Genomic DNA, 144179 nt, shown 5'->3' on the forward strand with positions numbered 1-144179 from the left:
CCCTTTTAGTTGTACCCCTTTTACTGTTGATGTTGTTCGTGAAGCTTTAACCAAGTTATATCCTAAGAAACTGGCTGGCCTGGACAACGTAGAACCTTTCTTTTTAAAGATAGCTGCATATTTGATTGCTCCACCTCTCACTACTCTTTTTAACTTCTCCCTCAGCACTAACACAATTCCAAAATTGTGGAAGTCAGCGTATATCCTGCCTTTGCTAAAAGGAGGGGAGGCCACCTTATTAAATAACTATAGGCCAATCTCTAAGTTGTCAGTTCTGGCTAAGGTTCTTGAACGCCTAGTGAGTGAACAGGTAAAGGTGTTTTTATGTACAAATGACATCCTGTCTAAACATCAGTCAGGATTCAGAAAGCAACATAGCACCATCACTGCCACGATGAAAGTGGTGAATGATGTGGCGAGTATTTTAGATAATAAGCAGAGTTGTGCAGCTCTATTTATTGACCTTTCAAAAGCGTTTGACACCGTCGATCATCACATTTTAAAGCAGAGGCTAGCCAGTATAGGCATATCCAGCCTTGCAGTGGGGTGGTTTGTAAACTACCTCTCTGAAAGGTCCCAATGTGTTCACTTTGATGGGCTGTCTTCTGAGTGGTTGAACATTGCAAATGGTGTTCCCCAAGGTTCTGTTTTAGGTCCACTTTTATTCTCCATCTACATCAACAGTTTAGGTGAAAATGTGGATGAAGCTACTTTACATTTTTATGCGTATGATACCGTGATGTATTGTGCAGGTCCCTCCATTAAGGAGGCTGGTGTTAAATTACAGGCTGTTTTTAACATTATTCAGACTCAGCTCTCTGAACTAAAGCTTCTTTTAAATGTTGAGAAAACCAAGGTAATGCTCTTTTCTAAAGCTAAAAAGACACCAGAGCCTGTTTTAGATATTGTAACTACGCAAGGAATACAACTTGAAGTGGTTACCTGTTACAAATACCTTGGTATCTGGCTTGATGATTGTCTCTCTTTTAAACTTCATGTCAATAACCTGCTTAAAAAGCTGAGGGTTAGACTAGGTTTCTTCTACAGGAACAAGTCCTGTTTCTCGCTTGAGGCCAGGAAAAGGCTAGTCACTGTGACCTTTTTACCTGTGCTGGACTATGGTGATTTGATGTATATGAATGCACCTGCCAATTGCCTGGTCAAGTTAGATGCTGCGTATCACAGTGCACTAAGATTTGTGACACACTGTAAATCATTAACCCATCACTGTACCCTGTATGCAAGGGCTGGTTTGCTTTCACTAACTGTACAGAGGCTCAGTCACTGGTACATTTTTATATACAAAGCCATGTTAGGGAAACTTCCATGTTATATCTGCTCCCTGATCTCACGGAAAATTGTAAGTGGCTACTGCCTGAGATCGAATGCTGTGGTTTTATTAAATGTGCCAACTGCTAGGACTGTCTTAGGGAAGACAGCTTTTAGATGCGCAGCTCCTGTCTTGGAATAGTCTGCAAATGAAATGGAAACTGAGCAATCTGGTGCCACTAAATGTTTTTAAAGCTCGGTTGGATGCTAGTCAATCGGAAGCTATTGGTACCTGTTTATGTGGATAATTATGTAAATGATGCTGTATGATGTCCTTTTGTTGTTCTATTTATGTTTTTATGTTTAATGTGGAACTACTTGAACAGGTCTCCCTTGAAAAAGAGATCAATGATCTCAATGGGATTTATCTATATAAATAAAGATTTGAAATTAAATGAAATCTTCGTTACGTAAACATTGTCCGCGGAGTGTTCCTTTAAAGGCCTGTATCTTCCATTCAACCTTCTCTTTTAAATTTCTAGGATCCTTTGCAGAGCCATTCACAGCAGTCTGAATCTCCTTTCTCCTTTGAATCAGCTGCAAGAGTGTCGTCTTTACTTTAAAAAGCCAGGCTACAGCAGTCTTCAGTTTTCTCCATGATGAGAAGTGGTTTATCAGTGAGTTTGTGGGGCTCAATGAATATTTGATAATGACGTTCATTGTGATGTCCTGTTTGATTTCTGGATCATTACCAGAGATATCTGAATCCACATGAGAGTTTGGCAATTCTCTGTCTGACTTGCAAAGAAACTCTGGTCCCTTGATCCATCTCCTACAGTTTAAGAATTGGTCTGCCGTTAGTCCTCTAGAGCAGTGGTTCCCAAACGTGTTGTGCCCAAGGCACACCAAAGGACAAGTCAAAATCTCAAGGCACACCTATTGTGCAAAATAGCCCTGATAACACGTGTTATCACTCATATGTAAAATATCTGTAAATGTGCATAATTATTTACAAATGCCAAATAAAATGTAACAAAGACAACTATATTACTCATGAAATATTTAGTAACGAAATATTTCAGAAATGAATTTAAAACGTTATCAAATTAGGCTTCATCAAAGCAGCAACACACTCATTTAAACCAGACAGGTCACAACATTAAAAATGAGACAAAGGAAATTCAGCACAGATAACTGTCAATGCAAGGAAGCTGCATTGTCCATGGTCCTGAACTACAAATTATAAATGTAACATTTCAGCAGAGTCGTCACTAAAAAAAAGTAATATATTACATATTACATATTACTTAAGTATTACACTACTTCGTTACTCTCTACATAAAGTAACTCGTTACTTTACTCGCAGGGCCGGCCCGCCCCTCCCTGCAGGCAGATCACGCAGACTGCTAAAGTTTCAAATGTTCTCTTTAGTTCAGTTTCCATCCTGAATGTTTTCCTATCTGACCATGGCTGTTCTCTGTCTCCTGCTATCTGTATATTTTGCGCAGTCTATCTCTGCTCACTCTGTTGCGTCGGCGTGTTCTCCTGCGTGTTGGCCATGTGTTGCACTGGAACCAGACACCGCAAAGACTTCAGCCGAGCACGTACGAACTGCGCATGCGTGAGTGGCAATAACTCTCCTTACCAGCAGGCGGCGGTAGTGTGTATTCGTCATTCAAAACAGGCAACAACCGGAAGACAGAGAAGAAGAACAGACTGTGATATAAACAAACACATAGCGTGTGCGGTAGCTCCACCTTAGCATGTGTTCTTTGCAGGTGCTTGTTGAGGTTTGACGTGGTGTTTACAGCAGTGGATAACAGCTTCTGGCCTGGACACAGTTTGCACCGCACCGTCACATTCCTATTCTTCGGATGAACTCAAAATAATGGGCATACGTCCTCCACCCCTCGAGAGTTATCGCTGACTCAGCCATGTTTATGCAGCACTGCAGGTGGAGATGTAGTCGCGCAGATTACGTACATATAAACCTACAAAGTACTGATATAGTAAATAAAAAAATAATTATTTTTATGTAGTTGTATATTGCAATAATAACGTATGGTTGTCACAAAATCCCACGGCACACCCGGACTTGCCTCACGGCACACCAGTGTGCCGCGGCACACCGTTTGGGAACCACTGCTCTAGAGGCTTCATCTGCAGGATTTTCTTTTGTTCCAACATATCTCCATTGTGATACATCCGTGGCATTCCTTACAAGAGAGATCCTGTTTGCTACAAATGTTTGAAAGCATTTGTTTTCATTGTTTATGTATTTTAGCACGGTAGTGCTATCAGTCCAGAAGACGGATTGGTCCAGTTGCAGCTGTAATTCCTTCTTCAGCATTGCGTCAATTTTGACAGCCAGGACCGCTGCTGTAAACTCCATTCTGGGAATTGTAACTTATTTCAATGGTGCCACTTGAGATTTTCCTGTTATGAATGAAACATGCACCTCTTTGTTATCATTCTCCAGTCTTAGATATGAAACGGTGCCGTAGCCGCTTTCACTGACATCAGAAAAGTGGTGCAGATGTGCATGTCTGATTTGACTAAAGCTTGTTGGCTTCATGCACCGGTCCACTTGAAACTCTGCCATCTTATTGATGTCTGCTAGCCATCCTGACCACTGCCGAACCAAAGATTGTGGTATGTTTTCATCCCATCCAAGTGTCTTCCTACAAAGCTCCTGCATGATCAGTTTGGCTGGCAGGGTGAATGGTGCCAGAAATCCCATAGGATCGTATATAGAGCCGACAACAGACAAGATGCCACGTCTTGTCTATGGTCGTTCTTGTGCAGCAATTTTGAATTTGAACACATCTGTTTCAACACACCAGTGCAATCCCAGTGCTCTTTCCATTGATAGCTTGTCCTTACCCAAGTCCAACTCCTTGGTCTCTTTGGTTCTGCTTTGTTGTGGAATGGATGCTAATACAGCACGGCTGTTTCTGATCCACTTTGATAGCATGAATCCTCCATTTCGACAGAGAGCAATCAGATCTCCTACCATTTTCACTGCTTCCTGCGTAGAGGGCATGGATTTTAGGCAATCGTCCACGTAGAAGTTATTTTTAACTGTGTCTACCACATCTACTGGAAAGTTATCTTTGTTGTCCTCAGCAGTCTTTCTCAATGCAAATTTGCACAACTGGGTGATGATACTGCTCCAAAAAGATGTACCTTCATCCGGTATCCAACAAGATCCTGTTGCACATCACTGTTGGGCCACCACAGGAATCGTAGGTAGTCAATATGCCCTTTTGACACCTTAACCTGATGAAACATTGCTTTGATGTCAGCCATTAAGGCCATTGGTTCTTGTCTAAATCTGATAAGGACTCCAATGAGTGAGTTTGTTAGATGTGGATCCTGAAGCAGTTGGCAGTTAAGTGATGTTCCTTTGAAGACAGCACCACAGTCAAAGACCACCCTTAATGGTCCCTTCTTTGAGTGATATACCGCATGGTGAGGGATATACCAGAGCTTACTATCACTCCGATTCCACTTAAAGGTCAAATGCAAAGCTTCCAAATATGCTACATTTTTATAGAAATGTTGTTTTTAAGACTGCCTGTATTTTTTATTTAATTTAAATCGAGATAATACACCCGAAAAAAAGCTTTTTATTGATACAAAACTCGACCCAAAGCCGTCTGAATTTCTGACATGTCATTCCCAGCAGCCTCCGCTCGCGTGACGTCATTGTGGCCAAACAGTCTCTGGGCCAAATATCCCGACTCGGCAGTCTTGTGCGCTGTTCACATGTCAGCGGTGTTTTTCGCTCATGACTGGTGCCGAAAACTCTGAATTATATCCGCGAAATCACGCAAAACATGGGTTATTGTTGTGCTTTCGGATGTACGAACGGTGCGGGATCTGGGAGAATTTTTCATTCATTTCCCCAAGACAAAATCATCCGCCGAAACTGGATTATTTTAGTGAATCGTGTTGGCTGGCAGCCGACAAAATGGAGCAAGTTGTGCTCTGACCACTTCGCGTCTGATGCATACGATGTTGATCCTGCCATCGTCAAGTCTGTTGGTGGAGAAGCATTTAAAGTACATCGGAGGCTGAAACCCGGAGCCGTCCCCTCCATTTTTGAGCACAAAAAACAACCGAAAGAACGAAAGAGCCGGGCAATGCAGAAACGCCAAAGAATTCTAACTAACTTTGATTTGATTTCAAAGCGCACAGAGCACAGAGCGGACAGCAGATAACGGAATTGCAGTTTTATTGCTTATAGATTATCAGAACATTTCAAAGGGGACACAGCCCCATTGGATATTAACCTATGGATTAACTACATCATCGTTTTTATCGTTTTAATGCCATTTTAGACCAGACAAAGAGGAAGGTAAGCCTAGCTCATGTTAGTACCTAGCGCCACATGTTTTGATGTACGTTTTTGTTGATAACCTCGCGAGTTTGTATCGTTCAGTGTTGAGGTGGGCACCGTTAGATTCTGTGTCTTTACGATCATAAACAATGTGTTGGATGTGGAGCTAGGATAAGTAATAAGGGAGCTAGGTGTGATTTTCGTTGCAGTAATAGGTTAGCAATTTTCGCTCGGGGCTAATTCAGAGGCTCACTGTTAGCATTGTGTTTTTTTTTTTAAATATATATGAAACAGATCAGTTAAATGAGTTTTTTCCCATTATATGGATATAAAATATTCATAGTTTATTAAATATTAAGGTTCCTTAGACGTCGTTTCCTGCAAATGACGCGATTTCGGGTCCGTGGGGCTAAGAGAATAACAGAGTATGTTTTATTTATTTTTCACAACAGTTGTATTTGGATGGAATGAATACCTATAGTGATAATTCAAAGTAATAAAATGATTTTTACAGTGAAAAAGTTCAAATGGAACTGATGGTTCCCAAATTACCCAGAGGTCGCCTGGACTTTATTTTTCTAAACCTCTCTAAAAAGGTCAAATTTCACTTGTTTTGCATCAATCTTGATACAGGGTACTTATTATATGTTATAGTTTGGATTCCTAAAGCTTTTAGTCTATAGTCTACTCAGAATCAGACATGATAACGAAACTAAGTTGTACTATCGGCGGAAGCAGCTGTGAGCGATAAGCCAGGTGGAAATATGTTTGGCCACTCTGACGTCACGCGACGCCATCTTGCGGAGACGAGCGGCTGAGAAATAAATCGTCTGACTTGGTATTGGGGGTTGAACAAAATAAATATTGCGCATTGCCAGACGCATATTATCTCCGATTTTAATACTGCAATATCTTAGATAGTGTTGTAGCTATATGATTTCGATTTTACTGACAATTATAAAAAAATCTTTGCATTTGATATTTAATGTAATGGCAATTTTATTCTTCCAATGTCCTATATCCTTTTGCCATTACTTCACAGGAGGGCTGGAGAGTGATCCAGACGCAGACACAAACAGATGACTTTCCGGTCCTTTGGTGCAGTTTATAATGATGTTTATTTAGCGTTTTAAATACCACGGTTTAATTATTTTTCATTTCATTTCAAACCTTTATTTATCCAGATTAGTCCCATTGAGATCATAGATCTCTTTTTCAAGGGAGACCTGCAGCATATAGGTTCCACATGAAACATAAAACAATAAAGGACATTATACATTATATTTACAGGATACATAGTTATAGACATTTACAAGTGCCCATTGTATACGTAAATTATACAGTTTAATTGTTGTGATCAATCAATCAATCAATGTTTATTTATATAGCCCAATATCACAAATGTTACATTTGTCTCAGTGGACTTCACAGTTTGTACAGAATATCAGTATGACAATATGACACCCTCTGTCCTTAGACCCTCACATCGTACAAGGCAAAACTTCCGAAGAAAACCCACAGTTTAAAGGGAAAAATGGGAGAAACCTCAGGGAGAGCAACAGAGGAGGGATCCCTCTCCCAGGACGGACAGACGTGCAATAGATGACGTGTGTAAATTGAAAAGATAATACATTTGCAAATTGTAACATAGGTAGTCCAAATGTTTGGAAATGTATGTGTGTATATAATAGGAAGATGAATCCACGAGGATATCCATCCAGGACCTATGATCCAGGACCACAGCCACGACTCAAGATCCAGGGCTCGCGATCCAGGACACAGGACCATCCATGACTCCGGATCCCGGCGTATATAGACACCAAAAAGAAAGACATTTGGGGAAGCTGGGTTAATCGGAACATGAGAGTACACAGGTATAGACAGAGAGAAGGAAGAAGTAAGATGTCCCCCGACAAACTAAGCCTATATCAGCAAAACTAGGGGCTGAATAATCAGCCCTAACTATAAGCTTTATCAAAAAGGAAGGTCTTAAGCGCACTCTTAAAAACGGATAGGGGGTCTGCCGCCCGAACACACACTGGAAGCTGATTCCACAAATGTGGAGCTTGATAAGAAAAGGCTCTGGCTCCCATTGTACTTTTAGAGACTCTAGGAACAACCAACAACCCTGCATTCTTGGAACGCAATGCCCTAGTAGGACAGTAGGGTATAATGAGTTCTTTAAGGTAAGATAGCACCTGCCCATTAAGGGCTTTGTAGGCAAGAAGAAGAATTTTAAATGCTATCCTGTGTTCTATAGGGAGCAGTGTAAGGCAGCCAGAACAGGAGTAATGTGGTCCCTTTTCCTAACTCTGGTTAGTACACGAGCTGCAGCATTTTGAATCAGCTGAAGCGACTTGACTGACTTCTTGGTACACCCTGATAATAGGGAGTTACAATAATCCAGCCTTGAAGTAACAAATGCATGGACTAGTTTCTCTGCATCGTTTTGAGGCAAGATATGCCTGATTTTTGCAATGTTATGTAGATGGAAGTAGGCGGTTCTTGAAATTGATTTTATGTGGGCGTTAAAGGATAAATCCTGATCAAATATAACACCAAGATTCCTTACAGTCTCACTGGAGGCCAAATTAATGCCATCCATAGTTAGTATATCTTTAGATAATTTGTTTCGTAGATTCTTCGGGCCAAGTACAATAACTTCAGTTTTGGTCGTGTTTAACATACAGTATCTATGTTTATTATAAAAAAAATGCTGCGTGTCAAAATGAAAGACAACCCACACACCTATCAATCATCAAACCGTGGGGTCTTAATTCATTACATGTTGATTTCTATCAACGGGGGAGTACTTCAGGAAAGTCGACGGGGGGGGGGGGGGGCGGCGGCGGCGGCTAGTGGAGTACTGTGTGACCACAGAGTGTGAACGTTGTGATCAGCTGTTTTAGCGCAGTTCTCCAGTGAAGGGGGGGGGGGGGGGGGGGGAAGAAAGTCTCCCTCCGCAGCCGGTTGGCGTAGTTTTGGCACAATTCCGTTGTACAGACCGACGTTAACAGCAGCCCTGTCTGTGCACACGGAGACCGACGAAGTCGAATAGTCCATTTAGCTTAGGAACCTTCCTAAAGGAGTGAAATGACCCGGAAGTCCCTCAGTGGCAGCCATGATAAGTGCCGTTCGAATTCTCTAGAATGATGAGAATGATAGGAAAGGAGGTTTCAAACTTCCTTTATCACCTCCTTTAGCTTAGGAACCACTGGACCTCCCTAACCGACAGGAGAAGCGAAAATGCTGCCCCACAATGCCTTGCAGCCGCAGCATTTGCCGTCACTCAACAGTCGGAAAGTCAGTTCACGGAAACAACCGATTATGACCGAGAAATGATATCATGAAAGTTACGGTGCTTATTAAGCATTTTAAAACATAGGTGGTAAGTTGCCAAAGTGCTTTGTTTTGAACGTTCATCAGTATTATAATCAAAAAGAGAAATATGAACGTTAGTTTTCACTGAAATTATCAAATAAAGTCAACATTTCAGTCTTTACTGAGCTGTGTGGGGTTTGTTCAACTTTTAAAAGATGTTTGAATGGTGATATACACAGTGATAGATGGTAAGGACTAACGTTTATAATAAATACATTTGTATTGATTTTAAGATCTTTAGTTCATACAATCATACGTAGGCCTATTGGGATCATTTGTATTAATGTGGACCGGAGGGAGAGGGGGACGAGCAGAAGTTTCACTTTCCTTTTGTATTTCAATTCCAACTTTGGTCCTGAAGAATATGTTTCTCTGTTGTCCACGTTCATAAAGCAAAGCAGCAGCATCAGAGCACGGTGCAGAGTCTCTAGATGAGTTCACAGTAGTCCCTCGTTCTTATTAAACATCCATGTTGTAGTCCGCTGTATAGAAAACTGTGGTTTCCATAGTTTCCCCACAGCAGCAGACGCACACAATGACGTCCGCTGGCGCATCATAAACACGTCGGATAGTGAAAGTGCATTCGGATTCTCTAAAGTACCGCAGTCTCTTCTCCTAAGTCCTTTTGAATTCTCCTATCCACTATCCCTTAACCCCGTGACGTTTCACTCAGAGGTCAAGGAATAGACGATAGGGTTAGAATTTAGGAGCTGATTTTTAAACTATCCGACCGCAACCCTAGATTCTGATTGGCCAGGAGACATTATCAAAGATATTCTATTGAGAAGACGATCACTACGTGACAAAAGTTTTCAAAACCGTGGCTACCTAAATCAATCTTACTAACGTCTGTCTGTGCAATTTACTCCGCGCGAGTTGGCAGACTTTATTTTGCTTACTTTAACATCATTTTTCATGGTGGGGCTAAGCCCTTTCTTGGTATGGGTGTAGCCTACACCAGCCATACCCTGGCGCTGCCACTGGTGGCACGTATGGGGCGGGCCATTCTGCACATGCGTTAAATGCGTTAAATATTTTAACGCAATTAATTCAAAAAATGAATTACCGCCGTTAACGCGATAATTTTGACAGCATTAAATATATATTAAATATTAAATCAGAAAGATGTCACACACCTACAACAATAAAGAGCAATAATTCACTCTTGACACAGGCACACTTCATCTAAATAAAAATCATTTATTTGTCATTAATATTATTATAATCATTCTATCTAGAGTCCACCATGCCACTTTCAGAACTGGAGTAGTGCTTAGACGTCTGTCTGTCTGTCTGTCTGTCTGTCTGTCTGTCTGTTGGGATGAGGATGAAGGGGGCAGACAGACGGATGAACAGGTCGGGAGGGGTATTTTTACAGGCTCACGCTCCTGTTCATTCTCCATGCTGATGCAAACAAAGAGGGGACGATAGGAAGAAGGGACAACAGAGAGGAGGGACTGAATTGTCTTTAAAAGATGTTTGTCCGTGTTGACCTACATGACACTGAGTTGGGAGGAAAAGACTGTTTGGGGTGACGATTGGGGGGGGGGGGGGGAGCAGCTTCAAGCTCATTGGTCAGGCTTCTGGACAGGGAACCAGGACAAGCCAATGGCAGACTGATACAGAGGAGAAGGATGTGTGTATACATGTCTGCATGTGTGTTTATGTAGAGGTGTGCTTGCATTGATGTGTGTATAGATGTGTGTTTCTGTAACTGGTCAGAGTTACTTTGATCCATTTTCACTGTACACTTGTCAAAGTTACTGTCACAACCGGGTACAAAGCTGAGGTAACAAACTTCTTCTTCTTCTTCTTCTTCTTCTTCTTCTTCTTCTTCTTCTTCTTCTTCTTCTTCTTCTTCTTCTTCTTCTTCTTCTTCTTCTTCTTCTTCTTCTTCTTCTTCTTCTTCTTCTTCTTCTTCTTCTGCAGAGAGGAAAACCAGAGAGGACAGCAATCATGAAATAAACACTTTTAGTCTTAGAGATACTGAGACGACCAATACAGTGGTGCAGGAATGAGTCATAAACCTCAAGATGAGTTAGCATTTTCAGGTTCCCTATTATCGAAGTCAACTGTTTTTTCTCGGAAAAAAAAGGAGAATTGTCAATATTAAAGTCATTACTTAATGAGAAAAACTAATAAGTCATACATTGGTGCAAACACCACTTAAATCTCAGAGGATATTCAAGAGTTTTTTCAGTGAGTTCAAGAATCGAGTATTCTTGAACCTTTTTATGGCCCCTTAATACTCTGACGTTAAATAAAGATGATAGACAAATTAAAGAAAAAAACTGAAAACATTTGGAGAAAAGAGTGTAATGTCTCACTTTTTTTCTTCCATTTTGTCACCCGTCTGTACATCACACTGTATTTATTGGAACTGTATGGCTGTTCTTGCTACAGCACAGCAATGTGGTGTTAATGGTCGAGTTCACTTTTTAAAACTCAATTTAGTGAAAAATCTCAAAATCGGGTTTGTTTAAAAGATGGGTTATAATAATGTCATTGTGTGTTCAGCAGGCATCTATGAAGATGTGCTACATAGATATATATACAGTGGGGCAAAAAAGTATTTAGTCAGCCACCAATTGTGCAAGTTCTCCCACTTAAAAAGATGAGAGAGGCCTGTAATTTTCATCCTACGTATACCTCAACTATGAGAGACAAAAAGAGAAAAAATCACTGTCTGATTTTTAAAGAATGTATTTGCAAATTATGGTGTAAAATAAGTATTTGGTCAATAACAAAAGTTCATCTCAATACTTTGTTATATACCCTTTGTTGGCAATGACAGAGGTCAAACGTTTTCTGTAAGTCTTCACAAGGTTTTCACACACTGTTGCTGGTATTCTGGCCCATTCCTCCATGCAGATCTCCTCTAGAGCAGTGATGTTTTGGGGCTGTAGCTGGGCAACACAGACTTTCAACTCCCTCCAAAGATTTTCTATGGGGTTGAGATCTGGAGACTGGCTAGGCCACTCCAGGACCTTGAAATGCTTCTTATGAAGCCATTCCTTCGTTGCCCGGGCGGTGTGTTTGGGATCATTGTCATGCTGAAAGATCCAGCCACGTTTCATCTTCAATGCCCTTGCTGATGGAAGGAGGTTGTCACTCAAAATCTCACGATACATGGCCCCATTCATTCTTTCCTTTACACGGATCAGTCGTCCTGGTCCCTTGCAGAAAAACAGCCCCAAAGCATGATGTTTCCACCCCCATGTTTCACAGTAGGTATGGTGTTCTTTGGATGCAACTCAGCATTCTTTCTCCTCCAAACATGTCTAGTTGAGTTTTTACCAAAAAGTTCTATTTTGGTTTCATCTGACCATATGACATTCTCCCAATCCTCTTCTGGATCATCTAAATGCTCTCTATCAAACTTCAGACGGGCCTGGACATGTACTGGCTTAAGCAGGGGGACACATCTGGCACTGCAGGATTTGAGTCCCTGGCGGCGTAGTGTGTTACTGATGGTAGCTTTTGTTACTTTGGTCCCAGCTCTCTGCAGGTCATTGACTAGGTCCCCCCGTGTGGTTCTGGGATTTTTGCTCACCGTTCGTGATAATTTTTAACCCCACGGGCAGGGCTCTCGACTAACTTTTTTCCCCATCCTCCCGGAACTGTCCCGAAATACAATCCAAGCCGTCCCGAAATTAATGTGGACCGTCCCGATTTTTTCCCCCTTTTTTTTCTACATTATCATTAGTTAAAATCATTCAAAGTGACCTTTAACATAAATAAAACATCATACAAATCATTAGATGATAATTCATCAACCTTTTTATTTTAGTAAATCATTCAATCACATAAACAAAGGCCAAATATATTTAAACAAACACACAAACGAGAAAATTACTCTAATATTGAATCCAATCAAGTCCCATCCAATTATCAAAAAAAATCCAACACTGTGTCCTGAAGACAGAACCCAGAGTAACCACTAACCAGGATGACAGTCTGTAACACAGTCAGGAGACCTTTACAAACGGCCCCGCCCCCTCGCACATAGACGGGACAGAGAGATCTCGTCTGGATTGGAAAGCTCGAAAATACATCATAGACGCATGTTTTAGTCTTATTGCATATTAGAAACGGAGTTGGTGAAACTAAAACTGCGATATAATGTGTATGTAGCAATAATACATATGACATATATTTTTTAAATGTCTCCTGTACCGATAAAAAGTCTGATAACGTCGGAGCTTAACGTTACCACTGTCTTTAATCATTCCGGTCCGGGGCCCGTTTAATACCGGGGCTCGGTACCCCTCCCTACATGGGGGGAGGCGCAGCATATTGCTAAGGACTAAACACGATGGAGGGTTCTCATCTCAGCCTTATTACTCATAGGGGATGAAGAGGAGTAAGTAAATAAAGAGGCCGGCGCTCCAGGGTCTGGTTCTGCTGTGCGTTTTTGTGATGTAACGGTAAAATATTTCAGAATTCCTCCACGGGATGCCATTGTCATTGTACATCACTCAACCCGCGAAATACACACACTCAGTACATAGCTAGACCCAGAGCCATATTATATTAATCTGGCTAGACCATAGAGAGCGCGAATTTGCGGACCAGGAATTCGCGGGCACAGCCAGCTGGGCGGCTGGCTGACAGCCAGCGGCACAGCAGTGGCTACATGTGTGTGTATTTCGCGGGTTGCTAAATGTTTCGTGCGTGTGTGTTTATGTTGACAAGGAGGTTTAATAACTGTGTGCTACACAAAACGTGCAGTCGGTTTCATTTTCATCGCCGTTTGTAGTTAGCAGGATATTTTAATTTTAACTCTCGTCCCAAATTCGTCCCAAAATTATTTTTTATCCTCCCCGACACTATTTTTTTCGGCCCCGGGACGACGGGACGTCCTTAAGCTCGAGCCCTGCCCACGGGGTGAGATCTTGCGTGGAGCCCCAGATCGAGGGAGATTATCAGTGGTCTTGTATGTCTTCCATTTTCTAATAATTGCTCCCACAGTTGATTTCTTCACACCAAGCTGGTCCAGGTCTACAATTTTGTTTCTGGTGTCCTTTGACAGCTCTTTGGTCTTGGCCATAGTGGAGTTCGGAGTGTGACTGTTTGAGGTTGTGGACAGGTGTCTTTTATACTGATAACGAGTTCAAACAGGTGCCATTAATACAGTTAACGAGTGGAGGACAGAGGAGGCTCTTAAAGAAGAAGTTACAGGTCTGTGAGAGCCAGAAATCTTGTTTGTTTGTAGGTGACCAAATACTTATTTTACTGAGGAATTTACCAATTAATTCATTAAAAATCCTACAATGTGATTTCCTGGATTCTTTCCCCCCATTCTGTCTCTCATAGTTGAAGTGTACCTAGGATGGAAATTACAGGCCTCTCTCATCTTTTTAAGTGGGAGAACTTAGAAATAAGCTTCAGCTTGGTGTGAAGAAATCAACTGTGGGAGCAACTATTAGAAAATGGAAGACATACAAGACCACCAGTGATGTACCTGAACGCGTTCAATGAACGATCGTTCATGAACGCGTTCATATTTTGGGCGAACGTGAACTGAACGTACTGTATTTCCGCTAGATGAACGTAATTGAGAACGCGTTCATTCTCAGCGCTGTATAACGGCGTTCAAAAGTGCGTTCATTCTCAGCACTGTATTATAACGGCGTTCAAAAGTGTGCCAGATTTCATATGCCTTTCAGCCGAAAACCCAGTTAAAACACACCGTAAACAGGCTTCAAAATGCCTGTGACGCGTACGCGCCTGTCACCCCTGGCTGTCGCACTAAAATATAAATATACTAAATATATCAGACTCCTCACAACAAACAATGTGGAACCGCGGAACCGGCGAGCATTGAATGAATGAATGAATGAATTAGTATGGACGAAGCCGAGAGCAGCTGCAGCAGCACTCGCTCAGAGTGAGACTCTACGGCAGGGGTGGGGAACCTCCGGCCTCTGTCCGTATACGGCCCGCGAGACAATTTGGTACGGCCCTCGAGGTAATTTATAAACACACGCAAAGAATAAAAAAATGAAAGAAATCTAGACCGCAAAAAAATTAAACAAGCTAGTGCCTGTTTTTCCTGGCCAAGGTCAGGGTCCTTGAACACAACACGAGCCTAACGTGTCATCACGTGGTATATGTCTCGACTGACAGGGGTGCAGTTCTGACGGAGAGCACCAGAACGCCACTCCAGAACTTCAGAAATTGCAGTACCGATAAGTCCATACACATGCCGCAGTTTCTGCGTGTCTGTGTCTTTAGTTGAAAGCCCAGTGGCGATCTGTTCATCTGTCATACAGTCAATAACTGTGTTGTTATCATTAGCATCTGGTTAGCTAGCTATGCTAACGAATATAAGAAGCGTTGTCTACAACCAGGGAGGTAAAGGCACATCTTTATATGATCATTATAGTTATAAAAAAAACAAGAGAATAAAGTAAACAGGTATAAAATACTATATGACAGTTATTAATAAAGAAGAATACAGTTTCAAAGGGGAGTGATTTGTCAAATATCCATAAATTAAAAGAAAATCTGCTGACAGTTGTGTTTGGGTGTTGAGAGATGTGTCCATAGATCTCCTAATGTTACTCTCATAGTGCAAACAATCTTGCCAGGGGAGCATGCCCCCCGGACCCCCCTAGAGGAGGTTAGGTCCCCCCCACTTAAATCATGTTCACATGGATAGGAAACTAAATACATTTGCACACATCTTGTGTCCATATCTTTCTGTTTTGGTGGTCACGCCACAACCTGCACGTGCATGCATACGCGAGTCATGGTGAGATATCTGGATTAAGAGGTTGCTTTTTCTTTGCACAGAATGAAATGAATGGGCTGTGATTTTAGTTTTTTTAAGCAGAGGTCAATAACTTGTACGGCCCTCTGAGGATATTGTAAACATTTAAATGGCCCATTAACATCGTACAGGAGACAAATAATAGCTTGCAGCAACGTATTGAAAAAAGAACTATGAACTATAAATTACTTCATTTTTGAAACCATGAACTTTAGTTCAACATTTTGAATTATGAACTATGAACTGAACTAGTTCATTTTAAAATGTGTGAACTGTGAACTGAACTAGTTCATGTAGAAAGTGAACTTTCCCAACACTGAAGACCACTGATAATCTCCCTCGATCTGGGGCTCCACGCAAGATCTCACCCCGTGTGGTCAAAACGATCACAAGAACGGTGAGCAAAAATCCCAGAACCACATGGGGGGACCGAGTCCATGACCTGCAGAGAGCTGGGACCAAAGTGACAAAGGTTACCATCAGTAACACACTACGCCGCCAGGGACTCAAATCCTGCGGTGCCAGACGTGTCCCCCTGCTTAAGCCAGTACATGTCCAGGCCCGTCTGAAGTTTGATAGAGAGCATTTAGATGATCCAGAAGAGGATTGGGAGAATGTCATATGGTCAGATGAAACCAAAATAGAACTTTTAGGTAAAAACTCAACTAGACGTGTTTGGAGGAGAAAGAATGCTGAGTTGCATCCAAAGAACACCATACCTACTGTGAAACATGGGGGTGGAAACATCAGGCTGTGGGGCTGTTTTTCTGCAAAGGGACCAGGACCACTGATCCGTGTAAAGGAAAGAATGAATGGGGATCATGTATCGTGATATTTTGAGTGACAACCTCCTTCCATCAGCAAGGGCATTGAAGATGAAGCGTGGCTGGGTCTTTCAGCATGACAATGATCCCAAACACACCGCACGGAAAACGAAGGAGTGGCTTCGTAAGAAGAATTTCAAGGTCCTGGAGTGGCCTAGCCAGTCTCCAGATCTCAACCCCATAGAAAATCTTTGGAGGGAGTTGAAAGTCTGTGTTGCCCAGCGACAGCCCCAAAACATCACTGCTCTAGAGGAGATCTGCATGGAGGAATGGGCCAAAATACCAGCAACAGTGTGTGAAAACCTTGTGAAGACTTACAGAACACGTTTGACCTCTGTCGTTGCCAACAAAGGGTATATAACAAAGTATTGAGATGAACTTTTGTTATTGACCAAATACTTATTTTCCACCATAATTTGCAAATAAATTCTTTAAAAATCAGACAATGTGATTTTCTGGATTTTTTTTCCTCATTTTGTCTCTCATAATTGAGGTATACCTAGGATGAAAAGTATAGGCCTCTCTCATCTTTTTAAGTGGGAGAACTTGCACAATTGGTGGCTGACTAAATACTTTTTTGCCCCACTGTATATATATATATATATTATCTAAATATTCATGTAAATTATGTATAACATTTGAATCTTTAAACAAAAGACTACATCTAAAACATTATCCTCCACTTTTTTCAAACTGCTACCTGTGTTTCACCGCGTTGTAGTGTTGCCACTGGATACCATGTTGTTTTCAGAGTTTGACAGAGACTGCTCCTTTATTACTGGGTCTGCAGCGGAGAGAGGAACATCCTCACATCATGCTATGGTTCTCACAATTATAGCAACACCTATGTGTGTGTGTCATCACATCATGCATATTGGGTTATGGTCCTCACAAGTATAGTAAAAGATGTATGTGTGTCCTCGCCAGTGTTGGGTGTAACGCGTTACAAAGTACTATAATCACATTACATTTGTCGGTAACGGAGTAATGTAACACGTTACAGTTATAAATTCAGTAATCACACTATAGTTACTAACATTGCGTGACAAAATTACTAGATTCTCCCTTTGACAGACTAGACTATCAGTTACTACATTATTCAGAAGTTTACAGTAACTTTGGATAATAACACGGCGGGTTTAATAAACGGAGTCTCTCTTTTCCTCTCTCCCTCTCCCGACAGCCCGTCTGTGTCTCATGCAGCTCGCTGATCCAGTGAATGAGTGACCCGACACGACAGTAAATAATAAACTTATTTATAACTAGTTTAGCTAGTTCCAGGGGTAGATAAGATAGGTTTAACTTTGAACAATTTTAAATATTTCAAGTCACTCGAGTGATATTGTCGTATCATTTGTGCGACTTGTCCACATGCAACTGTCACAGGGGTTGTGCTGCAGTGCAGACAGAGACATCAACAGCTATAACTTTCGAGGGGTGGAAGTATGCCCATTATTTTAAATATGTCAGAAGAAAGGATAGGAATGTGACGGTAAGGTGCACTGTTGCAAACACAACAATATCAAACCTCTACAAGCACCTGCAAAGGCAACATGCTAACACGAAGCTAGTAGCTAAAGACCCCCGAACCCAGAGTGATGATGTTGAGTGTGTGCCGACTCCGAACAAGCAGCAAAAACTAGAATTTTCACCGTTATTAACTTGTGTTATGTCTTCCTTATTGCAATAGTAATTGTTATATGTGCACATGTAGGCCTACGTTTTAAGTTTTGGCTATAGGCGTAACGGTATCCGTATTCGTCCCGTACCGTCACGGTTCGGCACATGCAGTCACACGGCGAATACGCCTTTTTTTTACGAGTGGGAAAAAAGTCTGTCCTTCAGGGCAGCATCCACTACACTATTTATAATCCAGGGGGCGGTATTGCGCCTAAAAGCTGTTTGCCAGCCGCCTTTAAACAACAAATGAAGAACAAGAAGAAACACAACAACAAAACGAACTAAATACAAGAAGAAGAAAAGTTAGTATGGTGAGTTCAGATAACACACAGGAGCTAGAACCCACCTGCTTCTTTTAAATCAGCTGTGTGGGAACATTTCGGGTTCCCTGTGGACTGCAATAAGTATATAACTATATAAGTGTGCGAGTGGTGGATCCGACGAGGACGGTGTGTCGGCATTGTTCGATAGCGGTGCGGTATGCTAATGGTAACACACGCCAAACATGCTAAATCATATCAGGAGGCATCACCCAGATTTGCCAATCACCAGAGCCCGGCAAAAGACAACAGCTGTTCAACAGCTGATCCCCGCTGTTTTTAAGAAGCCAATAGACATGAAAGCCGTGAAACCAAAATAAATAACGGAAGCTTTTGGCATATGTTTTTCAACGACTTTGCGCTCTTGAAACACTTTCTTATTATTTATGATGTAAGACATTCTTTTTAGTTTTACAGCTTGATGAAACCTTTTTGTTTGACATCAGCCATTATAGATAATATGGCCATCTGAGTGTGTGGTACTGTGTGTGGTTTGTTTTTAACTGTTTAATACAGTTAATTATTCAAAATGTCAGAGTTCCTTATTTTTAAACTGAAACTTGCACGACTGTTCAAAAATAAATAACAACAAACCTGGAATTATGCATTTGGGACTTTTTTTTGCTTTTTCTTGTTGTACCGAACCGTACCAAACCGTGACCCCCAAACCGAGGTACGAACCGAACCGTGACTTCTGTGAACCGTTACACCCCTACTATAGGCTGTTGTTGAGTAACGCAAAAGTAATGTAAAGAGTAACGGGTTAAAGTAATATATTGCTTTTATTTAAAGTAATGAGTAATATCTAATATATTACTTTTTGTTGAGTAACGACCCCATCAATGGTCCTCACATCATGCATATTGGGTTATGGTCCTCACATTTATAGCAAAACATGTATGTAGCATGCGTGTGTTTCTTACAGAAGTAGGGGTGCTCCATGGCCTCTGTGGCAGTCAGTCTTTGTTGGTGGTCGTAGCGTAGCAGCTTGTCCAGCAGGTCCAGAGCTTCAGGACTCACCAGGTGTTGGTTCTCTGTCTGCACAAACTGTTCCCAGCGCTTCCTGCTTTGCCTGCAGGAACAAAGAACACAGAACAAAGACTCAGCATAGTTCTCAACGTACGCATGGTAAAATGCACCCCTAACTGAGCAGTTAAGCAAAGAGGGTCTCGCTGCTTCTGCCCTATTTGCAAATTTGGCACAAAGTTTGCCCCTTTCTATGCAAACAACACTCAAATCAAAAACAATCCATTTTAAAAATATAGGCGCTAATATATACACAATTCAAATAGTTGTTAAATAAAGCACATTTATAAGGGAGAGTATTGTGCAAACTTTCCAATGATCATGGTAGCTATTGAAGGCAGGCGAAGGCTCAAACTTATATTTTTTGGGATTGCATTGACGGGATGTAATGAGTTCTGTTATGCAAATATAAATGAATCAATCTCTCATTCATGTCACTTTAAAAATGCAATGGAAATTATGAATATACACCAATAAACACAGTTTGTATTCCCTCTCAAGACAGCAGAAGGGCTTGAGTGTGAGGACATATGCAGAACTGAAAGGTAAACATATGAACATTTCCCTTTGAGTATGTTCCTTATGACTTCAGCAGGGCAGATTTTCAAACTGTTTCTATGCAGCCCCTTTTGGTATTTGAAGCCTTGTATTCAAATTAGACTTCTACGTTACATAAAAGAACTGTATGTCACAATAAGTAGAGTGTGAGTGGACTTACTGTCCAAGCAGGTCTTTGAAGCGCGGGTCCAGCTCAATGTGGTATTTACGCAGGTAGCTGAACAGCTCGTCTGTCCCAAGCACCTTGGCAATCCGCACCAACTAAAAAAAAAAAAAAACACACGTATTCTGTTTAACACTTTGAAATATAAAAACATAGTTTGTTACATTATGTGTGTGTGTGCTGAACGACAGCAGCCTCTTACTGTTACTGACACTTGAGAGTGAGGAACCACAGAGAACATCAGATAACAGACCCAGGTACACAGTTTGTCTCCATTACATGTCTAACAGAGACACAGGACACCCCGAGTGTGCTGAGAAGTAAGCCAGATTTCTTCTTGATTTAATTCAGTGTGTGTTCAGAAAATCAGTAATAAACTGCTTCCTGTCTAGCTGCTGGTGTCACGGGTGTGTCAGACTCACCTGGTCGTAGTTGTCCTGTCCGTGGAAGAAGGGTTCTTTCTGAAAAATCATACTGGCCAGCATACAGCCCAAGCTCCACATGTCTAGACTGTAGTCGTACATCTGAAACACAAAATCATCAAACAGCACTGCCGATGATGAGAACACAGACATCAGAATTATCCTTGTGTGCTGACAACATTTTATCCAATTTATATAGGACTGTACCAAAGATTTGTAAGCTAAATCTACATTTCTAAATCAACATTCAAGTCATAGTAGCTTCTTTTTTTCCAGTCTTTTTATTCTGTTTAAACCTGGCATGTATGCACTGTTAGATACACTTACTAATATTATTAACAGTCAAATTATTCTTAGAATTCAAATACCTTTAAGTCCAAAGAAACGGTTAGCTCCCATGCTTGTTGCACACAAAGGGAGGAACAGAATGACGAGTTACATTCATTCAAGAAGTTGATTAAGAACTTACAATTTAATCTTATATTTAATAGTATTTCGCGCTTTTTTTTATTATATAAAAATAAGACGTTAGAAGCTTTATTTGAAGACTTCAATAGAAACTTCAAATGTTTAAAAAAGATGAAATATCCTTTTTTTCCCTCTTCTTGTCTCTTTTATTTCTTTATTATGTGTAAGTATTACTTATGGTTGTTGTATATACATATTGTTTTGTAAATACCTTTGGTATCTACAGTGAACTTTTTAATGACATTTAAAAAAAAAAGAAGAAGAAAGAAAATTATTATATTTGGTACAACCCTACATACTTGTGATTGTCAGCGTTTTAAATGAACATGTTGTGTGTTTTTATCTTGAATAACTGTAAATGTGAGTTGTAAGTGGGCTTGTTGGAGGTGTGATGTGTTACCTGGTAGTCCACCAGCAGTTCGGGGCCTTTAAAGTACCGCGAGGCCACTCGGACGTTATACTCCTGAGACGGGTGGTAGAACTCTGCCAGTCCCCAGTCTATAAGGCGTAGCTATGGAAACACACAATACGTCCTCATTAAACTTCACTCACAAAAGAACATTTAAAAGTGTAACTAAACAAGTGTAACCTCTCATAACCTTTGGTCAGCAAGCCTTAGCAAGTGGCACACACACAATATACAGATCAGTAGGGAGGACCTGCCATCAAAGCAGGAACTCTACTACCCAAAGCACTTCTTAAGACCCCCAAAATCCCTCATATAAACTCTAAGTCAATAATAAACTGTATATTTAAACATCTGTTTACAAGCCACATACCCATATATATATATATATATATATATATATAAAAAAAGAATATATATATACACAAGGGTGCACATAACTGGTACGCAAGTACGCATGCGTGGCAAACATCTGAAATGCGTAATGTCACTTGTGTCACTAAGCGCCTTTGCGTACCGACGGCCTTGTGAAGCTTTTCCAGAAGACGCTTAGATCACTGGGCGACAGAGTCACTCGCCGTGTGCACAGACAGGGCTGCTGTTAACGTCGGTGTGTACAACGGTGCCCGGCGCACACACTGGTGAACTGCGCTAAATCAGCTCGCATGCTCCACTATTTCTGTTTTATTGTTAGCATGTTATATTATTTCGTTTTTATTAATCATGCAATGTTATTTTGAACACTTGTTGGCAAGGATTAGCTCAGTGGTTCCCATAGTGGGGGGGGGGCAGAGGCATGACAGGGGGGTGCGAGAGACCGGGAGGAAAAATGGTTATTGAAAAAAAAAAAAACGATTAAAAAAAAAAAAAATCATAATTTCAACAATTATTGATTCGAAAATAATATGATCCAGTACTATTAAGTCTGGGTCTCTGTGTTTCATTAAAGCTCGGCTCTGTGTGGAACGAGCCATTTTGTGTGTGTGCGCGAGCGAGAGAGAGTGAGCGCACCGGTACCGGAGATCGTTGTTGTTAGCTTCTGGTGCTAGCGAGCTACGCTAACGGATATAAAGAGTTTTTTCAACAACAAAGTGGAGGAGAGTCCTCTCATGTCAGACTGAGAGGCTCAGTGAACGGAAGGACTCTCTCAGTGTTATCTCAGTGGGTCTCAAACGTTGTAGTCACCATTAATGTAAACAATTATTTCCAAGGCACACGTTTATATGATCATTATAGTTATAAAAAATAAGACAATAAATGAAAAACAGGTATGAAATACTATATGACAGTAAAAAAAGAATAAAGTTTAAAAGGGGAGTGATTTGTAAAATATCCATAAAGAAAAAGTAAATCTGTTTACAGTTCTGTTTCATATGGGTGTTGAGAAAGGTATCCATAGAGATCTCTTCATTTTGCTCACAAAGTGCACCAGATTGATGCTTTTAACTTCAATATTTAAAAATAAATCTTCCCCCCTATGTGAGGTCCACACACCACCTATAAAAATAGCACTTTACCCCTGCTTACACCGATATGCCTTGAGCCTTCATTGTAACTGTCACATTGTGTATATGGGTGGGGAGTGTTGCATTAGAACATTCCACTGTAGCGACCGGTACATTAATGGGAAACCCTACATGTTTGAGCACCCTCTATGAAACGTCAAGCTACCCCACAGCACCCCAAAATAAATATCTGGCGCCGCCACTGAGCCTGACTATTTGTGTTGGGGGGGGGGCCCGACTTATTTTTTTCTCTAAAGGGGGGGCCTGACAGAAAAAGTTTGAGAACCACTCTGAACAGGGTGTTTGAATAGGGTTAGGTGACCGGATCAGGGAGGGCACAGGAAGAGTGAGAGCACAGTGTTCTTAGCAGATGCGACAGATGCTAACAGCTTCAACAACTCACTGGCAGTTTCCAACTTTGGAATTGTACACATATTTTATAAAAATTATGGCTGTCAGTCGAATAAAATATTTAATCGCGATTAATCGCACATTTTTTATCTGTTCTAAACAGGGCCGAATTTACCTTTTTTTTTTTTTTTACCATATGACCATTTATTTTGGCTATTTGTACACTTGAAAAGTTTTATTTTCTGTTATTGTGAACTTCACCAAAATGATATATTCTTTTCATATGTAAATTGTTTCCGCCTTTGTATGTTTATGCATACTTTTATTTTGTACCCGGGGGGGTGTATTTAGCTGTCGCACGTCGGAGTCCAGCTTCAGTTAGCGTTGATGCAGGGGGGTGTATGATACCCCCTTCTACCCACCCAACTAGGGGTGTATCTAAATTAATAGTTTTTTGTCAATCCAGAACCAAAATCTATATATATTATAGTTTATAATAAAAACTGAAAAAGCTGAATAATTCGGAGGCTGAAAACAAATCACAGAAATGTATTTCATGATTATAAAAATATTTCCTAAATATGAATATCTGTCGATTTCAGCTCTGACTGTCTTGTAGCAATCCAACAGATATATTTAGATGAAAATTACATCTGCTTTAATTTGAGCATCACTCACTGTACACCATATGTATAAAAGCCCCTTACCAACTAACAATAATGACTCCTTTTCAAATGGGGGAGAGTATAAATCAAGAGTGAGTGTGAGAGAGGGGCTGAAATACAAAGGTGAGATAACATCCATTGTGTGTGGGTGTGTGAGGAAAGAAACAGGACTATATTAAGCACCACCTACCTTTCTCAACTGGTGGTCGATCATCACATTGTGGGGTTTGACGTCACGGTGCATGATTCCCATACTGTGACAGTAGTCCAGAGCCTGACACGCACACAGATGTGATATCAGAGCAGACAATCATATACATTAGTGTATACAACGTTTCTCATTCTCAGGCACATTGCCAAAATAAGAGACTAAGCGGGAATATTTCTTGTCTTGTAATTTCAACATCATTTAAAATAATTTTTGTAATGTCTTACCTTCAGTAGTTCGTACATATAGAAACGGATATCATAATTTGTTAACTTCTGGTACAACTCCTGCAGGGAAACACAAATTTACATCAGGGAGTGAACGTCTTCTGTCACAGACTGACTGCACCTTGACCAAAAAAAGAAAACCTTCTTCTATGTAGCGCTTAGAAAGGTATAGCTCATTTGAAGCCATTGCCGTATCACCTACAATAGTTTGGCCTACAGAGTGGTGCAGGAATGAGTCTTAACCCAGAGATGAGTTAGCATTTTACCACTTCCGGTTCTCTCGTCTAGAACACGTTTTATTTGTTTTGTTAGATATCTGAAATAACAATTAAGCTCCGCCCCCGATCTCGGCTCAGTAGAATTAATGGAGAGAGAAAATAAATCTGGATTCGGCTTTTACTGCATTTTACAACTTTTAAAACCTGATGATTCAATTAAGGGCTATAAGAGTGTTCATACTGGGCGGTTTATTTCGTTTTAAAAAGAATTATCCGCTGATTTACAGACGCGTGTAGACTATTAATGATAGTCAATGGGAAAAAGTATTCTGGGCCCAGTGACGTCACTGACTGATACGGAAATTGTAGTATCGCAGTTTGGCCACTACGAATATTTTCCTCAGAGTCCGGAGCACTTCCTGAGGGCTTGGTAAATGTTCAACGCTTCTATGTGTCCTAAAATGGTGGTTGCTAGCAAGTGACTAAATGACTACCCATTTCTCTGAATGTTAGCCGCCTTCAACTTAGCGTTGTTGTTGTAAAGTTAGCAACCGTGATGTAGTTTGTCAATAGCCTAACCATAGCTTTTTACTTCTGAAGATTGTATTTCCACTTAAAAAATCACAACTTTGGACGATATGTGGAGGTTATCCTCCTGAACAAAACGTTGAAGCGTCATAAGCATGTGTTTGCCACAGAGCTTATTTTCTGCAACATTCCAATGGAAAAATCCCATTGGCTTTTGTCGAGGGAGCCGTAGCGATGCTAACTTCCGGGTTAGCCAACAAACATACGCCATCACTGCACCACTCTATAGAAAGCTAATGTACACTCAGGATTCTTGCTGTTCTGAATTAGTTTCTTCGTGGTTGACTGCACTTACTGTAAATGGCTTTGAAATTAAATGTAATCTTTAATTTGAAATAAGTAAAAAGCTGAAGCCACCTGCACTCTGATGAAGACAGTACAACATGGGACATGATGGACCCCAGAAGAAGAAGCATGCAGAAGAGAGGGGATCATTGTACCTTGAAGTCTGTGTTATTGATGCATTCAAAGACCAGCGCTGGAGTTCTGGACTGTACAGCCACCACAGAGAGGACAGAGGAAAGGGAAGTGTCAGAGAGAAGGAATCAGAAAAAGATAAAGGCAAGAGCAGTATGTGACTCATTACGGATCAAAACACAGATTCAACAACCACCTTAACCTGCTGCAAGAGAACTGGACCTAAACCCAATTTAAAGTAAAATCATCCGCATCATGCTTAATAATCAGTCACTGTTTGATTGAACTTGATTTAAAAATGGTGCATGATTGTATGACAAGTATTGTTTTTGTAAATGTGTATGCATGAAACTATGGGCATTATTAAATAGATGAATGGATTTTAAAATCAGAAGCCGATTACTTTTTTTATCCCTCATGACAGTTGCTATATTTGAGAATGAAAAAAAGATATAAATAGCTGTCAAGCCGTTTATGACAAAATTATGAAATGGCTATGTGACTGTGGTGTAATCTGCATCATGTCCTCCCTCCTTCACGCTTTACCAAGGCATCACAACATTAACAGTACCACGATTTCAGTGATTTGAATCTATGATCTCAATGGGACCAATCTGGTTAAATAAAGGTTTGAAATGAAATGAAATGAAGTGTCGGGCTGCACGATTTGTAAAAAATAACAAATTGCGATTATTTTTGACAGATTTTGCCATGTTGATATCAGCACCACAATACTTCGTTCAGAATAAATACCTACCGTACTTTTCGGACTATAAAGCGCACCTGCATATAAGCTGCAGCAGCTAAATTGTCCGTCTGTCTTGCTCTCGTTCTGTCTCTCGGTTCCACTTGTACTTTGGCGCGCTACCTGTCTCACTCTTTTCCGGCCTCCAGCTTTTCCTGCTGGAGCCCGCCGCTTAAAGGTGGCGGGCGCGGACCGGTCCTAGAGCCCATAGAGTTAAAGGTGGTTAATTTTACCTGTAAAATCCATAGATTTAGGAGGTTCCCTAGTGGCCGTTCGCTGTACAAAAAAATGGGGGAAAAAGTCGCGGCTTATAGTCCGAAAAGTACGGTACATATATTTTGCCTGTAACAAATATTGCGCCTGATGCAATTTTGATTGTCATTAACATTTGATTAATTGTGCAACCCTTATCGTCATGTCCCTATAGGAATCATAAACATTTAGTATGTTTTATTTGCACACTTTTCCATTCATTCTCCCATTTAAACAGAAGAGACATTAGGGATCTTACCACGGGGTCTTTGACGGTGTCCACCAGCCGGATGATGTTGGTCCCTCCTCGCAGGTTCTCCAGGATCTTGATCTCTCGCTTGATCTTTTTCTTCTTGACTGGCTAATTCCATAGGAAACCAAACAAAAAGAGTGATTTAGAAAAGGGTACAAGACCGGGGAAAAAGCATAGTCTGTTTATGTGCTATTCCTGACTCTTTATGTTGAAGCTGCTGAGCCTGCATGCTGCTGCTGCATTCAGTCTGTCAATGTTTGTACAGACACTTTTGATGATCACATTGAAATGGCCGACGCTGGCTTTGACTCTGACCAACAATTAATAGCAATGGTACTAACAGGCATCATCAAGTGTCCCCTGCATCACCATGACGATAACCATTTTACATTTATTAAAAGTTTAACATCTCTGAGTGTGTGGGAGAGAAACTCTCTCTGGAGGGAACTTTAGGATTTTAGCCTTGCAGACCATTTACATTGAACAAAAACACACTACAGGAAAGGGGAAACACCAAAAGCCAAATAGGGCCGCTTTAATCCAGCATCTTTAGAAAATATATTTTTAAAATGCCCATCACAGGGAGAGCAAAGTGCTCACCTTCAGGATCTTGACCACCACCTTCTCATTATCGGTGATGTTGATGGCCTCGAACACTTCGCTGTACTTCCCTCTGCCCAGTTTACGAACCAGCTGGTAGTCCTCCTGGTTGCTGTAAGGACAGATGGAGAAACAGTGCAGGGCTCGTGTGAAAGAGAGAAAATATTTTCAGCATGTAATTAAGTCAGACTGTGTCAAGTGCCCTCGATTAGGCCTAAGGGGAAAAAGTCATTTGTGGTTGTGATCTTGAGAGGTTATTTAAGTCAACAGGGAGGGTGAGCAGGGGGGCAGATATGGAGGTGTCTGTCAGACAGAGCAGCAGGGTGGTGGGCTGGGAGACTGTGCTATCACAGTGTCATCACACCCTCACAGCTACATGTATAACTAGAAAACGAATTTCCTGCAGAAAATGCGTGTGAATGCTGTAAACTGTGAACATTTGTTGCTGAATTTAGCTGAAAATGCAGAAAAAGCTGAATATGTTATTAATTGAATGGTCTCTGTAGCTGCATTTAGCTACACAAAGTAAGTGTGTTGCTGAACTTAGCGGAGAAATGCAGAAAGGTTAAATGATTTGAATCAAATTGTTACAGCTCAAATGCATTAGAATGACTTAGTTGAAAACTTGAAAGTGAAATGTTAAACTGGAAGAGTAGGAAAAATAGTGAAGAAGCTTAATATTTAAAAGAAAAGGTTTTAAAAAAGGTATAAACAACAACACGTATAGCCTTGATGTCCTGAAATAGCTGAATAATGTAATAGTTGAATGGGTTCTGCAGCTGAAAATAGGCTGAAGGAGTTAAATATCAGATGTAAGTAGTAGTGAATGAATGTGTATTAAGAAGAGAAAAGAAAGTAAAAAGGCTTGGGAAAGCTGCAGAATATTTTGACTGCAAACTTTTCGACTAAAACCATACGTCACTAATAATGTATAAAATATGTGGAACCTGTTGAAGTCAGTATGAAGTCTCCATCAGACAGAAAAGAATAGGCTGAGACAGTCTGTTAAAGTTCAGTATATTTGTCAGTGTTTGTTTCTGTGCTGAGCACCTAATCATAACACCTGTGTGAGCCCAGAGATCAAAGGTTTCCATGGTGATGTGCAGTAATCAGTGAGAGGAGAGCCTTTCCATTGGTCTGAATGAGAGATAAACCCCTTACATTTGAACGTTTTGTTGAAGAACCATAGCAGATATCGGTGACATTTCAACGTGTGTGCTTTTTGTGTACTTTGGGGTCAATAATGTGGCCTTTTTGGCAGATTAACTAAAGGTGTGCGGCTGATGCTGTGAGGAAAGTGCAGGCTGTATTTACAATAGGCTTTAATGGAGACATGTTGAACGTTGTTGTCACTTCATGCCCTCAAGAGGCATTTTGTTTAATTTTGTTTATTATTATTTTTTATTTTTCAACCTAGGAGAGGTTTTCCTACGTTTTTCATTAAAAATGATGTCCAAGGAGTGTAGGGTTAGGGAATTATGGCAGGTTTAAAAAAAAAATTGGGCAAATTTCAAGCTGTCCTCCACTCTGTTTTGAGATCATAGCACTCTGTTAAAATCTGAAGAAGGCCTCTGTAAACAGCATTCACACTAATAATAGACCTCCATCTGCCACACATTCCTTATTCTTCTTCCCCTCATGCAAACACATTTTCTGCTGTGGTCAGACATGCATGCAGTAAATAGAAATGTCCTCACTTCCAGTTGGGTACGTGGGCCTCATAGTCCCAGTACTCCCGGCTCTTAAGCGTATTGACGTCTGCGTAAACACGGGACTTGCTACCGGCCACCGGACCCGGCATGGCGAGACCCGGGGCTCGGGCGCTGCGGGGGTCTGCTGGGGTGGGGGACACACTAGATGGGGTGGTAGGGGATAGACACAATTTGCTGAGTGGGTGGGTATGAAGTACAACAGGCCAGCCAGCTAGCTAGCTTCCCTCTGCAGCCAGACTGGGAAAAAGGGGATGGAGAGAACCAGATATGTCCAACGGGGTTCGCCTCAATCAGTGCCCGCCGAGCAGCGCTCCTTGGTGGGATTGTCAGAAGCAGCAGAGCAGATGACGGTGGGGCTCGAAAGGAGGCTGGTCAGAGTCTGGGTGATAGTACGGCTCATGTTACACAGGGGCGGGAAGGCATCGGGATGTTGAGGTAGATAAAACGGACCCCTAAATGGCCACAGAGGAGGAGGAACGGGGGTCGGTGATTTAAATATCACGGGTTAAAACTCTGAGGCAACTGTCGTTGCAGGCCCTAAATCGGAAATGGGGGTGGTAACCGGTGGGCTTCCTGCTCTAGCCGGCGGAGGGTCGGGGGGTTCCCTTGGTGGTCCAGTGTTAGCTTTCAATCAACTATTGATGTGACGGCTCGGTGGCGGGGTCGGCCGGAGGGAGAGGGGTGGAGCAGCAGAGAGATCGATGTTGTTAGCTGACGTTAGCCAGCGATGCTACTTCAGCGCGTAGATGTCGCACCGATGGGGAGCGCTCGGCGCCGTGCACCACCATCGGCGGAGCCCGCGTCATGTGCGACCGGCTGTGCGGGGAAGCAGCGCCTCAGGACCCGGTACCAGACGCGGACGGGGGCCCGGGATTCGGGGGTTTCTTCTGCAGCCACGGACCTCCCCGGTCGTGAGCGCAGGGAAGGGAAGCAGATTGCGATTGAAGAGGAGCAGAGAGCCGCCCGGATGTGAAGCTGCGGGCTGCCGGGGCGAACAGGAGGAATGTGATGCTGGGCGGAGCAGCCGGGACACATCGCCCTCTAGTGGGGAGGATGTGACAGAGGGGCACAATGATGGCTTTTTTTCTGTCAAAAACATTGTATCTGTAAATAAACTACTAAAATAATTTCCACCTTGGCTGTTCAAATGTTATAAGTAATATTGTAACAAGGACGAAACAAACAATGACTGGGGCTGCTGATGAGTACATGTACTTCTTACTTCTGATAATTAGTCCATGTGGCTTTTTATTTTAATGACATTTTTTTCTGCACTTCAAGCAGTGGCGGTTCTAGACCAATTTTACTGGGGGGGGGGGGGCAGGCTGGGGCCAGTTATTTCATGAGAGGGGCACAATAAAAAGACAACGACAGTATAAAGTACTTGTGTAAAATAAACATAGAATACGGTAATTGGTTTTTGTACATTTAAGTTGCAGTCCTGTGTTTGTTTGTTGTTATTTGTTTTAGTAACTTTAAGTGACAATTAAATTTAAAAACATAAACAGTATTTGCTTTTATAAGGTAATGTAACAGTTTATCTCCACTGTACATCGGGCCTCTGATTTGATTTAGTTCCAATAAATCGTGATATTGTAACCTTTTTTTGTGAGGGGGCCACAGGGGGGTCCCTGGTCAGTGTTACGGAGCGTCCACACTACAGCTTCAAAAAAAGCTTGGAGCTGGGCGTGTCTGTAGCTTGGGGATTTTATTCAAGCAATGCGACCAACAACCAATCACATGAATCTCCCGCCCCCGACATACAAAGCAAAAAACCCCTGGCCCCTGTTGCCCCTCCCCCATAGAACTGCCCCTGACTTCTATTATTATTAAATATTCAAGTAATAATGATACAAATAATAATAATACATGTAATTTATAAGGCACATTCACTGTACATATAGAGGGTCAAATTCAATACAACAATTATAAAAAAACACAACACTTAAAATATACAAAAGACTAACTGTATTTACACTATAATTATGTAACTAGTAACTATTAACTGTTATCACACATTAGAAGCAGTTTGGAAAAAGGGAGTTTTGATTTCAAATTAGATTGGTGCAGTTTTGGATGTGTGAGAAAAACGAAACATCTCGAGAATTATTTTGAAGCACAATAACACATTTCCTGTTTAAATAATCTCTAAACTCATGTAATTGTATAAATGGAAAAAGGTTTTATTTGTTAGTGCTGTGTGTAGTTGAATGCTACATACATACAGATAGTTTTAGCATGAATGTATACACACAGTACATCACCACAATGTTTTTTTCCTTTTCTTTTTTTCAACATCATTCACATAAAGTACAGTTTACAATTGAAAAAGCTATAGGAGGGAACAGTGCTCAGGAGGAGGGGGGGACCAGTTCCTAGGAACAGAACACAGGAACTAACACAGCAAGCATGCAGAGAGCAACAGACACCGGGTTCTGATGGGTTATTTAGTGGAACTGTAAAAGAAAGGGATGATTGTAGGATGGGTAAACTGATTATTTATCTATTGAAACCACCAGTTATAATGAAGAGGGGTGGATTTATTGAATTTGTGCTTAAAGAGGAGATACTACTCTCCTTTCCCTGACTGTGGGTTGGATATGGGATGGGTTTTTTTAAACCCGGATTTAACAAGCGCATTTTTTTTCTCCTTTTACTTTTTATTATTCCTCACTTTGAGTCCGCCTACTGAAAAGCACACATTTTGTCTTGGCATTAACAACCCTTATTGATCATTCGAGTTGATTTAAGACAATTGTATATTCTGTACTCTGGCGACCGTATAAATAAATGGAAGCCTTTTTTTATCCTTAACTGATCCCAAGGAATAAAGATTTTCTTTAAAGATTGACAGTATTTCTTGATCTCGTTTTCAGTCTTATATTGCCAGATTCTGGAAATAAAAATGGCGGATGATGATGAAGGGCAGAGGGCTTTGATGCTAAAACGAAATAATTGCAAGCCAGAATAAACAATCTCCTTGGCTTCCTCCTTTTGCATTAAATACTGCATTCAAACCATGGTTCAAAAAGTTGAAGAGGTTAAGGGAAACATGGCGATCACAGTTGACGATTTAACCAACTCCGGCTTCTAAAGCACAAATACAATCTCATAGCACTCGAAGAACAGGAAGGTGTCATTCAATCTGGTAGAACACAGCATCCACCTCAACATGTAACAGGTAACAACGGTATTAATATTTCTTTCAAAAATATTTAACAAAAAACAGCAGACCAGGAAGGTTAGCAAATATATATAGATATATATAAAAACAAAACAAAAAGGCGCAGGTCTGCTGAAACATTTCTAATACAATTCTCTACAGTCTTGACTCTTGATTTCCCTGTTTGACAGAATACGGTTTACATTCACACACACACATGCAGAGTGCTCGTTAAGGTTCCCTGCAACACACCGGTACAATCACAACATGGACTACAAAAACAACATTTTCCCAAAAATATTTCACATGGTAAATAGTAGCAAGAATACAAAAAAACAGCTCATACATAATGTTGCTTTTGTAAGAAAATGGACACTCACACATCCATAGTATGTACAGGCTGAGACAGGAAGTGTACGATCAAAGTTGGATATTTTCAGTACAAAGAGGTCGAACACGACGGACGTCTGCAGGAATGAGCATTATATTAGTGTGAAATATAAAGGAATGAAGGGTAACAGTGGTATTATTATTTTTGTAATGGTTTTCTTCAGCTGCTTTGCTAGTCTACATACCTTTGAGATTGGGCGCCGTTTCACTGTTGTTTTGTTACATCCAAATTTAGGGCAGCACAATTATCTTAAAACTCTGGCCACATCATAAACTTTATTAAAAGTTTACTTAAACTAGGGCTGTACTGAATAGTTTCCAAAAACTTAATTTGTAAAGTTACATTAACATTCAAATGCTGCACAGCTTTTTTGCATTTGTAGTGCACCTGTATTATCCAACAGCGCCATGAATTACAATTATAGAACCACCATATAAAAAAGAGATAACGGGATTATATTTTGGGGGATTTATTGAAGTGCTCCATCAAGAATACTTTTGTTTGTTCAGAGTGGTGCCTCATAAAATATGATATTGACTTTTGAAGCTTCATTGGAAAACCTCAACAGAAGCTGCCATTGTAAAAAACCTACATTCGGTACAGCCCTAACTAAAAACCCGAAGAGAATCACTAGCCTGAAGGAGTAGAAACACTGCTTCTGTATTACTGTAGGGAGATAATAACCTAAAGCATTTTGAGTCTGAGACATTAGTCAAATCTCCAGTCTTCTGATACTGAACTGGCTGAGACAGGAAGGGGAGGACACAAAAAGCAAAGATGAGAGGAAGATGAATGGAAAAACTGAAGAGCAGAGAAGAGATATGAGAGAAAGAAATAACAAGAGAATGAACCCCTTCTAGTGGACACTATCAGTTCGTGTGTGGGAGAGAAACTCCCTCTAGAGGATATTCCGGGCATAATAGGGCCTCTCAAAGTACCAAATTCAAAGAAAGCTATAGCTGTCACATAAGACAGTTTAATGAAATAACTTTTTTTCCTTCAATTAGGTGGGACATAAGTATTAATGCATCAACCTGCATTATGGCACCCGTTTCTTTCTGATTTAAGTTTGGCTGATGGCAGCTTAAGTGGCTGTTGCCTCTTTACTGTTAGAACTGTCTGATTGTGGTGGCTGGTCTACCTGCATGTGCCATCCGACCTCTGCAGCTCATCCAGAATGCAGCGGCTCGCCTGGTCTTCAACCTTCCAAAATGTTCCCACACCACGCCGCTCCTCCGCTCCCTTCACTGGCTTCCGGTAACTGCTAGAATTCACTTCAAGACACTGGTACTTACCATGCTGCGAATGGATCTGGCCCTTCCTACATCCAGGACATGGTTAAACCGTACACCCCAGCTCGTGCACTCCGCTCTGCATCAGCCAAACGACTCGCTGCCCCCTCGCTGCGAGGGGGGCCCAAGTTCCCATCAGCAGAAACACGTGGGTTTGCTATCCTGGCTCCAAAATGGTGGAATGAGCTCCCCATTGACATCAGGACAGCAGATAGCTTACACACCTTCCGGCGCAGACTGAAAACTCATCTCTTTCGACTCCACCTTGAGGATAGAACTATTAACAAAGCACTTATATACTAATAAAGGACTGGCTTATCTAAAGCCAGTTGAGTAGCACTTGAAATGTTTGGCTCTATGAAACCTGATGTACTTATATGATTCTGTTTTCTACAAGTTTGTGTCTTCCTGGTCGAACGCACTTATTGTAAGTCGCTTTGGATAAAAGCGTCGGCTAAATGCAATGTAATGTAATGATGCAATGAGGAGAGGAGGGATAAAAGAAAGATGTGGAACAAAGAAAAAAAAAAGTGCAGAAAGAAAAAAGAAAATATCTGACAGGGTCAGAACAAAAGTAAAGCATCAAACATTTGATGTTGTAATGAATGCAATAATCATATCCTGAAAATGTGGATGGACAAGACAACAACAGTTTGGGGACTGTCTGTTTAAGAGAAAAAGTCTTTATAAGCACTCTGGCACTGGGTAACCACCGCCTTCGGCTGTGTGCTGCACTGTGTGATCCTGCAAAGAGCCTAAGTCACTGAAACGCTCCCCACACCAAACACATTTAAACTGCCCTTCTCTGGAGTGTGTGCTCGTGTGTTTGGTCAAGTGCTCGCGTTGTTTGAAGCCCTTGGTGCAGTGGCCACATTTGTACGGTTTCTCCCCAGTATGCACGCGCCGGTGTCTGTTCAGGTCCGAGGAGTATTTAAAACGTTTCTCGCATTCAGGGCACTTCAGCGGCTTTTCTCGGGACGGGTCGCATCGATGCTGGACAAATTCTGAAGATGACAGGAATCGGCGATCACAGAGGGAGCACTTTAGAGGCTTCTCCTGGCAGTGAGAGTTTTGATGCCGCTGTAACGTAGAACCCTTCTTGTACCCTTTACCGCAAACTTCGCACTTGTACGGCTTGTCTGGCGAGGTGTTGGACGACTCGCCACACTTGTGTCTGAGCAGCTCTCCAGACTGGCTGAACTCTTTCTGGCATGAGGCGCACTTAAACAGGTTGTCCATGCCGTGGACGTGCTGGTGGTAGAGGAGGTGCGAGGGCTGCATGAAGCCCTTGTCACAGAGGTTGCATTTGAACGGGCGGTCCGCAGGGTCTTTGTGCGTTCGTCTGTGGCGCACCAGTGCGTACTGCTGCTTGAAGCTCATCTGGCACTCGTCACAGTGGAAGGGACGCTCCTCCGAGTGTGTGCGCTCGTGCTGCCGGAGGTCAGACGGACGCTTGAAACCTTTACCGCACGTGGCGCAGCGGAACGGCCGGGAACCCTGCGGATGGCAGGGGTGGTGGAGAAGCTCCGACGACTCTTTGAAGTGTAGCTCGCATAAATTGCATTTGAATAAGTGCTCGCCCGAATGCACGTACATGTGACGCACGAGGTGGGAGCGGTGCTTGAAACTCTTCTCGCAAACGGCGCACTTGAATGGCCGTTCGCTGCTGTGTGTCCGCTGGTGGTGCTGGAGATGGGATGACTGGCTGAAGGCCTTGTCGCATGTGTCGCATTTGAAGGGTTTTTCGCCCGTGTGCACCCTCTCGTGCCGCGTGAGTTCTGACATGTGTTTGAAGCCCTTCTGGCAGACGGAGCATTTGTATGGCCGGTCTCGCGCCGAGGGAAACGGTAGAATGGATGAGCTGCTGCTTGCCGATGCCCCGTCGCTGCTGGGCTGCTGGGGAGTATTTGAGGTGGGCGTGGTGTTGCCAGAAGAACCGGGTCGGTAGGTTTTCTCGCATATTGAACACTTCATTGGGTTGGTGCTGTTGTGGGACGTATGGTGCTGCGCTAAAGAGGTGAGTAGAGAGAAGCCCATCTTACAAACTCCACACACAAACGGCTTCTGCTCCACCTGAACACACTGGTGCTCTAGCAAGTCTGTCGCCTGGTGGAAAATCTTCAAGCACTGAGTGCACTGGAATGACCTGTCCTGATTCACCATGCACTGGTGCTCGTGTGGGTTGGCCAGGTGAGAGATATCATGTCCACAGGCCCCGCACTTGTGTCCTGCTTCCGTTGCTACCTGCAGGGTGCTCTGCTGGGCCTGGGCGGGGTGCTGCTGCTGCTGACTGAGCTGCCCCCCTCCATGCTGCTGACTGTTGTGTTGTTGGCTGTGCTGTCCATGCTGGGTCTGCTGCGGCTGCTGTAAAGATGTAGCATCCTGCTGTAGTACGATGCCATACACTGCACAGCCCAATGCGTTCTCAGCAGATGGAGGTATGGTGTGGACGACTGGAGGTGGAGTGACTGCATGCTGCTGCCAGGCCTCGGGCATGCGGGCTCGGGAGTAGGGATTCAGTTTGGCAGCCGGTGCGGCCCAACTGCGGTAAGAAATGGAGATTGAAACATATTTAAATAATTAGCTGAGACTTTAGAGTATTTTGAAAAAATTGAAAAAAAAACTCACTCCATTTCAGCAAGTGGAACTGTCCAGAGGAGTGGAGATCTGACTTGTGTGGAGGGATGGAAGTAATCCCCCTACTTTGACTTCATTTGTGGCATTTAACTGGTAACTGTATGAACACAATAATTAAGGTGAGACAGAACATCAATGTGCAATCAAAGGAGCTACTACTCAAAAGCAAAGATGTAAAATGATGTTATATTTACAACATCCACTGCTCAAACTGCCAGTATACCATGGTCAAAATATATATATATTGTTGTAGCAGAATGCTTTCAAAATTGTTGTTCAAGATTGCAAATGTAATTTTCTCCATCAGTTTTGATGATTTTTCTTGATAAACTCTGCAGGATTAAACGTTCACAATTATTAATAATGACTTACTATAAGTACTGTGATCTGTGTTGCAATATTAGGTAACTGTTGGGTCAAGACTATGCAGGCAGCCCCTCAAGACAAATAACACAGCAGATTCTTCCTATCTAGTTTACTAGTACCAACGATAGAAGAGGTTTTTGTTGAAAGCCTGTTTGCATCAGTCATAATGAATCACCCACAAGACATGTATTGTGAAAAACATCCTTACAATTACATGTACTGCATTTGACATTGCTGTAATAATCCCATTTCAGACAAATGTATTTCAAACAACTTGAGATGTGCACCGTGAACGCAGAATTGCACAGCATTGAACCATTCATTAACATACACACTGTAACGCTTAGTCGTAAATGTACATGATTATTAAACCTGTTATTTTTTACAAATGATTAAGTAGAAATCCAAATGCTCAACGATTCGCGTGTAAAAAAAAGAAGTGGAACATTTGCCTGTTCGTCTTCAGGCAAAGATCAGTAGTCTAACCAGCTAGCCTAGCCACATGCTAACTCGGCCACAGAGGCGCAGGGAAGAGCTAACGTTAACGGACTAGCCTTAGGAAAATAACAGTCCAGTAGCTACTGCTGCAGAGACACCTTAGCTAGTGTGTGGTGCATGTAAACAGCGATGATAAATACTGCATTTACATACCTGTGGAGTCCAGTCAAGCCTGCAAAAATATCCCCGATAAAATGACAGTGCAGTATGCTAGCTAGCGTTGCTCCCCCAAATAAGATTAGGTTCCTTCTTCACATCCGCAAACGGTGCTTGGATGGTCTCTTGTTAGAGCACTGTGCTCCGGGGGCCGGATTTTTTTTATTTGCGGGTCATAACAATTGGTGAAAATTCTCTCACGGTTTACCAATTTGCCAGATAAACGGTCTCGTTTCACGTATACATTTATTACACTCCTAAGGCATCCTCTCAGCAATCCAAAATACATGCATTTTGTTAAAGATGGCTAGCTAGCTAGCTATCAGCTAGCTTCTGAGCTCCTGCCCGCACACGGGAACATGAATAAACAAATAGTTCATTGGCATGCTCACAGTCAGAACACACGCGCACTCACACACACACACACACACACGCACGCACGCACGCACACACACACACACACACACACACACACACACACACACACACACACACACGGAACCTGGTTTTCTTGGCTTTTACTTCTGTAGACGTTTCCCCATTCAACAAATGTATTCGCAAATCAAGTCATAAAGAATAACATATGAAAGTGAATGTTTATTAGACAACACTTTAAAATAGGGTATTTCTTATTTTTCTTCTTCTTCGGTTCACCTCTTTTAAATGTTGTGAGGGCTAACATGCATTTTGACATATTTCTCAATTTCATTATGCATATCGTTTCACACCTTTGAAAGGGGAACTACTTTGAGCCAGAGCTGCGTTTCACTGGGAACAACATTTGTGTTACAAAAGGTTATTTACACCGGAAGCGCAGGACTGCGTTGACAACTCGCCGACTGGTTGTCATTTGCCGCTAAAAATACGTTTTGTAGCCCAGTCAACGTGCTTATCTGGCCTACATTTTAACTTTAAATATGTATGTGAATTAATATCTGTCTCTTAGCAAATGTACATGTGTATTTAAGTTTCGCTATGCACTGACACATTACACATGACAGGATGTTGGTTTGCTACAGCAGCAGCTCGGAGGAGGAAAGTGAGGACGCAGTACCGACTGATGAAAACAACAGTTGTTCTCGAAAGTGTCAAGAGGAAGAGGATGGTAACAACGGTGGCCCAGCGAGGAAGAAACACAAAATTGAGCAACAGGCTCCTAAATCAAGGTGTGTGTTTGTCAATGTGTCGGTCTGCAGAACTGAAATAAGTTATCAGATATTTTACTTGAGTAAAACTAGCAGTGCTATAGTGTAAAAAAGTTAGTACAAATGGAAGTCTTGCATTCAAAATGCTACTCGGGTAAAAGCACAAAAGTATTAGCATATGCTTAACGTAGCAACAGTTATAGCACTCATTATGTAGTGTGTCGCCCATTTCAGAACCATAGCTATTTTATATAAATTGTATTATAAATATTGATGCAGTTATTTAAGGAAGGGTTTAATTGAGTATATTTACATGTATATAGTTCTAGGTAGCTCAACAATATAACATAGTTTATAAATTGATTTATATTTTGTATTACTCATCCTACTCTGGAAAGTAACAGCTGTAATATAAAAGTAGTAAATAAAAAAATGTGCCTACAAAATGTATAATTCAATTTGAAAGTGGCATAATTTACAAATATTGAGACATTTTACCTAGTTACATTCCAACACCACAAGACAGAGAAACATACACCACATATACAGGATGAGGCAGCAAACACATTTTGTAACATATGATCAAAAGTAGGTAATTTATTTAAAAATAAAATATGTATTCAACTTCTTCTCCTGGCCAACCCCTTGAGAATGAACCTATGGTCTCACCGGTGTGTGTTTCATTAGGCTTCCGCTCCCTGGCTGCCTGTTGGCCATGTTTCCAGATGAAGAGGACGCAGAGACTGAAGACAGCTCTCTTCATGGTGGACGCATCCGCTCCTTCAAACATGAGAGAGGCAACTGGGCCAGTTACGTTTATTTACCATGTAAGACCAACACACCATACTGCTGCTGGTAATAATTACTTCATTCTAATTGATTTAACCCACCTTCTCTCTCTCTCTCCTCTGCACATCAGACCATCCTGAGGAGGAGTTCATGGAGTTGTTGGAGGCTCTGCTCTCGTTTGCCAGTGCCCATGGAGCGGTTTGGACCCTGCAGGAGGAGTTCCACCTCAGCCTGTCTCAGACGGTAGTGCTCAGACACCACTGGATCCAACCCTTCACCCAGAGCCTGAAGGCAGGTCTGATGCACTGCAAGAGGTAAGCTCAAATACCCATACAACGAAAGAAACTCCTATTTGATTTGTTCATTTATTTTCTGCATAACACCAGTGTGTTTGCAGAACATATGTACAGGAACACTATGTACAGGAAGCCATTTGTAGGACAAGTATTTCAATTGTGACAAAAAATCCATACATTTTCAGTAATATTACCCATAAAGCCTCCACTGTTAACGTAGAATATAAAAATTGAGAAAATTCTCGATGAAATCAAGAAAATGTTGGCCGCATTTAACAAAAGCAGAAATATATATCAATCTATCCATTTGGGTATAATTCAAGTCTCATTTACTCAGTTCTATGCTCGCTACTTCCCAAAACACATGCATTTGTACTAAAACCTTGTTTTAAATTGTTACGCTTTCACAGTTGCACTACCAGTCTGAAGTTGAATACAACTTTTTTTTGTGAAAATGCATGTGTGAGAGAAGTACTTAGCATACAGTACGACAAGAATAATGAAGAGAGTGCAGGCATAGGTAATCAATGAAACACTATACATATTGGATCTCTGCAGGTAAGGTGAGGAAAACGGTATACAGTATGCAGCAGCAGTATAACTTGCACTGGAGTAAGTGGAATAGAGAACATCGTTGATAAAAGATAGTCAAGTTGCATCAGAATCTGACTCTGGTGGAAATGTGTCCATGCTGTGTTTCTTGTTTCCAGGTTTCTGTGCACAGCAGGGAGACTGAGGGTCTACTGTAACGCTGAGAGGACCAGGTACTAGGGCTGCTAAATTAATCGTATTTTAATCGCAATTATGATTATGGCTTGCAACGATTATGAAAACAACGTAATCGAAATAAAACGATTATTTTTTTATTAATATTGTTACCTTTTTTTTTTTTTAATTAAATTAAAAAAAAATTGTATTGGTTTTTCAGTTGAGTTATACTTGAAGTTCAGGGTAATCAACTGTTAAAAACATACTGTTCAAAAAAAAAATCTCCAATATATTGATGTTTTCAAAGTAAATGGATAATCGTTTTTAATAATCGTGTTATCAATTATTGACCCAAATAATCGAGATTGTGATTTTTGCCATAATCGAGCAGCCCTACCAGGTACAGGCACTGCTTTGAATTATCTCCCTTTCTCACTAATAACATATACTGTATACACGTATAACTACTGTAAGTCACTGGCAAATGAGAAAATGAGCTATAAACAAAAATATATGCGTGTGTGGGTATTATTCAGTCATAGGTCTTTAGGTATATACTATAGTCTTAGGGCTAGCTGATATGCAGACAATCAAATATCACAATTTGTTTTGACCAAATGCTTCCATATGGGTTCAGCAACATTATGGCAGAGTTGATCATTGGTATTTTCACATATTTTTAACACAATGGTATTTTGATAAATATTCATCACTTATTAGGATATAAGGAACAAGTGGTGAAGGCAGATAATAGACAGTCTGGTACATTTAGAAATTCTTATGACTTTACTGTAATGCAGCCCTTAAAACCATGAAAATACAACAATTAAGCCATATTACGATAATTATAATAAAATATCACAATTGTATGAAAGCATTAACTGAAAATTGATGATAATGCAAATAAAAAATGGAAAACCAAACAAATAAAACATATCAAAACCAACAAAATAATAAAAATCTCCAAGAATACTTAGTCTCAGATCTCAGTTTCGATAATATATCAACATTTTACATTACACATTCAGTTTTAACTGTTGCAAAAAAGTTATTGACTTATCTGTCAAGTATACATTTGAATTCTTAATGTGTCTTTGAAAAATATCTTATCACTCTGTGTGTTGTCCCCCGCAGGACGTTTCTAGGGATGGAGGTGTGCGCTGGGCATGTTCAGATAATGGACCTGGTCCATGAAGTGGACAAAACCATGACGGAGTTTCACCTGGACACCTTCTATAAGGTCACTGTCTGAGAGACACATTTTATCCTTTGAAATATATAGCAAGACCAGTTTGTGTGTCACTCTTTAAGTTTGAATTAGTATTTTTTCGTTTAGGGTACTATTAAATAATTACATTTAGATATTGAGCTAATAGGACAGGTGTATTTTTTGCATTAAAACACCCAGTTTGTCCCATATGACTTATTGTAAAAAATAATTACTATTCAATAAATGATTGTAAACCTAACATCCACCCTGGTCTGTTTTGAAGGATCCTTCTTTCCATGTGAGTCTGGCCTGGTGTGCTGGAGACCTGACGGGACAGATGCAGGAGGGGTGCATTCAGGGGATGCAGGTACACTGACCCCACTCTGTTTCTTACATCTTAAATCATTCCAATGTTCCGCCAATATATAAATGCCAACATATAAGGGGGTCATTTAACAGGTGTCTCTATTACATAGATTTTCACAAAGAAAGCACTAATAAGTATATGTGTTATAATTATAAAGCTGTTAAAAAGCATCATTCTTGAGTAATGCATCCATTTCAAAAACGTGTGTTCATGCAAAAGATTTCAAATCTAAAGACAGGGTTCGTACGGTCATTGAAAACCTGGAAAAGTCATGGAAATTCAAAATGCAAATTCCAGGCCCTGGAAAAGTTATGGAAAACAATATTTTTCCCAAAGTTTTGGAAAAGTCATGGAAATGTAACTAAAGTTGCGTCAAATATAATTTACATGTTATCTAATCGTCGAAATAATCTGCAGTCGCGAGCTGTTATGTGCCATCATGACGCGCATGGTGTTATTTTTTAATATATGAAGCGCGAGCTGTGTGCTCGAGTCTTCCTGCCTGTCGGCTGAACTCTGCTGCTCCGGGATGAGGGTCAGCTACATTATCTACGGTGTGTTCGTTAACTGTGCGGAGTCACTGTGGCACAGACTGCACCGCTGGCGAACAGCTGTTAGAACGGGCCGTTCAGGTGTTCAGAGCAGAGCGGCAGAGCGTGATGTGAACTGAAACGTTTTTCTGTCGCAATATCATTTAAGGCAGGGGTACTCAAATACAAATCTTAAAGGTCCAAAATAAACATTTCAAAAAGACAAAGGTCCGTTTATTACGTTCATTCAAACATTTAAACAATTGCAACAAGATTCTTAACACGAGGTTGCAAAAACAAAAATAATCTGTATGCAGCAGTTTTCATTGTTATTGTGTCTGTGCTTGATCCCTCAGAGTCGCAGTGTAAGAGCTCAATCAATCAATCAATCAATGTTTATTTATATAGCCCAATATCACAAATGTTAACCGATAACACTTTGGCTCTGATGCGGCCGTTTCTCTGTCTGCAGTCACCACTCTCTGTACACGAGCAATGTCCCGCCCACAGCGCTATCTGATAGGCTATTATTGAAGTGTCAATCAACACTGAAGATTTTCCGGGCGGGAGCCAGCCATAGAGGCGGGACCTTCTCAGATTACAGGCAGGTGCGAAGAACGCAGACACAGACAGAGGCAAGCAGCAGCGCTGAGCGGCAGAGCCATACATGTGTTTCGAAGGTAAATCAGTTGAAAGCCGAAGTTCAATAAACATCCCAATCCCCTATGCTGAAGTTGCAAAAACAGCACGATCTATTGATCTAATTCTATCAGCTTCCCAGTTACACAGGGACGGGGGAAGTCAGTCAGCGTGCAGCGTCTTGCAGCGGAACTGTGGTGCGGAGGGGGGGCTGCGAGTGAAGCCTCGCAGTTTTTCAGGTTGATATGTGAAGCTCATTAGCTAGCCAACATGTATTTAGCAAATGTTTAGCAAAATATTAGAAGTGAGGCTACTAGTCTAACGTTAGGTCTACTGCAATAGCCTCACTTTTAATAGTTTGCAAAACATTAGCTAGCATAGTGTTTTGCAGTTGCTAGCAGTTTATTGGGATTTTATGCTAGACAGACAGGCATTGGTTTGATATAATAAATTAAGCATTATTGTTAGTTAAGCATGTCAGCCTGCTGCCCCACTTCTTGTCTCTCTAACTCATTGCAGATGGCTGCACTAAAGAAAAGGGCACAGAGAGGAAACCAGTTGTAAGATGTTTTAAAAGTTCATTAAACATAATATAGGCTATGCTTAAATGCATTTCAAAGAAGTTGTGTTGGAGTTTGTGTTATTCTACATTTTGACACCAAGATTTTCTGATTTTACTGCAAATGTATATCGGTTCCAAATATCGGTTATCGGTCTCCTTGATTACTAATAATCCGTATCGGTATCGGCCTTGAAAAAGCCATATCGGTCGATCCCTAATATAGACACCAAAAAGAAAGACATTTGGGGAAGCTGGGTTAATCGGAACATGAGAGTACACAGGTATAGACAGAGAGAAGGAAGAAGTAAGATGTCCCCCGACAAACTAAGCCTATATCAGCAAAACTAGGGGCTGAATCTAATCAGCCCGAACTATAAGCTTTATCAAAAAGGAAGGTCTTAAGCGCACTCTTAAAAACGGATAGGGTGTCTGCCGCCCGAACACAAACTGGAAGCTGATTCCACAAATGTGGAGCTTGATAAGAAAAGGCTCTGGCTCCCATTGTACTTTTAGAGATTCTAGGAACAACCAACAACCCTGCATTCTTGGAACGCAATGCCCTAGTAGGACAGTAGGGTATAATGAGTTCTTTAAGGTAAGATGGTGCCTGCCCATTAAGGGCTTTGTAGGCGAGAAGAAGAATTTTAAATTCCTCCTCCTATAGGGAGCCAGTGTAAGGCAGCCAGAACAGGAGTAATTTGGTCCCTTTTCCTAACTCTGGTTAGTACACGAGCCGCAGCATTTTGAATCAGCTGAAGCGACTTGACTGACTTCTTGGTACTCCCTGATAATAAAGAGTTACAATAATCCAGCCTAGAAGTAACAAATGCATGGACTAGTTTCTCTGCATCGTTTTGAGGCAAGATATGCCTGATTTTTGCAATGTTACGTAGATGGAAGTAGGCGGTCCTTGAAATTGATTTTATGTGGGCGTTAAAGGATAAATCCTGATCAAATATAACACCAAGATTCCTTATAGTCTCACTGGAGGCCAAATTAATGCCATCCATAGTTAGTATATCTTTAGATAATTTGTTTCGTAGATTCTTCGGGCCAAGTACAATAACTTCAGTTTTGGTCGTGTTTAACATCAAAAAGTTTAAGGTCATCCACGTTTTTAAGTCCTTAAGGCAGTCTTGAATTTTATTTAGATGATTAATTTCATCAGGCTTGATTGATAAATATAGTTGAGTATCATCCGCATAACAATGAAAGTTTACAAAATAATTCCTTATAATATTGCCTAACGGAAGCATATATAATGTGAACAAAATAGGTCCGAGCACTGAGCCCTGTGGCACTCCATGGCTAACTTTGGTTTGCGTGGAAGATTCATCGTTAACACGTACAAACTGAGAGCGTTCAGATAGATAGGACCTAAACCAGCCTAAAGCAGTTCCCTGTATGCCAACTAAGTGCTCTAGTCTTTGCAATAGGATATCATGGTCGATAGTATCAAATGCAGCACTGAGATCGAGCAAAACAAGAATAGAGACAAGTCCCTTGTCTGAGGCTATTAGAATATCATTTGTGACTTTAACCAGAGCTGTCTCTGTGCTATGATGTGTTCTAAAGCCAGACTGAAAATCTTCAAATAAATCATTGTTTTTTAAGTAATCACACAACTGTTTTGCGACTGCTTTCTCAAGAATTTTTGAGAGGAACAGAAGATTAGAAATAGGTCTATAGTTGGCTAAAACCTCTGGATCGAGGTTGTGCTTTTTAAGAAGCGGTTTTATCACTGCTACTTTGAATGATTGTGGAACATAGCCTGATAATAAAGACATATTCATAATATTTAATAAAGAAGTGCTAATTAATGGAAAAACTTCCTTCAACAGCTTAGTTGGAATTGGGTCTAACATGCACGTTGATGGTTTAGAAGAGAGAATCATTGAATGTAATTGTTCAAGGTTAATGGCTGAAAAGCATTCTAGTTTACTCTCTAGTGTAATATTAGAACTTACGTTTCCGGGAGCTGTTGATAACACTATACTGGTCAAAGGCAAGAGGTCATTAATTTTGTTTCTAAGAGTAACAATTTTATCGTTAAAAAAGCACATAAAATCATTACTACTGAGTGCTATGGGAATAGAAGGCTCAGTGGAGCTGTGGCTCTCTGTCAGCCTGGCTACAGTGCTGAAAAGAAATCTTGCATTATTCTTATTCTCATCTATTAATGAAGAGTAGTAGGCTGCTCTCGCTTTGCGCAGTGCTTTCTTATATTCATTGAGAGTAATATGCCAAATTAAACGAGATTCTTCAAGTTTAGTGGAACGCCATATCCTTTCAAGTTGTCTAGACTTTTGCTTTATTTTGCGGGTTTCTGCATTATGCCATGGAGCTAATCTATGTTTTATTTTCTTCTTTTTCAAAGGAGCAACAGAGTCTAATTGTATTCGCAGCGCATCTGTAGCACTATCAACAACATGATCAATTTGGGGTGGTGTACATTTTGTATAAGTTTCCTCCCCTACATGCAGACATGCTATCGAGTTAAGTATTGGTGGAATCTCTTCCTTAAATGTGGCTATAGCACTAACAGATAGGTTTCTGCTGCAAGAGCTTTTGACTAATGCTTTGTAGTCTCGTAATAGTACTAAAAAAGTTACTAAGAAATGGTCGGATAAAGCAGGATTATGCGGTTCGACTAATAGTTGCTCAATTTCAATACCATAAGTCAGAACAAGGTCGAGAGTGTGATTATAGCAGTGGGTTGGTTTATTTACACTCTGACAGAAACCAACAGAATCTAATATAGAGTTAAATGCAACAGTAAGGCTATTTTTATCATCGTCAACATGAATATTAAAGTCACCTACGATAATTACTTTGTCTGTTTTAAGAACCAAAGTTGATAAAAACTCAGAGAATTCTGATAAGAATTCTGAATAAGGACCTGGTGCACGATACACTGTAACAAGTAAGATTGGCTGCAAAGTCTTCCAGGTCGGATGCGTAAGACTAAAAACGAGGCTTTCAAAGGAGGTATAATTTAATTTTGGTTTAGTATTGATAAGTAAACTTGAGTCAAAGATTGCTGCAACTCCACCTCCTCGGCCCGTGCCTCGAGCAATATGAGTGTTGATATGGCTGGGTGGAGTGGCCTCATTTATGCTGACATATTCTTCATGTCTCAACCAAGTTTCAGTGAGACAGCATATATCAATATTATAATCTGATATTAAATCATTTACCAATATTGCTTTAGATTCTAGAGATCTTATGTTTAAGAGACCACATTTAATCTTCCTGTTTTGTTGCACTGTAGTAGTTGTTACATTTACTTTTATTAGGTTATTATGTATGACACCTCTATTAGGTTTTACCTTAAATTGTCCTTGGGCAGACACACACACCGCTAATATTGGGTATATTATTGGGTTCGGGATTCCTATGGATGACTGCCTAGGAGAGAGCGCAGAGAAGCGTGTAAGACTGCGACTCCGCCTCCTGGTCTCAACTCCAGTTTGTCATGGATTAAGTCCACAAAGCCCTGAAATGTTTGCCGAAATGAGATCTGCACCTTCCAAAGTAGGATGAATGCCGTCTCTCTTAATCAGACCAGGTTTTCCCCAGAAGGCTGTCCAATTATTTACGAAGCCCACATTGTTTGCTGGGCACCACCAAGACAACCAGCGCTGAAATGATGACATGCGGCTATACATGTCATCATTGATCAGATTGGGGAGGGGACCAGAGAAGATTACGGTGTCCGACATTGTTTTAGCATAACTACACACCGACTCCACATTAAGTTTGGTGCATTCTGATTGAGCTGCACAGTTATGAATAAAGGCAGCTGCACTCTTTTTCATTCAGCATTCCCATTATTGCTTTATAAATGTCTTGCCCCCTTGTGTGTCCACTGAGGTTCGTCAGGCCCAACACATCTTCAACAAACTCCCCCTTTGCCTCATCATAAAAACTCACAAACACCAGCAACTGAGCATTGTCAGTGGTGTCAGTGGACTCACCCACAGCTAAGGAAATGCACTGTGCATTTTGTATTCCATCACAAAGCTGATTAATCAAAACACCAGCCAGTATTTATGTTCTTCTGGTTGCTGTGGAATCTGAGAGGGGGATTTGCTTGATTTGACCTGTTATTTCCTCTTTTTGTTTGCCTTCAACATGGTCTCCATCACTTCAGTCATGCATTCTTTTATACTTCAGTTATGATCCAGTGGAAAGTCCTTACCTGCTGGCCTAGTTAAATCAAAGTGGTTACTTTTTTTTGGCTGGGCAGTGTAGTTTTACACACAGTCTTATTTGACTTTCTCAGGACTTAAAACTGTTTTTTGGGGGTAGACCCCCTCAAAGAAAAAAATATATTTACACACGTAAGGTCATCATCTTAACAGTGTTGTATGCTCATCCGTGAGCAGAGCATCAAGTTGACGTGTATTACAGCTGAATGCGGCGATTACCATTTTGTTCAGCAAAACGCCTCACAAACGTATTAAGATCAACAGCTTTAGTGCGTTTTGATTCAATGCTGAGTGCAGCCACACTGACAGTCTCTTCTTTGTCAGTGTAGACCGCAAATACCTCATTCCTTCAGTGCTTGGGTCCGAATGCTTCTCGTTTTGCGCCGTCCCGTTCAAATGAAATCGCCGCCAATCATATGTCCACGCTCGCGCCAGGACCGGGGGAGGGGTTACATGACGTGCATCTTGTGCTGCATTCACTTGCACTCGGACATTAGAGACTAGGCTTGTTTGAGACAAGCAAGACCTGCGCAGACCTGCGCAGTTGCGATCAACGTCTTGCTAGTGCGTTGCATGATGGTTAGTCATTTTGTCCGACTTGCTCTGGAGGCTCGCCCACATGAGACTTTGAAATCTCGCGGGGCAAAGACGCCCGCAGCCTTGAGAGCGAGGCGAGGCGAGTTGGCGCAGTTCCTCTCCACGGGCTGCGGAAGCGAAATGCTTGATGGGAAACGGCGCGCTGGTATCTCGAGCTGAGCGCTCATTGGTGGTTTTTACCACGTGCTGCTGATGAAACTCTCCAATTGGCTGGCAAAAGTTTGTTGTGGTTTTGTGTCAGTTTTACGTCGCCACATCCATTCCCATTTTTCATCATTGTTCCACAATGTTTATCATCATGAAATTAATATCTATATATTTTATACTATACTGCTTACCGTTTTCATACTTTATATATCTTAGCATATTCATACACACTGTTCATACTGCTCACAGGCTGATATCTAGTGTATTCATACCCCTCACTGTTTATTCATCATTCAATTCATGCTATATGTTATTCTGTAGATTGTGTACATTACTTTTCACTTCACTGCTTGTTGCACCTGGTTAGAAGCTAAACTGCATTTCGTTCTCTCAGTACCTGTAATATGTGCAATAACAATAAAGTTTAATCTAATCTTGAGCAGGAACAAATGTATTTACTTAGTACATATCTGATATTAACGATTAAACACATTTGTGCATTCTTTATAAATGCAAACCGAGTCAAGCCGACTCCGGATGTGGCGGTATGCACCTTAAAGTTGTTTGCAATCCGCCAAAAAACCGAGAGAAGAAGAAGAACAATGCGAAGAAGAAGAATATGAAGAAGAAGAAGCCGACTCGGAGCTGTCCGACTTCAGGCGAGCTTTTTGACACCTCCCCCGGCTGCGATCGGCTACTCGTCTACTTTCGAGGCGAGCCGCAATGTGTCTCAAACAAGCCTACTTTCTCTCATAAATGTCTGATGAGCGCTGTTTGCAGTCTATGGACATAGCAGATCATTTTGACTTGTTGCGTTGTGGCGATGTCTCGCAGATAACACAGATAATACATATGCAAAGTATAATTTGCTCAGAGTCCAGAGACAGTTGTGGTTTGTTCCGGATCCGGACCGGAGTCCGTACTTTGAGGATGCCTGATCACTGTGGCACAGACTGAGCCGCTGGTTAACAGCTGTTAAGGCCCTGACACACCAAGCAGTCACCAGAGGACTAGCCGACGCTGAAGTCGGCTGTTGCCTGGCCGTGTTCTCCTGCGTTTTGGCCATGTGTCGCACGGGAACACACCGCACCGACTTCAGTGCGTGAGTGGCAATAACTCTCCTTACCAGCAGGCGGCGGTAGTGTGTATTCGTCATTCAAAAGAGGCAACAACCGGAAGACAGAGAAGAAGAAGAGTATATTTTCTCCGTAATATCATACAGAGCTGGCCTCTCCTGGATCAAGGTGATGAGCAGGTCTTCGTTTGCATCATTCCAGATCGCCATGATGAGATGAAAATGAATAGCAGTCTGTGTGTGCCTTCTTAAATCGTTTGTTTACGTCCCTCACTTCCGCTTCGCTTCTCATGCACTGATTTGCTAGCTGAACAGCCAATCAGAGTGATTATTTGGTTATTTGGTTTTGTTTCCTGTTCTGAAGAGCAGCTCCTCGCAGTCCAACTGCAGCACGAAAGGTCCTTCTTCATGGTTATCAACCAGACTCTAACAGGAAGAAAGGCAGACATTGATTAGCATTGACATTTAGTTAAAATTCCTGTTAGTGAGTCAAAGTCAAGTACTCTTACTACCCAAAGTTAGTCAGTAGTGTTCAGCACAATTCACATGTAGACTATTGTATGATTTGTTGGTGTTATCTAAGGCTTACATTACACCTAGACTCTACCTAGACAAGAGGTCAACTGTTAGTAGTTCAGACCTTTTTTATATCGCTTAACAGAATATTGGCTGATATTGACCACACTGGTAGAACAAAATAAATCGGTAAATAATGCCTTTTGGCTCAGTCAGTTTGATTACCTGTGTTCAAGTTACTTTAGGCCTACATTTTTATTTTTTATTGTTTATTTGGCAGGGACAATGCACAGCAATGAACACTTAAAACATTCAAATGTGTCAAGCGTAACTACGGAAGAGGATTAGGGCCACATGAATATTTTTTCCAAAAAAAATATTCATGTGGCCCTAATCCTCTTCCGTAGTAACAGTGCCAGATTTAGCTTTGAGCTAATTTCCATCCGCAGTCCCTCACATAAAACATTTAAGAAAATTACATTTTACAAACATAGCAAAAACAAAATACATGATATAAAAAGTGCAAAAGAGCAAGAGCAGCATACACAAGTATTTATGACATGGTGATACAATGTAGCAGCAACGACATATAAAGTGCAAGAGAAGATACAAGAGATGCATAAAGTGCAAGAGGAGATACCCCTGTGTTAAAGTGCATTTAGCGGTGATTACACGTCTGTTTGTTTCTCAACCATTCTTTGAGTTGACCTTTGAAGCTATTGAGAGTGGGACAATCCGTATCTCAGTTGGGAGGCTATTTCACAATGAGCTGCCTTTAACGGAGAGGACATTTTGTCCAAAAGTGGTCCGTCTACGGTGGACTTCGCAGTCTCCTCTGATTTCTGTCCTAGTGCAGCGTCCAGTGTGTTTTCTGTGGATGAATTCCCCTAAGGGAGGGGGGGGCAGTCCATGTAAACATTTATTAAAAAAACACATACTTTTAAAAGACTTAAAATTGGCAAAACATAAGTTTACTATCATAAAATGTCAACCGCAAATGGAGTACTTCTTGTACAATTTAGAAGATTACTTCTTTAAAGGTGGGGTAGGTAAGTTTGAGAAACCAGCTCGAGATAGGCCCTGACACACCAAGCAGTCACCAGAGGACTAGCCGACGCTGAAGTCGGCTGTTGCCTGGCCGTGTTCTCCTGCGTTTTGGCCATGTGTCGCACGGGAACACACCGCACCGACTTCAGTGCATGAGTGGCAATAACTCTCCTTACCAGCAGGCGGCGGTAGTGTGTATTCGTCATTCTGCAGGTCTCCCTTGAAAAAGAGATCTATGATCTCAATGGGACCAATCTGAATAAATAAAGGTTTGAAATGAAATGAAATGAAATTCAAAAGAGGCAACAACCGGAAGACAGAGAAGAAGAAGAGTATCTTTTCTCCGTAATATCACACAGAGCTGGCCTCTCCTGGATCAAGGTGATGAGCAGGTCTTCGTTTGCATCATTCCAGATCGCCATGATGAGATGAAAATGAATAGCAGTCTGTGTGTGCCTTCTTAAATCGTTTGTTTACGTCCCTCACTTCCGCTTCGCTTCTCATGCACTGATTTGCTAGCTGAACAGCCAATCAGAGTGATTATTTGGTCCGACTGCCAGACCCGATGCATGGCCGATTCAACATGTTGAATCGGCCATGCATCGGGTCTGGCAGTCCAAATAAGGCGTGTCACGGTCGACGGTGCGGGACACACCAACCTGACTACGGCGCCGCGAATGCCCGACAGCCTCTGACGTACCTCTGAACTGTAGTGGAGTAGAAGTACACCATGTACCTCTGAACTGTAGTGGAGTAGAAGTACACCATGTACCTCTGAACTGTAGTGGAGTAGAAGTACACCATGTACCTCTGAACTGTAGTGAGTAGAAGTACACAATGTACCTCTGAACTGTGGTGGAGTAGAAGTACACCATGTACCTCTGAACTGTAGTGAGTAGAAGTACACCATGTACCTCTGAACTGTAGTGAGTAGAAGTACACAATGTACCTCTGAACTGTATTGGAGTAGAAGTACACAATGTACCTCTGAACTGTATTGGAGTAGAAGTACACAATGCACCTCTGAACTGTAGAGGAGTAGAAGTACACCATGTACCTCTGAACTGTAGAGGAGTAGAAGTACACCATGTACCTCTGAACTGTAGTGGAGTAGAAGTACACCATGTACCTCTGAACTTTAGTGGAGTAGAAGTACACAATGTACCTCTGAACTGTATTGGAGTAGAAGTACACAATGCACCTCTGAACTGTAGAGGAGTAGAAGTACACCATGTACCTCTGAACTGTATTGGAGTAGAAGTACACAATGTACCTCTGAACTGTATTGGAGTAGAAGTAGACAATGCACCTCTGAACTGTAGAGGAGTAGAAGTACACAATGTACCTCTGAGCTGTATTGGAGTAGAAGTACACCATGTACCTCTGAACTGTAGTGAGTAGAAGTACACCATGTACCTCTGAACTATAGAGGAGTTGAAGTACACCATGTACCTCTGAACTGTAGAGGAGTAGAAGTACAAAGTATCAAAACATTGAAATACTTAAATAAAGTACAAGTATCTCAAAACTGTACCCCCGTATAGTACTTGTTGAGTTTATGAACATAGTTACTTTACACCAGTGGCTATACAGATAGAAAGACTAAGCCTTGCACAGAGGCATGACAATACATTTTCAAAATGCTCAACAGTGCTGCCAGAATTCTAAACTGACTGCTACACAATTAAAATAAATGCTTTTATATATTTCTATGAGATGTGACTCTTTGGCGTTTCTGTTATTACCTGCTGCTTTAGTTGTTCTGACTGCTAACATTCTGTTATTCCTCATTTTAAAGCCGATATTCCGTGGGGTCGGGGGGCTCGGATCCTTGTCACCTTTTTCATACCTGATGACTTTGCCTCCCTGACTGCAGTTGCTGCAGCGTGTAGAAGCTAGTAAGCCTACTATTTGACTTGTTTTAGATAGGCACTACATGTTTCATATGCAGACCTTATTTTCCTGTTCCATGTTCAAATAAACCATTTTCAGTGGTCGTTTTGTTTTGGTCATGGAAAATGAGGTAAAGGTCATGGAGAAGTCATGGAACAGTCATTGGTGAAAAAGTGTATGAACCCTGTGTAGAGACCCTCTTGGGTTGGGTCACGATGGAAAGAAACGTGATCAACAGGACCCTACGGAGCTCTTTAATCTGCTGTTGTATCACTATAATATTTCTAATGGGAACTTATTACGAGTACAGAATACATTTACAGTGACCTTTTGTACCTTTGGGCAGTTTTATGATATGAATTGAATGTGGTACTGTAATGTTATATTCCTACAGAGTTATTTCCAATAGTAGTAGTACTACTAAAGTAGATTTGGTTTTTCTACTATGTATATATTGATTGAGGCATCTCTTTAGTTTTGGCACTCAGTAGCCATGCTATCCTCTTTTATACAATATTTTACGTACATATTTATCTAAATGTTAATTGTTTTGTTTTATAATAAGGGTTGATGTGGACTTAAAGTTCTCAAACGTTGGAAGAAGAACCCAGATCCTTTTATGTTCCCTGAAAGGTAGGGTAGGTAATTTTGGAGACAGGCAGGTAGACATCCAGTTACTTTAGCCGGGCCGGCTCAGATGATTGGTTGTGCTTTTTACAGCGCTACGGCTTCCACAGATGACGTGTTTTTATGGATTTGTTGTCAAAGCACTTAAGATATTCATTGTTATCGGGATGTTAAAGGAATGGTCCACTCATTAGATAATTAATCAAAACTTCAGTATTTAGTGAAACGTTATGTTTAAACCATACCCTGAAGAAATCAGCGATATTCCCCGGTAAATAATGATTTTATAGCTCTTTTTTATCAAGACCTGTATATTCCGTCTGGCCGCCGCCATGTTTGCCATTTTCAGTAGTCACGTGATGGTCGTGACGTCATCCATGCGTTCACTTTGTCAACACACGGAAACATGGTGGAGTATTTCAGTTCGGACTCGTCAGCAGAGGAACCAGTTTTGACCAATGTGAAGAGATTGGATGGGGGAATTCAGCCATACATATCAGTATGACAATACGACACCCTCTGTCCGTAGACCCTCACATCGTACAAGGAAGAACTTCCGAAGAAAACCCACAGTTTAAAGGGAACATGGGAGAAACCTCAGGGAGAGCAACAGAGGAGGGATCCCTCTCCCAGGACGGACAGACGTGCAATAGATGCCGTGTGTAAATTGAAAAGATAATACATCTGCAACATAGGTAGTCCAAATGTTTGGAAATGCATGTGTGTATAATGGGAAGATGATATAAGATACTATATGTATGCATGTAGTACCACCCTTGCTAGCGATTCCCTCTCTAGTTTAGCATACTCAGCTTCGTTGTCCCTGGCCATAGAATCACGATTTTATGGGGCCGGAAAAAACTGGGGTAAAATACACACTAGCCGGTACTACGCTATATGGAAAGGCCACCAAAAACTGTCCTGGCCTGGACGTTAAAACGGGACTAGCTGCTGCAATGGAAATGCGCTATAACATACCTTATTCTTACTCCGAGCACTACTTCTGCTCCTCCGTCGCTTCACACTTGCAGAGGGTGATTTCTCAACTGGCCGAACTGGTGTCCTGGTCGGTGATGACAACAGAAAGACCGATGGTACTGCATCTCCATTGAGTAATGGTTGTTCTTTAAATCCCATGTTATGTTTGATCATACTCTCAGAGTAGTCGTCCGGAAATGTGAAATGTTCGCTGCATACATGAGCCTGTGAATCTCTCGGTTCGGGCCGGCCACATTCCGCTAGCCACTGCCTCTGAATGTACTTCTTATGCTTACCTTTTGGCAACAGATGGAACCGAGCATTCCGTGGATTGTTCCTATCCGAATTATGGCAATATTTCGCAATACAGTGAGGCATATTTGAATAGAGAAACTACAGTAAATAACATGGAGATCAACGTGTCTTCGAAAACCAAACGCATGGTTTACGTCACGTCCGGAAAATGGCGGCGCCCACAGTGTTGATGTTATTTCGGTATATAATCAGTTTAAAATCACTGATAATGTCATCGGATTAAAAAAAAAAAAAAAGAGAGACTGGCAGAGACTGGTCTGTTTTATCGGATGATAATTTTTAAAAAATGAGTGTCATGAGCATACCATTCCTTTAAGAGCATTCCATGGAATATAACAAAAAGTGCCCTGACACACCAACCCGATTTTGGGAGTCAGAGGCCGTCAGAGGCTGTCGGGCATTCGCGGCGCCGTAGTCAGGTTGGTGTGTCCCGCACCGTCGACCGTGACACGCCTTATTTGGACTGCCAGACCCGATGCATGGCCGATTCAACATGTTGAATCGGCCATGCATCGGGTCTGGCAGTCGGACCAAATAATCACTCTGATTGGCTGTTCAGCTAGCAAATCAGTGCATGAGAAGCGAAGCGGAAGTGAGGGACGTAAACAAACGATTTAAGAAGGCACACACAGACTGCTATTCATTTTCATCTCATCATGGCGATCTGGAATGATGCAAACGAAGACCTGCTCATCACCTTGATCCAGGAGAGGCCAGCTCTGTGTGATATTACGGAGAAAAGATACTCTTCTTCTTCTCTGTCTTCCGGTTGTTGCCTCTTTTGAATTTCATTTCATTTCATTTCAAACCTTTATTTATTCAGATTGGTCCCATTGAGATCATAGATCTCTTTTTCAAGGGAGACCTGCAGAATGACGAATACACACTACCGCCGCCTGCTGGTAAGGAGAGTTATTGCCACTCATGCACTGAAGTCGGTGCGGTGTGTTCCCGTGCGACACATGGCCAAAACGCAGGAGAACACGGCCAGGCAACAGCCGACTTCAGCGTCGGCTAGTCCTCTGGTGACTGCTTGGTGTGTCAGGGCCTATCTCGAGCTGGTTTCTCAAACTTACCTACCCCACCTTTAAAGAAGTAATCTTCTAAATTGTACAAGAAGTACTCCATTTGCGGTTGACATTTTATGATAGTAAACTTATGTTTTGCCAATTTTAAGTCTTTTAAAAGTATGTGTTTTTTTAATAAATGTTTACATGGACTGCCCCCCCCTCCCTTAGGGGAATTCATCCACAGAAAACACACTGGACGCTGCACTAGGACAGAAATCAGAGGAGACTGCGAAGTCCACCGTAGACGGACCACTTTTGGACAAAATGTCCTCTCCGTTAAAGGCAGCTCATTGTGAAATAGCCTCCCAACTGAGATACGGATTGTCCCACTCTCAATAGCTTCAAAGGTCAACTCAAAGAATGGTTGAGAAACAAACAGACGTGTAATCACCGCTAAATGCACTTTAACACAGGGGTATCTCCTCTTGCACTTTATGCATCTCTTGTATCTTCTCTTGCACTTTATATGTCGTTGCTGCTACATTGTATCACCATGTCATAAATACTTGTGTATGCTGCTCTTGCTCTTTTGCACTTTTTATATCATGTATTTTGTTTTTGCTATGTTTGTAAAATGTAATTTTCTTAAATGTTTTATGTGAGGGACTGCGGATGGAAATTAGCTCAAAGCTAAATCTGGCACTGTTACTACGGAAGAGGATTAGGGCCACATGAATATTTTTTTTGGAAAAAATATTCATGTGGCCCTAATCCTCTTCCGTAGTTACGCTTGACACATTTGAATGTTTTAAGTGTTCATTGCTGTGCATTGTCCCTGCCAAATAAACAATAAAAAATAAAAATGTAGGCCTAAAGTAACTTGAACACAGGTAATCAAACTGACTGAGCCAAAAGGCATTATTTACCGATTTATTTTGTTCTACCAGTGTGGTCAATATCAGCCAATATTCTGTTAAGCGATATAAAAAAGGTCTGAACTACTAACAGTTGACCTCTTGTCTAGGTAGAGTCTAGGTGTAATGTAAGCCTTAGATAACACCAACAAATCATACAATAGTCTACATGTGAATTGTGCTGAACACTACTGACTAACTTTGGGTAGTAAGAGTACTTGACTTTGACTCACTAACAGGAATTTTAACTAAATGTCAATGCTAATCAATGTCTGCCTTTCTTCCTGTTAGAGTCTGGTTGATAACCATGAAGAAGGACCTTTCGTGCTGCAGTTGGACTGCGAGGAGCTGCTCTTCAGAACAGGAAACAAAACCTTCCGCATCCCTCTGAAGCCCTGAAAGCGGATACATGAAAACCTTGAAGTCCTAAGATTGACAGCGGTTTTCTTCTGACACACTACAGAGCTGGAACACTTAAACCCTCTTAGTATTGACACTGCTGGCAGATATGTGGCAGGTCCAAACAACGACAATCAAGGCTCCCTAGAGTGGTGCAGTGGTGATGTTTTTTTGTAGGCTCTTTATTGACACCACTCCAAGCATAAATGAAATCTGCAGAAGTAAAAAGCAGTAGTTAGGCTATAAAGGAGCTACATCACCGTCGCCACCGCTAAGCTCAAGGCGGCCTATGTTCAGCATAATGACAGTCAGTTGTCTTTTTTTTTAGTCTCTTTTTAGCAACCGCTGTTTTTATGAAGTTTTGGATATTCAGGAATAGTGTAATTATTATTATTAAAATGTGACAATCTCAGCTTGATAACCACAGACCTTTTTCAGGCATCTCACCAAAAACATGTTCAAAGAAACATTACGTTTGAGACAAGGGAACTTTAAGTGCTAAAATGCGTACTGATTTACGGGTTTTGAGACTCATCGCTGCACCATTCTATGGCATAAGAATATACATTGTTTTAAAAAGATGTATATAAATAAAGTTGCTACTGGTTTCTACTTCTTTGCACATGGGATGCTAATGCTACGAGATGTGATAAGTATGGACGCCCGTTTGCGCCACAGAAAAGAAAAAAAAGTATCCAGTAATTCATAATAATGAGTAAGTCATAATTATGTGAAAGTAAGTCATGAGATAGTAAGCCGAAATAATTAGATGGTGAGTGATAATGAGATAGTGAGTCATAACAGTTTTTAAACAGGCTTCCATAGATCAGGGTCCAGAAAGGTGAATGTCACGGACATGTTTTTCCGAGAATCATGACGCATGTGTGAGAAGCCTCACATTCAAAGGGTGGAAAGCCACAATGAAGGGAAGTTGTGGACTTTATCAGTATTGAAACCTCAATAGTGGTTCCCAAACAGACGTGAACACATGAAGGGAAAAAGTCGTCACTAAATAAAGTTAAAATGACAATTCTCTCTGACTACTGTCCTAGAGCACTAAAAGAAAAGTCAAGCTGATATTTGAAATGTTTTACTATATAGAAGGCAACAAAAGTTTGACACATTTATGAGAGTTCATAGCAGAGTATCAGTGGTGTGGCCCTCAGGGGCCCGCATGGCACAGAACAATCACTGGGGCCAGAGAGACTGACTGCTGGTCCACAAGGACAAAACTCTGCACTGGAACTTTTAAAAGAGAAAAATTACAAATGACAAACAGCAAATAAAATATCCAATTGAACAGAATATGTCCCTTATTTGTGCCTGTGTAAATTCAGTCCGTGGAGGCACACCATATGTGCAGAACCACTTATACTGTACAGAACATGCAAAGTTAAGAGAAAGAGCTTAATAAAGCAGGTTAAAGTATGCACAAATTGCAACACACTGACTCCAGCAAATAGCCTCTCCCTACCTCTCTGTTTTTGGTCATTTAGAAATCAGGAGCAGAATTTGAAATGAATGTATTCGTTTAAACTCTTAAAAAAATTATCAATAGCCCAGGATTTGATCCGATCTCGCTTCTTTTTGATTATCTTCGCATGTACGGTCTATTTAAAGGCAAAAAATATATATTCATTTTTAAATACTCGATAAAAGTAGCTGACTTTTAATTAAGACTGTGAGATGCGATTGAAAGCTCATAGAAAAGCCAGTAAGTGGACTTTAAAGTGTAAAACTGTTCAACCATGCTATTTGACCTTTCAGTGGCTTCAACCAGACTGAAACCAACTTCCATATCCCAGATGTGGATCCAGTCCTTCAGTTAAAGTATGCACAAATTGCAACACACTGACGCCACCAAATAGTCTCTCACTGAAATGTGACTTAGAACTATAGAAAAGCTGTATATGCTTTACTGCTGAGCCTTACAATACATTCGAGTCAGAAATCTCTTTCACAACTTGAATAAATCATCTGACTTTGATTAATAACCTAAGAAAGTGGCACATACAGTATATCCCTGGTTGACTTGTACATACACGTCCTATTGTAGATTTAGTAGGTAAAATCTTGGGTTTAAAAGCTTATAACAATATAAAAGCCATTGTATTTAGGATTACCTAACAGTAAACAACCTGACATTAACATACATTGTATAATTAAAGCTGACATAACTGAGACGTTGACCCTAATTAAATGTATTATCAACAAATGACACATAATTGTATTAGGTTATTTAAAAGCAATAATATTAAAGGTGGGGTAGGTAAGTTTGAGAAACTGGCTCGAGATACACTTTTTGTTATATTCCATGGAATGCTCTTAACATCCCGATAGCAATGAATATCTGAAGTGCTTTCACAAAAAATCCATAAAAAAAATGTCATCTGTGGAAGCCGTGGCGCTGTAAAAAGTACGACCAATCATCTGAGCCGGCCCGGCTAAAATAACTGGATGGCCTACCTGCCTGTCAGCCTTCCATCTGTGCACAAACTGATCTCGTGCCCTCATTGGTCATGTGCGCGTTCGTGTGTGTTGGAGGAGGGGCTCTGTGAGGAAGTGGCAGATTTTTTCAAATTCTAGCGCACTCGAGCTGGTTTCTATAAAATTACCTACCCCACCTTTATGTTGAACCTAATATCAACTAACCTAATACAATTATGTGTAATTTGTTGACAATACATTTCATTAGTCAACTTTTCAGATTTTTCAATATATAAAATTAAGTTAAAATCATTTTTTTTTTTTTTAAATGTAACAATGTTTTCTAAAGCATAGTGGTGTACACAAGAATACATTAGCAGTCACTGTCCGGAGAGACGTGTCACTTCCTGTCAGCATTATGGGGAGAACAGCACGTCCTTGATGTAAGCCACGGTGGTGAAGTTCAGCAGCATGTCCACATGCTCGTTCCCGTCGAGCTCCTTCAACGTCACGGGCTGTTTCTGCCTCCCCACCCACCGGCCACACTGCTTGGCGCTCTGCAGGTTCACCGTCCCGTCCCCGTCGCTCATCACCACCGTGGGCTCCACGTCGGGGAACTTGTCAGTGTACTGGAAGCTGGCCTGCGTGGGGATGCCGCTGCCGTACAGGCAGTGGACGGCCACACCGGGGGGTCTGAGGTCGGCCACCAGCGGCTCTGTGTCCTGTCGCATCATCCAGCCGTCCTCGAAGTTGATGTCCTTGTAGAGGCGCTGGTAGTCCAGCACGGTGTAGTTAGTGGTGGGGGTCTGCACCAACACCTGGTGATGGATGGAGAAACATAACTGTTGCTCAGATTGTATATGCATGTATATTTATATAATTACCTCTATTATTTTGCCCTTGTGTTTCACTATGAATTGATAAAGGGGAAGCACTTGGATGACATTAAGAGGACATATCTAAGACCCCTTTATATATCACTGTCTTGCAATCAGCTTAATCTTTCTTTAAATATTATATATTTTTGGGTTTTTTATACCCCATTAATATGATTTATTACGATTTATTTTTCACATAGCTATAAAGCCAGATAATTTATTTTCTAAGTGCTTCACCATATTCACCAGTAAGTTTCTAACTTCTGTGAGCATTAAATTATAAATAAAGGTTTGAAGTTTCCAATGCTATACTGAAAACTCGGAAAGCCAAGACAGGTGGCCAAAAACCCAACCTGATCTTTGGCCCAGGAGTGGGCGTAGGGCAGCAGCCAGGAGGTGGAGACAGCAGAACGTTGTTGGGATCGAATCTTCAGCGGGCTGATCACCGGGATGTGGTTATTATCACCTGCAGGAACAGAGAAAAGAAACCAGTGACAGAGAAGTGAAACTGAGCATAAAGGAGAGTTTTACTGTGTGGCTTCCTAAAAAACATGTACCAACACACAGGAGCTGATGTACAGTGGGGCAAAAAATGATTTAGTCAGCCACCAATTGTGCAAGTTCTCCCACTTAAAAAGATCAGAGAGGCCTGTAATGTTCATCCTAGGTACACTTCAACTATGAGAGACAGAATGGGGGGAAATAATCCAGGAAATCACATTGTAGGATTTGTAATGAATTAATTGGTAAATTCCTCGGTAAAATAAGTATTTGGTCACCTACAAACAAACAAGATTTCTGGCTCTCACAGACCTGTAACTTCTTCTTTAAGAGCCTCCTCTGTCCTCCACTCGTTAACTGTATTAATGGCACCTGTTTGAACTCGTTATCAGTATAAAAGACACCTGTCCACAACCTCAAACAGTCACACTCCAAACTCCACTATGGCCAAGACCAAAGAGCTGTCAAAGGACACCAGAAACTAAATTGTAGACCTGCACCAGGCTGGGAAGACTGCATCTGCAATAGGTAAGCAGCTTGGTGTGAAGAAATCAACTGTGGGAGCAATTATTAGAAAATGGAAGACATACAAGACCACTGATAATCTCCCTTGATCTGGGGCTCCACGCAAGATCTCACCCCGTGGGGTCAAAATGATCACAAGAACCGTGAGCAAAAATCCCAGAACCGCACGGGGGGACCGAGTCCATGACCTGCAGAGAGCTGGGACCAAAGTAACAAAGGCTACCATCAGTAACACACTACGCCGCCAGGGACTCAAATCCTGCAGTGCCAGACGTGCTTAAAGAGCCTGTGACACGGTTTTCCCCCATCATCCAAACCCATCAATTTGAGTACATATTGTCCCCTTGAAAACCGTTACTGAACTGATTTTGGATATTTGTACTTTGATAACCATTAATCCTTCAATGTTGACCATTTTCTGGATCTTCTCGCGGATTCTTCAAGTCCCGCCAAATGATGGGTGACGTCATTGCGGGCACAGCGCTCCAGCTGCACCGTCCAGGATCCCAGCTTCTGCATGTAAACGCACGATGGCGCACACAGCAGCAAGCTCAGAGAGCTCATATGAGGCTGAAGAATCGGTTTATGTTGTATCTGTTAGAAGTTTAGGAATGAGGTGCGTCAATATGGGCGATCATATGGTCATGTAGCCAGTGGTGGAATGGGACCAAAAATCATCCCGGGACTCTCGACCGGCCCACTTCGGTACCGCTAGTAAATTGTCAACGGGGGGAGTGGGGGATGTCAGGGTGCTGTAGATAGTAAATGTAAATATGTAAATATTTGTGTCACTGCATCCTGGTAAAATACAAATATAATGTATAATGTGTGTGTCTTTAACATTAGCGCTGCTAGCCACCTGTGCCCTGTACTACGAAGCCAGTTCAACAGACCCTGGATATGTTTGAGTAACAAACTAACAACAACAAACTAACAAACGAGATCTCGCTAAGCGGTCCTACGACGCTGGTTATCAACTCGGTAAATCAAGCCAGGGTTTCTCTCTCCAGCTGAGAGCGCGTTCACGTCTAAGACACGAGTGGATCTGACTTTAATTACATTTGTCTCGAGTGTTTCGTCAACATAATGTGTTAAATAATACTTCTGCATCCAGTCTGTGACACTGTGAGTGTTGCACGGCCAGATGACGCTGGAGAAGCTGACTCAGATAAGGAAATATATGATATATTATGATCGATGATCTGATTGATGATGTAATATGAATGATAAGTGCGACACGTCGGCGTCTTCTCTGCATACGGCAGTTTAAACTGTATTTTCTTTATCCTGTAATATGACTTGAGAGATTTAAACTCCGCACACTGAGTTAATCTCTTTTCTATAGACACCGGAGGCGGGCAGCGTCAAGTAAAAGAAGTTATTTAGCCTTCTCAAACCTGAGCCTCACGCGCCGCCTATGGGGGATGTGCTAGTGACTTATCCGACCGGCCCACTTCGGTACCGGCCCATCGGGATTCGTCCCGATGGCCAGTCCGCCACTGCACCCAGCCCACGTAAACTGTCAACGGGGGGAGCCTCGCTGCGGGGAAACGGTGGACCTAGTGTCCCGATCGGAGTGGGAATAATAATAATAATCCGTGCATTTTATCCATTAATTTCCCCAACATTGTGGTAAAAAAAACACACGTTTAATCCATGTTGGTGTACTACAACTACAAAAAGCATCGGTTTGTTTTCTCATCAGGAAATGCAGACCGGCTCAAACAAACGATTTTTAATCATCATCCTCACTCATCATTTAATGTGTTCATATGTTCGCCGAATTGACATGAAAGCACTAATAAATGTAGTTTCATCCACTTGAGTTTACAACTACAAAAATAATCGATTTGTTTTTATATCACATCCTACGGGAGGAAATTCAGCAGCTCTCACTCCCGATTTTTAATCCTAATGTAATCATCATCTTCACCACGATCATTTATGTTTATGTCGCCGAATTGACATGAAAGCACTGACAAATATGAATATACTGTAGTCAACTTCATTAAAACGTTATTAACGTGCCTAATCTCAGTAATTCACCATTTCTACGCATGACAACACACTTTGTCCGTGTTTGGCTCTCGAAGCGTTCCCGCATTGACGTCACTTCCGGCTTCCCCCAAAACTTCAAAATGAGTCCAAGGAATTTCCCAGCGATGTTCGAAATTATTGATATTTAACGGAACGGTATCGCTTTTTCTTTTTTAAACTGACGGTTCGAGATTACTAGTAGCCCAATATTTCATTGCACAACAGTTGTTGGGATGCTGTCACAGGCTCTTTAAGCCAGTACATGTCCAGGCCCGTCTGAAGTTTGATAGAGCATTTAGATGATCCAGAAGAGGATTGGGAGAATGTCATATGGTCAGATGAAACCAAAATAGAACTTTTTGGTAAAAACTCAACTAGACGTGTTTGGAGGAGAAAGAATGGTGAGTTGCATCCAAAGAACACCATACCTACTGTGAAACATGGGGGTGGAAACATCATGCTTTGGGGCTGTTTTTCTGCAAAGGGACCAGGACGACTGATCCGTGTAAAGGAAAGAATGAATGGGGCCATGTATCGTGAGATTTTGAGTGACAACCTCCTTCCATCAGCAAGGGCATTGAAGATGAAACGTGGCTGGATCTTTCAGCATGACAATGATCCCAAACACACCGCCCGGGCAACGAAGGAGTGGCTTCGTAAGAAGCATTTCAAAGTCCTGGAGTGGCCTAGCCAGTGATTTTCTGGATTTTTTTCTTCCCATTCTGTCTCTCATAGTTTAGGTATACCTAGGATGACAATTACAGGCCTCTTTCATCTTTTTAAGTGGGAGAACTTGCACAATTGGTGGCTGACTAAATACGTTTTTGCCCCACTGTAACTGTCCTTTAAGCAACAGGGTCCGACTATAAAGTAAATTTATAGAGTAACAACGGCTGTTTCCTAATCATTTTAAACGGCACTCATTAACTTCCAATGAGAAATATGTAAACGTTTGAGGGTCTTTACTGTCCAGCAATGATCGCATAACATAAGTTGTTCGATTAGATAAGACCCCCTACATAAGCAAAACAGTTTCCACAAAGCAGTTCTATCTCTTACCAGAGATGAGCACCCGGAGGGTCTTGGCCACCCCGGCCCACGGTGATCCCAGAGAGATGAATGCTTTGATGTATCGATCCTTCCAGGCCTGTGGCTGCTGGTTGAGGAAGTAAAGGGTGTACATGTTGCCCATGCTGTGAGCAATGAGCACCACGGGCCCTCCTGCCTTCTCCGCCATCTCTTCAATCATCTTCTGCAGCGCCAGGAAATACTCCTTATTTTCATCTGAGAAAGGACACACCACAAAGAAGATTAGTAAACATGACTGGTCCGGGGCCCCAAGCAGTTGCCTGCCTTGCCTGTTCGCAAGCGGCGGCCCTGACTGTGCAGCCCTTATTCGTTCCTTGGGTATGTGGCTGTCTGAAATGTGTTTTCTGTGTTTGCTCATCCATGGTGTTCACATCTTATTTCCCTCATGATATGTTTTATAATATATATTTTGTTAAACTCTCTAGAGACATGTTAAAAACCGCCATGATTTCCACCTGGACACAAACCACATACAGGTTCTCCAATTATAGATTAGTTCATGATTGTTTTAATAAATCATTTTTTTAAAAGACAAGAATGAGGAAGTGTCATTTGGGTTTTACTAGTGAAGGCTCATAATTTAGGGTAACGGTCCAGGGTTTTAAAGGTTCCATGTCGTGGCCATTTCCACTGATCATAATTCCATTGTTGAGGTCTACTAGAATAGATTTATATTGTTCAATTGTCCAAACTCACATTTGTTTCTCATACAGCATCTCTGTAAAGTATGTGTATTCACTCTCTCCACTAAACGGCTCGTTGCAGCTCTTGCCCCCCCCCCCTCCCTGTGAGCCCAGTGTGTTCCGATTGGTCGGGACCAGTCGGGACATTGTGAATCGCGCTGAGCTCCGTGGAGGTGTGATTTCCTTGTTTAGCGATACACATCCAAACTCACCCTGAGCACACACAAAGTCACAGCCGAAGTAAAAACGATAAGTGTGGCTTGATATTGAGAAAGAAAAAGGTTGATAGACGCTGTGAGAATGGGTCTGCAGAGAGAATTTCGCCGCGATCACAACTGTCTGTTATCAGCAGCAGCCAGGAAGGAGAGATCAGCAGAGCTGCCTGCACTGAGTGTGTGAGGAAGTCCGTGGATTGGTCCATTTGGACCAATCAGCGGGGGCTTAACGTAACGGCTCCGCGGACGTAACGTAACGGCTCCACGGATTGGTCCATTTCGTTCCGGGGACGCCACGTGACATCATGCGTACCCGGAAGAATCAAATGGACAATGACGTATCTCCAACGAGGCGTTTTGGGGAGGTATTTTCTGTGTTAGAGTTTTACTCGCTACAGGGTGTACTTTGAGGGTTTTGACTCTGCAGACCGTTTACATGCATAAAAACCTTCATAACACACAAGCAAAACATGACATGGGACCTTTAATGTAAGTTTGTGCATGGTGGCTTACTGGGGGCTTTCCTCCAATCATAGGGCGCTCCTCTGACATCATCATCTCTGGTGTAGCCCCACTCTACCATCGCCTGCACTATAGTGAAGAAATAAATGCCTAGGAGAAACACACAAAGACAAATATTAGGAACAAAAAAAATCCCTGACACATTTCATTCTTGTTTTTCTACCCTAGTAAGGACCCATTAAAAGGCAAGGACATTTTGCTTGGTCCCCACTTCTCCAAAGAACGGGTTTGGACCTTTTACTCACCCACACTACGTTTACTGGGGTCCAGATACTCCAAAGAATACGTCTGTCCGAATCCAGGGACATGGATTTCCACACCCGGGGGGGACGAGCTGCTGTGTGTGGTACTGTTGTAGATAAGCCTACCACACACACACACACACACACACACACACGTCAATTTTGCTTCTTTGGTAAACCAAATGCATTTACACTCACAGATACATCTTACTACAAGGCCCGGATACACTTCCCATTTATAATCACCCACATCCTTGAATCACTCGCAAACCGATGATTCATCATGTGAAAGAGGATGTGTAAAACGAAGTGTCGCACAATGAAATCTAGATTTGTTTGAAGCTATAAAACTCTGATTAATTAATAGGCCCATAAACTGCATTTTGGTTAATTTATTTAATAGCAAATTCAAAGAGGATATAGAGACATTTTTCCTTCACTAAGTATCATAAAGTAATATTGATCGCACAATGTGATGGCTATAGAATAATGAGACCATCTGCATTCTGATTGGTTCCATAAAGGTCATATTATCACTTTGCAATTCTGTCTGCCACCAGGTACGGTTTCCTGGCAAATATTGGCATATAAAACAAAGTCTTGAAAAACAATATGTATTGTGTCCTTGTTAGTGTTGCCAACATTTTTTCTAATAGCTAAAAGTGGTTTTACTTTGTATTATGGATGTAATCGCACAATAATTCTAATAAAGCTTAGTGGTTGTGTTGGTTACGGCAAGGACACACTGGCAAGAGGGGAGGAGGAGCCCGGCTGATGGCAGAAAAGCCTGAGACTGACATTTTGATAGGTTTAAAAATATGGTAGGTTGAAGCTCTTAGTTCAGTTAAATTGGCCAGAGTGGATTTATGTTATTGAACTAAACATCGTCCACTGACTCAGAGTTCCATTTAGCCTCACGGCACGCAACTCGACATGAATAAACCCGTAGAATGACTCATGTCTCATGGGAATGAAGTGAGCTGCAATTTGCCTCGCCATTAACTTCAGCCATAAATCAGTCAAATCATAGTCACATGTTTTAGAAACCTTACACGTTCCAGGGATCCAATGCCTGCAGAATTTGCCGAAGAATATTGTCACATTCATATTTTTTCTTCGGTATGAAAATAATCCAATGTCAACATTGTCTGACTCAACATTAAACTTCTTATTTACATCCATAAAGGCTCTTCGGCCAACAATGTATATTATGGGAACTGCAATTTTCAAAACTTAAATAAATAAAATGATAAATAATATAAAAATCCCAGGAAAAAAGACCCAGAATAGTTATAGGAGTTACACAACCCGTTAGCACATTATGGTTTCATTTATATTTGGATTTCAGTTCTGGTGTGACCGGTAATGTCAGAACTCTTTGGATGGATAATGAGTGACTTCACCACCGAGGCAGGTTGCTGCATGAATAGCTCGTCTCTACTTACTACTAATAAGAATACTCTTTATACTAATACTTTTAGCATGATCCTGCAAGCGTCATTACCCAAGATAGCTTTATGCCCAAAGTATTATTTGTTAACAGGATTATGAGCAAGACTTTTCAAGATTGAACCTAAAAACACTAACATGTATTGAATGTACTCCCATCATAAGTGCACTTATATTGAAATATTTCACAATGAAATGTTTTAATTATAGCTCAATTATTTAAAAAACAGTTTACAATTCAACTGTATTTGCAACAACAACAAAATCATACAATCTAATTCCTGGTGTGTGTTTCCCTAACTCTAAGGAGAAGCCTGAGCTTTACATGAACTATTGTGCATCTGCTAAACTGCCATGGCAGCCAGTCAAAGGATCAGCCAGTTGCACAAGATGTCTTCTCAGGTTGCCCTCATTTCACAACGTTGGTCAAGATAACCAATCCGTTAGCTGCGGTTGAATGTTTATCATTTATTTAGCTCATTTCAGCCTGGATAAATAAAAGCACATTGTATTATTAGGGAGCAGAGCAACAATTCAATATTATTGAAAATAAGCACAACAATGTTTTTAAGAAGGAGATTTTGTAGTTTCTTAGGTCTAAATAACAATAGTAAAACATATATCTTCTCAGAATTACAGGATGTTATCCCAGTTGAACACCATTTAAGCTATCTAATAATCTGCTCTAATAGGTTTTGTAAGATCTGATCAGTTGAATGGCTGAATGTGTGACCTGTAACTCTTTCAGTTGAGTGGGGATGGACACATGTAAGGAATGCTAACTCTTCCTCTGTACCTTGTTGATTAATGGGGGTTCAAAGGTCTGTGTTTCCAATGCAGGTTGATAACTGTTCATGCAGAGGTCATTGAACCCAGGTACCCCATCTCTGTCCTGTTGACAACCCCTCCAGGGATTTGCACTTTTGGAATGTGCCCCACAGAATGTTTTTTTGTTTGTATTCCCACATAAACAGCATCGGTGAAACATTTTAGGGTCACCTTAGTGCAGAAAAATAACATTCAATAATTCTAAAATGTAATATTAGTGATCTCTTCACACAAAATAAAATAGAGGCAGGAAAACAAACATCATATTTCTCTGTTGTTCTGATGGCAAACATGACAAACAAACGTTACGAGAGAACATCTTGGTGAGTTCCTGACGGACAAACAGTACTTTATGTGCACATAGAAACCCATGGCGTACCTTATGTTGTCAATCCAACAGTCAATGGCTACAGGGATCAGCAGCTCCAGGTTGAGCCACAAAGTGAAGAAGTCCGTCTTCTTATAGCAGATGTAATGGACCACACTGGGTTTATCCAGCTTTGCCTCCAACTGGTTTCCCAAATCCCCCGGAACTGCAATGAGCAACATTAGCGATGAGTTGCCGTAGTAAAGACTCACAGTAGCAATTAGGCTCAAAAGTGTCAAATTAGCCACATTAGCAAAGAGTCACATAAGCAAAGCCATATGTGCAATTAGCTACATTAGCAAAGAGTAACATTAGCAAAGAGCTACATTAGCAATTAGCCACATTCAGAAAGGGCCAAACTAGCAATTAGCCACATTAGCAAGGAAAAAGTCACATTTCCAGTGTTGCACTAGCAATTGGCCTTATTAGCAAAAGTGACATTAGCAATGAGCCAGATTAGTACATTTTCAAAAAAGCAGTTAAGAGATAAACCAGCATTTAGCCTAATTAATCAAATGATCAAAGACTCACATTATCAAAGAGTAACATTAGAAAAGAGCCACATTAGCAATTAGCAAAGAGTCATGTTCGCAAAAAAAAAACATTAGCGATTAGCCACCTTTCTGTAACTGTGCTTCCACTGCAAGATTGTCCAAGATGACATGTGGACTGTGGATAGATTTAAATTATAATACATTCTGATGGCAATTCGACTTGTTTTTAGCAAGACTTGAATTAAGACAAGAGAGGTAGCTTTTAAAAACATGCAGATTTAAAAGGTAATAACTACTTTCCACCCATGCACCTTTTGCTTATATTTGGCACTGTATCACATTATCCTGTTCAATCCTATCTTAAAACATTCACATTTCTTTTAATATACTTTATTGTTGTACTTGTATATGTGTCCTGCCATTGTTCATCTTAGCTCTGCTGCAAGCCACATTTCTCCCACTGGAACATTAAGGAAGTGATGTTAACAATCCCAAGCTGTAAAGTCATGTATTGGGCCAGTTCTCAATGATGAATGCCCAGTAGCATCCATCATTGAAAGAATGAAACTAAGAAGATGTATTCTCTCTATTTGGTCACATTTGGAAAAAAGGTTGTGCAGCATGTTAAGCAATAAATGTGTCATTTGTTTCAGTGCTTTAAGAAAAACAGTATGATGTTCCTGATTACTGGGCTTACATTTGACATTAAGAAAGTGGTATATGGGGTGAGTTCGAGTCAGTGTTCATTTATCAGAAAGGTTCAAATTTGGTCTAGCATGATAAATATTGACCACTTCTACAAAGTGGACTGGAAATCGGAAAGAAAAAAAACCTTCAGGTTGTTAATGTGACAAACTTACAAAAACCGCACAAAGGCTTTTGTCTATGAATGTTATAAATTGCACTAATTTGAGAAGTGTTTTTCCATTCTCTATTGATGTGTGTTATACCACTTAAACAATGTTATACAATCTGCAGAAACTTGGTTTGTAATAGCATCAACATGAGGTTAAGTAAGAATTATTTCAAGACACCTTTTCTCACAAGTATATAACCACATTCTTAGCAAACAAACTGCAACAGATCACTGTAGGTCGAGCAGCTATAAAGGCTCTTATGACACACTCATGAGGACAGACAGAGGCTGTGGTTGGAAACAATGATAAGATTGCTCTAAACCCAAGAACCTTTCAAAAAGGAGTTGTGTAAGAGGAGAAATTGCAGATATGTAAACTGTTTAGGGGTAATGTTATATCTCTAAGCATGGATTATAGATTGAAATTTAAATAAAAAGGCATACAAGTGTATTTTAGGACAAAGTTAGATAGAGCCTTCCTCTGTAATCTGGACACATGATTGGCTGCATGAATAACTCAAGTCATATGATCACTGCTCTGCCTGTAAACAAACACACTATCACATTGAAGAGGAGAACAACCTGCATTATGTATGCAAATAAAAACGGGTTAAATGTTAACTAATCTTGTAAATATGTGCACATTAGTGTGGTAATAAGGGCTCTCCGAAATACATTCCCTGACAGTACCGAGCCAGACTACTTTCACAAATATACAAATTTAAATACATTCCTTGACAGTCCTATTAAATCCTCAACAAGCGATGACCAAATACATTTTCGGAACTTGTTTTTCTATTCGGCACCAACTTCAATGATTGAAATTGAATTTCTTCAGGTTAATGTTGACATGTAAGTAACCAGTGGTACACACTGTTCTCTACGACCAATGTTTGGGCGTTTTGTTGGAAGATGAAAATGAAGCAACAGGCCAAACATTTACTTCAGTTAAAAAGTTTGTAATCGACGTATGCACACATTTGATATTTATATACCAGCCGAATATTAATTTGAACATTGCTGAGATTTATATGAAGCGTTATAAGGTTTACAAAAAGCCCAACAATATGTAATTGGCTGTAGAGCCGATGAACGGGAGTCAGAGGCGGTGTAAACTTTAAACGATAAACATTGAGGGGAGTTTGGCCCATCTTGAATATTACCCACGGTAGCTAGCTGTTGATGTGCTGGTTGCCGGGCTGCAATTATAAAGCAACAGACAGTAACAAGAGTAAAAACAATGAAGAAAACACTTACTGAGGACCACGGGGGGTCTCGGAGGCTGACACGATTTGCCACCGAGACATTTCTCTAGCGTTCTCCCGCTGCTCCGAGTCGAAAATAACAACAATAACAACCCGACTTGGAGCAGCGAAGATAGGGCGGTTATCCGGTGCCAAGCCGCCATGGCTCCAGATGTCTCATAGCCGGGCGGTCATGGCTCTTCGGTGTGTGTCGGTCTTTGGCGGATTCTCTCTGGTTTGCTGTTAAAGCTCTCTGAACAGATGTACCTCACCGTTGATTGATGAACAGTAAACAAGGTAGTGATCACGAGGTAAAGATTACAGAGCAATGCACCCAGCAACACGACTTTCAGCTATCAAGGCAAAAGTAATCGACCGCAGATGTAGTCGAACAGACGCAAAGCGAGATAAAGTGTGACAATTGTCTTAAAGATCCCATGTCATGGCCATTTCTACTGATCATAATTCCATTGTTGAGGTCTACTAGAATATATTTAAATTGTGCAATTTTCCAAAATCACATTGGCTTCTCATACAGCATCTCCGTATAGTATGCAGGGCCGTCCCTGGCCAACTTGGGGCCCCAAGCGACATTGTGAGATGAGACACCCCCCCCCCCCCCAACCGACAGGAGTAAAAACTATTTTTTTGGAAACAAAGTACTTTGCAAATATAATTCCTGTTTATTATTATTATCGACACAGTTACTTTGTTATACAGTGAGGTAAATGTGCATGTATGTCGTTCAGTATGCGTTTACAGGTGAATACGTCTGCATTTCCTGCCAAATACTAGCCTCAATTTTTTTTAAATATAATTAATGCAAATAAACTACTTCTACTAATAATCATAATCAATTCAATTATATAAATACTATGTTACTTTATTATAATATAGTCAAGACAAAACATGCTTATTACATGCTCAAAAACTGATATTTCTTAAATCTGTATTCAAATATAGTTCCCTCTGTCTGCAATGTATCAACAACTACACACACATTTCTATCAGTATTTCTCTGTGTTGTGGTTGACATGATGATGATGACTGTTAGGAGTTAAGGGGAGAGGCTGAGCATCACCATGAAATGTGCAAATTGCACGGAGAACTGCGCTGAGAACTGCGCACAAGCCGAGCTCATAAGCCGAGGCCCCCTGTGCGAGGCCCCCTGCGCTAGGCCCCCTGCACAATGTGAGGCCCCATACAGCCTGCATGATCGGCCTGGAGGGACGGCTCTGATATTATGTGTATCCCCAGGCCCACCAAGTTTACTCATTGGCCCACCCTGAGAAAGCTTTGGTGTAATTTTTTTAATTAATTTTTTTATTATTATTATAAAAAAATGTATTCACCAATTGAGAATATCCATGCATTCAAAGTGAAATTCAAGTGAACAAATATCGAGTTGAATTAATGTTGTATGTGTTTTATCCTCTGAACCGAACTCATTTACGGTAAAAACTGGTTGTTGCACTCCAAATTATCTGAAAGCAAGGTGCTTCTCATCGAGGTGGTATGGAGATTTTCCCTGGGTGGAGTACAGCGCAAGTAGGGAGTAGGGACGTGCTTTTCTGCAAAATGTGCAGACATTTCCCCAGCCCAGGAGCTGAAGGTGCATTTACGATGGATATGTAGACTGGAAGCACCTGCGTAACTCGTTGGAGATTTTTTTTAAATAAAATAATACTTTATTCCGAGTGTTCTTGCTTTTTTCTTTGGAAGTCATCACATAACGGCATTGTAATACACAGTTTGTCTGCATTAAATATTACATATCTGCCGTAGATATTTATTTATAGAGCCCTGCCAAAACTGATTACGTGACATGGATCATAAATAAATTAGCAATTAAACAACATCTTCTATTTATTTTCACACAATACGTCTCCTTGCAGTATCAACACTAATTCGGCTGACTTTTATATTTGATCCAATTGGTAGGTAGGCTGTATTTACACCATAACGGTACACAGCTGATAGAAAGGGATTTTTTTTGTAGTTTTTAAAGATATTATTTACTACCTTTCCAACTCCTCATGCAGTTGACTGTTACAGGTTCATGGTACAATGCATAAGCTTCAAATCGAGAGACTGAAACTGTATTTTCCTTTACCGTTCTGTTTTTTACATTACATTACATTGCATTTAGCTGACGCTTTTATCCAAAGCAACTTACAATAAGTACATTCGACCAGGAAGATACAACCTTGAAGAAAACAGAATCATATAAGTACATCAGGTTTCATAGAGCCAAACATTTCAAGTGCTACTCAACTGGCTATAGATAAGCCAGTCCTTTATTAGTATATAAGTGCTCTGTTAGCAGTTATTTGTTAGTAATTGATTTCACAATAAAGTTAATAGTCTTATTATGTTTGATATTATTATGTTTTATTAACTACACCACTGGTTTTTTGACCCGCACCGCCTAGTGGTTAAAGCACGTTATTGAATGTTTTTGTGTTTGTTGAAGTTTTATTTGATGAAAACATTTAAATATTAAGAGTAGCCTACATACAAAATTAGAGGAAAGTAGAAGGCATGATAGAAATATAGAATATAAAATATCAAGAAGATACTGTAGTGATCTCTACAATAAAACAGTTTAGTGCAGGACGTCCAAAGATATTAACAGGAGGATGTGCAAAACAGACAAACTAATAAGGCTTTATTTAAACATTAAAGAATACTTTAAGTTAAGGTCTTCTTTTGAATAAGAAAAACACGTTGGGGTTATCCACAGATAAATATGAAGTCTGACAACATACTTAACGTCCAATATATTGCATAGTTTATTTTGGCACTTGACAATCACCTTCCCTGAATTTGACTCAGGTGTAACTAAAGTCTGATTTAAAGGTTGTTTATATTTCACATCATTAATCAGAATCTGCAAAGTAACTTAAATAAATGTAGTGGAGTAAAAATACCAGGTTAACCTCTGAATTGTAGTGGAGTAGAACAAAGTAGTATGCTGCTGTAACAAAAACATTTCCCAACTTGGGATCAATAAAGTATATCTTATCTTATCTTAAGATGATCGATGGCTACTGCCATATTTGCAAAATGTGCCTCTGAACCTTGACAAGTGCATGTTTCAGGCTTATCAATGAACAACAGGAGGGGTCACAGACATAAGACCAGCTATTAAATAAAGCTCTTCTGACCTTAGGTGTCATGAGGGTATATTAATTCACCCATTAATTAATTATATGTTTTAAATTTGATAACACCACTGTGTTTCGTATCCCCTAAACCTCCAGGGTGTACACAGTTTAATACTGGCAACTTCTAATTGTGGGAAATACGAAAACGTCTTATAAAGAGACGTGCCATAGAAAATGTTGCGAAACACACAATAGCCATCATGTGTAGTTCTGGGGGGGGGGGGGGGGGGGGGATGGAGCCGGGGGCTGGACCCGTCTAATTCCAGTTTTGGAAAGTCTGCCGTGGTTCCATTCCATTTTATAGAGCTGTGACGCTCAGCGTAACCTTGTCGCACTGCCACTCCAACATCCAATCACAGGGCTTGATGACTAATCACGGCAAGGCCGATGTTGTAGTCCCAAATGATACCTGGGGATTCTGGGTAGTCCAGTGTCTTCGGAAACTGTAGTGTCTTAACTCCGAAAAAACTATTTGTTTCTCTGAATCGAAGGTTAAAAACACAGAAGCATTGTCCACAATTTAAACCAATCAATATTGTGTAATTAACAAGGATAAACTGATGTTTTTTAGTGGATGAGTAATGCAGATATCACTGTGTATTTGACAGTAAGGGGAATATATCCGGTTTTATTATGAAAACTTCGAGACCAGAAAAACTGTTTTCACCCACGCTAACTTTACATGGAAGCTGCATACATGTTATCCTGGCGAGACCTCAAATCATCTTCGTAATATCTATCAAACTATAGATCCTACACATCGACTGGACGTGGATTCTAAGAGTACAATATACACTTCTCGCCAGAAATCGAATGAAAAAGCATTTTAATGGCCAAACTATTCCACAATTTAGTATTGTCCAGAGAGGGTTATTTGTGAATAAACGTGCCTCCGGAGCGTTTGCAATGAATGGGCCGGGAGCATGTTGTTTCTTACAACAAAGTAAAGTGTAGTGATGTTACGTATTGCGCCGAGGCTTCGGAGCGTGTGTCGAGTAATCCCCGAAGCTTTTTGTGAAGCATGTATCGAGGCTTGTATCGTTTTGGGCCAGTGACGTCATCGATGACAAACGAAGCCTCGCTGCCTGTCGATACCACGTGACTGCTTCAGAAAGTGCTTGAGATCGGTTGAACCGTTGAACCACAACGCTCATAATACCCATGGATGTATAATAAGAACCATATTACCCCTCCTGTACCCAGGCCCGCTGGTGACACGATGTAATTAAAAGAGCTCAGACCCTCACTCATATAGAGGTCGGAACATGTCATAATAAATAGATACAAGCATAAATAAATGTAGGAATAAAAACATCAATAAATACAGGAATACATATGTTGCAATTTTTTCCGGGAGCTTTAGTGTGTGTGCTGTGGCTCAACTGGAAAGCAGCTGACTCATGACCGTAGGGTCCCTGGTTCAACGACTCGTCAATACGTCTTTTTTGTTGTTTATAAAAGCTACAGCTAAATGAGATAAAGTAGTTAATGAATGTATTCTTTGATATGGTTTAGCCTTTCTCAGGCTACAACATGGTTAAGTTTATGAATATTATTAAGGAATACAAATCCCTCTTTGCAATGTTTACCAGCCTCCTTAGGCTTTTCAATCACAATCATTAAACTGGAATAAATACAATATTGTTAACATGAAAATATGATTTTCTGTTCGTTGTTTAGAGTTATTCTAAGGCTTTACTCAATGAGAACTCGGTATGAGATAGAGCACACTGTTGAGAAGTCCAATCTGCCTGTTTTACACACTTTGACCAACAGGGGGGTTTGTGTTCAAATGAAGCCCATGATGAAGCCTCATGAGATGAACCCTTTTGCGAACCAATTGGCTGGAAAGCTTCAAAGCTTCATAAGGCTTCATCTCGCCATCACTAGTAAAGTGTATGTTGTTTCTTACACCTCTAGTGGTCGTGTAAGAAACAACATACACTTTACATACTGTGAGACAGTGACCCTTTTAGCGGCTGGATTTCCAGTGAAAGAACCACACACGAGAGGAGGTAGAGTTGCACACCATAGTGTCTTTATTTCACACACTACCATAAAGAACAGCCAGCCAGCATGGAGGTGTTCAACCATCTCCTCCGACTGAAGACTGGCTCTTTTATAGAGGATCTTATTGGGAGAAACCATTCACAGGTGAGCAATTATTGATACACATGTCATCATAATTGGTATAACGATAATGTATAACATTCGGTGCATGTATGATCAGTGGTTTATAGCCAGCTGTTAAATTAACCCCAAACCCCACATTATAACCGACCATAATATATAGAAATGCATTCCCAACTACAACAGAAACCCCTACGCCCATCCCGCCACTTGGTTCGTCCCGGAACCTTCCTTAGTCAGTGTTGGTTTCCCCCGAGGACCTTTTGGCCAAACACACTGGAGCGGACACCGGACGAAACAACATGGGTAAACAATGGACGTAAAAGTTACACAGTGTTCACTTCTACAATTAATGCAACTTAACGTCATGATGTATACACGCTAAAACAGGACATCTGCACACAATGATTAATCTCATCCGCTGTCAATCTTACACAATCATAAATACTCTCGGCGTTCTCGCTATAACTCCCCTCTCTTTTCAGGTGGAGCTGAGGACCGACCAGCATCTGCCAGACGACATTCCAAATAATACGGTTTAATCATTTAACAACGACTACATCAATAAATAGTATATATTATATAAAAATGTGCAAATAGGCCATGTCAAAACTGTACTGTGCAAATCATGCTAATAAAGTGCAAACTGTTCACTAAAGTGCTGAGTGACATTCTTACTGTGCAAAAGGAAGTCGTTATATAAAGTGCAAACCCACATGTGCAATATTACAAGGTCCCCAAAGCCGTCAGTCTATAGTAACGAAGTTACCTTCGTTACACATACACACAGGTAGAAAACAATGGAAAATGAGAAATCTCCAACGAGGCGTTCTGGGGCAGCATAGACAGGTCTTTTCTGTGTTAGAGTTGTACTCGCTACAGGGTGTACTTCGAGGGTTTTTGACTGCAGACCGTATTACATAAACCTTCATAACACACAAGGGGACGGGTAATAACCGGAAAAGCATGACATGGGCCCTTTAAGTAAACATTTGATAAGCGTGATTTTTGTGTAATGATAGTCTTTATTGTAAGTGGAAACATTCAAAAACATTTGGCACATTTACAAAACAGTATAAATTCACATCACTAGCTTAATGTATCTAAGAATATAAATATTTCTATTATAAATCTTAATAGAAATATTACAATGACAGCATAAACAATAAAAACAAAAATAAGCTACAAGTTAGGTCACTTTATCAAACCAAACCAAACAGTCATACTCTCAACCTACCAAAGAGTTTGTAGAGATTGTAAAGATGTATCAGGATCTGAAGTTGTCTTAGTGGACTGTAAGAAAACTACACATACTACAACATTAAATAATCCACCATTAGAACAAATATACTATTACTATGTTTGTAATTATTGGGATAATTATGCGTACCATGATCATTGCCATAAGCCTCATCATGGTGACCAACAAATATACGGAACAAACTAACTACACAGTTTATATAGGAGAATAAACAGATCAGGGTCAAACAAGTCATCAGCCTTTAGTTTAGATAAGGGGGTCATGGTTAGCTTTGTTCCTGGCCCAGATACGTTTAAAAGAGTTACCTTGGCCAAGAGGGGGTGCTAATAATGTTGGACATGTGCTAATGCTTGACATTTCAACAGATTTAGAAGTCTACTATAGAAAATAAAGAACCTCATGTCACATGTTTTATTGTTTAATCTCCTAACTGCTCTTCTATTCCGCTCCATATCGGACATCAATCTCCTTGGGAACGTCTGATTGGCCCTCCATGATTTGTTGGACTTGGGTGATCACCTTTTCGTGGAACACAATGTCCAGGTGGGGCAGCCCTCGGTACTCGGTCACATGCACGGGCTGCTCCTGCTGCTCCGCCCACTGTTTGCAAAGGCTCATGCTAAAGCTGTCCACCGTGTCGTCCCCATCGGCGTAGACAAAGTCCACCGGGTCCTTGTTTGGAAACTCCTCGTCGTATATGTATGTCACAGGAGTTGGAAGGCCCACGCCGTACATACACCACACCTCGACACCGGGAGGGTAGAGGTCTCCAGTGAGGTTCTTGGTGTCCTCCCACATGTGCCTGCAACCAACAAGAAGATTATGGGGTTGTAAAATCGAATAGATACAATGGATCATATGACTACTTGTGAAAAGGGTTTTTAGTATTGTTTAATCGGCTTTCAATGATTTAATCATTGGGGGAAATGGCCAAAATGTAGTGTGTAAAGTGTAGCAAGGGGGATATCCACACCAAAACGTTCTCTTCCTTTTGCCAGTCATTGTTTACAATTCGATCTGCAACTCAAGAATGGAATTTGAATTGAGGGACACAAATTCATCTAATTTAAAGAAACAGATATCTTCATATGAATGCAGATAAATAAATAAGAAACGCTTAGTTGGATTGGACAGCAATCAGGTTCCGACCCTCACAAAACAGTGATTGGTCGATGTGTTGCCTTTCTTTCAAACAATCAATCAATGTTTATTTATATAGCCCAATATCACAAATGTTACATTTGTCTCAGTGGACTTCACAGTTTGTACAGAATATCAGTATGACAATATGACACCCTCTGTCCTTAGACCCTCACATCGTACAAGGAAAAACTTCCGGAGAAAACCCAGTTTAAAGGGAAAAATGGGAGAAACCTCAGGGAGAGCAACAGAGGAGGGATCCCTCTCCCAGGACGGACAGACGTGCAATAGATGCCGTGTGTAAACTGAAAAGATAATACATTTACAACATAGGTAGTCCAAATGTTTGGAAATGCATGTGTCTATAATAAGAAGATGAATCCACGAGGATATCCATCCAGGACCGATGATCCAGGACCACAGCCACGACTCAAGATCCAGGGCTCGCGATCCAGGACACAGGACCGCAGGATCATCCATGACTCCGGATCCCGGCGTATATAGACACCAAAAAGAAAGACATTTGGGGAAGCTGGGTTAATCGGAACATGAGTGTACACAGGTACAGACAGAGAGAAGGAAGAAGTAAGATGTCCCCCGACAAACTAAGCCTATATCAGCAAAACTAGGGGCTGAATCTAATCAGCCCTAACTATAAGCTTTATCAAAAAGGAAGGTCTTAAGCGCACTCTTAAAAACGGATAGAGTGTCTGCCGCCCGAACACAAACTGGAAGCTGATTCCACAAATGTGGAGCTTGATAAGAAAAGGCTCTGGCTCCCATTGTACTTTTAGAGATTCTAGGAACAACCAACAACCCTGCATTCTTGGAACGCAATGCCCTAGTAGGACAGTAGGGTATAATGAGTTCTTTAAGGTAAGATGGCGCCTGCCCATTAAGGGCTTTGTAGGCGAGAAGAAGAATTTTAAATTCTATCCTGTGTTCTATAGGGAGCCAGTGTAAGGCAGCCAGAACAGGAGTAATGTGACCTGCCCGCCTCCAGGACCCTGAGGCGGGAAGATAGTGGCCGACCCCTCCCATGACACAACAAATGGCCCACATTTGTACAATAGAAACTTGAAATCTTGTAGTGCAGGACAAAATACTAATTGGCTTAGCCTTCCAGGTTTGTCAGGGACACAGCAGTAAGGCAACAGGACACAGGAGTGGTTTAAATAAACTAGGGTTTTTATTTACCCAAAAGTCCACAAAGAACATCATACAATAACTAGGCCTATAAAAGAGGTCAACAGAAAATACCTCAAAGAAACATAACAGGTGTTAACTCAACAAAACTGACCTGCTACAATGATAAAACCAAGGAACCTGTATAGTGACTTGGCCAAACCAAGTTGAACCCAAGGGATAATTAATAGTCACATCATACACAAAGGACACTGACAAAACCCAAATCCCCCCTTTGACATGGAAGTAGGTGGTTTGTCCCAATCTGTCCCAATTGACTCCTTGCAGTATTTATGAGTCCTCAGCGCTCGGCCACGCCCTTTACTGAACCAGGAAGTAACCCCAATGGACATGGTAACTCAAGAGACAAAGAAAGTAATTAATACAAACAAATACTTGTTAGCTGTGCTAAAATATTTGAAGTAATGTCAGATTACAATCAAATAAAGAGTTTACCATTTAAAGCAAATGTGTGGTGTTAATTGGCATGTTTTATTGTAGCTGCACTGAAGCAAAACTACTGAAGATGAGGATGCATCGTAGTTGGTTTACCCTGTGTGGCTGTGGCCATCACAAGGTTATATAGGCTTTGTTTTGCAATATTTATTCAAAGGTCACTTCTTATTTAAAATATAAAATGTCTGAGGATAAATACAAGCAATCATAATACTGCCTTCATCAAGAGTCATTGAAGCCCAATACAAATTGATTCTCCTAATAAAAGCTTTTCATCTGTATTAATACAGTTGACACGTGTTTTCAAAATGAAATTAAGGGATTATCTGTAATGAACATTATAAAATAAATCTTTATTCTGTGGTGTTTTATTTCAAAAGTGTTCAGAAAGATTAAATCAATGATATATAAAGATCTTAAAATCAACTAAAGTAAATTTTAATAGCGTGCACAAATGTGTTAATTGCCATGCACCTGATGTTTGATACTGTTTACGTTCAATTTCAGCTATTTTGGGCAAAAACTTATATTGACTAAACATTTTTTTATAATTTACTTTATTTTTCTATTTTCTTGATGCCTGGGAAATATATCCAGCCTGTAGTTCAACATGCACATTTTCTATACAAGTATGTATAAGAATAACATGAACAAGTTAATTTCCTCTCTCTCCTCTTTTAATAACACAATCAAATCATCTTTAATTTTCCCATGACCTTCACTCCCAAAAATAATTTTGTTATGGTTCGCATTTTATACTTGTATGATATCCAGTTTGGACAGATATGTTTGGGAAAAAAAGCTCCTTTAATGGCATAATGGGTGAATCTGTATACCCTGCTAAGTCAGTAGTATTTTAGTTACATTTATTTTATACATTTAAGGAAAAAGCAAACTCAATGGTGGACCAAAAATTGGACTATATCATGTATTCTTAAACCTCCTGTTATCCTGAAATTAACTTTAAACCCTTTATTCTTTGGGATCATTTGACCCCAGCATTTTGAGACTCAAGAACATTTATCATATTTAAAATGTATGTTTCAAGTTGTTCATTGAAATACAACATTAAGCCCATGCCCCAGAATTCCTATTATGTGAAGTTCAAAACATATATGTGACCTGCTCCATCGAAATCAGTGGCATTGAACCGAAGACACATTTTACACTGTTGGAAAGAGGAGATTCCTAGCTTTCTAATGATATCAGGATTGTTTTTGTACTCCAAGTGGTTGTCCGTGTACCAGGTCTATAGCAGAATGCATGAGTTATTGTACTCGGGAGGGGAGTTTGACAGGGTATTACTCAAAAAGTACACTATAAAAGTGCTTGATTGTACTTGAGGTAGTAGTACTGAGTCCAACAGTACCACTTTCACTGAGAACTTATGGCAAAAAATCATTTTATCTCTCATCAAAGATGGCAGAAAACATACATTATTGTACTCTGGAGGGGAGTTTGACTGGGTATTACTCAAAAAGTACACGATAAAAGTGATTGTATCGATTGTACTTGTGGTAGTAGTCCAAGTAGTACTCTGTCCAGCAGTGCCACTTTCAATGAGAACTTATGGCTAAGAATAATTGTTTCCCTCATCAAACTTAGCAAATACATGAATTATTGTACTCGGGAGGGGAGTTTGACAGAGTATTACTAAAAAAAGTACACAGTAAAAGTACTTGATTGTACTTGTGGTAGTAGTCTAACAAGTACTGAATCCAATAGTACACATTTTATTAAGAATTTATGGTAAAACACATTTTTATCGAAAAATATAGCACAAAAACATGCATTGTTTTTATTCTTGTACTAGCGTCAGTGCCGCTTCTCGGCGATTAGCATAAAGACGCTATTAATCGCACACTCAAAAATGAAGAGCTGCTCATTTGACCAAGCACATTTGAGAGACGGCTGAGTTGACCGCAGTAAATTGCGAGGGCAGAACAGTCGATATACTCCTGACACATTTCAAACGGACACCAGAATTCTTCCAATACCAAAATTGCATTCCTGTTGCTTACAGATTCCAGATTCATATGTCGATCACCATTTAGTGATTATTTAGTAATGATTACACTTTGTATATAATTACCCCCTGGTCTGCAGCTCCTCGCATCCCTATATAACTTTGTATAGGGACCTTAATGAGTACTTAAGCAGAGTTAGCATTACCCTCTTTTAGCATTGCACTACCAGGATGGATAGAAGGGTTGGGTTTTGAAAACAATAAATATCTTTCTTAAACTTGAGAAGATAACATTTCTTCTTGGTGGCCCTAGATTGCTTCTTTAAGAAGCAGAGGTATATTATTTATTCATATCGTTTTTGTATTCAATGTTATGTAAGGGATAATGTGCTGCGACGTGGTCATTATGGGGAAAAGAACACCGACAGGCCGATCTAGATCCCTCCGCTTCGCGTCGGGCTCCTGATCAGCCTGTCGGTGTTCTTTTCCCCATAATGACCACGTCGCAGCACATTATCCCGCTTATTACATGGCCACATTCTCAACAAAGTAACGACATGAGTCCCAATATTAATTGAAATGCTTTTATTGATTTATAAAATGTTTTTAATGATTAAAAACATAGTTTAACTGATTTAAAATGACATGCATCCGCTACGAAAAATTGTCCGGTGTTGATGTTTGAACTAGGCTGTTGCAACGGCAGGAACTGCTTCGATAGCAACTAACTCTGTTCATGTTAGCATTTGAGCCTTAGCTGTAATTAACATAATGGTACAATGTGACATGGTGAATGGGAAATCTTTAGGGATATTCAGATCGACGTTCCTGTCCTAGATCCTCTCTCTTACTCTCTTACTTCTCCACTTTTTTCTTCTCGCTCTTGTCTTTTTCTTTTCTTCACTGGGGACTCATCAGCCACTAACCATTCCTCCAAATTACTGTGCTCTCCAAATATATTAAAATTAATGTTAAAATCCTCCATGTTGCTATCACACGACAGCGGAAAACTAAAGACAATCAGACAGTTTGCTTGCTTTTCAAACTGTTAGGCCAGGCCCTCCCATTTGACATTCCTGCCCTCCCCCAATAAACACGTTTTTAAAAATTATTTATAACATTTAATTTTTTTTAAAACATTTACATTTTTAAATTTTTGAAATTATAAATAAACTGTGAACTTTTATGCTACGATGTATGTGATGTCAGATAGTAACTACAAAATTCAAAATTCGCAGGCTACGTCAAATAAATTCACGTGTCTGTTGTGATTTGTGATTCGTCCACATTTAGACCAATCACAGCGTCAAACTCTGCCGCCAATTCTGGATTTGTTTATTGTTTATTGTGCATTCTGTAGACTCCCATTTATGTTTGAATTACAAAATGGACATCAGAAATTGGCTTAAAAGATCTAAGAATGTATTCAAACGAAATAGCGATGAAATAACTGCAGCCGATGCAGCTGCTGGCGACCCTGCACCTGCCGCTGCAGCAGCATGCCTTAATCTCACAAGCTTGACCTCGGCAAACCCCGGGGCTGAGTTAGCGAACCCAATCCTTGACTCATCAAGGCGGCCGCCACCAACGCTGTCCTCCGAGGCACAGCTCCTTGTGCCCCTACCATCAGCACCTGCGTTGCCACACCCTGTACCACACCCGCCAGCAGCAGCAGCTGGGGTTAATAAACCCAGCCAGGTGAAACTGGATCGTTATCCAGAGAGATTGTTTTCAGGGAAGAAGCGCACTTTTGCCACTGCATGGTACAACAACAGATCATGGCTTGAATATTCTTTAAAAGCAGACGCAGCCTTTTGTTTCCCCTGTAGACAGTTTAAAGTGAATAGGCCTACGTCTTCATCTGATGCGGCTTTTACTGTCAAAGGTTTTTGCGACTGGAAACACGCATTACAGACTGATAAAGGACTGCTAAGGCATGCCGCATCAAAAGAACACATTTCATGTGAGAGTTTGTGGAGAGAGAGACAGATACGCGAGGAAACAAATAAGGAAATTAGTACTTTGGTGCACACAGATCAGCTGGCACGGAACCGTTATTACGTGTCAGCTGTCGTTGATATGATAGCTTTTTTAGCTGTCAACCAACTCCCTCTCATGCCCCTTTCACACCAGCGCCTTTTCAGCTCCGGCTCGGAGCTAGAGCCTGAAAAGCGCCGGGTTTTCCTGTTCACACCGGAGCTGCGCCGGCTCTTAGCTCCGGAATCCGCTTCATTTCCAGCTCCAAAAAATTGTCGGTCCAGAGGCAAGAGCTTTGGAGCTAAGAGGTGACGTCGCTTACGTCTCTCTTACATCGAGGCGTGCAGGAAACTAAACCCACCTCCCATGGGTCGACTGTTATGCCTGCCTACAAGCAGTAGTGCCTATAAACACACTTTATAAAGTCAGGCAACACTAACCAGGCTTCGTGTGATTCTGTTTATTTGTACCTTACTTTGACCATCCGTTCACTGTCATCGATCATTGTGGAGAGAGGCAGACGTGTTGTTTTGTATTATTGCAGCTATCGGATGCAAGTAGTCAGTTTAGCTTCGGTTGCTATGCCAACATCACCCGTTTTATACCAGAGAAACTTTCATAACAGCGTTGTGATACCAAACAGTGTCAATTCAGACTGACACACATTCACTTAGGCTAAGGGGAACTGGGGATATGCATCAGCTGCTTGTGTGAGTCGGACAGTGAATACTTTAGAGCGGCCGCTGCAGTGTGAGCTAACCGGGAGCTAACGGGAGAATACACTCCCGTGGAAGAGCAGCACTGCAGCGGTCGGTAAATGCTGCAGAAACACATTAATAAACAATGAACCACGGCACTCTGGAGCAAAGCATAAGGTTGGAGAAGTCGTTATTCAATTTATTCTGGCTTCGTGTGATTAAAAGCAACACGATCATCGACCCGACGCAGTTGTTGTTGTTGTTGTTGTTGTGAGCTGCCGTTGGGGGGCAAATCAGCGATGTAAACGGTGACGTCATGACGCAGCAAGGGCAGCTCTGGGGCGCCAGTGGGCGGTGTGCACAGAGCGGGAGCTGAAAAGGGAAACTGGAGCTGAACCAGAAAAGCTCCCGCTCGGAGTTAGAAACTGAAAAGCGCTGGTGTGAAAGCCGCACCAGAGGTGACCACGATGCAATCCACAGCATGTCCGAGTCAGGCAGTGGGCTCTCCCTATCGCTGTTTGAGTATATGCTGCACAAAGATGCAGAGTTGGCCAAAATAATGGAAAGCATTCCCCACACAGCAACATACACTTCTCACGACATGCAAAATGCCATAATAGAACTAATGAGCACCTTAGTGACTGAGCATATTGTCGAAGAGATGGGGGATGCAGTGTATTCTACAGTTCATCGTCTCCGTCTCTACTATTTCTCTCCGAGTGCAACGATGAGGAAGCTGCCATCCTTAACCAGTGTGCCTTGCTCGTGATTTACCAGTGTCTGTGCTGCCACGCACACAATGTTTCAAAAGTGGTTTCTATGTTGCCCTTTATTTGTGTATGTATTTGCGATAAGTGTGCGTCTTTACGCAATGCTGTTGGCCTCGCTGTTTGATATATATTGTGCCGCAGGCACGCAGCACTTGACGGTTTTGTGGGTCCTCCCATGAAAATCATAGGCCCTCCCTTTAGATTTGTTCTGGCGCCGGGTCTGCCCTAATGCCAAAGTAACTGTTTGATGTCTATGTCTGGACCGCTGCGTAAAAAGGAGGGTTTCTGCCCCGTTACTTCTCCGCTGTTTTTCTTGTCCCAGTTCGAAAAGCAAACTGCATGCAGTTTGCTTTTCGGCCCAACTGTATACAGTTAAATCGACCGGACTTCTTTCTGAAGATGTGAGCATCCTTAACAACGGTCAATAAGTCCTTGACAGCGGTCTGTCTGTTCGGTATTAACAACGTGTCACGTGTTCTGAATTGACCAATCAGAATCGAGTATTCAACGAAGCCATGTAATAAGCACTGTTAGTTAATGTTAATTATTTTCCAATACATTTTAATAATGTATTTTATTTATTTGTATTTTATTTATTTTTACTTAGTTGTCATTTTGGATTCAACTGGGGAGGGGATGATTGAGGTGTTAAGAGGGTAAGTTCTGACAGGGGGGAAAAGTCAAATGGAACGAAAAACTGTTTTCAATTGTAACACTGTTTGTATCTGTACTTCAATAAAATAATATAATATACAAAATAAATAAATGTATAAATATATAATAATAATCCTTTTTTTAAATTGTAATTTTTTTCCGATTGCCTTGATGAGTCTATAATTATTTGTATTTATTTTTGACAAAGACATAGTCCTTTGTTTCTGGGATAAAGTCATTCAGCATTAAAACTGAAGAAGAACTTAAAATAGCTTATCAATGATCAAAGAAATCTATGTAAAAGAGACCAAAACCACCACTGAGATAACTATTCGACTCAGAGGGGCAGCCCTGATTAGATTAAATCTGTAAATTACCAGCCGTCCTCATAGTTGATATCTGTGAAGAGGCGCTGGTAGTCCTGGTTGGTGTAGTTCATGGTGGGTGTGGAGATGAACACGTGGTCGCTTGGCCAGGCTTTGGTGGGCAGCATCCAGGGATTAGTGGGCTTCATCCTCTGCTCCTCGCGGATCTTGAGGATGGAAATCATCGGGATGCCGTCATTTTCTCCTGCAACAAGTCAGGAATAGGAGAGGTTTTAAAAATAAAATATGAACGTTTTATAAGACAACATTTCTGATAGCATTGTCTTATTTATGGCAGTATATAGCATTTGTATTCTATTTTAAGTGATTTGTGATGTTGCAAGTCTGTCATCATCTTTTTGGGCGGTAGTAAGTCAGTCTTTAGAGACTTGAATTTCCCCTTGTTGAATTAAATACTGTGAGTGTTGCACGGCCAGATACGGCTCAGCTGACTCAGATAAGAAAATATATGATACATTATGAAGTGATATGCCGCGGACTGTACTTAATGTTATTCTGATCCGGTTACTTATGTTGTGGCAGATATTTAAGTAAGCTTTCTTAACGCTAATGTTATAATAGTCAGATTGCTCTGAAGATGGAGGTGATATTCTATTAATGTTCACGTTCACACAGTCGGTGATTTTTGCCGGCCGTCTTTCCTGCAACGGCAGCTTTTCTGTATTTCCTTTCTCCTGTAATATGACTTGATCGTTTTAAACTCCGCACACTTGCCCCTTTCACACCAACGCGTGTTCAGCTCCGGGTCGGAGCTGGAGCCTGAAAAGTACAGTTTTTTCCTGTTCACACCGCAGAGGCGCCGCCTCTTAGCTCCGGAATCCGGTTAACTTCCAGCTCCAAAGAATTGTCGGCCTAGAGGCAAGAGCTTCGGAGCTAAGAGGCGGCGTCGCTTACGTCTCTCTTACGTCGAGGCGGGGGCAGGGGCAGGGGCATGGGCGGGATCAACCTCCTGAACAACAACAAGATGCCTGCGTTTTATCCAGTTTGTACACAACGATGGAAAACCTCAAACTGAATAAATAGCAGTGGCCTTCCATTTCGTTTTGTAAGAGGATAATCAAAGCGAACAGTGCTTCAATACAATCGGCCATTGTTGTTGTTGTTGATGTGAGGGATTTCCGCACGGTTTGGATTTTATGAAGCAGGCACGTAAACGGTGACGTCATGACGCAGCAGCGGCAGCTCTGGGCGGTGTGAACAGAGCGGGAGCAGAAAAGGGAAACCGGAGCTGAACCAGAAAAGCTCCCGCTCGGAGCTAGAAAGGGAAAAGCGCTGGTGTGAAAGCCGCAACTGAGCTCTGATTGGTCAGCAGGCAGTGTGTTATGTATGTGTCACATCAGGTGTGACTGTGCCTTTAAGATGGCACTGGGAGTTTTGGGATGTGTGAACCGGATACAGTTGTGTTGTTGTGGTGTTGTCATGGGAGCGTATGTAACAACGTGTTCAATAAACGGTCAACCTAAATGTCGTAGTCCATAGTCTTATATATACAACATTGGCGACAAGGATTATGGATTCTCTACTCTCACCTCTCTCCCCGTTCGTCGCACTGCCGGGCGAATCACCGATTCCGTGGGTTCGCTGGCTTGAGTCCTTCGAAACGTTCACAGTAGCCGCGGGGCTAGCTGAAGCTAACAACGACAGGAAGTAAGCCCTGCTGATACACTCACTGGGCAGCGAGGGACAGCGGATTTTTATGACTCTCGGACTCGCTCCGAAATATGCGGACTGTGTTACACTGCTCACTGGACACTTTGCTGCTCCACAAAATGTTATGCTCCGGCGAATTGTTTTTCGGCAACGCCGGCAACAGGTGGGTGAGTCCGTCCACCATTACTTGGCTGATCTGAGGGGACTAGCCAGCCTCTGTAAATTTGGGGCGCTGGAGGATGAACTAATATGGGATCAGCTGGCTGAGCACACTAACAGCTCGACGCTCAGAGAAAAGCTGCTAATGATGACAGACAAGCTCACTTTAATAAGAGCAGTGGAGGTAGCTTTCCAGCTTGAGTCAGCAGCAGCCTTAGCATCCCAGCTAGCTCCCTCCTCCGGTTCTTTTCCCCACAGACCCATGCTACTAACTCAAACGGTGGCGCTACCCATGGAGCCTCCAGGGGAGGTTTTCCCTGAAGACAACTTTGATGTGAACCTTGCAGCACGCCAGGGTACGGCAGCACGCCGGGCCTGTGGTAATTTTGGCTCACCATCGCAACAGAGTCGAGCTCCGAACTGCCCTGCCAAGGGACAGAGGTGTCAACGCTGTGGCAGACAGAACCATTTTGCACGGGTCTGTCGCTCTGTTCCTGCAGCCGACAGCCCACCTCCACGTACGCCTGGGCCACATGCACCGACGACCATCCACTCAGTGGGCGCCATCTACCGACCGCTAAAGTGCTGCACGGTGGAGCTGGATACGGGGGGGGGGGGCCTCCAAGTTGCTCCTGAATGTTTCCACGGTCCGGCGTCTCTTTCCGCTCCGAACACTCACTGCCGACGCCGAGGATCTGTACGGGTATGGACACTCTAAAATTGGAATGGCGGGCACAATCACCTTTGCTGTGCGTTACGGGACTAAGGCTCTCCCCGCATTCACCTTTCAAGTGTCTCACGAGGGGGCCAACCTCATGGGTTTTGATTTGTTTTGTGAGTTGGGTTTCACCCTTGTGGACAATTCTGGGGCCGCTATCTTGTCTGTTGGCTCGCCGTGGCATCAGCGCTGGCCTGCCCTGTTCAGTGGTTTGGGCTGCCTCACCGCCTTTGACCACCAGCCCTGCATAAACTCTTGGACGCGGGTATCATCGAACGCATTGATGCTTCCTTGTGGATTTCAAGCCTGGTAGTGGTGAAGAAGAAGTCAGGGGGCCTGCACCCGTGCATCGACCTCGGGCCGGTGAACAAGGCCGTGATAGCTGACAGGTATCCGCTGCCCACAGTGGAGGAGCTAGCCGCACAATTCTACGGCTCTTTCATGTTCACGAAACCAGACCTTCGTCAAGGCTACCTGCCTTTTGGCCTCAGCTCGGCCCCCCGCTGTTGTCAAAAAATCATGTCCACCATCTTCGCCGGCATCCTGGGCGTCGTCGTCTTCCTGGACAACATAGTGGTTCATGGTGCTACACCAGCCGTTCATGACGAACGCCTGGTGAGGGTGCTGGACGTCCTCGCCAGTCACAACCTCACACTCAATGGGGAAAAGTGCACCTTCGCCGTTCCAGCCATCGAGTTTGTGGGGTTCCGCCGACGGCCTCAGCCCGCTACACTCCAACGTAGAGGCGGTGCTGCACCTGCCTGAGCCGTCCTGTCCGGCTCAGATCTCTTCGTTTCTGGGGATGACGGCCTACTACCTGTGCTTCCTTCCTCAGTACTCCTCGACCACCTCCCCACTACGCAAACTCCTGAAAGACGCGGTCTCGGAGTGGACCCCGGCCTGCTCTGCCGCTATTCGCCAGCTCAAGACGCAGCTCACCTCAACGCCGGTGTTCGCATTCTTTGACCTGGCGAGCCCCACGTTCGTGACCTGTGACGCGTCCAATACAGCAATAAGGGCGGTGCTGTCCCAGATCCAGAGGGGCACAGAAAGCCCGGTGGCGTTCGCCTCTCGGTCCCTCAACTCGGCCGAAGAGAAATACTCAGTGGGGGAGCGGGAGGCACTGGCCTGCGTCTGGGCGTGCGAGCGGTGGCACATGTACGTGTATGGGCGGCATTTTACGTTGCGTACTGACCATCAGGCTCTCACAGCCCTGCTTGCTACTTCGGGGTCGGGGCACAAACCACTGAGGATCTACCGCTGGTCAGAGAAACTCCTGCCGTATGACTTCACCACAGTAACCACCCCAGCGACCGGCGCAGGCCAGGACGCAACAGAGTCAGAGCTCATACTCATGCTCCACGCCCCGCTTCAGGCCGCGGTTTCCCTGGAGGACCTTCGGCTCGCACTTACATCCGGGAGGGAAGGCCTGCGAAGTTCCCGGAGGAGCTGGCGTCTTTTCATCAGGTCAAGGACGAGCTGACGCGCTGGAACGGTGTCTGCGTGGCCTGGGGCCTCCGCACGTTAGTTCCCATCGACCTCAAGATACGCGTATTATCTATGGCGCACGAGGGCCACCTGGGTATCGTGAAGGTGAAACAGCACTGCAGGGATTTGGTGTGGTGGCCGGGCATAGATCGAGATATAGAGACAATGGTGAAGGAGTGCACGGCCTGTCTGGTCAGTGGCAAAACTGGCCCGCCACCCCCACCGCAGCCCTTGCAGTGGCCGCGCGCGCCTTGGGAGTACATGCAGCTGGACATCTGTGGGGAGCTGCATGGCGTCCCGCACCACCAACGCTTCCTCCTGGTGGCCTACGACTTCCATTCGAAATGGCCAGAAGTGGTCGCCACAGGGTCCGTAACGGCTCGGGTGGTCACAGACTTCCTCTCCTCTCTGTTTGCTCGGTGGGGCAGTCCTAACGCCATCACTACGGATAACGGCCCACAGTTTGTCTCCTCTGAGTTCGCCACCTTTGTGGGAAGGGATGGGGATTAAACACATCCGTACAGCTTACTACCACCCGCAAGCAAATGGGGGGGTGGAAAGGTTCAACCAAACCCTAAAGAACGGGATCAGAGCACACCTGGCAGATGGTCTTCCGTTCTCAGCCGCGCTGCTCCGCACCTTGCTTCACTACCGGGCGACGCCGCATTCAACTTTCGGCAGCTCCCCAGCCCTCTTGATGATGGGCCGTGAGCTGCAGCTCCCTTTGGATCGGCTACGGGCCCCGGCGGCCGTCACGCCAACAGCCGCACCCTGCCAGAGCGCCAGGGTCGCAGAGGCTCAGCGTCGCATGAAGCAGCGGTTCGACAAGAGACGGAGGGTGAGAGCGCTTCCCTTCACAGTGGGGGACTGGGTCAGGATTCACCGTCCTAACCGGGACCACAAGCTGCTATCCTTCTGGACGGCGCCGATGAAGGTCACCGCTCAACTGGGGTCAGCCACCTTTCGTCTGGCCGACGGATCACGGTGGCATGCAAGCCGGCTTCGGAAGGTGGCACCGCCCCCCATCGTGGACCCAGGGCCCAGGGAGGACGGGGACTTTGTTTTTCCTGATGAGCAGTTGCAGGATCCAGCAGGGTTCCCACCTGAGCCGGTTGAGCCAGTGGTTCGTCTTGAAGCTCATCCGGCCCGTGTCCGGGTCAGACCAAGATACTTGGAAGACTATATTGTGAGCTTGTGACTCTCAGGGGTAATGTTCAGAGCATAGTCTGTTGCGTGGCAGAATAATCCACATGGCTATGCTGGTGACTGGCAGTCTATCCAGTTCATCTAGAGAAGATAACTAAAAGTTAATTGGGTTCCTTGTGGGGGGGGGGGGTAAATGTTATGTATGTGTCACATCAGGTATGACTGTGCCTTTAAGATGGCACCGGGAGTTTTGGGATGTGTGAACCGGATACAGTTGTGTTGTTGTGGTGTTGTCATGGGAGCGTATGTAACAACGTGTTCAATAAACGGTCAACCTAAATGTCGTAGTCCATAGTCTTATACAACACAGTGCTTTCACTGAGTTGAGCTCTTAGTCTGCAACCTAACCTGGGGGGTATACTACGAAGCAGGATTTTCGTTTAGCAAGATAACTTCTGGGATTTCCGGTCCTACGAAGCTGGTTCACTTTTTAGCGGGCTAGATAACTTATTCTGAACGGCTAGCCTGCGCCGGAGCAGGATAGGTTCCAGGATAAGAGATCAACTCAGTGAAAGCACCGCCTGCTGACAGAGCTCAGTGTGCGCCTGTGCGGAGGAAATACAGGCCGGCCAAAATCACTGACTGTGTGAACGTGAACATTTATAGAATATCACCTATTATAACATTAGCGTTAAGAAAGCTTAATTAAATATCTGCCACAACATAAGTAACCGGATCAAAGTAACATTAAGTACAGTCCGCGGCACTGTGAGTGCAGAGGTCGATGTGTCCCATTATCATTCATATCATATCACATCATAATGTATCATATATCTCCTTATCTGAGTCAGCTTCTTGAGCCGTATCTGGCCGTGCAACACTTGCAGTGTCACATACTGTATGCAGAAGCATTATTTTAAGCAACACATTAAGTTGACGAAACACTCGAGACAAATGTAATTAAAGTCAGATCGTGTTTTAGACGGGGAAGTGATATCATAAACCTGTTAATGTACGCATTCAAACACTTTTTCTTTTACCAGCTGTATTCACCTTGCCGGTGCAGCTATGTGGCTTTTATCCTGGATAAAGTGTTTAAGTCATGGATGTTTTTATAGTTGACTCTTCATTCAGGAAGTATGACACTGTGCTGTCAGTACGCTTCTCCATGTTTGTGATTGGTCGAATGCTCCAGATACCACCCCTTTTATGTGAACGCGCACCTAACTAGATAGGACACGGCTGGCTTGAGCGAACAAGTTGATAGCCAGCGTTGTAGGACAGTTTAGCGAGAGCAGCTTTGTTTTGGATTAAGTGAACCAGATAACTCAAAACATATCCAGGATAGGTTGAAATAGATTCGTAGTATACCCCCCTGGTCCCGACCAGGTTAGCCGCACAGCATAAGTTACCATGGAGATCTAGCCTGCTAAAAAGAGAACCAGCTTCGTAGGACCGGAAACCCCGAGTTTTCCCTGAAGTTAGCCGGCTAAGCGAAAATCCTGCTTCGTAGTATACCCCCCAGTTCTCAACCCATAACCAGGTAACATTTATATAATTAATTCTGGGGAAATGCTCCTGGGGGGTATACTATGAAGCAGGATGTTCGCTTAGCCGGCTAAATTCAGGGAAAACACCGGCTTTCCGGTCCTAGGAAGCTGGTTCTCTTTTTAGCAGGCTAGATCTCCATGGTAACTTATGCTTAGCGGCTAACCTGGTCGGGACCAGGTTAGGTTGCAGGCTAAGAGCTCAACTCAGTGAAAGCACTGCCTGCTGACCAATCAGAGCTCAGTGTGCGGAGTTTAAAGTGATCAAGTCATATTACAGGAGAAAGGAAATACAGAAAAACTGCCGTCGCAGGAAAGACGGTCGGCAAAAATCACCGACTGTGTGAACGTGAACATTAATAGAATATCACCTCCCATCTTCAGAGCAATCTGACTATTATAACATTAGCGTTAAGAAAGCTTACTTAAATATCTGCCACAACATAAGTAACCGGATCAGAATAACATTAAGTATAGTCCGCGGCATATCACTTCATAATGTATCATATATTTTCTTATCTGAGTCAGCTGAGCCGTATCTGGCCGTGCAACACTCACAGTGTCACAGACTGTATGCAGAAGTATTATTTTAAGCAACACATTAAGTTGACGAAACACTCGAGACAAATGTAATTAAAGTCAGATCGTGTTTTAGACGGGGCAGTGATATCATAAACCTGTTAATGTATGCATTCAAACACTTTTTCTTTTACCAGCTGTATTCACCTTGCAGCTGCAGCTATGTGGCTTTTATCCTGGATAAAGTGTTTAAGTCATGGATGTTTAAAGTTTAACTTCTTCATATGTCTAATATTATAGTTGACTTTTCATTCAGGAAGTATGACGCTGCGCTGTCAGTATGCTTCTCCACCCCTTTCATGTGAACGCGCACCTAACTAGATAGGACACGGCTGGCTTGAGCGATCCACTTGATAACCCGCGTCCTAGTACCGTTTAGCGAGAGCGCGTATGTTTTGGATTAGGCCAACCGGCTAACTCAAACATATCCAGGTTAGGTTGAACCAGCTTCAACCTGGCCTGTCCTTCCGGAAATCACAAAAACACAAAACTGCTACACTGTGTTTCTCTCTGAATAATGTGTGGCAACTTTGGGCCAAGCGCTCATTTCACTGCAGACTTGTTCCGAGGTGTTTTTGAAAAGTGGTGAAGATATACAGGGTCTGAAGATTTTAAAATCGATTTCAACAAATACAATTTAAACAATGTAAGTTGTTTAAGGTCAGAGTGGATAATAATGATATTGGTAAAAAATAAGAAACTACAGGACAGTATGTCACAAAGTTTATTGTAGATTTCCAAACTGGCCATTACCTGACGACAGGGCTCTGAGTATTTTGACAGCGCCCCCCCATGGAGCTGCTAGGGAAATGAAGCCCCTGATGTATTTGTCCTTCCAGGCCTGAGGCTGGTGGTTGAGGAAGTATAGGACGTAGTGGCAGCCCATGCTGTGTGCCAGCAGGAACACAGGCTTCTGGTACTCCTCGTACATCTCCTCCACCAGTTCGTGCAACTTCGACAAATACTCTGCGTTCTCATCTGTTGGAGGAGGGGACATCATGTGTTTTTCTTTGTTATCATGCGTGATAATGATCAATTACTATCCTTGATCTCATTATTATCAGTATAACTTAAAATTGAGTATTGTGACGGTTCTATCAATACCAATACTGCTTATTGTTGCTCTTATCGATATCATGATGAAAGTGGGCACGTGTCCATCTTACACCATCATCAGAGGGCAGGGTTTCTCAATGACTGTAGTTAACTATGAAAGGACCTCTCACACCTATATGCTTCTGCAGCAACGCGGACAGCAAGAACTGTATAACTCTTTATGCAGCAAAAAAAAAAATGTTGGTTCAAACAGCTGTCCACAGAGTGGTGATCTGCAGAGCAGTGCAGAGCAGACACACCAATGCACATGTATACATGTTGCAAGTTCAAAGTTAGGCTAACTTACCTAGCAAGTAGTTAGCGATGCTATGCTTTAGTAGAGGTTCAGTTGTATCTCCGTAGCTAATATTCTAGCAAGCGGTTGCAAATGTAGGCATCTATCAGAAAAAAGGCAACATTTGTAATTGTTTGGATTTGTCCTTAGCTTTTTTTTGGTCTCCTCCAATCCCTGAGAAAACAAAACATTTAAACTGCTAGATAAATGTCTTGTTTATCACCAATTGGTCACTTTGTCTGCAATTCAAAAAAACAAAACAATGAGCTAAAAGACGAATTGTTGGGCAAAGTTAGCTCATGCTAAGCTAATTGAGCATTTAGCTTCTTAACTGTAAAATATTTAACTAGAGGTAGTTAGGAGTGAAAGAGGGGGAACACCAAACTGAAGTTTGTCAAGAGACCAGACACAACTTTAATCAATGCTAATGTTGCTACATGTTTACTGGATGGGTAAATCAGCAAATGTTTGCTTACATGCTGACAATGTTGTATTAGGAGCTTATTCATTTGCCTCCAAGTAGCCAATTTCTCTTGGTGGAGCTTTAACAAAAACCAAGGTTCTCCATGACTTCACCCATTGGTGTGTTTGCTACGGATTTGAAGATTCTAATTTGGTATTTTGGCCATTGCCATCTTGCTGCTTTATTCTCAATGTAACTCTTAATGGGACAATTATTTACAAATGAATCATGCTTCTTTGAAAAAGTCTTGTTAAGCCTGTTTTCTTTTCACGACACTGTGTCTCAGGGCATCTTAATATTTAAAAACCTATTAATGTGTTATACCAGATTAACGAGAAGAATCTCAGCTAACTGAAGATACGAACCATTTTTACCGAAACAAAACACAAGTCTCACAAGAAGCGTTAGCATTAGCCGTTAGCTAAAACGGGCAGATGCTACTTCCGGTGCTAACTAGCAAAAACGATCTTTAAAACTTAATATTTTCTGCACAAACTACATATCATCTGAAAGCTGATACTCCACAGATTATTTTATTATAAGTATCATCACTGTAGGACACAGACTCACTGAGCTAGCAGCCAGAACAGAGAAGAAGAAAAACAACAGTTTTCAAAACCATAACAATAATTATGTCTTACCGTTGCTGTTTTGTAATCAAAGCTCTTGTTCAAGGGAATAACAACGCTGCTTAAGGTTAATCCAATGTCTCTTAGTCACTTTAGAATTGTTCCTGATAATCTATCATTACATTCATGGCAGCACAGTAGGTATAAAGTTTCGCAGTCCCGAGCTAATGCTGTCTCACGTGCTGTTTACGCAAACCTCTCTCTACTTGACGTAAGTGTTTAGCGGGACTTACTAACTGTCACTCGATTCTATTGGCTCTAACGGTTCAGAAAAGGTGTCAATCACCCAAATTGACCAATGGGTTCCAAAGATATGATCCTGCGTAGTATAAACTACGCCCGCTCCGGCTCCATTACGCATTACGCAGCCAGAAGGGAGAGCTTCACCACCGAGCAGGTGCTAGAGATGCTAGCTGACGATAGCTATAATCATACCAGATGACTCTTCGTCGGATGATGAAGATCTCCTCCTGCCAGACCTGGATCCGGACAGTAGTGACTCGGATGTTGAACTTCCACCACGGGAAAGGTATGTAATCTCTCTTTATATATTACTTATGTGGTTGGTGGAACTGCGTCACAGTGCTAGCTTAGCCAAGAAGCTACAGGAATGATTAGGCAAAATGCTAAATAGCGTTACTTGTCTTTCTGGAGTTACATTTTCTAAATGAATGGTCAGTGAATGAATATATACATGTGTTTACTTATTTATTTGGTGTAATATTATTCATTTATAGTCCAATATTATACTTTTTATATATTACTTTTGTGTTTGGTGGAACTCCATCACAGTGTTAGCTTAGCCAACAGGAATGATTAGCCAAAATGCTAAATAGTGTTACTTGTCTTTTTGGAGTTACAATTTCTAAATGAATGGCCAGTGAATGAATATATATATGTGTTTACTTATTTATTTGGTGTAATATTATTCATTTATAGTCCAATATTATCCTTTTTATATATTACTTTTGTGTTTGGTGGAACTGCATCACAGTGTTAGCTTAGCCAAGAAGCTACAGGAATGATTAGGCAAAATGCTAAATAGTGTTACTTGTCTTTTTGGAGTTACATTTTCTAAATGAATGGCCAGTGAATGAATATACATTGGTTTACTTATTTATTTGGTGTAATATTATTCATTTATAGTCCAATATTATCCTATAAGTATAAGCCAGTGAATTAATCTAATCTCTTTGTTTTTCCACATTTGTTAGATGAGGAGTGACCCCAGCAGGACAAAGCCACACACCCAGAAGAGTTTCAGGGAGCAGCTTGCTGCAGAATTGTTGGAGTTTGCTGAAGGCCCTGCTGAAGGCCCTGCACCTCCACCACCCCCTCCTCCATCACTCACATGCATGCCCGAGTATTATGGGGAAGATGCCACCAAGGTCAGGAAGAACTGCAGGAGGTGCCTAGATGCTGGACTCAAAAGGGTGAAGACACCTGTGTACTGCAGGAAGCGCCAGGTCCCTCTGTGCTTCACTGTCAAAAAGAACTGTTTCAGGGAGTGGCACAACCTTAATACTGGAACATTCAGGTAGGTATAAAGTTCAGGTAGGTATAACGTTTTGCGAGTGTTTATTTAAACAAAAAATACTTGTTGTTTTTATATACCTAGTGTGATTTTATTGTATAGTGTGTTGGTAAAATATGTGTTGTTTTTACAAACCTACAGTGTGGTTTTATTGTATAGTACGTTGGTAAAATGTTTGTTTTTACATGCCTATAGTGTGTTGGTAAAATGTTTGAAATAAATCTGCCCCAGTTGGAGTCAAATGTTACCGATGTTTCCTTTTTTTTTTATTGTGCAAGTACACCTACACACATGACCTACAGTGTAGTTTTATTGTATAGTGCGTTGGTACAGTTACATACACACACAGCTACACTTACACATACACACCCACCCATACACACCCACACATACCAACATAGCTACACTTACACACTTACACATACCCACACAGCTACACTTACACATACACACCTAAACATACACACACACACACCTACACTTACACACACCTACACACACTCACACACACAAACAAATTATTTAAAAAATATATATATTATTTTTTTTTAAATATTTTTTTGTTTTGTTTTGGGTGGAATGAATACCTATAGTGATGATTCAATGTAATACAATGATTTGTATAGTCTGGTACCTGAAAAAGGTAAAATGGCACTGATGGAACCAAATGTGCCCAAAGCTTATTCCGCCTGGACTTTATTTTCATAAACCTCTCTAAAAAGGTCAAATGTCACTTGTTTTGCCTCAATCTTGATTCCTAAAGCTTTTAGGCTACTAACCCATCATTCAAGGTTGGTCTTCACCAGTGGCGTTTCTATATGTACCAAAGTGGTGGGGCACAAAAAACTCAGATGTCTATATATAAGCTTCTGCAGAGAGGTTCATGGCTGGTGAGGCACTGGCACTGACTCTTCAGGTTTACAAATATATTAAATCAAAATATAATATTATTTTCAAAAGCTTTTTTTGTCTGATGCTTCAATTACTTTTAAACAGACAGTTCAACAGAAGGATACCCAAAAAAATGTAATTTTATCATTTAAATATTGAATTGTTCTCTCTTAGTAAGATCCCATTTTCAATCAAATTGCAGTCTTACCTTGACTTGAAGATTACGTCCATTTGCCTATCCCTCTGGGCAAAAATCTCTATTCCATTTTTGTAAAAGTCCTCCTTATCTTCTTGTAGTTTCAAAAGTCTATCATAAATCTAATCTAATCAATAGATTTTTGATTCGAAAATGATAAAAGTAGGGTAGACATGTGGATATTATCCGGCTGAACAAAATGTACATTTATCTAACAGCTACGTTTCCCACAGATCTTATTTTGAGCTATTTTCTAAAATCCTATGGAGAAATCTCGTTGCTTTTTTGTGGAGGGAAGCCATGCGCAGCTTACTTCCTGGTTTTAGGACGCCTCACTGCAGCTCTCTCTCCTCCTCTTCACACACCACACTTTTCGCGGCACACGTACTTACAGCCAATCAGCTCTGAATTATGTGAGATGACGTATGGTGGGGATGGCAGCACTTTGCCCCTATGGTCATTATTTTTTGCCACACACATTAAATAGGAAAATACTCTGAGCATGCGCAGTGTAGTTTTTGCAGTCACCGTTCACTTAGACAGTCAGAGGGAGGGGCAGGATCAGGTGTTGTCCCACATGGCTCTAAACAGCTCAATAGGCACACACTGTAGACACTAATTAGAAGAACACATACTAAAACAGCAATGTACAGACGATGATTAAACATGATCTTAAAATATATTTTATATATTTTTTTATTTATTTTTTGCATTTTGTTGTAATCATTATTTTAATACTTTCTGCTGACACTAGGTGGGGCTGTGCCCCACCTGCCCCGAATGACCAGCCGCCACTGGTCTTCACTATAAGTAATGGGTTTTCTTTAGGCGGAGACAGGAATTTACATTTTTTTGCTATGTTCCATCTGAATTTACTCTGACACAGAAACATCTATATTGATTCTGACACTTCTACATCCAACTCACAGATGTAACCTTGCTTTGATAACAACAATTATTCATATAAACCTTTTAGAAGTGAAGTTATAGTTATTTGTTCTGGGAATGTCATTTTCGAGCCTGAAACCTGAAAAACAGGCTCGGGGTTTAACAGGTTAAACTTATTCGGAAACTGTTTACTAAGGCAGTTTTTTTTTATTTGGGGCCCCCGGTGGCCGCCAGGGGGGTCGCACAAAGTTTGAGGGAAAGGGGAATTTTTTTTTTTTTAAATCACACGACCGCCCTTCAAGCCAATCAGAATTGAGCTGCCGCTACTGAGAGTGAAACTGAGTATCTGCTCAGCTTTTGGAGCAAGTGAGAGCTAGTGAATATTTCGCTCTGCAGCTGGATGAGAGCACGGATGTAGAAAATATTGATGTTGATATATATGAATATAAATATGTTTATTGTTAATATTATATATAATGCTATTAAGGCATAAGTAGCTTTCAAAAATGCTAAAAATATATGTTAATTGTTCATATTACTGTTCAAAATTATATAATATTATAAAGACAGAAATCACTTTAAAAATGCTTTAAAAATATGTTTACTGTTGATATTACTGTTTAATATTGTGTTAAGAATGTTTATAACAGAAGACACAATGAATGTAATGAATGACAAACAAAAGATAAATACAAAAATGTTTAGAAGAATAAGTGATTATTAATTATGAATACAAATATATATTAAGAAAATGTATTAAGCTGTATGATTAATTTGTCATATTCTCCATCACAATGTACTCATCATTTAAAAAAAACATTGCAACAGGGGGGTCCCCGCCAGACAATAATGCTATATGGGGGTCCTTGGCATGGCAAAGTTTGGGAACCCCTGTACTAAGGTAATAAATTAAAGGTCTAAAAATAGCATAATAGGTTATGCTATTTTTAGGCATATATTATAGGTCTCAGATATATAAAAAACATGTCTATGAAGTGTATTGCTCAAAATACCAAACAGATCACCCATTCTAGCCATGCCTCATACCCCTCTATTTCAGCCCTGTTATGGTGCTTTTCCACTGCAGGACCTGGCACGGCTTGGTACGCCGTACGGTATGGTTAGGCCTTGGTAGGCCAGGCTCACTTTATGCTGCGTTTCCATTACAGTTTACAGGGGTAGTAACTATAGTGACACAGTGTAGGCCGGGCGATCGGCTGTTCGGCGGGCAGACGCTGCGTACAACTGCCGTGACGTCATCTTCAATGCGAACCACAAAACCAAAACATCAGCCGTTAGCTGTTAGCACTCAGAGCTCACAGCTCCTCATATCTGTTCAGAAACTAGACAAAAGTTAAACAAGAACAAACCACAGACTGTCTGTGTCATGGCGAATACAGTCGCTGGTTTATTTATGTTATGTTATTTATTTATTTATGCCGTTGTTGTGAGTGTGGACGGAGCAGTGGTCTGTGCATCCGATCATCAGATCAAGGGGGACTGCTGGGGAACTCCAGTTCGAAACTCGCTCCTGCCCCCACTGCGTCAGGCCGTTGTGTCCTTGGCAAGACACTTCACCCGGATTTGCTCCTGTGGGTATTGTCCACAGTACATGCATAATACCAATGTGTACTTGTAAAAGCGCCTCGATGACCTCGAGGCGTGAAGATGGACGGTGTGGCGCAGTGCGCTGTGCAATGATCATCAGATCAAGGGGTGAAACCCGCCGCTGCTGCGTCTGTAAAGCCGGTGTGTCCTTGGGCAAGACACTTCACCTGAACTTGGTCCTGTGGGTATTGTCCACAGTTTCTGACCATTGCATGTATGATATATGTGTAATGTGTGTATATGTAAAGCGCTTTGAGTCATTGAAAAAGCGCTATAATAAATGTAAGGAATTATTATTATATACAACGTTAGCTTAGCCTGATCGATCTGATCTCCATTCAGAAAACACACATTTTAAAAGTTTTTTCGCCTGCCGTCTTGTCTGCAGACTTGTCAAAGCATTAATTCATGGTTTTTACTGACCGGTATCAGTATGTTGTTACTTCAGCATCATTTTAAAACCTGTATTACAATTAAATCACAGTAACATATGTTTTTGTTGTAATTGTAGCCCTCTTGCCAGCGATTTTCTCTAACCATTCAGCAGTCGAGAGTGTTTACGTCACTAGTTTAGCATATTCAGCCCGGTTGATGGCCCGGTAAGAACCTCGATTTTGGAGGGCCAGAAAAAAGGTGAAAAAGTAGCCCTGGGCTGGAACTACCCATAGTGGAAAAGCAAAAAAAAGCGTGCTGCAGTGGAAAAGCGTCATAATAGAGAAGTGCTGATTCTGGGTCTGGCCCTTTAAATGTTGCTGAGCTGCTGCTGGCCATGCCCCTTTGGAGCAAGCATAAGCTCTCCTCTGTGAAGAGAGAGGTTTCTATCCAGATTCTCAGCTAAATGCTGCCGTGATTAAACGCCATATTATGTTCCAAACCACATAGAGGATTATTTCTGAAACAGTATGGAGCTCAAATGCTTTTTCTCTTGCGGGTTTACTACAAGGTGAGTACCTTTTTATATCTGTCTTTTTTACACATACTCTCTCCAGTACAGCGTTAGCTCTGAGTGTTAGTGATGCTTGCTTGCTAATGTAAACACAGACCATATTACTTCCAAAACACGTCGCACATTGTTCCTGATACAGCACGTTTCTGAGGGGGCAGTGGGTGTAAAGCCAGCCCACATTTTAGTAATGTCGTCATGACCGCAGCAAATCTGGATCAGCTCCATTGTATCTCCGTTTTTAGAGATGTGGGTACGGAGGAAAAGAGAGAGGGTTTTATTTTATGACACTTTTGGTGCTTTTCCACTGCAGCACGTAGCACGGTTTATGTTTTTTTTTGCTTTTCCACTAGGGGTAGTTCCGGCTCAGGGCTACTTTTTCACCTTTTTTCTGGCCCTCCAAAATCGAGGTTCTTACCGGGCCAACAACCGGGCTGAATATGCTAAACTAGTGACGAAAACACTCTTAACTGCTGAATGGTCAGAGAGAATCGCTGGCAAGGGGGCTACAACTACAAGAAAATGAACATATTTTACCGTGATTTAATTGTAATACACGTTTCAAAATGATGCCGAAGTAACAACATACTGATACCGGTCTGCAGACAAGACGGCAGTTGAAAACCTTTTAAAATGCGTGTTTTCTGATGATGAAAATCGGATCGATCAGGCTAAGCTAACGTTGTATATGCTCCGTCCACACTCACAACAACGGCCTACAGACATAAATAAACCAGTGACTGTATTCGCCATGACACAGACAGTCTGTGGTTTGTACTTGTTTAACTTTTGTCTAGTTTCTGAACAGATATGAGGAGCTGTGAGCTCTGAGTGCTAACAGCTAACGGCTGATGTTATGGTTTTGTGGTTCGCATTGAAGATGACGTCACGGCAGTTTTACGCAGCGTCGCTCCGCCTGCCGAACAGCCGATCGCCCAGCCTACACTGAGTTACTATAGTTACTACCCCAGTTCCTAAACTGTAATGGAAACGCAGCAGAAAGTGAGACTGGCCTACCAAGGCCTAACCATACCGTACTAAATCGTGCTAGGTCCTGCAGTGGTCCTGAGTCTCCTTACACACCGGGGACACATATTTATGTATAAAAGACGGTGCAAAAAAGTCCATTTTGCATAATAGGTGACCTTTAAGTGATAAGTATGGTCATTTTCTCACTTCTAAACAATCCAGGCCTCTATGAGTTCCATTTATATTTTTTGTTTACTGATTAAATGTTTTTTTTTTACTACATTCTGTTGTTTCACAAATTATTTCACCACCTTCTCCCTTCTGATGTACTTTTTATACTTCCAAGCGAACACAGTCTTGATTGTTATAATAATCTTGTGTGTGTTTGTGTGCATGTGTGTGTAATTTTGCTACTTACTAGGAGCTAATCTCCAGTCGTACGGTGCTCCTCGGACTGTCTCATTCCGCGTGTAGCCCACGTTCACCAAATGTTGCACCATAGTGTGAAAATAACCTGCAAAACCCAGAAGCAGCACCCTCAGTGAATGCTAGATGCCAAATCAACTTGCCATCACTTGGTAAAAATCAGCTGAGCTTCAAATATATTTGATTAGGTACTGTAGGAATTGAGCACAATTGCTTGGTTAAATTCATTTCATCTTTGGACAAACCCCAAACCAAGCATTAAATGTTTCTTACCAGCCAGTCTATTGTAGTCGATAAACTCAATTGGATATGTTTGCCCAAATCCTGGCACCCGCACCTGCACCCCTGGTGAGTTGGAAGACTGCCGAGTCGTCTTGTTGTAAACAAGTCTGAGGCACAAAAATGGACATGGAGAGTTATGAAAGTGTACTTGGGCAGAAACATTCTCAAATGTGACTTTAATATCAGACAGGACAATTATACTGGGCAATATTTTATCTCTTTTCAGATATTATTACAACCATAGTACAACCATAAAAAGAAAACGTAACTAGCTGTAACACGCCAGGCACCTCGCGGTGAGCAAGCTTAAATGCAATTGCCATAGGTAAATAGCTAGCGATAGGCTTTTAACCAACTACATTATACATACATACACGTCACCCCTGCTAAGCTAGTACGGCTGGCATGATGACATTTAGTAATCTAATTTAGTCACTTGTTAGCAACTGGCGTTTTCATGACACAACGAACATTTTGACATTCACAAGCAGAGTATTTGCTGACATACTTTTTGTCGTAGAAAATATCCTAAGTTAACCACAGGTATCTAACCAATAAAAACATAAAGAAGCCTGACTTCTTTTCCAGAATCTACCAATTGAAATCACAGACAAGCAGTTTAACGAATGGGATAAAACCATATCAAGGTACATTTGGCAAGGGAAGAAGCCAAGGATTAGATTCTGTACTCTTCAACTAGCAAAAAACAAGGGAGGAGTAGCGCTCCCCTGCTTGAAGGATATCAGCCCAATTAAGAAGCTTGTTCTGCTGGTGCAAGCCAGACTACAGAGCTAGATGGAAAGAAATTGAGAATAATGTATCAGGAGGAGTACCAATCGAGGCAAGGTCAATCAATCTCTCTTTAAAATTATGGTTAAGGATCATTACCAGGAGTGACTTGCTGGAGGAAATGAAGATATTAAGATGGTGCTCACATGATCTTGATTTCACCCGAGCAAGCTAGATACAACATTTAAAGGTTGGGCCAAACATGGCCTTACTTCATATTGCACATTTTTTAGCAAAGGAACCATGTTTGATTTTCAAACACTAAAAAAACGATATGGATTGAACATCGGTGATTTTTTTAGATTACAGGTACGCCATTACTTAAATAGTTCCCTGTCAGACAGCCAGAAGGCCCTTGAAAACCCTTTATTAATAGTTTTCACCAGTGCATACACATCAGACACAGGGATGAAAGTAATCTCAAAACTTTGCCAAGCTCTTCAAGATATTAAAAAGGAAAATACTTTCTATATAAAACACAAATGGGAAAACAAAAACAAAAACAAATCCCTGATGAAGTCTGGACAAATTACGGTACTTTTCAATGGAAGATCTCGAGCTCAGGCACCTACAGAATGTTTAGTTGGAAGATGCTGAGCAGGTACTTTTTCAGCCCTGCTCAGTCATCACATCATCTAGGGCCCCCCAGCTGCTGGAGGAAATGTGGTTCTCAGTTAGCACATCACTACCATTTGTTTTGGGCTTGCCCTTTAATAGTAACTTTTTGGCAAAAGATCCATATAGAAATTGAAATAGTACTACAGGAAAAAATCCCTTTAAACTGGGACGAATTTCTATTTGGGCTCGTACATTCAATCCCCACAAACTACAAAACAAAACAATTATTTGGAATTCTTACTGTTGCAGCAATAAAAAAAAAAGCAATAACTAGAATATGGCTCAAAGCGTATATCCCTTCTCTTGACAACTGGTACAACAAAATCCATGAAATCTATGTTGTGGAAAGAATCACCTTCTCAATGAGGCTTCAGGAAAACAGATTTGAAGAAATATGGAAAAAGTGGAGAATTTACATATCCCAAAGACGACCATCCCTTGTTTGACTGTTTCTATACACCGATTGAATGTATATGTATAGATGTGTATGTATGGTCACATGTATGTGTATTGAATGTATATGTATGTTGATATGTTTGCATATGTACATGTGTAGACATTTGCTATTTCAAACAACCCCTGTGTACTTTTTCGTTTTTATTCTATTTTGACTAATTGTGTTTGCTATTTCATTTGTCACTTTCGGGGCTCTAAAAATATATGATTTGAAAAACTGTACTTGTATTATAATGTGACCCCAAATAAATAAAGAATAAAAAAAAAAAGAAGGTTGACTTCCAGATGAGGGGAAATGTTAACTCATTTTCAAGCTTTAGGCTAATACATGATACAGAAGAGAATAGGCATTAAAAGGCAGTCAGTGTTACCTAATGTTATCAATCCAGCAGTCTACACCTACTGGCATGAACATGTTGAGGTCAATCCACAGGGGGAACCAGTGCTCAGTCTTCTTGTAGCACATCCAGTGGACCAGCGTCGGTTTGTCTATCTTTCCTTCCAGACGGTTCCCCAAATTCCCTGGCACTGGACACACATAAATACACATGTTACATCAGTGAATCTTAATTCAAGAGAAGCACTATAGGGTAATTCACCATTATGCCTGTTTTCTGTTGTTTTACCCTTACACTTACACAGTAACAAGGTCAATGGGTTACTTTTGTAACGTTAAGTGTTGAGAGTTCTGTTTTCCAAAATGTTTCTTGTTCAGCTTTTAGCTGTAAAATAAACAACTACTCTGTATAGTCAAAGATAGAAGTTGTTCATTTCTCTTATTTTGTGTATTTTGTCTGAACCTGTTAAGCCCCAAGCCTGTTTTTCAGGTTTCAGGCTCGAAAATTACATTCCCAGAAAAAAATGACCATATCTTCCCTTCTAAAAGGGTTAAATTAATAATATTTTTTCTCAAAGTAATGAAAAACCTGTGAGTTGGATGTAGAAGAGTCAGAATCTATATAAATGTTTCTTATTTTAAAGAAAATTCAGATTGAACATGGTAAAAAACTGTAAATTATAGTGTCCGTCCAAAAGATATGTTTGTACTTATAGTGAAAACTAACCTTGGATGATGGGTTAGTAGACTAAAAGCTTTAGGAATCCAAAGTGCAACATATAATAAGTACACTGTATCAAGATTGATGCAAAACAAGTGATATTTGACGTTTTTAGACAGATTTAGCAAAAAAACCTCTTCTGGGGCCATTTGGGTGGATTTTCCTTATCTCTGGCCCCCCTTGCTCGATTTTGACATGTGACATCTCTTTCTGACCGTTAGAGCCAATAGAATCGAAGGGAAATCGCCCGGCACACACTCATGTTAAAAAAAAGTTGCATCTTTGCGTATGCAATCTTGCTTCAGAGCATATAGGAATATCCCTGCTCTGATATTTGAAAACGGAATTGCAGTTTTATTGCTTATAGATTATCAGAACATTTCAAAGGGGACACAGTCACATTGGATATTAACCTATGGATTAACTACAGCATCGTTTTTATCATTTTAATGCCATTGAAGACCAGTTTTGACCAGACAAAACCAAGTTAAGCCATGTTAGTGTTTTAGGCTACCGAGCGTCACATGTTTTGATGTACGTTTTTGTTGATAACGTCGTGAGTTTGTATCTTTCAGTGTTGAGGTGGGCACCGTTAGATTATGTGTCTTTACGATCATAAACGATGTGTTGGATGTGCAGCTAGGATAAGTAATAAGGGAGCTAGGAGTGATTTTCGGTGCAGTAATAGGTTAGCATTTTTCGCTCTGGGCTAATTCAGAGGGTCAGTGTTAGCATTGTGTGTTTTTTTTTTAAAAAGAACAAATTAAAAAGATCAGTTAAATGAGTTTCCCCCCGTTATATGGAGCTTGGGGCTTAAGAGGCTATTAGGAAGAACAAGTAGTAGAAGTCAATTCCAGGAGCACCAAAAGTTCTTAACTGTCCAAATATGTTCATACCAATGTGTTTGGAATCACCATGAACTTGGGGTGCATGTCCAATTGTTTTATTAAAAGCATTTGTAATGCATAGGCCTGGCCAATATATTATATTGCATTTTTCTTGGCGATCTTAACATAATTGTTCTGACCGGCCCGTTGGCCACAACAGGAAAACAAGGAGAGACGCTCAAAGGTTCCAAAAACCACGGCACTTTATTGGTTATCGTTCCAGAAGCAACACCAAAAACAGGAGAGGATGGACGAGGGGAGAGGATCACGGTGGGAGTCCTTCTGCAGCAGGCTTGGACGGCCATGTGACTCCGGGAAGCTGGGCTTAATGCGATTAATTAATTAATTTTTTTAACTTAAAGGTATCAGCTAGAAATTTCTAGCTTCCTGTCGATTCGTGGACCTGTCAAACACCTCAGGTCAGACAGAGGCACAAACTTTATTGGAGCATGCAGTCCTGGCCACTGCTGCGGGCGTTGGTGCCGCTGTGACCGCCCAGCAGGCTGGAGCCAGCTGACGTGCTGGCGGATGTCGTCCGCCTGTTCTGCAGCCGCCTTCATGGACTCCACCAGGGCGTGGAACTGGGGTCCGAACAGCCCGTCCGGGCTGATTGGAGCGTCCAGTAGCACCTTCCTGGCCGTCTCTGTAATAGACGCCTGCTGCAGCCAGAGGTGGCGCTGAATCTGCGTCACCCACGCGGCGATCCTTGCCTGGGAGACAGTCACGGACGCGCACAGCGTGAGCGCCGTGCTGGCTGCCTTGCTGATCTCCTCCGCCTCATCCGCGGCCAAGGTGGTGGACCGCTCCACCAGCGTCACCACAGAGTTAGAGAGCAGTGCAATTTTGTTCGCTGCCGCCGAAGCCTGAAAGGCACACTGGTGCACCCAGTCGGCCTGGCGGGCGACATACTGGTCCCTGGGGGGGCCAACGTAGGGCGCCGTCCGGCGATCATGTTGGCCTGTCTAACCCAATTTAGAGACAATGGACGTCCACTCTCGGGAGACGTCTGACAGTGGTGCGATTACCCAAAGTGACAGACCTAAATGTACCTCTATTTAGAGGCAATGGACATCCACTCTCGGGAGAGAGAACTCCAGCATGTGTCCCTGAAGGACTCAGGTTATTTCACACATCCAGGACAGCCTAAAAGGGGGTGGATTTTGCGGTGCTTTACCGTCCGCCCATCGGCATCCATATTCGGCCTTCTTCACGGCACCACCACCCCCCCTTCTGTGGAGGATATTCTCAAGCTCCTGGAAACCCTTTAAATAGTCTGATACTACCAGGGCTCATCACTGCACTTTACAAGCCAGAAATAATGTTTAAATGGTCGGGAAAAGTGTTTTTAAAGGTCTGGAAGAGAGATTTAGCCTGTCATTTTGCACGATATCATTTAACATTGAACCTCTCCTGGAAATTCACGGAATATACACAACAAACAAACAAACTATCTCCAACTGAACAGTGCCAAATCAGACATCATCATCACCGGCCCCCCATCCCGTATCAAAGACATCCAGAATTTCAACTTCACCATTGACAGCCACACTCTATCTCCCCCCCTCACATCCGCAACCTTGGAGTCATCTTCGACAGTCAGCTCAAATTCAACCATCACATCAATCACATCACCAGGACCGCCTTTTTCCACCTCAAAAACATTGCTCGTCTCCGCCCATCACTCTCCTCCTCTGCTGCTGAAACCCTGATTCATGCATTCATCACTTCACGACTCGACTACTGCAATAGCATCCTCTACACTGCAGCATACCATCCAACCTCCTCAATAAACTCCAACATATCCAGAACTCTGCTGCCCGCCTCCTCACCCACACCCGCTCCCGAGACCACATCACTCCCGTCTTCCAGAACCTCCACTGGCTACCCGTCCGTCAAAGAATCAACTTCAAAGTCCTCCTGATTACTCACAAAGCCCTCAACAATCAGCCCCCCCCCCCCCCCCTACCTCACAGACCTGCTGCACCACCACACCCCTTCCCAATGCCTCCGCTCATCAGAAGCCAATCTCCTATCCATCCCCATCCGCATCAATCACCGGACCTGGGGGGACAGAGCCTTCTCCGTCGCTGCCCCCTGCCTCTGGAACTCACTCCCACAACCCATCAGAGACTGCACTGACCTCACCACCTTCAAAAAACTTACAAAAACTCACCTCTTCAATCTGGCTTTTAATGTGTGATTGTTTTTGTATTATTTGACTTTAACTTTAACTATATATTTATTTGTTGTTCCTTTATTTTATTTTATCTTCACTATATATGTAAAGCGTCTTTGAGCACCTGTAAAAGTGCTAACAAATTAAATCTATTATTATTATTAATATGTGCATTTCCAGGAGAGGTTCAATGTTAAATGATATTGTGAAAAATGACAGGCTAAAACCCAGGAATAAGTGTTTGAAAGGCGGGGAAAAGTTGTTTAAAATAGTCTGATACCTCCAGGGCGCATCACCACATTTTACAAGCCAGGGAAGGTGTCTGAATCCTGGGTAAACATTGTTTAAATAGTCTGATACCTGGCACTGTATCTACCCCTGGGAACCTTCAAGGTTATATAAATGTTTTATTATTTATTTAATTATCACACGATTTTTACAAAAACAGTATACACAATATACATAATAAACATAATAAAAACATGATTAGCGGGGGCCCTGGGGCCATATTAGCCGTCTAACTTGTACGGTGCACCGGGGAAAACAGTTTGAGTCCACGGCCCCTACCCCCTCATCAGGAGTATCAACCGGCACTGAAGAAGAGGTATCGCTGCTCTCCGCCCCTGAGCCCTCTTCGGATGTATCTGACGGCGGTAGACGTCCTTTCGATGATGCTGCTGCAGCTGCTGCCGCCCTGAACATGGAGCGGATCTTCAATCCCTCCTTTATTCCAGACGTATTCGCGTAGAACCGGTCTTTAGTGCTTACGTCGTGACACATAAACCTGGCGAGAATCGACATGCTTTCTGGATCTTGGTGATGCTTGATATTGTCAGCCAGGGCAGTGCGCAGGATTGTGAAGGTGACGGCTGTTTCTAGCCCAGCATCAGCCCAAGCCCTCTTCAAGTGAGCGTTCAGTTTCTTGGAGGCATGCTTCCCCGTTGTGGAAAGGAAGAATTAATTCTGAGGACCCGACAAGCTCTCTTTTATCCCCATCCACCGCATGACCCAGCTAAACTCCTTTACTGTAAGCACCAGCTGTGTTTCGCCAAATGGCTTGGCAGTCTTGTGATCCTGCACGTGGATGATGTAGCCCTCAGCAGTGCCCCTTCTGTCCGCCTCAAAGACCTCAGTGTTGGTCATGTTTGCGTACACACCCGGATGGTGGCCATACAGGAGGCTCCAATGGAGGGTTAGATAGCCATATAGCAGGTACTGGGTGATTGAGGTCGGATCGCTAGCCATCAAGTCAAGGAGATCAGGGATGAGCTTCTCAGCGGCCGCCATGGCGGCGAGAAGCTCCGCCTGGCTCGGCAGACGATCCAGCTTGTTCCTCTTTACCTTAAACTGGTGGACAGTGACAGACTTTTTCAAGTTGTTTATGTTGGCTGTCACCTCTCTGATGATGTGAGTCATATCAGACTGGGTGAGCCTGCACCCCTGGAGCTTTGACTCAGACAAGTACCTCAGGAAATGGTTCACATTCTTCAGGGACAACAGCGATGTTGTGACTGCCCGGCCCGACTTTGCAATATACTCGCTCCAGCCACGGACCCTCTTCGTGTCTTTTAGGAACAGCCAATCTGACAGCCGGTTAACACTATGGGCCATGAATACGAGGAAGTTCTTTATCCAGCTGACCTTGGACAGACAATTTTCTTTCCGTTTTACTGTCGGTGCGACACCCTCACAATGATCCCTGTATGTCTGAATGTACGTCTTGTCCGGGGTCTGGAGAGGGGTCTCACTACCCGGAGGCTTCTGTGGACCGCATGACAGTCTTGGCCGGGGTCTTGAGAGGGGTATTGCTGCCGGAGGCTTCTGGTGAATGCATGACAGTCTTGACCGGGGTCTTGAGAGGGGTATTGCTACCGGAGGCTACTGTGTTTATGCCGGAGGTACTTGAGATTGCCAGGCCCTTAAATAGTATACATTCTTCCTCTTCCTCAAGCACAGCAGCAGTGGCACACTGCTTCCTGGGTTTTAGCCCCTTTATCAGCCTGGACCTCAGGGTCTTCACCTCATCATTGAGGGCATCCTTCTGAGCCCTCAATGCCACATTTTCCAGGATCACCTGCCTGGAGTCCTCTTCATAACACTCGGTATGTGGGGAGAAGGGTGGAGGGTGCACCGGGTATTCCTCCTCATTGTCTATATCCAATGATGTAGCCATTTCAATGATGGGATTAGTCTCTCGGAGGTCATGGAGCAACTGCAGGGCCACACTATGCTTCAGCCTTGGACCTGATGTGCCTCATCTCGGGAGAACTCAGGGTGGTCATGAGTTACATGACGGTCTAGTCTCTTCCCAGCATACGAACACCCTGTGATGGGACAGGGTTTGGTCCGAACATTTATTCTGCCACTGGCCATTTTAAGAATGATGCCTCTTTCCTCCAAGTTCCGCACTGCATGTTTGTGCTTAAGGTGCTTGTTCAAAGCCAGATAGAAGAGTCTGCACACCTGGCATTCGGACGACATCCTTACTAAAACAGACACAGTGAATTGTATTTAAATTATTTTCTGTTTCTCCGTTTATATGCATTAGCGTAACCGGTGATTGCAACAATGGGTCTGATGCTTCAATGCCTGGTACATGGACCAAGGGAGGACTTGGGTTACCACCGGGTTAAATGGTCCCACCTCCGCACCAACGCGGAGCTGGTGATGGCAACATTGGGTCCGATGCATCAATTCATGGTGCCCCGACCATGAGAGGGTTTGGGGTACCCCGGAACCAGGCAGTACCCCAGCAGGAAACACGTTTTATGGTCAAAGGAGGAAAGAGTGATAGAACCGGGGTAAAGCAAAGAAAGTGTCCGACAATAGTGACTTGTGAGGCGGCCAGAGAGTCTGTCATCTCTCGGTCCTATTCTCCAGGCAATGCGGTACCAGAACTGGGTCAAATTGACCAAAATGTAAACAAAATAAGTTTCAATTTATCAATGGAAAAGGGCTGAAAATGGAAATAAGTATCCGAAAATAGTGTCCCATAAGGCGGGTAGAGTCCCCTGACAACTCTCCTCACATTCCTCCAGAGTCGGAAAAAGTCTGAGTTAACTCTTCGGAGAACCATAGAAAAGGGGTGAAAATGGAAAAAAGGTATCCGAAAATAGTGTCTCTTAAGGCGGGTAGAGTCCCCTGACAACTCTCCTCACATTCCTCCGGAGTCGGAAAAAGTCTGAGTTAACTTTTCGGAGAACCATAGAAAGGGGGTGAAAATGGAGAAATTGTATCCGAAAATAGTGTCTCTTAAGGCGGGTAGAGTCCCCTGACAACTCTCCTTACATTCCTCCAGAGTCAGAAAAAGTCTGAGTTAACTTTTGGGAGAACCATAGAAAAGGGGTGAAAATGGAGAAATTGTATCCGAAAATAGTGTCTCATAATTCCCTGACAACTCCCCTTGCATTCCTCCAGAGACCAGTTCAAAAACTTAAAGTTTAATAAGAACCATGCTGAGGGGTCTCCATGCAACAATTGTATCCGAGCCAAAGCACTCATGGAGCGGTTGCATTCCTCCATGATGTGAAACAGCCGTTTTTTTTCTGAGTCCTCTCAAAAACCGGGTTTCCGATTTCGTGCGGATGGTAGCTTGAAAAACATGAATGATTTTTTTGGACGGAGGAGGGGTCTCGATTCCCCTCTCCGTTGTAAGTTGCAACGGGGGAGTGCAAAAGTGTGCGGGGCTTCGGCCCAAAGCGCCGAAGGGTTGAGCTTTTTTGAGCCCCTCCTCCGTTGGCACTCTGTCGCCTTGCAAATGATCTCCGGCAGTTCCACCATGATGCAACCTAGCGCCGGCAGCGCCGTGGTGATGGAGAAGGGGACCGTGTGCTCGGCCGCCAAACCAGCACCCTGCTCCGACTCTGTCTCGGGGAAGAGAAGGGAGGGGAAAACTGCACGGTGAACCATGGAGGAAGACGGGGTAGGAGTCGTCCGACTCCTGCCCAGCACTCGGCTCCAGGAACATGCTGCCGTCCACAGGCTCGAAAGCCTGGACGGGCCAATCGTCCTCCTCGGCCGCAGTAGCGAGAGCGTCCGCTCTTCGCTTCCTGTCGGCCAAGGGGAGACGGACACAGTGTGTGCATGCGACCTGCTGGCTGAGAGCCGCGTACGCGTGCTCTGACCCCAGGCAGGATTCGCACATCGTGTGCTGGTCGTGGCTCATAATGTATCCAGACCCACATGAGGGACAATCTCGTACACAGTTGCTGCTCATGATTGACTCTGCTCTTAGTATCTCTGTGCTTCAGTAACGTGGTTTGCTGAAGAAAAGAGGGAGCAGATTGTCGGGCCTCCTTCCTATTTATACCGGAAGGGAGCCCAAGGGTGGGGCCCACCTTGCGGGTGGGTGTGGACTACAAGTGTTTCAGTGCTGCGCGGGTGCACAGGGGGATTACCCAATAGCGATAGCCTTAGAGGGCGAAGCCATATACGAAATAGAACACACCTGCACACTCACAGGCTCTGGGGCCGTCATATAATACACATAGGTGTTGTGCAAAAATACACAATAGAAAAATTGGTAAAATGCCACCAACAAATTCCATGGTGTCAGTAGGCTCACCCCGGATATACAGGAACATCAAAAAGCATCTAACAATAACCAAGAAGCTCGCCATATCATCCTCTAGGGATTTTTATAGTCTTACTTAGGATCAATGGTCCATTTATCCTTTTTAAGGCCACTCATTAAAATAATCCAATCAATATAATTACTTTTAAATATATAATAATCCAAATAATAAACGTTTGTCCTCTTGACCACGTCCAAAACAAATATGATGAAATTGGAAAACATCAATGAATACTAGAAATTGATTGGGTAACAAAGATTAAAATAATGTTGGATCATTCAGGGTTTCAGATTTGTTCTGCTCTGACACATTTTTTCAAATTGAACAATTGAAAGGTATGAAGGAGGACTCCCTATTTGGTATTTATATTGCAACAAGCTGTTGCAAGTCAACTTTGCCTTAGTTTAAGGGTCACCAGCTGAAAAGGTTGTTGCTGTAGATCCCTGGTCATTGAACTGTTTTTCACCTATACTCTAAAATAGAGAAGCTGTTATATTTGGAAAGAACCAAAGTTAAGACTCAACTTTGGATCCCATAATATGTTGGGATGGTTAATTAAATATATAGAAAAAGTATGTCCAATATTAACTTTGATGCTTTCATAACAGTCCTTCATTTCACAACATAATCTGAAGACCACAGCATCTATACTTCTTTTGAGGAAAGAATATGTAACAGTGGATCTAAAAATAAGTAAAACTGCATATTAAAATGTTTATTTTGACTGAACAGCAGGTTTTCTCTGTGTTTCAACAGTGATTGGCATGGGATTTCTCAACTTTTCCCAAAAGTCTGGGCTCCTTTGCAGCAGACTGCATGAATCATGTTTGGTTAACGACCTTTTGACTGCAAACAAAGGGTCATTGGCTGTGGGAAAAGAAAAATTCTGCAGGGAATCCTAAAATAAACAAAACATCTAATTCCTAATAATGGTTGCGTAAACAAACCCTACTGTCTTGAATATAAAATTAGTTTAATTTCTGATATATTATATATGTATACAGTCAATGCATTATTTTATTGTCTTTTGACGTCAGAGCGTCTGCGCTATTGGGTTATTTGGTAGCAATTTGAAGGTTAGTAGTTCATCACACATCAGTCTTAGTTAGAATTCAAACATTGGTACCCTTCACGGTAACAGTTTGTGCGATAGACAATAAGACATGTTGATTGTTATGTGTGTACCTGCCCAGATGGAAATTAGCCTTTAGCCATATTCTGTCATATAGCATATTTTCTCTCTTTGAGATTAAAGTATTGTATGCATTGTCCTTGTTCAATAAAGACTAAGATAAATAACATGACATATAAAACAAATACATACTATCATCCATCTTATCACAAATATAGACAGGAAAACATGACTTGTCAAAAAGAGCTTTGTTGAACTTTTATCATTTCCAGCCCTTTATAATTGTGCGAGAAAATTGTCCTGAACCTGACTGAAGAGCAGAAGTCAGCAAAATGTCAGTTCTGAATGTAACACCCTTATCTTTTACTGAATTATTTCCAATATTACATTGTAACTCTTGAATTCTTCCAGAAGGATAACATTATCTGCTGGACTGAAGGGCGCATAGCAGTATGACTCCATTCTTTAGCCCAAACAAGTCCAATTTTTTCTCAAATTCATAGTTTATTAGCTGGTTTTTGGTTTGATCTAAGCCAAAGTTAAACTCTCTCTTTCTAAAACACAGGAGCAGGTATAGACATGTTATCTACTTATTGTTATGTATGTGCTTGGGGCAGCTTGACTCTATCTGGGTTGCTGAAATGATCAAATAAAGTCAACATTTCACTGAGCTGTGTGGGATTTGTTCAACTTTTAAAAGATTTTTGAATGGTGATATACACAGTAGATGTTAAGGACTAACGTTTATAATAAATACATTTGTATTTATTTTAAGATCTTTTTATAGTTCATACAATCATACGTATTGGGATCATTTGTATTCCTGTGGACCGGAGGGAGACGGTGACAAGCATACGTTTCACTTTCCTTTTTTATTTCCATTACAACTTTGGTCATGAAGAATATGTTTCTCTATTGTCCACGTTCATAAAGCATAAAACAACAGCATCAGAGCACGGTGCAGAGTCTCTAGATGAGTTTACAGTAATCCCTCGTTCTTATTAAACATCCATGTTGTAGTCCGCTATATAGAAAACCGTAGTTTCCATAGTTTCCCCACAGCAGCAGACGCATATTTATTACGTCCGCTGGCGCATCATAAACACGTTGGATAGTGAAAGTGCAGTCGGGTTAACAATACCGTGTAACTTTCACGTTTGAAGGGACGAAATCGTCACATGTTCACGTCTTGCCGTGATACCGGGTTGCTCTATTCCATGCCAAGGCTTTCAGGGGGCGTTTGTAGATTAAACGCATTGAAAAAAAGTCTTGAACCTACTTTGGCATTGTTCTCATTTTTCATTAAACATCTTCATGTCATTTCTACATATATAATATTTTTTATATTTAATTATGTGATAATAATATTGGCAAAAAACGTTTTCAAAAAAGAAATGTAACATATAGCCTATAGTTTTTTTAAGGATTCAGCAATGAGTGAAATTACTTTCCAATTAGTCTGACAGAAAGGCCATCAACATAGTTATTATCTGTTTACTTAATATTCTTCATCCATGTGATATTTCCCTGACTCTTTCGATATCATGCATTTCTATTCCACCCGCTAAATTTGTATTATTTCCTTTTTGAGAATAAAATAAAAAAGCAGGTCACATACAGTAAACATGCAGGGTCAAATGCATCACTGATAGCCTAGACATCAATACACAGTGAGTTAGAAAGAGATAAAGCTGGTATTATCCCCTTGTTTCTTCCACTATCTGAAGAAGAAGAAGAAAAAGAAGGTGACATACTTTCAGTTTGTGCAATGTTTATACGTTTCTATAATTGAATACTTGGTCAAAAGTTTCATCATTTGCCCAGTTATTCAGAAATATGCTAGCAAACACAGAACTAAGGGAACACAGTATTTAAACTTGACACAGGGTCTAAATAAAATAAGGCAGGAACCACCTTAGCATGTCTGCTGGTGCATGTTCCCACACAGAGGTGGAAGAAGTACTAATTTATTTAAGTAAACATAGAAATACCAGAGTGTAGGAATACTCTGTTACAAGTAAAAGTCCTGCATTGCAAAAGTTACTCAAGTAAAAGTACCAAAGTGTTAGCAGCAAAATATACTTAAATTATCATTAGTAAAAGTTCTCATTTTGCAGATTGGTCCATTTCAGAATAATATATGATATGTTTTGATTATAATGATTGATGCATTAATGTGTTTATCACAGATAGTTTTAATGACTTTGTATACTGCAGGGTAGCTTGTGAATTTAAGTGTTGATTATATTTCACATTATTAATCCAAATCTGCAAAGTAACTAAAGGTATCAAATAAATGTAATGGAGTAAAAGTACACGATTTACCTCTGAAAGTTACTTTATCATAATCAGAATCGGTTGTATTACCAATTAGGTTTACACATACCAGTAATTTGATTTGGTATAAAATGGTGCATATAAAGACACAAAGACAAGAATATGTAAAAAATAGTACTAATATTAAAGCATTTAAAAAACAATTTTAAGACTATTGTTTCAAATTAAAAATAAATATAATATTTACAAAAAATAATAATATGTGAGAAAGTGAGAGTACGGTAAATATGACAAATACTATATTCACACTGTTCCCATATACTTTCAATGAAATAAGCAAAAACTATATGACACACTTTTAGCTAGGGGCTTTCAGGACCCCTGTTGATATTAAACCTTGGTCAGGCAGGCAGACATTACATTCTGGATATGCTAATATAAATCAGACATTTAAACATTGACTGCACAGTCCCTTCGCTTGGCTTACCGATAATAAGAGGTGGAGTGCTGTTGCTCGGTATTATGGATTTGGCGTTTGGCGGGAACACGACGTTGATTATCCAGAAGCCGGAGGAGTGATGGAGCCCCAGCAGGAAGACGAGCAGCAGCCCTGAGCAGAGCCGAGCAGCCGGCCCCATGGTTCCTCAGACTGCGTGTGGGACTGCGCGGTGCTGGGTGTCGGTGAGTGTGTGCTGGAGGCGGGGAGCTGTCGGACCAGTGTAAAGGTTACATTCCCTGGACGAGAACATTTCTGTTATGCTTGGCTCTCAAACGCGATGATGAATCAAGCTGTCAGAACACACATGTAGCCAGCAGGCACAGGGACAAATACAACGTGTCACATTGCCCTATTGATTCTCCAATCCCACCAATGTATTTACACAATAGAATGTCAATGAGTGACCAAGAGAAGACAAGAAATCAATTTGTTTCTACGAAAAATAATTCAATTGTGTTAAGTGTTCCTTTAAAAAGACTTCCAAAGCTACGTACATACTCAATACTGTGGGTCAGGGGCGGACTGGCCATTGGGAATACCGGGAGTTTCCCCGGTGGGCCGGTGCTGTGTGTGGGCCGGAGGGCCAAACAAAAAAAATAAAAATTCTTTTATTTTTGCCTAAATCCTACCGGCCCACATTTGTAAGTGTTCCGGCCCAGCCCAGCCAAGTGGGGTGTGGCCAGGGTTGGATTGTAACGGAATACATGTAACGGCGTTACGTAATCAAATACAAAAATCAAGTAACTGTATTCAGCTCGCGTTACGTTTGAAAAACTAGTAATCTGATCACAGTTACTTTCGTAAACCTGAAGTGAATACATTTTAGATTACTTATTGGGATTATTGGTGGAAAGATTTCCTCACAACATTTAATATTCATTACTAAAGGTAGCCGAATCATCACAGCGCACAAAACCGCGCAGATGGACCAAAAAGGGGAGCGTTTGAAAAAATGTTGCGGGTCTGGTCAGTGAAACAATAACAACGTAACATGGAGAAACAAAAGTCTGCGTTTAAATCGTGTGTGTGTGTGTGTGTGTGTGTGTGTGTGTGTGTGTGTGTGTGTGTGTGTGTGTGTGTGTGTGTGTGTGTGTGTGTGTGTGTGTGTGTGTGTGTGTGTGTGTGTGTGTGTGTGTGTGTGTGTGTAGGTGTGTGTGGTTAAAACACATCAGCCACACCGCTCTTTAGCCTTTCTAATGATTCTGAAGGTAAACACAGTGAAGGCGGTGCGTGAAAGGTGGTGCGTGAAAGGCACTGCACGCTCCTCTTCTCAGAGGCTGAGTTAACCCTCCCGCTGCCTCCTGGTGCTGCAGAGATTTCATGAAGTGAAGGAGGTTTTCCTTCTATAAAACTATGAATTCATAGATCAAGGCAGACTGGTGCACACACTCCCCTGTTTTGCCAATCCGGTGCTTAAACAAATATAGCTCTACACCCCTGGCCGAAATGTCCTTAAAATGAAGTCCGAGTTCGACATTTTAATTCATGTCCTGCCAACACTGGCAGGACAGAAGGCGACACACCCTTTCTAAGCCATGTCCTCACATCCCAAGCTGCATGTCCGGTGCCTTGCTCAAGGGCACCACAGCAGGGCAGGAGGTGAACAGGGACCTCTCCAAGTAGAAGTCCACACTCCAAATAGGTCTGGTCGGGGACTTGAACCGGCGACCCTACGGCTCACAGTCCAAGCCCCTACTGACTGCCATAGATTTAGTCCCTAATGTTGCTCTCAAAACGGACCAGATTGATGCATTTAACTTCAACATTTAAAAGAAAATCTCCCCTGCTGTGGGCAATCCCCAGGGCCGGCCCTCGGCATAGGCAGTATAGGCGAATGCTAAGGGCACATCAACCTATAGGGGGCGCCAAAAATTGAGGAGAAAAAAAAGGAAAACAAAGTTAGAAATAAAAAAAATATTTTTTTTTAATTTCATAACAACACAATATCCCGATTTTGGATCAACAAAGTACATCTTATTATCTTATACTAACAGAACTACGCCTATATTGCGAATAGCGCCCATAAACTATGGCACACCCCCCCCCCCCCCCCCCAAAATCAAGTTGAACTGCCCCAGCCCCAGTAAAAACCAGAGGTTTATGTGAAATTGTTATTTATTTTTTTAAATAATGGTAGTGTGCAATTATAGTTTTTAATTTTATATTTATGTTCATTTAAAATAAATCAAATTCCCAAAAAACGTACACAGCTTCTGTGTGCTTTTATTAACATTGGAATTTACTGTGTAAGCGGCCGCGGGGGGAGAGCTTTAGAGAGCTCTCTCCTGAAAGACTGAGAGGCTCTGATAACCTCAGCTCAGTGAGGTAAAGGCACACCTTTATATGATCATTATAGTTATAAAAATAATAAGAGAATAGGTGAAAAACAGGTATAAAATAATATATGACAGTACAAAAAAGTTGTTATTAATAAACAAAAATACAGTTTGAAAGGGGAGTGATTTTTAAAGTATCTATAAAGAAAAAGAAAATCTACTTACAGTTCTGTTTCATATGGGTGTTGTTGAGAGATGTATCCATAGAGCTCCTAATGTTGCTCTCAAAGTGCACCAGATTGATGCTTTTAACTTCAATATTAAAAAAAAAAAGTCTTCCCGGGGGTGCATGCCCCCGGACCCCCCTAGAGGAGGTGAGGTCCCCCCCACTTAAATCATGTTCAAATGGATAGGAAACTAAATACAGTTGCACACATCTTGTGTCCATATATTTCTGTGTTGGTGGTAATGCCACAACCATGCGTGCGCGAGTCATAGTAAGTGTAAGTGTCTGCATTTGGGGGGGGGGGGGGGGGCGCCAGTTAAAATATTGGAAAAACGCATCATCTGCAGGAAACAACTGAGGGCTTCTTAATATTTAATAATGTAATAAACTATGAATTTATCCATGTAATGGGAAGAAACTTAGCTCACTGATCTTTTTTTTTTTTAAAAGCTAATGCTGAGCCTCTGAATTAGCTAACGGCCGTTGCACAGAAACTCACTCATAACCAGTAGCGTGGCGTGGGGGAAAAATTAGGGGAAGCCAATAATACGTCCTTTCTTTTGGGTCGGGGCTGTGGTGGTCAATGCAATAACGTAACCAGATGAGCATGGGCGCGGGAAGGGGGGTGCTGAGGGCGCTGCAGCACCCCCTAGTGGCGGGCAGGGGGTGCGGAGCTCCCCTGTCTGAATTATTATTTGACGGTTATTGCTGCTCCCGCTGTGCATAATCTGTGTAATATGTAGCCAATAAATTCCACATTGTTAGCTACAATTCTTTAGCCCCGGACAATTCTACCTCAATAATATAATACATTAACCGTGCTTTACGTGAACCTCATCATGACATTAGAGTGGACGGCAGGACTGTAATTTCCAGTGTTCAGTGAATGCAACAGAGGCAAGACACCAGACCAATCAGAAAGTTGCATGGAAATAAAAGTGTGTGTGTGTGTGTGTGTGTGTGTGTGTGTGTGTGTGTGTGTGTGTGTGTGTGTGTGTGTGTGTGTGTGTGTGTGTGTGTGTGTGTGTGTGTGTGTGTGTGGAAATAGCGCATTTAGTGTGTGTGTGTGAGAGAGGGAGAGAGAGAGAGAAAGAGAGAGAGGGACCGGTGCCAGCAGCAGGGACCGTGTTGTTAGCATCTGGTTAGCTAGCTGCACTAACGGACATACGGAGCTGTTTGTTCCACAAAAAGCTGGAGGAGAGCTCTCCTCTCAGACTGAGAGGCTCAGGTGAGCTAAAGGACTCTCTGAGTGTTTAGATAGTTAACTTTAGTCTAAGTTATCTCAGTGGGTCTCAAACGGTTTGGTCACAAATTATTCAAAGGATTATTTCCGCGGCACACCTTCATATGATCACTATAGTTATAAAAAAAATAAGAGAATAAAGGAAAAACAGTTATCAAATACTATATGGCACTAAAACAAGAATACAGTTTGAAAGGGGAGTGATTTTTAAAATATCCATAAAGAAAAAGAACATCTGCTTACAGTTGTGTTTCATCTGGGTGTTGAGAGAGGTATCCATAGATCTCTTAATGTTGCTCTCAAAGTGCACCAGATTGATGCTTTTAACTTCAATATTTAAAAAAAATCTTCCCGGGGGAGCAACCCCCCCGGACCCCCCTAGAGGAGGTGAGGTCCGCTCCACACTCGTAAAAAATAGCACTTTACCCCTGCCTATATGCCGTGAGCTGATTATCGAGCCTTCATTGTAACAGTCGCGGGTGTAGTGTGTTTGTGTGTGGGGAGTGCTTTTGTGCGTGCTCTATAGGTCCCGTAATAGTGTTCACTGGAGTCCAGCACCTCAGCACCCCCACTCAAAATACCTTCCCGCGCCTCTGCAGATGAGTGATTACAGCACCCGGTATTTTACACACATTTGTATCATACAGATGCAGGACTTACACACACCTGTTATCCAGTGGCGGCCGGACCATAGGGGGGCTAGGGGCGCCGCCCCACCTCTTCCCACATACACATTTTTTTTTTTAAATATTTTTTTTTTTAATGAACAAGGTAAATATCATACAATTGGTATCAGTAAAATGTATAATCTACAATAAAATCTCGTTTAAAATTGTGTTACGATGTCTAAAGTTACTGATAAGTCACATGTTTCCTGCCTGGCCTTGCCCGTGGCATTAGTTTATCATTACCGGGCGCCGTGCAACGAGCCCCCGAGCCAAACAGCAGCAACCAGCACGTTGCAAAAGTCTCAATAGTAAACTGTGCCGCCGAAACATAATTTCAGCCAATCAGCGGCGTCAAATATTTTGGTCACGAGGGCGCTCACGTTGGCGCCCACGTTGGCGCCCACGTTGGCGCCCACGTTGGCGCCCACGTTGGCGCCCACGTTGCTTGTTTTTTAGACTCGTGAGTGACCAAGGTGACGCAGTAGTTGGATGAGAATGGCTTCGTGTGCAGGTGGAGTCGCCGGACCTCGGTCCGCACCCAATTCCCGTGCAAGAGCTACTCTCCAATCCTTTCGAAAGGAGAAGTTTGGGAGATAAACTGTTGCTTAAAGACCTTGGACCGGACCAACCCGATTTGTATATATCGCAGCAAGCTTGTGAAAAAGACAAAACGTATCAACGAGGCTTCTCACGTAGCTGGTACACCAGAAAGACATGGCTAGCTGGATGCAAATAGGTAAATGCTGTCTTTTGTTTCCCATGCTTGCTTTTCAAACAGCCGGGGACAGATACGATGTGCCCGTGCACGGGCTGTGACGGGGGTAAACGATATGAAGCATTTGTCCGAAAAAATTAAAAAACACGAGTACACGAAGTAACATATGACAAGTACCTTCAAGCTAGCCATGCAAGGCAAACCTAACATAGCATAACAACACAGCTGTTAGCTCTTAGCACTCAGAGCTCACAGCTCTTCATATCTGTTCAGAAACTAGACAAAAGTTAAACAAGTACAAACCACAGACTGCCTGTGTCATGGTGAATACAGTCGCTGGTTTATTTATGTCTGTATAGGCCGTTGTGGACGGTTGGAGCATATATAACGTTAGCTTAGCCAAGCTCCATTTACAAAACACGCATTTTAAAAGGTTTTTCGCCTGCCGTCTGTCTGCAGACTTGTCAAAGCATTAATTCATAGTTTGTACTAACCGGTATCAGTATGTTGTTACTTCGGCATCATTTTGAAACGTGTATTACAATTAAATCACGGTCAAATATTTTCATCTTGTTGTAGTTGTAGCCCCCTTGCCAGCGATTCTCTCTCTAGTTTAGCATACTCAGCCCGACTCAGCCTGGTTGTTCCTGGCCCTAGAACCACGATTCTATGGGGCCAGAAAAACTGTGAATTAGGACCCGCTAGCCGGTACTAGGCCAAGTGGAAACGCAACCAAAAACGGGCCCCGCACGGCTCCGCGCTGCAGTGGAAACGCGCCATTACATCACCTAATTTAACGGGTCATTTCTCCCAAATAGACCTTTTTTTCCATGACGAAAACGAGACGATGACGAGATGGCACCGACGGCAGTAAACGATAACTGCAACGAAATCATCATGCAATATCGTTGACGAAAAGTGACAAAACGAAAATGTAGTTTACTAAATAAAAACTATACCAAAATCTCTCTTTACTTTCGTTGACGAAATATTATCAAAGATAACGTTACATTTCTGATACAACCTGATCTCACCAGAATGCGTGACTCCACCACGACTCCTTAACACCGCATTGCATGGTGGACTCACGAACTTTGTTACATTTATGTGTCTGCACCACGCAAACAACCCCAATGTAAAGTGAATGAGGCTCTTTTGTCGTGGTGCACACACACATTTCTGTAAGTAAGTGTTCATCTGTAAGTAACTAGAGAGGATCTGAGGACACCGCAAGGTCATTATAAAAGAATGAACATAACCTTCCACTCGTCGCAGAGGGGCTAAGGACCAAAGATCTGAGCAATAGCCATCTCTAAGATTGCATTCATGCTGAATAGTCCGCGTCTTTACACCAGACGCAAGTGTATTACATCGTTTCATCTGCAGAAGGTTGGGTTTGCGTTCACCCAGGCAACCTCAAACAGACTATGAACTGTAACTAAAGTCATTGTACGGAGATGCTTTTTCAACAATTGGCGGGACATTAAGAGGATAAAATGCAGATCCCAGCAATTCCTACAGTAGCCTGCATCATGGAGCATTGGCAGGTTATTTTCATACTGCTGTTAATCTGGAGAGTGCATCAACAGACTCTGCGGCCGGTGCATAGGATTATAAATCAGACAACGTGCATTAAAAACATTATAACACATAATGAGACGTTATGCAGTGAGGAGGTTTCACCGATGACAGGTGGCTCTGATGAGATTGTACCACTGCCTTTTCTCTGTACACAGGGGACCAGTGAGATAAGCAGTCACCAGAATGAATGCATGACTCTCTAGGTTACTGGATGTTGCACACAGCATAGATAGCAAAACAAGCGATGACGCGCAAATAGTTCTTTCCCATGTTTTGATGCGGACTGCGTCACACCAGCAATGAACCTCTCCAGAGTTTACTAGCGAGCGACCCGAGACCACCTCTTTTAGGCGGAGCAGAGGTATCGGACTGCTTCCACACCAATCCAACGAACCGCATCAAGGGGTTAACGCTACAGGGACCGATTCAATAGTACTAACCAAGCAGGTGTGAACGTGACCTAAGACTATGGTGCCTTAAGGTCATCACGTCATTGGAGGCAGTCGCAATTTCTACAGGCATGCACTACCTGTTAGCATCTGGCATCTGTTAGCATCTAGCTCTCCTGCTTACAAACTTGTAGCCATCCCTGCTTATACAAGTAGTAGTTTTAGTTGTCTGCGATCTGCCGAGGCCGGCTGTACTGAGGTGTTTTACCTCCGGAGACGGAGCGAAGAGACGGAGCGGCTCCACTTGTTGCTGCCTGCGATCTGCGATGTACGGAGGCCTGCTCCCACCTGTAGAATACGGCTGTACTGGAGAGGTTTTTTACCTCAGAGTCGTCGCGGAGAGACGGAGTGGATCCACGCTTCGGGCTTGGCCTGCTTCCACCGGGCGTGTGCTGCTGTACGGAGGAGGATTTTACCACCGCAGAGGCCTGCTTTCCACCTGTCCTGGTTCTGCTGTTGCAGAGCCTGCTTTCACCCCAGGGATACCACGGAGGGACCGGAGCGCTTCCACGCTGCTGTTTTCCCCTGTCCTTTGCTGCTGTGCTGATTTTGCTCCAGGAACATCGCGGATACATACGGGATTCTGCTGTGCCTGTTAACTGTTTTGGACTATGAGAAGATCTCTAGTCATTCTGAGAAGTCTACTGGATTCAGGTCTGTTCTGCCACCCGCAGTGGGCATCCCCTGCAAAGGTTCGGATGTGTTGCTCAAACAATTACCGGTTGCCTTGTCACAGACAATCTGCTCGACAAAATATGTTTCTCTATTTTGTTTCCCTGCGATGATGGTTCTTCAGGACTGCTTCTTAAGCTCAAATCACACTCTCGCAGACTTTTCCGGTGTTTCTAAATGAGATGACAATGTATATGTGTAGTAGAGAATCCAGCATAATGCTTCTGGTGTCAAAGAAACGTGGGCTACTATGGCAACCAAATGCACATTTGATTGTAAAACCTTAAAATATATATGCCACAGAAGGCATATGGGATGTCTGCTTTCCCTGCCATGTCATCTACAGAGCAAAGAAACGGGAACAATTTTAGTAGTTAATACTCTTAACAGAATAATTGTGAGGAACTAACGGCTCAATAAAGAAACGTTGCTAGAATAATTCCTCCTAGCACTAGGCTAGGGGCCTGTTGTGTTTTTAAACGTTTAAATAGCAGCACGTGTAATACTCCTGGCTCCCTCAGTGCAAACTTCAGTCTTGAGTGCAGGTTTCAACAGACATGGGTCCCTGGGAGCCAGCATAACTTGCTAAGAAACCTTGATTTAAGCCTGTGATAAGGTAATTTGACGAACATCTGTGATTAGGAAGAGCTTGGAAACGATTTGCAGCATGAAGCCTCCTGAGGCACACCCAGCGAGGGGCAGATATTGCAGGTAGAGCTTAATTCCTATAAGGAAAAACTCTTCTTTGGTAGGTGATTCAATGTACATGGCCGCTTGGCAGAGAATGATTCATGGTATTCATAGAAAAGACACTGTAGGAGATTGAAGTCTAAAATGATGGTCAAAAATGTATCGAGCTTCCCTTCATATTCACGTGATGGAAATTATTAATTTATTTCCGTTTTTAATGTCATTGATTTATAGTAGGCCTAGTATAAATACTTATATACAATCAACTTCTGTATAATTGCCTCAAATATGACTTACTGCAGGCCAAATATTTCCATAATAAAACATTGCTTATGCAGAATAGTATTATATACCTGTCAGGAAGCAAGAACTCGTGGCTGGATCTGGGACTCCAATTCCCAGACTTCCCGGGAGTGTGACGTCAGCGGCACAACGTGGTTGAACGCGGAAGTAGAAACATTTGTTTACATTGCAGGGAGAGGAAATCGAGTTTGTTCACGGGAATATATTGTGCAATTAAAGGCTTCAAGCATTTGGTTGTTTATAGCATAAAGAACATCTGATTTAATGTGAGGTAGGGAAATAATCATTTGAGTATGTGTATATAAATATGTAATTTACAACAGCTGTAAGATGCTTGAAAAGCTGGAAAATGCACCTTGAAAATGCTTGAATTTGACTTTGAAAAAGGTGTAAGAACCCTGGACTGAGCCCCAGAACTTGGTCTGCCCGCTCTGTATCTGTAATACTGTACCTGTACTGGGCGATTAACACTTACTGTTAAGTCCTAAATAAAATCAGACACACATAGGCACAATACCACAGAGGATGAAAAGACCCATCCACTGGAAGGAGGTGCGTATCTGTGGGGAGCTCACTACACGGGCAATCAATCGCATGTTCAAATGTACCTCATAGTAGCGAACAATGGACATATTTTTCCATGTAAGGGTCTTTCACAGGGGAATTAACGAGCACAGTCCAACCACCTGCTTGACTGATACTGTTTCAAAGCATTTGCTGCTGATAAAAAGCATGTTAAACTTAAAAGGCAAAAGCTTTATTCTCAGCAAGAGCAGACACTCTGACACGTGTAGCCTAAAAAATTCAGACAGTGCGACTCTTAGCTGACACACAAGAGAAGGGTTGTTACCAGAGCTGGCGTAGAACTCGGGACTTCCTCTGGCCCAAAGGATATTAAAAGTTACTCCAGATGAGGACGGAAGGGACACCTGAATGTGTGTCGTGCGGGAGCTGTGGCTCGTTCCAGCGGCGTCTGAACCATGCTCTGAGCTAGCCTGTGTTTCGGGAATGAGGCATTTCTTACGGCTTCTTGCGTATGATGATTCGGTTCCGGAGTCGGAGATTGCAATAGACATTTGCAAGGACAGCACCGGCAGGCAAGCAGCAGCAACATGAAACACAGCAGCACGAACATGAACGCAGCAATAGCAAATGAACGCAGCAATAGCAAGTGAACGCAGCAAGCAGCAGCGACGTAGCTGCAGCAATAGCAGCAGCAAGCAATGCATGGAGAGAGATCTGGCAGGTTAAATAGAGCGGCATATTAAGGAGACTCTGGTTGGTTGTAGAGCGGCACGGGGGCGTTATGTATGAATGCAGCATAAGTGCTCGAGTTGATTGCCTGAACTAGCTCGCAGGCTTCGCCCCATTTAGCATTGGTTTTACAATTTCAGTCAAAACAAACAAACCACTCACTGCTCTATTTGCCTCAACTGTAGTCCACCATGTTCAGCTCTGTAAATATTTAATGCATTCTGCAGGGAGAACACATTTAGGCACACAGGCTCCAATCCAGGATGGTCCACCATAAAGGTTACAGAGTCCTCAAGTTCCTGCATCCGTCTTGACACCTAGTGTGATAAACATATATTGAATGACATGTGAAAAATGTATTCTCTATACAGACATCTTAGTGAAGCTATCAAAAATGTTACCTGTGGTATCTCCATGCAGCACACATTCTCCGTTCAGAAGGCATCGTGGCGCAATTTGCACAAAGAAGTCAATAACTGAGCTTTTAAAAACACATGAAAATGCACACATTACTGACAACTGAGGTGTTGTTGGAGTTATACTTTTTATCACCCTAAGTTATTGAACTTTCCAACGGTTGTTGCACGATGTTGGAAGAAAAGGACTGTGAACTATTAATAAACGCAATGAGGCCATTGTATATATGCTGAAAATATGAATGTCTCCCTTTATAAATATATGTATCGCTGTTTTTGCGTTACAAGCTCTAAGTTAGAAACTGTACACATTGCATTCTTGCTAATTAGCCAAAATATGAACGGAATAAGTAGCAAGCATCGTAACAGAGTAAAAATAAATAGGGACAACAGCTTGTCAACTAACCATTCAGAAACGTCCTGCTGCAACCGAGATGTTTGCACCTCAACCAAAACCTCCGCTGCTTCAGGGTCAGTATCTGGATCAAATTGATAATATGCTTGAACACATGCATTGCTCTGAGATGACATGTTTATTCGACACTCGTAATCACAGCAAGCATGGTAACGTGACTCTCGCCGGCTCATGCCTGCTCTTCTGCAGGGGGGCGTGGTCAGCTGCTGCTCAGAATTTTCAAAGACAGGCTTGGAATAGAGCGAAAATGAGCGAAACGAGGCATGGCTAAAAAATTATCTGTTTGGTATTTTGAAAAATAAAATATATAAATATACCTTATATAGGTATGGTCATACACTATATCATTTAAATATAGCATGATAGGTCTCCTTTAACCTCTCTAAAAAGGTCAAATGTCACTTGTTTTGCATCAATCTTGATACAGGGTACTTATTATATGTTGTACTTTGGATTCCTAAAGCTTTTAGTCTACCATCCCATCATTCAAGGGTGGTTTTCACTATAAGTAAAAAAGAGTTTTTTACTATGTTCAGTCTGAATTTTCTTTAAAATAAAAAACATCTATATTGATTCTGACTTTTCTACATCCAACTCACAGGTTTATCATTACTTTGAGAAAAAAGATTATTAATTTTCCCCTTTTAGAAGTGAAGATATGATCATTTATTCTGGGAATATCATTTTCGAGCCTGAGACCTGCAGGGATGGGGTTCAACAGGTTAATACATTTTGGAGGCAATTCTGACTTTTTAAACCACTACATTTATTTTCCAAATGTTGTTACTACGTTGTCACTATGTATTTATAATAGAGAATATAGATTAACTAATACATTATTATGTATTATTATGGGTCAAGAAACCCAGCAGTATATTACGTAATTGTTATAATCCCCCCTTTACCAAGTGCAACAAATGCATAAAAAATTATAGTACACAAAAATACAATATTTTGTATTATTTTTTACTTTTTGTACCAAAGTATATTTTGATGCCATTACTTTTGTACTTTTACTTGAGTATACCATTTTGAATGTAGGACATTTTTACTTTCAACAGAGTACATAACACTAGTATTTTTGTGTTATGTTCACATTTCGCACCCTTTGGTAATGTGTGGGTCAAATTGACCCGGGACATATTTCAGGGTTTTAAAAAAATACAGAACTAAATTCAACATGCACAATTCCTTATATATATATTGTCTTTAACTCATTCCCCAACAATATAAGTGAAATATGTGATTCGTTTTTGAAAATACTCTTTGCTAGATCAAATTTAACAATGGAAGTGTCCATCGTTTTTTGTGATAAAAATGTAATTTATGTTAAAAACAAATACACTGTAATAAAAACTAGGTTTACATTTTGCTCATGCTTTTCTAGGACAAATGTAAATAAAAAATGTTTTCATTAATGTTTATTATTTTAATCTGTCATATAGTAATCAAAGCCGTGAATGAAATAAAGCAATTTAACAGCAATTGAAACACAAGAACCACATATCCAAAAGTATTTGGCTGTGAAATATACATAAATATGCTGGCTGTGGGGGTCTTCTTGCAACTAATGGCATTCCACTCACTCTCATCCATTATTAGCTCCAAGGCTCTCTAAGCAGAATATTTTTTGGCCATTTTGCTGGTAAATAATTGTAGTTTTGCACTATACAATGTGAGGTTATGTCTCTGGCTGCGTCTCAGGTCGACTATTTTCATTTAGTTTAGTTTATTTATTTATTTCGAGCGTGTAAAGACAAAGAAAATACAAATGAAACAAAAGATGATACAGACATGACACAGTACAATACAAATGAATTCAATAACAAAACGAAATATTTAATTAATAATTGAATAATCTGTAGTATCATTGTCTGATATCAATAAAAAACAAAACTTCAGCTAATTACAAATCCGACCCCTTTTTACATTTATTTTTTTATTTTTACATCTTAATATATGTTAACATACAATATCAATGTATACTTTAACCTTGAATAATTTATATAATCATTCATATAATATATACAGGCAAGTTAGGAGAATGGTCTCTATATATTTATATATATATATATATATATATATATATATATATACTAGGGCTGTCAAACGATTACAATTTGTAATCAGATTAATCACAGCTTAAAAATTAATTAATCATGATTAATCACCATTCGAACTATGTCCAAAATATGCCATTTATTTAAGTATGTTGTTGTGGGAATGGAAAGATAAATGAAAGCAGGCGGATATATCCATTTAACATACAGTATCTATGTTTATTACAACATTTTTCTGCATGTCAAAATGAAAGACAACCCACACACCTATCAATCATCAAACCGTGGGGTCTTAATTCATTACGTGTTGATTTCTATCAACGGGGGAGTACTTCAGGAAAGTCGACAGAGGGGGGGGAGTAGTGGAGTACTTCGTGACCACAGAGTGTGAACGTTGTGATCGCTGTTTTAGCGCAGTTCTCCAGTGAAGGGGGGGGGGGGGGGAGTCTCCCTCCGCAGCCGGTTGGCGTAGTTTTGGTAACAGCAGCCCTGTCTGTGCACACGGAGACCGACTCTGTCGTCCGGTGATCTAACCGCCTTCTGGAAAAGCTTCACAAGTACGTCGGTACGCCAATGCGCTTTGTGACACAAGTGACGGTACGCATTTCATATTACGCACATAACCTGCGTACCAGTTATGTGCACCCCTGTACCAGAGCCATATTATTACTATTATATGGCTCTGCCCTGTACTACAGCAAGAGTATTCCCCGTCGGGATTTCCTGCAACAACACCGCGCCGTTATCAAAGATGTTCTATTGAGAAGATGATCACTACGTGACAAAAGTTTTCAAAACCGTGGCTACTGAAATAAATCTTACTAACTGCTGTCTGTGCAATTTACTCCGCGCGAGTTGGCAGACTTTATTTTGCTTACTTTAACATCATTTTTCATGGTGGGGCTAAGCCATTTCTTGGTATGGGTGTAGCCTACCCCAGCCATACCCTGGCGCTGCCACTGGTGGCACGTATGGGGCGGGCCATTCTGCACATGCGTTAAATGCGTTAAATATTTTAATGCAATTAATTCAACAAATTAATTACCGCCGTTAACGCGATAATTTTGACAGCACTAATATATACACATATGTACATACACAAATTCATACAAACACAAATTCATAAATAGAATACAAAACAAGAATATAAATAGTTATGGTTTAGCAGTTTCATCCCTGTACCTTGTGAGAATTGTGTCTTTATACCTCTTTTTGAATAGTTTGATGTTTGTACATCCTTTTAGCTCCTCACTCAAATTGTTCCAGATCTTCACCCCACAAACAGAAACACAAAAACTTCTCTTTGTTGTGCACACCCTAACATTAGTGAATATAAATGAACCAAAATAATAATTCCCTTGTCTTTCATTGAACAATATCTGAATATTCCCAGGTAATTGAACGTTTTTTGCCTTAAAGGTGGGGTAGGTAAGTTTCAGAAACCGGCTCGAGATACACTTGTTGTTATATTCCATGGAATGCTCTTAACATCCCAATAGCAATGAATATCTTAAGTGCTTTGACAAAAAATCCATAAAAAAATGTCATCTGTAGAAGCCGTAATACTGTAAAAAGTACAACCTGCCTGTCAGCCTCCCATCGGGGCACAAACTTATCTCGTGCCCTCAAATCCTCAGATACTCGCTCCGCCCCCTTACTGTGTATCGCTCACTGATTGGACGATGCAGCACATGCACTGATCTGATGCTTCTAGCCCAAGCGGCAAACTCTGGGGAACAGTCGGGACGCCAATACGGAAGTGCCACACACTGCAGTTCATACATGGGCCGCTAGGGCCAGTATAGTGTTATCAACAGCTCCCGGAAACGTAAGTTCTAATATTACACTAGATAGTAAACTAGAATGCTTTTCAGCCATAAACCTTGAACAATTAAATTCAATGATTCTCTCTTCTAAACCATCAACGTGCATGTTAGATCCAATTCCAACTAAGCTGTTGAAGGAAGTTTTTCCATTAATTAGCACTTCTTTATTAGATATTATGAATATGTCTTTATTATCAGGCTATGTTCCACAATCATTCAAAGTAGCAGTGATAAAACCGCTTCATAAAAAGCACAACCTCGATCCAGAGGTTTTAGCCAACTATAGACCTATTTCTAATCTTCCGTTCCTCTCAAAAATTCTTGAGAAAACGGTCGCAAAACAGTTGTGTGATTACTTAAAAAACAATGATTTATTTGAAGATTTTCAGTCTGGCTTTAGAACACATCATAGCACAGAGGCAGCTCTGGTTAAAGTCACAAATGATATTCTAATAGCCTCAGACAAGGGACTTGTCTCTATTCTTGTTTTGCCCGATCTCAGTGCTGCATTTGATACTATCGACCATGATATCCTATTGCAAAGACTAGAGCACTTAGTTGGCATACAGGGAACTGCTTTAGGCTGGTTTAGGTCCTATCTATCTGAACGCTCTCAGTTTGTACGTGTTAACGATGAATCTTCCACGCAAACCAAAGTTAGCCATGGAGTACCACAGGGCTCAGTGCTCGGACCTGTTTTGTTCACATTATATATGCTTCCGTTAGGCAATATTATAAGGAATCATTCTGTAAACTTTCATTGTTATGCGGATGATACTCAACTATATTTATCAATCAAGCCTGATTAAATTAATCATCTAAATAAAATTCAAGACTGCCTTAAGGACTTAAAAACGTGGATGACTTTAAACTTTTTGATGTTAAACACGACCAAAACTGAAGTTATTGTACTTGGCCCGAAGAATCTACGAAACAAATTATATAAAGATATACTAACTATGGATGGCATTAATTTGGCCTCCGGTGAGACTGTAAGGAATCTTGGTGTTATATTTGATCAGGATTTAGCCTTTAACGCCCACATAAAATCAATTTCAAGGACCGCCTACTTCCATCTATGTAACATTGCAAAAATCAGGCATATCTTGCCTCAAAACGATGCAGAGAAACTAGTCCATGCATTTGTTACTTCTAGGCTGGATTATTGTAAATCTTTATTATCAGGGAATACCAAGAAGTCAGTCAAGTCGCTTCAGCTGATTCAAAATGCTGCAGCTCGTGTACTAACCAGTTCGAAAAAGGGACCACATTACTCCTGTTCTGGCTGCCTTACACTGGCTCCCTATAGAACACAGGATAGAATTTTAAATTCTTCTTCTCGCCTACAAAGCCCTTAATGGGCAGGCGCCATCTTACCTTAAAGAACTCATTATACCCTACTGTCCTACTAGGGCATTGCGTTCCAAGAATGCAGGGTTGTTGGTTGTTCCTAGAGTCTCTAAAAGTACAATGGGAGCCAGAGCCTTTTCTTATCAAGCTCCACATTTGTGGAATCAGCTTCCAGTTTGTGTTCGGGCGGCAGACACCCTATACGTTTTTAAGAGTGCGCTTAAGACCTTCCTTTTTGATAAAGCTTATAGTTATGGCTGATTAGATTCAGCCCCTAGTTTTGCTGATATAGGCTTAGTTTGTCGGGGGACATCTTACTTCTTCCTTCTCTCTGTCTATACCTGTGTACTCTCATGTTCCGATTAACCCAGCTTCCCCAAATTTCTTTCTTTTTGGTGTCTATATACGCTGGGATCCAGAGTCATGGATGATCCTGCGGTCCTGTGTCCTGGATCGCGAGCCCTGGATCGTGAGTCGTGGCTGTGGTCCTGGATCATCGGTCCTGGATGGATATCCTCGTGGATTCATCTTCCTATTATACACACATGCATTTACAAACATTTGGACTACCTATGTTGCAAATGTATTATCTTTTCAATTTACACACGGCATCTATTGCACGTCTGTCCGTCCTGGGAGTCTGTTGCTCTCCCTGAGGTTTCTCCCATGTTTCCCTTTAAACTGTGGGTTTTCTCCGGAAGTTTTTCCTTGTACGATGTGAGGGTCTAAGGACAGAGGGTGTCGTATTGTCATACTGATATTCTGTACACACTGTGAAGACCACTGAGACAAATGTAACATTTGTGATATTGGGCTATATAAATAAACATTGATTGATTGATAGGGACTGACTGCAGAAAGGAGCAATTTCCATAGACCCCCATGTTAAAATGCCCAACTTTACAGCAGAAAAAAACATGTTTCTACCCATGGATGCAATAAATATTATTATCGATATAGTTAGATTCCACCTTCATGATTATGAATCTGTGAGTGAAGTGTTTTCTAACACTCCCCTTTTATTTATATTAGGTCTTAACATTTTTGCATAAATTAGGGCGTGGTCACTTTGATGGACATGTACATGCCTCACTGTCAGCTAACAGCAACTTGTCCACTCTGCTAGGCTACAACCATAAGGTGCATTCACACCGCAGTACTTTTCCCACAAAGGTTCATGAGAACTTAGTTCATGAGAACTTAGTTCATGAGAACTCAAATGTAGCCGCTGACGTCAGTTCTTCTTCTTCTGCTTTGAGTTTACTGGCAGGCCGCAAACCACTTCACGGCGTATACTGCCGCCCAAAGTCCCCGGCCGCCCAAAGTCCCCGGCCGCCCAAAGTCCCCGGCCGCCCAAAGTCCCCGGCCGGAAGTCCCCGGAGTTGGGGACTGGCTTCAGTAGAAGCTGCTGGGACTCCCAGCAGCTTCTACTGAAGCCTTCCGAGTAAATCGCCAGAACGCCGACACCTCCTCATCTCCACCGCTCCCATGTTTTATTTTGTGTTGCCATAAGTTAGTCTCTCTGCGTTTCTACGCTGGGCTAATGCTAATAATGCTAATGCGAGGATAATAAAATGGCGGCTTCACAAAACTTTTTGGGAGTTTTACGGGGCGTAGTTTGCTCTCTTGCAGGGACGGAAAAAGGAGTGAAAAGGTTCTCATGAACTAATTTTAGTTCCGACTCTTTTTGGTGTGAACGCAACATTTCGGTACTATATCGGAACTAAAATTGGAAAAGTACTGCGGTGTGAACGCGCCTATAGAGGCTACAACGTTTGTTAGTCATCGTACTGTACTTGACCCTTTAGCTTTAGCCGTGTTCGTCATGATTGTGCCTTTTTAGGGAATATTTTTACAAATACCAGACAATTAAAATGTCATGCTGTGCGCTTGAATGTACTAACAGAACTTCCAAGAAGTCTAAAATGATAATATTATACATGTTAACCCCGTTCGCAGGTGTTTGTGTGCTTAGCTTAGCTTGTTACTTATTAGCCAGCTAAGGACGTAACCCTTTATACATATACATTTTATTTTATGATTCAGCCTTGGGTAAGACTTTTATAGTCTTTGGCTATGACGCCCATAATGCTAAATGGGAGCAAATGTTAATAGGGGACCCAATTATCCCAGTGGTGGCCGCCGGAGCTAACGGAGCCGCAGGGGGCTAGCTCCAGCCGGCGTCCCGGAGCTAGCCCACTGCAGCTCCGTTAGGTCCGGGCGGTGGAGTCCGTCGTTATAACTGGAGATCAAGGAATGCAGCGAAACGCAGACTTGGTTTGCCTGCTGTAGTATTAGCTAAATAAATTATGTTGAACAAGGCTTATTAAGCTGAATATCGCCACAATTGTTCTGCTATGTATCAGTACTTATTTTCTTAACGTGTGAATGACAAGCATTAAGAATAACAAAATATAATTCTCTTGCAGATTGTCTCATTTGATTATGAATGTAACGTTTATATAGGGGAACTACACTGTTAGCAGTAACTTGGTATGCAGGTATTTCATGTTAGCTTAGCTTCTTAGCCTGAGCTAGCTCTGTTTACTTCCAGTTCGGAGGCAGCAGGTCCCGCCTCGGCTCCGCCTCTTTGCCCTTATTTGGAGCAGGCGGGATTAGACTCTGACGTCGCTGTCAAGCCGTTAGTGGCCGACTCCGCCTACTAAGGGCTTCTCGGCAACTCTGCAGAATCCTATGGGTGACGTCACAGACACTACGTCCATTTATATATACAGTCTATGTTCTTGACATGAGAGCAGTACCCCAGCGGAGTGAAGAAAATACATGAAATTCACGAGAGTCACTCCCAGGGGCGGCGCCAGGGGGTAGCTTGGAGTTGCTATAGCAACTCCAACAATTGGCCTAGCAACGGCTTAGCAACCCCATTGTTTTGTTATGAAAATGTATCTATTGTAGTGCCGAAAGATAGGAGTTGGAGGCGGTGCATCGAAGGTGCAAAGTTCACTTTATTCAGGAGCAACAAAGGACATGTTGTCGGGTTGCAGCCCGGGAAGACAAGAGAAAGAATCAAGGAGGGCACACAATATATACCGTTAGCAAAACATATGTCCGTGCGGAAACAATACCCCCAACCTGTAGTTCCATGTGTGAATTACGTGTCAGTGTGTTAATAAGTGATCACTACACTATATATATTTATACACCTTCTTGCGAGATCTATCAGGGGTCGTTGTAAATAAAAGCGCAAACTGTTACTTGGCTAATGTTGTTATAATTCTCAGTATGTGAACACAGATCGAAAATGGAAAGATTTCTCTTAAGTCAGCGTAAACAACCGCGATCTCCAACGGAGCCGGTCCAGCCGGATAACCCTGTGTGTGTGCATGTGTTTGTGTGTGTGTGTCTGTCTGTTTGCGGTGTGGTGATAAGGTTAAATGCCACAGCATGCCAGTTGAAACAGTGAACGATCGCTATTGTGTACTAGTACGCTTAGGGTGTAATGGTATTGTAGCGACCCTGTATAGGGTGCTGAGTGTGTCACTCAAGCATCCCCCGTCTCTCTGCCAATCACAGAGCTGCACAGTGATGCTGGTCGGGGTGCGGGCCTGTGGTTGGGGGAGCAGAGGGGGAGGGCGGGGAACTTGTGACGTTGACCCTGCTATATGTGTGTGAGTTGGGGTGTAGAGTAAGAGTTCAGTGTGAGGATAAACCTGCATCCTGTAACATGTAACCTGTGTCCGTGTGCGAACAAAGGAGTTATTAAATCCCAATAACTTGAAGCCTGTTTCCGACTCCCTTTGTCGAACGTTACATTGGTGTCAGAAGTGACTTTTTAGAACGAAGGACGTCTATCCTGACGGGAGCTCATAACTGCGTCATGGAGCTAGCCGTTGAGCTAGCGGAGATGGATGAGTTCGGCAAGATGGGAGTTAAGCAAGAAAATAGTGACGGGGAGGAGGATGGAGCATTCGTGTGGTCAAAGGACATGAGTAGGGAGTTCAAGAGTGCAGGGGAGGCGAGAGAGCGCCTGAGAGAGTCGTCGGTGAGGATGGCTAGAGACGCGGGGATGTCGCGGGTCCTCAGCTGTGTTTCTCGCCATTGACAAGCTGGATGTAAACAACAATGGCGGCGCCCAGCAACCAGTAGCAGCCGCCGCGTCCGTGAAACACCCAAATACTCGGGTAGGGCAGACTGGGAGGCTTTCCATGCCCAATTTGAACTGCTAGCACATGCCGGGGGTTGGTCGATAGAGACTAAAGCGCTACAGTTAGCTTTGTGCTTCACAGACGAGGCTCTTTCATGCCTGCTACTACTTAGCCCGGAGGACCGATACAGCTATGAAGCGTTAGCGGGGGGCTTTGAAGAGGCGGTTTGGACAGTGTTTCCCGCCAGAGCTGCTCCGGAATTAATTAAGTAACCGCTATAGGAAGTCTGGGGAGACGCTGCGTGTGTTGGCTAACGACGTGGAAAGTCTGACGCGGCGGGCGTATGCACACATGCCACCCGGAGTGCAGAGTGAGCTGGCACGGGATCAATTCATCAGGGCTCTCCTCCCTGCGGACTTGAGGGTCGAGGTACAGCTCCAGCATCCACAGTCCTTGCAGGCGGCCTTGGAGATGGCTGGAGAGAGAGAATAATAATAATAATAATTCCTTACATTTATTATAGCGCTTTTTCAATGACTCAAAGCGCTTTTACATATACACACATTACACATATATCATACATGCAATGGTCAGATACTGTGGACAATACCCACAGGAGCAAGTTCAGGTGAAGTGTCTTGCCCAAGGACACAACGGCTTTACAGACGCAGCAGCGGCGGGTTTCACCCCTTGATCTGATGATCATTGCACAGCGCCACACCGTCCATCTTCACGCCTCGAGGTCATCGAGGCGCTTTTACAAGTACACATTGGTATTATACTGTGACGGAGCGGACTGACTCCGCCACTGACAGCCGTAGCGGCGACACACGCACACACACACACATACACACCAAACATTTCCTGCTCTCTTCCGTTCGTCAATAAATAAGGTTAAATCATCACTAAAACGTCCACCTTTTCCCCCTTCCTTTCTGTAGCGTAACCACAAGTGCTTGTGAGTCTACAATTATTTCAACATACATTTAACTATATTACACCATACTTACGTGGGGAGCGGCGGGCGGAGTTTCACCGCCGTCTCCCCAGCAAAGGGAAGGTGGAAAAGACGGAGGCGCATCACTTCCGTGATTTAAATAGGATGTAATTTATTATTTATTTTGTGTTTATTAATTAGGGGGAATGACTGTTAAGAGGTAGTTAATCTGTGTATGTTTGGTTCAGATAGTTTCCTCATGTTTGAGGAAATTACATTTATGTTGACAATGTGGTTTGGAGATAATTGTGTAACCGGTTGACGGTAAGCCTGTGGGGAGGGGCTATGGGTACAAAAGGGACGGTGTTGGCCCTGGAAGAATCATTCGGGAGATTGTTGCAGTGAAGGCAACAGCTAGAATGTGTTTACTCCATGAGTAATAGACAACCAAATTTGGTAACTTTGATTTAGTTTATTTAAGTTATACTGTTTCACTTTTATCAAACAGTATATATTCTTTTGTTGCTGTTATAAATAAAGTTTTGGAGCTTAAATCATCTGACTAAGCCTATGTTTTCAACGGACAAATAGAACCCCGTCACATATGGTGTCGGAAAGTGCTCGGCCGCGTTGCGAAGCAGCGCACAGGACGGCGTCGGCAGCAGGAGGAGGCTGCCAAATCAGAGCGGGGGTCTCCATGGGAGACAGATGAAGAGGAATGAAGACAGGTCTGGGACGGCCCCAGCAGCTCCTATGGCCCCAGGGTCAACCAGTGAACCAGGGGCAGAACTACTCTCACTGATGAAAGACTTTCTATCAGGGCAGCAAAGGCGAGAGGAGTTCCTGTTGGCAGAGCTCCGAGACCTGCGGACTTCTGTTCCAGTTGATAATCCGTTGCCTCAATCAGACGCCGATAGCCAGCCTGATCAGCCAACGCCTGAGTGGAGGCATTATGCGGAGCCGAAAATCCCACCGTACCACTGAGGACATTGAGAACTATTTATTGCGGTTTGAGCGCATTGCCAAAACGTGGAGGTGGCCAGAAAGGGAATGGGCATGCCGGCTCGTTCCACTGCTGTCAGGGAAGGCATTGGAGGCCTATACTGCAATGGACGAGGAGAGAGCCCACTGCTATAGAGACCTGAGAGAAGCGTTGCTGACAAAGTTCGACATCTCCCCAGAGACGTGTCGGCAGCAGTTCCGATCCATGGTGGTACCGTCTGAAGAGAGCCCCATCGAGACCTACCATCGCCTTAAAGGTCTCTACCGGCGCTGGATTCAGCTAGAGCAGCACACCAAGGAGGAAATTGCAGAGGCCATCATCGTGGAGCAGATGCTTCGGATACTCCCACCGGAGATGAGGACCTGGGTGAAAGAGCATGAGCCTACAGAGGGTCTTGCGGCTGCCATGCTGGCGCGCCAGTACATCAACGCTCACAGAGGAGGACCACCTGCACGCTCAACCACTTTCACACCCCAACCAGCATTCCAGCCCAGGCCGGCAAAAAGAGAGAATCGACCAGAGTTCTCCGGATATCCTAGCACTGCCCCAAACCAACAAGGAGCTGGTAAGGATTTAATTTGGTATTACTGCCAGCAGCCAGGCCACATAGCTTCTGTGTGTCCCCTACGCAAAGCTAAGGTCACAGGCGCTTGCTATGCACCCCGGGCAGAGTTGGGGCCCATTGGGGATCAAGAGGAACATGTTCAACGTTATAAAGCTGTCACTGTTAATGGCCAGCAGGTCACTGCTTTGTTGGATACTGGTAGCTTCATGTCTCTAGTGAAGCAAAGTCTTGTGCCAATTGGAACTATGGACTACAGCAGACAAACAAACATTTTGTGTGTTCACGGGGATAAGCATCCGTATCCCAAAGCGGACGTTTCCGTGATCATTGATGGACAGTCGTACCTGTTGAGTGTGGGGGTGGTACAGAATTTGCCTGTTGATGCAATCCTGGGATGGGATTTACCAGTACTCTTGGACTTGCTGCATGAAAAAGAACTCTCTGTGAAAACTGACTCTGGGGAAGATGGGAATGTAAATGTAAATGTTAATGTTTCTGGCCCAATGGTAACTAGAGCCCAATCGAAAGCTGGAGTCCAAAGAAAGGGATGGTTTACAGACGGATAAGATGTGGGTAGTACCAGAAAATATCGCTGTGTTGCAGAGAGTGGATGACACACTAAAACCTTTGTTCACTAAAGTGGTAAAGGAGGGAAATGAAAAGTGGGTGGGAAAGGAAATATTTATGGTGGATGAGGATGTTTTGTACATAGTTACTGATGACCACAAACGTCTCATTGTCCCAGTAGGTCACTTGTCATGCACCTAGCACACACAATCCCATGGGCCGGGCACCTTGGCCGCCATAAAACCTATCTGCGTGTCAGCGCACGTTTTTATTGGCCCTCCATGTATACTGATATACAGAAATACTGCACCACATGCCCCACATGCCAGAAAACCTGCATCGCCCGCAGGTCTGACAGAGCTTTCCTGCCGCCTCTGCCTGTCATATCTACTCCTTTCCGCAGGATTGCCATGGACATTGTCGGCCCTCTGGTGAAAAGCAGTTGGGGACACCAATACATTCTTGTTGTGTGTGACTACGCCACCCGGTTTCCGGAGGCCTTTCCCCTGCGTACCATCACTGCCCCATCGGTTCTGCGAGCACTGGTACAGCTGTTCTCCAGAGTGGGGATACCAGACGAGATCCTAACGGACCAGGGAACAAACTTTACCTCCAGGTTGATGCAGCTCTTCTACAGACAACTGGGCATCTCGGCGATCAAGACTACGCCGTATCACCCGCAAACTGATGGCCTGGTGGAAAGATTCAACCAGACACTGAAGAAGATGCTGCAGAAGTTTGTTGATGACACTGGTAAGGACTGGGACCGCTGGCTCCCATTCCTGCTTTTTGCCTACCGAGAGGTACCCCAAGCTTCAACTCGATTCTCGCCGTTCGAGCTGCTATATGGATGGGAGGTTCAGCGCCCATTGGACCTACTCCGAA

General features: G+C 42.1%; 5 protein-coding genes across 10 annotated transcripts; 1 reads left to right on the plus strand and 4 right to left on the minus strand.

Moving 5' to 3' along the window:
* Positions 1-17291: 17291 nt before the first annotated feature.
* csnk2a2b (casein kinase 2, alpha prime polypeptide b) lies at positions 17292-30468 on the minus strand. 2 transcript variants are annotated; one of them, XM_034085883.2, is made up of 11 exons: positions 29361-30468; positions 27664-27775; positions 27070-27171; positions 25837-25887; positions 24591-24650; positions 24346-24429; positions 21629-21739; positions 20761-20862; positions 20336-20436; positions 19515-19663; positions 17292-17375 (listed from the first exon to the last, which is right to left on the minus strand). In XM_034085883.2, exons 1-11 carry the CDS (start codon positions 29462-29464, stop codon positions 17299-17301), a joined length of 1053 nt encoding a protein of 350 aa, XP_033941774.1. In that variant the 5' UTR covers positions 29465-30468; the 3' UTR covers positions 17292-17298. The 2 variants fall into 2 exon arrangements, with proteins under 2 accessions (XP_033941774.1, XP_071059476.1); XM_071203375.1 differs by lacking the exon at positions 25837-25887.
* Positions 30469-31537: 1069 nt separating this feature from the next.
* Positions 31538-38225, minus strand: znf319b (zinc finger protein 319b). The gene is made up of 3 exons (XM_034084920.2): positions 37876-38225; positions 36850-36955; positions 31538-36763 (listed from the first exon to the last, which is right to left on the minus strand). The coding sequence occupies exons 2-3, from the start codon at positions 36852-36854 to the stop codon at positions 34906-34908; spliced, it is 1863 nt and encodes a 620-aa protein (XP_033940811.1). The 5' UTR covers positions 36855-36955; positions 37876-38225; the 3' UTR covers positions 31538-34905.
* Positions 38226-38669: 444 nt separating this feature from the next.
* usb1 (U6 snRNA biogenesis 1) lies at positions 38670-58265 on the plus strand. 3 transcript variants are annotated; one of them, XM_034084921.2, is made up of 8 exons: positions 38670-38797; positions 38880-39044; positions 39711-39850; positions 39943-40126; positions 40819-40872; positions 41951-42056; positions 42310-42393; positions 57746-58265. In XM_034084921.2, coding segments are annotated over exons 1-8 (843 nt in total). In that variant the 5' UTR covers positions 38670-38795; the 3' UTR covers positions 57854-58265. The 3 variants fall into 3 exon arrangements, with proteins under 3 accessions (XP_033940812.1, XP_033940814.1, XP_033940813.1); XM_034084923.2 differs by having other exon boundaries at positions 38898-39044; XM_034084922.2 differs by having other exon boundaries at positions 38670-39044.
* A 662-nt stretch (positions 58266-58927) lies between these two features.
* pla2g15 (phospholipase A2, group XV) lies at positions 58928-72634 on the minus strand. 2 transcript variants are annotated; one of them, XM_034085451.2, is made up of 8 exons: positions 72224-72364; positions 70236-70285; positions 69629-69782; positions 66976-67094; positions 66722-66820; positions 65281-65505; positions 61512-61624; positions 58928-61098 (listed from the first exon to the last, which is right to left on the minus strand). In XM_034085451.2, exons 1-8 carry the CDS (start codon positions 72271-72273, stop codon positions 60697-60699), a joined length of 1212 nt encoding a protein of 403 aa, XP_033941342.1. In that variant the 5' UTR covers positions 72274-72364; the 3' UTR covers positions 58928-60696. The 2 variants fall into 2 exon arrangements, with proteins under 2 accessions (XP_033941342.1, XP_033941341.1); XM_034085450.2 differs by lacking the exon at positions 70236-70285 and having other exon boundaries at positions 72224-72634.
* Positions 72635-78524: 5890 nt separating this feature from the next.
* LOC117448087 (phosphatidylcholine-sterol acyltransferase-like) lies at positions 78525-120257 on the minus strand. Of its 2 annotated transcripts, XM_034085197.2 has the most exons (7): positions 119961-120255; positions 107741-107897; positions 105498-105613; positions 105217-105312; positions 96041-96265; positions 87992-88184; positions 78527-79570 (listed from the first exon to the last, which is right to left on the minus strand). In XM_034085197.2, the coding sequence occupies exons 1-7, from the start codon at positions 120109-120111 to the stop codon at positions 79207-79209; spliced, it is 1302 nt and encodes a 433-aa protein (XP_033941088.1). In that variant the 5' UTR covers positions 120112-120255; the 3' UTR covers positions 78527-79206. The 2 variants fall into 2 exon arrangements, with proteins under 2 accessions (XP_033941090.1, XP_033941088.1); XM_034085199.2 differs by lacking the exon at positions 96041-96265 and having other exon boundaries at positions 78525-79570; positions 119961-120257.
* Between the last annotated feature and the right edge of the window lie 23922 nt (positions 120258-144179).

Source organism: Pseudochaenichthys georgianus, chromosome 6, assembly GCF_902827115.2.
Source record: "Pseudochaenichthys georgianus chromosome 6, fPseGeo1.2, whole genome shotgun sequence".
Classification (NCBI taxonomy): Eukaryota; Metazoa; Chordata; class Actinopteri; order Perciformes; family Channichthyidae; genus Pseudochaenichthys; species Pseudochaenichthys georgianus.

Bases quoted from the DNA above. Each gene is read 5' to 3' on its own strand.
- pla2g15 (XM_034085450.2), bottom strand. From the start codon at position 72,374: ATGGCGGCTTGGCACCGGATAACCGCCCTATCTTCGCTGCTCCAAGTC. The intron at 67,095-69,628 runs GTACGCCATGGG...TGTGTGTGGTAG, and splicing joins TGTTGGATTGACAACATAAG to GCTTATCTACAACAGTACCA. The intron at 65,506-66,721 runs GTAAGCCACCAT...GTCCTTTCTCAG, and splicing joins TGATTGGAGGAAAGCCCCCA to ATGAAAATAAGGAGTATTTC.
- LOC117448087 (XM_034085197.2), bottom strand. From the start codon at position 120,111: ATGGGGCCGGCTGCTCGGCTCTGCTCAGGGCTGCTGCTCGTCTTCCTG. The intron at 96,266-105,216 runs GTAAGTAGCAAA...CTCCTCCAACAG, and splicing joins CGACTGGAGATTAGCTCCTA to ATGAGAACGCAGAGTATTTG. The intron at 88,185-96,040 runs GTAATGGCCAGT...GACTTGTTGCAG, and splicing joins ACTCAGAGCCCTGTCGTCAG to GAGAAAATGACGGCATCCCG.
- csnk2a2b (XM_034085883.2), bottom strand. From the start codon at position 29,464: ATGCCGGGTCCGGTGGCCGGTAGCAAGTCCCGTGTTTACGCAGACGTC. The intron at 27,776-29,360 runs GTGAGGACATTT...CTGTCCTTACAG, and splicing joins GCCCACGTACCCAACTGGAA to CAACCAGGAGGACTACCAGC. The intron at 19,664-20,335 runs GTAAGTCCACTC...TTGTTCCTGCAG, and splicing joins TTCAAAGACCTGCTTGGACA to GCAAAGCAGGAAGCGCTGGG.
- usb1 (XM_034084921.2), top strand. The intron at 39,851-39,942 runs GTAAGACCAACA...TCTGCACATCAG, and splicing joins CAGTTACGTTTATTTACCAT to ACCATCCTGAGGAGGAGTTC. The intron at 40,873-41,950 runs GTACTAGGGCTG...TGTCCCCCGCAG, and splicing joins TGTAACGCTGAGAGGACCAG to GACGTTTCTAGGGATGGAGG.